This window comes from Brachypodium distachyon, chromosome 1, assembly GCF_000005505.3.
Source record: "Brachypodium distachyon strain Bd21 chromosome 1, Brachypodium_distachyon_v3.0, whole genome shotgun sequence".
NCBI lineage: Eukaryota > Viridiplantae > Streptophyta > Magnoliopsida > Poales > Poaceae > Brachypodium > Brachypodium distachyon.
In genome coordinates, this window is record NC_016131.3 from 13,452,122 (window position 1) to 13,589,228 (window position 137,107).

The following is a 137,107-nucleotide window of genomic DNA, read 5'->3' on the forward strand; positions in this document are numbered from 1 at the left end:
CGGAGGTAGCATAGCCTAGAATTAAAGGAAACACCTGAAAACATGTTTGCCTAGAATTAGAGGAAACACCTGACGAGGAACATGTTTGCTTACAGTAGTAGTAGTGACGGGAAACAGATGGCGATTAATGCACAGAATCACCTGACGATCGATCGGAAGCACAGAATCAATCAACCGATTGATGCCGAGCTTTGGACTTTTGGTTCCAAAATTCGTACATGAAACGTCGTTTCTGAATTCTGAAAGCAGTAGAGAAAGAAATAGAGAAGTGGTCATCATATCATACTAGTATTATATACTCCAGTTAGCACGCATCTTACCGACAAAATTCCCCAATGGTTAAGTCATTACTATCTCTCGTAGCATATTTGACATCTTCCATAAATTAACAACAAACAAAATCTGCATGCAAACGCTAAGCATCTTCAAGAAATTCACTCTATTTCTTCGATCCAGGGCATTTGATAGGATATTTGGACTCTCCTTCGATGAATCAGGCATGCATCTCGATCCATGGCATGGGATCAGAATTGTGCCTAAATAATCTGAAATAAGAATTCAATCTACGGCGAGCGAGAAGACCCATCGGATCAAAAGTAAAAAAGGAAAAAAACAGAAAACTCAATCTTTACCGTCAGTAATTGACTTCCTGTTGCCAATCGATCGGCCGGCCGGGTTGCTCCTCGGCTCATGATTTATGAAACCATCCACGAAGATATATCTTCAAATCGAACCCATCTCCACCATGTCATGAGATCGCTTTTGGGTGGGGGGAGATTTCGAGGAAGAGGGGAAAGAAGGACGACGAGTTCTACATATATCCAGTTTTTATAGGGAGCTAGCTATGGAACGTCACCTTAAATAGCGGCATTTTTCCTTGCGATCTACAGCTACCGTGTTTAATTATCCCCTGGAAATAGGATTAACACCAGAATTACAGTTGCGATATTTCCGGCGTCTGATTCAGAAACGTTACACTTATTTGCCCACTGATTAATTACTTGCCATTTTTTGTTTTCTGAGAAAAGGAAAGAAATACTAATTGCGTTCTACAATTAATTAGATACTCCAGATTAATTCCTCTTATAGTCGGTACTACTCCATCAGTCCGGCTAGTGTTGACTCACCCGGTCAGTTCGTCCCAAGTCTCAATTTGCTTGAAAAGTCTTTCTCAAGGTACGTAGTTAAGGTTAAAACCTGCCCTTTCTCTTGTTGGAAGTTCACTTGGAATAGGTGAAAGTTCACCTAGAGTGCTTGGAAGTTTATGACCCGTTTTCCAAAAGTTAGTTTTTTTTTTGTGCTGATGAAAATCACAAAATCGTCCACCACTCCCAAATCATAAAAGATAACACCATGTGCAAACATAGCCGGCTGACTTACAAGATGAGCAACAAATAATCAAGGACGTGCACGCTCTTTAATTTCCTCTAGAAAGTTGATTTAACCAGTTGGGATGCTAATTAATTCCTTTTCTGGCTAGATATTCAAGACGAAAAAACAGTCTCGATTAGACCACTAGTACCTGTGGAGGAAAAAGCCATGCTAACCACAAGTGGAATGGCCGCTCCTTGGACCCAGACGGCTTCAAAGTCCCAGATCTCATGTCAAACTTGTCATACATGTCATCAAAATAAATGACGTCTTATTCCACGTCTCCACTAGCAGAATGATCCTGCAGAACCGTGGACTGATGAAGATTGCCTGACCAACCCCTAAGCCATCCGTGATCGGAACCCATGCGCCTGCATCCTCATCCGCCTCAAACAAGTCGACCTGGTGAGTGTGGTTCTTCCCACTGAATGCCGTGACTAGCCATTGCCGCCTAACCATGAGCAGTTTTCCATGCGACTCAATGAGGTACCAGCCAGTAAGAAGGACATCACACCCTTCTCGCTTATAACCGTTGGTGCTCTCCAAAATACCCTCAACAACACTCGTGGTTGTTTTGTCATTGTTCATATCATCGTCGTCGCTGCCACCGGTAACACTTGGCGCCTCGCCATTCAAAGGTTCTCCATCGCTGCATGATACATCTTCTTGGTCATAGTCACTACACTCGGACTTGTCGTCACCTTGGTTGTCATCATAATCATCATCCTGGTCATCTTCATCATCATCATCTTGACCGTCATCATCGCCTTCGTCACCGTCCATGGGATGTCCGATGACACGCTTGACATTACTAACGGTAGGCCGGCCGGTAAGATCCTCGGCCAGGTCAAGCACAAAGAGGTCCTCGGCTAGGGTGGTGACGTAGAGCTTATTGTCCCCGAAAAACGCAACGTCGATAATGCCGTAGTACGGCAATGTATAGATCTTAGGCAACCATGTTCCTCTGCCGCGCTGGCACACGATCAGCGGGTACTCGTACGTGTTGGTCGTGACGGCGATGAGCTCGTCGATGTCCCGACCGCATCACCACCTTGCGGATCTCCAGCACATCCGACGCATCCCCGATGGCCGACTCCAGCTCAGGGAACGGCACGGTTGCGCCAAAGAAAGGGTTGTGCAGGAAGTAGCGTTTGCGGCGCCGCCTTATTTCCTCGACCGCGGTGCCATATACGAGCCTTCCGTCGCTGTTGTTGGAGACGACGCAGGTCGTAGTCTTGTTTTCGTCCGGCAAAGACGGGAACCGGCCATGGACGTACGGCGCCACCATCGGAGACGACGGCCATGAAGGAGCCGTCCGGCGCGACGATCCACGGCAGCTGCTGAGAGTAAGGGACGTGGTGGCGCACGGCCGAGCGCCATGGCCGGCACACGGCGCGGAAGCGGGCGCGGTCGGCCGGGAGAGGGACGCGGGCGATCACCATGTCCAGTAGCTCCGGCAGGAGCCTGGACCACGCCATCATCGATATCTCACGCTGTCGATTGCAGATCGATCGATATCTCGAGCTGCGGCTGGCCGGGGAGATCGATCGATAGGGGCCGGGGCCTGCTTAATTACCTAGCTGGGCTGATCCGTGTTACTCCTACTACGTATATCCGAGTCCGAGACGATCTCCTGACCGAGTCTTAATCGATCTTCCAGACAATACATTAGTATACAGCCCATAGTACGTGTTTGCCTTTCTTTTAAAGGCCATGCATGTCGTTATCCTCGAACTACGTACGTACCAACTGCCAAGGGATGAGCTAGCACAACAAACAAGCCATGCAACGCATGCCGCTTGAGATTGTTCATATTGGTGATCCAACTTCAAATGCTACTAGTACTACGAACACGCTCGCTCACCAGAAAACAATTAACGAGCCCGACCACAAAGGCCACCATTATTTATTTGGTTTGCTGCGTATCACGTGAAAACCACCTCTTTACAGGGAATGTTGTCCAAAATCTATAAAAAAAAGTTTGAAAAATTATTTAAAAAATCACGTAAGTTAGAGAAGTGATATTTTGTATGTTTGTAAATTTTTAAATACAAACTCAATTATGTTTAGTAGCAGCAAAAAAAATTACACCATTATTCATTTTTATATTTCTCTATTTTAGTTCTTTTCAAATGCATTTGATTTTCGATTTGAAATTTTGCAAACTTGTAGAACATCAGATGTCCCAACCTATGATATTTTTCTAGATTTTTTTTAAAATTTTTAAACATAACTTTTACGTAGTTTGTATCGCAAGAGTGATTTTCACCGGATACGCCACTTATTGGACGAAATAGCACGACCTGACATTAATATACTCGGGATGAGCGAGCTCAACCCAATGAAGTTATAGTGGCACAAGGCCTTATAACAAGAGAGAAAAAAAGAAACGAAGCAGGCCAACTGGCAGGAGAATAAAGAAACGAAAAAACTCAGGGAACGTCGTCAGTTCCAGAAACCAGGGCGCCGAAGCCCTACTGGGCCGTTTTCTCAATGATGACGATACGAAATGTGATTAACCAATGTTGCCTGGTAGTGCTTCCATAAACCACAGTAGGATTTTGTTGTTGTTAATTTTCTTTTTTGACGAAAAGTTGTTGTTAATTTTAGCACGCAGTAGAAACCAACAATTGCACACAGGAATAATCGCGCAACTTTATTGATTAATTGTTTCGCCCTAGCTAGGAATCTGAAGAGATGCAAATCAAGTTCGACCGGCATGCATGCATTCAGCGGCTAAGAGCATCTCCAGCCGCGCCCCCCCCCCCCCCCCATTTGGCGTCCGGACTGCCACTTTTTTCGGCCGTATGGGGGGGCGTCGGCTAGAATTTGTTTTTAAGGTCCAGCCGGCGCCCCCAAACGCCTCCCCAAACCAAATTTTACAAATATTGCAAATTGAAACAAACACATTATTTGATAAGTTTTGAATCACATTTCAAACAACTTTAATCAAATTCAAGCAAATAAATAAGAAAAACTAGACGTTCCCGATCCTCCCCTCCCGGCGGCTCTACATCTTTGGCGATGAGGACAAGAAGCGGCGAGACGATGAGTTGATGTTCCTGTTCGCCGCCGGAGGCAGCATCATCGGCAACGGCGACTTCCTCGTCAAAAAGCGCGGCGAGCATCTCTTCGTCGTCCGAATCCATGGCCTTGGCAAATCGCCGAACACCTTGATGGCAAGAAGTGAGGACGTGGCCGCTGGGTGGGCACCGATGCGGTGCTGGAACTGGCCGGCGGCGGACAATGGAACTGGAACTGCGGCGGCGAAGGAATATCTATGCGGCGGCAGGTTCGGGGGTGGAAGTCGCCGGTGAGAGGGGTGGTTCCGGCGGCGATTCAGGGTGGAAGTCGTCAATTTGGGGGAAGAAGTCGGCGATTCGGGGCAAATCGGGGCAAATAGGGTTTGTTTTGGGGGTTGTGCCGCTGACAGTGCTGGCCCGCGTGGTTTTGCGCCCCTGTCGGTGCACCCGCTCGCCCCCCCCTCCCCTGGTTGGGTTCGGCCTGGGGGCGCCGGCTAACTTTCTGAGCCGCGTCGGATGAAAAAACAAATTGGCAAGGCCGGCTGGATCGGATTTTAGGCGCCGGCACCCCCCAAACCCGTTTAGGGGGCGTTTAAGGGGGACGGCTGGAGATGCTCTAAGTGTTGGACATGCAGACTCCTGAAACAGAAACACAAAGACTCGATCAAATCGATCTACAGCGAATTGGGAGGGGCCTTTCTCCCTGCAGGTGACAGGGATTGATAGAAGTAAGGCAACGCTGCACGTGACAGGGTTAGGAGTATCTTGGAATAAATAGTACAACACGATACAGATTCACACGATGCATATATCGTTCGAATTTGACAAATAAATAACCCAATGAGTTGTAACTACGAGTAGTTACACTGTTTACAGTTCTTTTCCTACCTAGCTAGAAATTTTTTACTGTACTACTTCTTCTATTCCTAAATACTTGTCGCTGTTTTAGTTCAAATTTGCACTAAAACAACGACAAGTATTTAGAAACGGAAGGAGTCTACTTAAACCACCAGCGTGGTGGAAATACAGAGGTTGGCAACCGGAAGGGAAGGCACCACCTTGTGAGGCTAACAGTCTGCGATCCCACGTCGAACACCTCGCCAGTGTCTACGAAATAGACGCACCCATCCTGCACCTGGTCTCCACTGCCATCACTGGGTGCAAACTTGGAGAAGCGTTTGCTGATGAAAAGCGTCTGGCCGCCTAGCCTAGCAGCCGACGTCACCGGCAACCACGAGCCTGCACCCACATCCGCCTCAAGACCTCTACCTTCCGGGTGAAGCTTGAGCAGCAGCTGTGTTGGAATTCAGGCCTAAACTCTGCTCTCACGCAAGCAACAACACGCACTTATTCCGGCGAGATGCGCACGTACAGAACACGCAGCTAGCAAATCGATTAGAAGCTGCAGCAGTACTCACGTCAAGCCACACACGGGATAATTGATTTGGATGGCCCCATACCTGTCTCTTCATTTCTATTTTTTGGATTAACTTACAGGATACCGTATACATATATACGGCAAGATGCAATTAGATTAGAACACTGAATACAAGACCTACACCTAAACGGACTTGACTTCTAACCAGAAACGCATTCGATTTGGTCTTAAGCTTACAAGCTGCGGGTCTGCAGCTGCCGCCTCACCACGAAGAGCTTCTCGCTGCGCGGCTCGGCCACGAGGTATCGGACGGTGATGATCAGGTCCCCGAGCTCATCGTACGCGTAGTCCAGCCCTTCCCTAGTAACGTCGTCGTCGTCGTCGTCGTCATCTGTCACCGGCTCCTCTGCATGTTGCTGCTCATCATGGTCATCGTCATCCACCTCAAGTTGCTCCGCGACGACCACTACTTGGGCCTCCTCATGATCATGGTGTGGCGGCTCCACGGCATCGTCGTCGGTCCACGCGTCGTAATCGTCGTAACCCAAGGGCTGCCTGATGAGGCAGGCGCCATTGACGACCACGGGCGAGCCCCCGTCCGAGTAGGCGAGGTCGAGGGAGACAAGATCCTCCGCCTTGGTGATGGCGTAGAGCTTGCCGTCCCCGAGGAACGCCACGTCGACGATGTAGAGGTAGGGGACCTCCCATGGCTCGGGCGACCAGTAGTGGCGCGCCCCGGGCCGGCAAAGCACAAGCGGGTGGTTCCCGTTGTCCGTCATCACGGTCACCAGCAGCTCCTCCTGCTCGCCGTCGTCGTCTCGCACCACCACCTTGCGGACGTCGGTGGTGCTGTCGCCGCCGAGGACGGCGTCCAGCTCCGGGAGACGCACGGTGGCGCCGGAGAAAGGGTTCTGCAGGAGGAAGCAGCAGTCGGCGGAGTTGCGGCGGAGCAGGGCGATCCAGGCGTCCGTGGAGCCGCCGCCGACGGTGCCGCCGTCGTCGGGGAAGAAGGAGTTGGCAGGGAGGCGATGCCATGTGCCGTCGTCGGAGGGCGTGAAGAAGTAGCCGTCCGGCCTGAGGACCCAGGGCGAAAAAGAAGAAGAAGAAGAAGAAGGAGGCACGTGGTGGCGCACGGCGGAGCGCCAGCAGCGGCACACGGCCCGGAAGCGGGCGCGGTCGCCGGGGAAAGGGAGGCGGGCGACGAAGAGCACCAGGATGTCCTGTGGGAGCTGGGACCAAGAGTCATCGCTGCAAGACGACGACGATGCCATCATATCGATCCCGGCCTGATCGTTTCGTGCGCGCGGGCGTACGTATATATAGATGCGTGGCACGTGAGAATTAATTAGGAGATCGAGTCGGCGGAAACCGATTCGATCCACGATCACGCACACATACTAGTACGTAGCACCTGTTGTCCGAGCTAGCTAGCTTACAAGTGAAATCACAAAATCAGAACCGATGAGAAACGAACCTGCACACAAATATATACCACAACTTTCTGACGCTTGCTTTTTAGGAATTCTGATCGACTTACTCTTTCAGAAAACACACAGCGCCCACGGAAGATCGGAGTCACGGAACGTCGATGCATACTTACCAAAGTCCATAAATCATAGGAATTTTTGTCAAGTGTAGCAAGCACGCCTGAAGGCATGAGTTTACAATTTTTTTGAACGAAATAAAACCAACATTTGCACACACATGTACCCGCGAAAAAAAACAATTGCACACGCGAATAATCGTCCAATTTTATTGATTAATTATTTCGCCCTAGAAAATCAAACAGTTGCAAATTAAGTTCGACCGGCATGCATGCATCCATGCATTCAGTAGCTAAGTGTTGGACAATGCAGACTTGTGAAACACAATTGAAGACTCGACCAAAGATCTACTACTGCGGATTGCGTTTAAGGGAGGGTTGTTTGATTTGCGCTTCGAATCATAGGCAGTTCGAGTACTGGGATGAATTGATGGCTCCGCATCTCGATTTTAGTTGCCTGTACCTGAAGTATGTTGATTCCTCTGAGGCTTTGTTTGGATGCAGGTGTGGAATTGAATTGGGTTTGGAATATCAAATCTGCGTGGTTTTGGAATTGGCCTCCAATGCCAAAGCAACTGCTTGGATGTGTATGGCATTAGTTGTTGGAATCGGAAGGTAGCAATCAATTTCAAATCATGTTTGGATGTATAATGTGTTGAATTGGAAACTTTGTTGAGTTTGGACAATATACAATTGTTTCTGTATATAAAACAAATTGTGTATATATGTATTACTTTTCACGCATAACAACATACTCCCTCCGTCCCAAAATATACAAATCCACGTCACTTATTTTTGGACATAAGGAGTACAAAATATTAGCATCCAATCATGCAACCGAACTATAAAGTCGTTTAGCCAAAAAAGAAAATGATTCTCCGGCAACTGAAACACATCAGGCCATAACAAGAACAAAATCAGCCTCCCGTGCTACCTGTACTCCAAGAAATTCTGCAACCGAAACACGTCAAGTCGTTTGGCACCCCCCCAAAACCCCAAAAAAGATGATTTTGATTGCTACTACCTCCGTTTCGGTTTGTAGGTCTTGCATGTACTCTTAGGTCGACGATTTAACTCATGTAACATAAAGTTTGAATTCACAAAAAATATATCATTAGAAACTTCAAATGCTCTATTTTCTAATGTTAAAGTTATTGTGAGTTCAATCTTACGCTACATGAGTTAAATCGTCACCTAAAGATGCATGCAGACCTATAAACCGAAACGGAGTGAGTAGAATGAAAGGGTTGGAAGGGGAAGTGGAGGACCAGGAAGAGGCCGGCTTGGGGAGATGCGGAGGTGGACAACCTCGGCCTCCCAGTCGGCCGCTGCCGTTGCTCTGACTCCCGCTGCCATTCTGCTCCCCTAGTCGATCTAGGGTTCGAGGAGGCTGCTAGAGGGGAGAGACAACTGAGGGAGAAGAAGGCCTCGGAGGAGGAGGAGGAGGAGGACGGGGAGAAGGAGGGTCAGGGAGGAGGAGGGCGAGGAGTGGCCTACCTGCGCCGCCGCTGTCAAGGCGAATTGGTGCGGCGGGCGTTCTCATCGATCTCGTCCCGAGCTTGCTCGCTTCTGTTCGGAAGAACGAACCGGTACGCGCAGGCCCAATTCCAGGGAAAACCGAGCACCACCCCTCGGTATTGCACGAGAGAGTAAGTGGACGCACGCGGCAGTAGGCTCGGAATTGGGTTCGATTCCCAGGTCGAATTCATACCTCCAAACGCAGTGTGAACGGAATGCTCTTCACTTCGATTCCTTGAGTCAAATTGCTTCTCGGTTCAGCCGATTTGTGTTGTAACTGTGAGTTAATTTGTGTCCAGGCATGGCTGATCAGGGAGTCAGAGGGATTGCTCCGCAGGGCAGCGGCCAGGGCTGTGGCGGCGACGAGGGCACGTGGCACTGCCTCAGATGCGGATAGTGGGGTTTTGTGAGGGACAATTCGCTGGCCAAGCACATCAACGGTCACCGGTAATTTCACTACTACTAGTACAAATCTCCGTTGAAAGTGCTATGTAATCTACACCAGTACTATTTCATAGGCCATTTCTCAACCCCTTTCGTTATGTGCTCTCTAGTAGTACTTCAAACGTGAGTACAAATTTTGAAACCAACTGCAACTCAAGCTTTCGTTATGTTCTCAACCCATTTCGTTATGTGCTCAGACCCGCGACTGCCCAAGCTTCACCCGGAAGGTAGAGGTCTTGGAGGCAGATGCGGGCACAGGCCGGCTGCTCCTCAAACTTCACCCGGAAGGTAGAAGTCTTGGCATATGTGGGTGCAGGCTCGTGGGTGCCGGTGGCATCGGCTGCTAGGCTAGGCGGCGGCCAGGCGCTTTTCGTCAGCAAATGCTTCTCCAAGTTTGATACTGGCCGAGACCAGGTGCAGGAATGGTGTGTCTATTTCTTGGACACTGGCGATGTTCGACGTGGAACCACACACTGTTAGCCTCACGAGGTGCTGCCTCCCTTCGTTGCCAACCTATGTATTTCCACCACGGCTGGTGATTTAAGTAGTAATAGAGTAATAATTTCCTAGCTAGCTAGGAAGAGAACACTGCAAACAAGTGTAAGACTCCGGTATGAGATGATTTATACTAGAGAACGGGGAGAGATTATATCGTCCAGAACAGCGTCAGGGAGTGCGAGAAAGCGCTGAGACGATCGTGACCTCCTCTGCTTGTGCGACGACGATCTTCCCTCAACTACATAGTGGCGCCAGAGTACACTTGGTGGCGCCAGATTACAAGTATACTCGGGGTGTGATCCTTACTTCAAGCCTGGGTGGTACTGGTATTCCTTCCAAATGCATTTGATTTTCAATTTAAATTTTACATGTTTTTAGAACATCACTTCTCCAAAGTGCATAGTATTTTAGTAGATTTTTTTTGAAACTTTTGTAAGGTTTTTATGGAGTTTGCACAGTTTGGATCGAACTCCGGTTCTAACCGGATACGTCGCCTTGATGTAAATCTATATAAGTAATTTGATGTGCCGGTCTGAAGTAGTTTAGTAAATATCATGCCTTCTGCTTGATAAATGTGACAAAATTAATGTAAGTTGTTGGTCTAACTATTGCTACTCCCTCCGACTGGTATTAATTGTCTCAAACTTGCGTAAATACGGATGTATCTATGTGTAAAAAAACGTCTAGATACATGTAATATTTCGACAAGTAATTCCGATCGGATTAAGTAACAATAATCTTCATATCTCACTGCAGTTGAGAGAGATATATAGTGACGGATTGAATAAAACTAGAACAATCTAGAAAATCATATTCCTCCGTCCAACAAATGACATCTCAATTTTGACTAAATTTAAATGCATCTATACACTAAGTCATGTCTAGATCCATCCAAAATTTGATAAACTTGAGACATCTTTTGTTGGACGGAGGGAGTATATATCATGACAGACTTAATGAAACTAATCTAGTATTTATTGATATTCTTTTTATATACTTGGTCGAACTCTTAAGTCAGAGTCGAAACATCTTATATCTAGGAACGCATTTTCTTATAGCTGCAGAATGAAAGTTGGTGGTCGGATCTCGGATGCATGCACCGAGGCCTTTGATTTCAGTCCAGGTGGAGATGAAACCATTTTCGAGAAATGCCACGACGTCATGTTACTTGTAACCCATATAATCCAAAACTCCTTTGAGTTTTCTCTGATCATGTGGCGAAGAAAAGTGGTACTCGGCGGTTTTCTCTATTTGTGGTACAAATACGAAGTGATTCGTGTAGCTAATGACGCAGTATGTACGTACCAAAAGTCCATAAAATAGGACTTTTTTGTTAATTGTAGCACGCGGCATGGGTATATATATACATTTATCTAATCTAATATCTAATTAAAGTAGCAGAAATTTTATGGTCCAGATTTTCCAAAAGTTATCGGACGGTCTAAATCTGTTAGAAACAAATCAATCTCCTCGGATCGTATGAGAGATGGAAACCAAACCAAAATAGCAACCGACGCCGTTGCCAACCCATACATTCACCGGTTCACGGAACACCCACGAACAGATTGAAACACACACGCGGCAAGGCCGCTTCAGAGGCGGCAAGGTCCTGCAGGAACGTGACGTCGGCGGGGAAGTGAGCGCGTAGCAGACGCAGGACCGGCGGCGAGGTTCTGGTAGAAGGAGCGGCGGCGGCGAATCCTAGGGAAGCGGCGGCGGCTTGCCTGAGATGGAACGCACGCTCGCCGGAAAACGGGCTCAGCTAGGACAGGAGATGGGCCGCCATGGGGGAAGGACGGGGATTTGGGTAGATGCAGCCATGGGAGAAGAGAACGTAAATAGGAGGAAGAAGAGGAGTCGGGAGCGTTCTGTTCAGCTGTGAATATATGGTAATCTCCATGTTAGCTTCTTTGCAGGGCTGGAAGTTGCTTATCACATCAACGGTAATCTCCATGTTAGCTTCTTCATGCGTGCTATCTCCAATCCTCCATGTCCACTTATCCACCCATTTCTTTTATACTCCGTATATCTATAAATCTTTGATGTCAGGGAGTTAACTGCGCGAGGAAAAAAAGAAGATACCCAAATTACTACTTCGAGTTTACTTCCAAGAATATTCCATTAGAGAGGATATAAAAAGATAAACACTGCCCAGCTTTGTTGACAATAGTTGTACTTTTGATTTGAGTTGACCTCCAATACACTGTACTCAATTTTTATGTATTATATAAATAGAAAATTTCTTTTAGAATCCAGAGAGGAACACAAGTGCCTGAGAGCAATTCTAATGGCATGTCAAATGTATTAATATATTTTACAGAACATATTGATTTTAGAATATTATAAATTATGAATTCCCTAATTTTTAGTATTACACTACAATTTTCTAAATTTATTTTAAATTTTAGTGGTTAGGATTAGATACTAAATCCTTTCGGTCTGGACACCTAGATAGCCGGTGGACGATTGAACCTCTCTTCAGCCGGACTGCGTGAGGGTACACGGATTAGCTTAAAGTGCTAATTAAAATTAGTCCCAGTGTCTTAAACTTTTTATATCAATAAAGCAATCCAATATCTCCGGTGGGATTTATTGCAAAGTTTTATATGTATTCTAAAAAAATGATGATTTTATATGTAAAGAAAACAATCCAATATCTGCATGAGGATGTATAAGGTCCACGTTCTATGTATAAGAATCAAGATCGATTGTCAAATCCATTGCAGCTGCCCGGATCACATATCCTAGATTGCAGAACATGCAATTGGACCTGCTAGACAGAATTCAATCAACATCAACTTTCGCACAATTTGCCGGAATTCAATCCTCATCAACTTCCACATACGCGAACGGCTGCAGCCAACAGCGAGGGAGGCCATAGACAGAGGGCGGCGAAAGCACCAGCGAACGGCTTCGTGCGGTGGCACTGGAAGACGGAGGCTAGCCCTAGGTGAGGAATGGATGAGAGAACTAAATCAATTGAGCCATGTAGGCGGTTATTTTTTGTTTTGAAAATACGAAACTTGGGGGATAGTGGCCTCAGATACCGATAAACGGCATTCGGGCTGTAACCGTGAAACCAAGTGTAAAGTAAACAAACCCATAATTCGAATCGATGAACCAATTAAAAAAATACATACATTAACTACGAAAAAGGGGACAATTGTAAACGATGAAAAAGGCCACCCGGAACCAATTACTCCAACCGCCGGTGACGTGTTGCCATGCCACAACCACAAAACATATGAGATGGTGAGTAAATGACTTGATGCTGAAATCGGATATATTTTCAAAAAAGAAAGAAAGTAAATAACGTAGGGTAGATGCTATGCGTATCGCATGAAAAGACATAGCTAGCAAGCACATTCGGCTTCCATAAATCCGTAGATGCACCGTTGTCGAAGCCTGCCTGCATCAACATCTACCGCTCAGTAGTAGCACCCTCACAATGAAAATGCCAACCGAAAGCCAATCAATCATAGGCGCACGCAAATCCACAACTAGGGCCAAACTGGACACCGGAAGTCGAACATCTCTCGCCATAGGTCATCAGAAGCAGCAGCACCACTAGAAAGAACATGAAGGATTATGGGCCTAAAAGATACAAATGGGGTTGGATAAAAAATCAATGCTTAATGCATCATCCATACAGAGAACAATTAAGGATAAAAGAATCCAAACTTTTATAATCGATATCGAAAATGAAACTTTTCAAATATCTAAAATAAAAAAATTGCGGCGCAAATTGAAACACGACAGAAAACACACATGTTACATGTATAAACTCAAGACTTTTGTATTGCACACAATGTAATACAACAAAACTCTATGCTAAAACATGTAATCACTACCTAATCTTCATATGTTGTGTTATGAACTTAAAGCCATCTTATCATTCAAAACTATGTATTTTGGTAGGTAAAAAATATAACAAATCAAATATTTCAAAATAACCACTGAACAATTCCAAATACGATACATCTAATTGCATACAAAGTAAATCTATAAAAATATTACTCTGTATTACATTATACAAGTCTAACCGCACAATCTGCGCAGGCCAACCCACTAGTTATTTTTAGATGAAAGGAGCTCAGCCCCCGATTTCATTAATTAAACCGCAGTAGTTCGAGGCAGTTTGATTTAGATGTCCCGAAATGTAAAAGCCACAGCTGAAAGACTATAGTACATAAAACAACATTTTCTTTTGAAAAAATAAACCAGCAATTGCACACACGAATAATCGTCCAATTTTATTGATTAATTATTTCGCCCTAGAAAATCAAACAGTTGCAAATTAAGTTCGACCGGCATGCATGCATCCATGCATTTAGTAGCCAAGTGTTGGACATGCACACTTCTGAAACACAAAGACTCGACCAAAAGCTCAACTACTGCGGATTGGGAGGCCTGGAGTTGGCAGCGCAGACTCTAGACCCCCACTCGAGCAGCTCCTTGCTGGTGTCATCCTTATGCGCGATCACCTCAATGAAGCACAAGCAATCCTTCTTCTCCTCCCCGGTGGCCGTCTCGATGGCCGCCACCAGCTCCTCCTCCGTGCCCACTTTCGCCGTCCAGCAATTCCCTTCCCCGTTGTGTATGGCGTCGACGAGCCCCGTGTAGTTCCAGTTCTTGATGACGTTGTAAGGCCCGTCGTGGATCTCCACCTCGATGGTGTACCCCCCGTTGTTGATGAGGAAGATGATGCTCCGCTGCCCGCACCGCAGCATCGTCGACAAGTCCTGCGCCGTCACCTGGAAGCTCCCGTCGCCGATGCACGCGATGACGCGCTTGTTGTCGACGCCCTGCGCGTACCCCAGCAGCGCCCCCACCGACCACCCGATCGACCCGTACTGCATCTGGAACTCGTACCTGCGGAACTCAAACCTAATTCATGTAATTCAGCTAGCAATGGGGATCCAAGCAATGGAGGAGATACAAATCTATGCTATGCTGTGTAAATCTACATATACATACCCGCAGCCGTCGGGGAGCTTGAGCTTCTGGCAGTTGAACCAGGAGTCGCCCGTCTCGGCGATGACGGCGCTGTCACCGGTGAGCATCTTCTGAACATGCTTGAACAGCACGTTCACCCTCAACGGCTCCCCGGGCTCGCTCTCGGGGGGCTGCCCGTCAGGAACAAAGATCCTCCTATAATTCTCAAACGCCGTGGTGTTCTTCCACACGCGCTTTGCCAGCGCCGACAGGAAATCCTTCATCATGACGCACCCGAACGCCGGGCCATTGCCGACGGTCACCCGGTCCGGCTGCACGACCACCGCCTTATCCTTCTTCAGGAGGAAGGAATACCCGACAGAGCTGTAATCGTTGAAGATGGGGCCGGCGAAGAGATACGCGTCGGCGGACTCCACGATCTCGGCGCAGAAGGCCGTGCTGACGGCGCCCCAGTAAGTCCCGATGAACCGGCGGCAGCGTCTCCGGCACGAGACCTTTCGCCGACGGCATGGTGGCCACCGCGTAGCCGCTCGCCTCAGCTAAGTCCACGAACGCCGCCCCCGCCTTCGCCACCCGGATCTTCGGCCCGCCCACCATGACCGGCTTCACCGCCTTGTTCAAAAACTCCACCGTCGCCTCCACCGCCGCCTCCAGCCCGGCCTGATTACTCTGCTTCGGATGCAAGAAATACGGCACGGGGTCACGGACGAATGTCGGGTGGTGGACTCCGGGGAGGTTGCAGCTGACGGAGATGTACACGGGCTTGCTCTCCCTCAACGCCGTGGAGATGGCCTTGTCGATCTGCTCGTGGGCGTCATCGAGGTTGTTGACGACGGCCTGGTGGCATGTCACCGGCTGGAAGCACCGGAGCTCCTGGGAGAAGTCGGGGAGGCCGATGGTGTGGTGGAGGACCCGGTTGGTGCCGTAGTCGTTGGAGTTGGGCCCGCCGACGACGCAGATCACCGGAAGGTTCTCGCTGTAGGCGCCCGCGATGGCGTTGAGCACGCTGAGCCCGCCGACGGTGAAGGTGACGGCGCAGGCGCCCACGCCCTTGGCTCTCGCGTAGCCGTCCGCGGCGTACCCGGCGTTGAGCTCGTTGCAGCAGCCGACGAGGTTGAGGGCGGGCTCGGCGATGAGGTGGTCGAGGAGGGTGAGGTTGAAGTCGCCCGGGACGGCGAAGACATCGCGCACGCCCACCTGGACCAGGCGGCGCGCGATGTGGCGGCCCAGCGTCGCGGCGGGGTCGCCGGCGCCGGGGATGGAGGAGGCACCGGAGGCTAGGTAGCCGGTGGCGGAGGCGGAGGCGGGGCAGCCCACGGTGCCGTTGGGGGCCGACTTCTGCCCGTCCACGGATCCGATGCCCGTCTCCATTGATTCAAAAATTCAAAATCGAGAGATCAAGGCTGCGTTTGGAGGAGGAGGAAGAAGGATTATTGGTATTGCTGGTGCTTTCCCTGTTTCGTTGTGGGGGATGGGTTTGACGCGTGTCGTCGGGCTATTTATAGGGCGAGAGAATTAAGGGCGGCGGCTAATTAAACCTTGCCTAAGTAATTATTTTCGCACATAGTTTCGTCTCCTTCTTTTCTTGAGGAAAAAGAAAGTTGAGCAATAATACGGCGGGCGGGATTTATTACACGTGGAGGTCTTTGCGGTTTCTCGCCTGCGCCGTCGCTGTCTTGTGGGGTCAGGGGCTTGCACGGGCCTGCTTGTCAGTCGGTGGTAATGGTGAGAGAGAGAGATATTGTTTGGTTTGAATTGGGGGATTAATGAGGGGGCGATTTTGTGTTTGGAGAGCAAGACAACGTCAACGGTTTTCTTGCGCCACAAGGTTTATGCTGATCGTTTTTATTTTTACAATTAGCAAAAATCTGCTGATTCCAAATTTGTAAAGCAACATCCTCTCGCTACTGCATGCATGCAGACACGTCATGTCAGCACCATAGGCATGCATGCAATGCAACGAAAACAAGTACTGTACATTTACTTAGAGCATATCGAAAAATGCATTTGCCATATGTAAAATAATTAATTGCCTCGACTCGAATCGATGATGCATCCGGCCGGAGTGTACAATTAGCATATACTAGGCCTCTATCAGTCCTTGTGATATATGCATGGTGGCCGTCAAGCATATGGACATTATAGAAAAAAAAACTCTTTTGATTTATAAAGGAATCGATCAATGTTTTCTTGGACCACGAGCTAGCTAGAGCCCTCGTGTTGCATATTTGCATTGCTCTAGCTACTGTTTGATTTTGATGTAGTACGAGTACGTCCAGAATTAGAGATCGATCCGTTCACTGGGATCCTTTTTTTAGGACTATTAGTACTGATTAGCTAGGATATGCCTACGTGCGTACGGGGTTAGGAGTAGCAGTTAGCTGCACAAGAAAGAAGAAATAGAATCAAAATCCTTGAATCCATATTCACGTACGCTGTGCATGTTTAATTAACTTGTCACGTGTATTATAGATCATCTCTCTTCTTCGTCAGCTACTGGACCGATTAAATTGAATCAAGTAGGCAGCATGCAGTCACGGGCGGAGGCATGAAAAAAACACAGGGAGGACCAGAATAGAAGAGATGATTTTTTTTATGAAAAAGGGATGCGAAGCATAAAAACTAAACTTTATAGGATAAAATTGCAAAGGTTACGAGAAGATTTAAATACAAATTCTAAATATTAAGGGAGCCAGGGTCTGTGCTGGCCTGGGTGCTCCCTCCGCCCCTGCATGCAGTGTGTATGCTGAATCGATCGAGGAAGTCACATCGATCGGCTGGATTTGGATCACATGCATGTAGTACGTGCCAACTATGCATGATCCGTGCGTGCGTGTTCGTTCGTTTCACGTCATGTTTTGTGTTTGTTGTAAGGCATATATATATCTCGACGCTCCTAATTAAGTGGCGTCACAATTATGCATGTAGTATAATTTTTGTAACACTAATCTATACACAAACTCTAAACTTTAATTTGAAATACTCCAAATTAAAGACAATGCGTTGCACGACATGAATTTAAGACACAACTAATCGATCGGTAGGTTTCTGAAAAAAAAAGCTGCCTAGTGCTGATTACGAGCATGCACCGGATGTTTAACCGGGCTAGCTAGGAAGAAGGAAGAATCCAAAAGGCTGTATCCGAGTCATGTGGAGCATCCAGCGTCTCCATGCCCCCACTCTTGACATGAAAAGCCTTCCTCCGTCCGGGCCCTGACCCTCCCGACGACAAGCACGAACCCAAAGTTGTTCAGCCACAGAGCACGAAAGCCCTCCCGCCGCCCAGTGGGCCTGGACGGAGGTCCACTAGGTCCTTTCTTGGGCCTGTTCACCCGTCAAGGCCCAAGTGGGACTGGTACAGCGGCCTTCTAACTGGAGTGAACAGATGTTTAAGTAGTCCCACACGGCTGCTGTACGAATGGGCACATTCGCTTTTTACTAAAGAATGCCGTGTGCACGCCACAATCAAGCAGCATACGCTTATTTTTGCAGGGCCCCCTTCTCTCTTTCTGAAAGGAGGGTCCCACAATTTTCAAATTCTACAAATTTCGTTGGAACTGTTCTGTTATAATTTTGATTTTTGGCCTGTTCATTTCAGAAAGTCTGACAACAATGTATACACTTTGTTCATCAGTGTTAGCACAACCAGAGACTTTTCCAAAGATTACATTCGGTACACTAGATTCACAATACATGTCTTTTGTCCAATAAATAAATCGAAAACAGAGATGCAAATGAGACATAGCCACAAACCCTTCACGTTTTCAATTTCAAGAATTTGCTGGCTGTGGGAGCACTCATCTTTACATTGCCGCTATAATAACCATCTACATCTTCAAACTTGGAAGCCACAACCCAACAACTTTTCAGGATCAGGAGCAAAACAAATCAAACGAAAGAATCCCATAATCACAACAGGTAGGGGAGTGGACTGCTCGAAGTCTAGCTCCACCATCAGCTAGATTCAGCAGACATGATCTCCAGCTCCGCCCACCAGAGCGGCGACACCTTCGGGGTCACGCCCTCTGGCCCCAGCGCCGTGATCTCCTTCATCCGAGCCGCAACCTGCACCATCTCCGGTCTCTTGCTTGGATCTTGGTCGACGCAGGACTTCGCGACATCGCACAATTCCCTCGCAGCCTCCTCAGGGAATGAACCCAGGCTTGAGTCAATCAGCTCTGCAAGAGGCATCTTGCCTTCGAAGTACAGAGATGCCCACTGTTCCAGTGGTTCATCTTGCTCTGGGAAGGGTGCTCTTCCCGTTAGTATCTCCAGCAATACCATGCCATACTGATGCACGAGGCTGGCTCTGTCTAGCGTGGTGCAGTCGTCGGTGGTCCCGTTCCAGAAATCGAGATCTGAAACCTTTGCAGCGAAATCGTCGGTGAGATAGATGGTCGTCGAGTTGAAGTTCCTTGGCAGAGCAGGTGGGTTCAGCTTGTGCATGTGCTCTAGGCAGTAAGCTATCCCCATCGATATCCTGAGCCGGGCCATCCAGTCCAAGTTCTCAGCTTCTCTAACTGCAACACAATCAAAGGCACTGTCATATACTGCTACAAGTACTCTGTTATGCTGGCTGTTTCTTTAATGGAAATCGATGGGGGAGACCCATTGTTTAGAATAAAATAAAATACTGTTACTGAGTATGTAGGCTATAACAACAATTATATTGCCTGGTCAATAAATCAAGCAAAGTTTGGTTTCCCACACATGCTTAAACTAAAAGTTTTTGGAACTCTAGAAAATTTGAAGCGTTTGCATATTGTAGGAACCATTCTGTTCATGAAAAAAAAATAGTACGTAACAGCAGCAAGGACGCACTTACCATGCAGATGCTCAAAAAGAGTCCCATTTGGAGCATATTCAAACACCATAGCTCTGGTGAAAGGATTTTCTTCTTCACAATAGCCAAGCAGATTTATAAAATTCTTGTGGCCCACTTTGGATAAACTTGAGATCTGAGAACCATAACCGTTCCAGTCAATTAGTATTATGTAGAATATATATGTGTGCACAAGGAGGTTAGTTGTAGGTTCAACGTTACCTTTTTCCTGTACTGGGATTCACATTCTTTTGACCAATCCTTCCCAGATGTTACTGAACTTGACACTACTGCTATTTCAACGCCGCTAGATAAAGTTCCCTTATACAGCATGCAGCTAGCCGTGGAACCAATTATATTGCTGAAATCCTCACAGGCTGCTTCTAGCTCTGACCGTTTCAATGAAGGTACACCTGAAGACATGATTGATCATTGTAAGGTGCAACCGAAGCACTAGGTATACAATAACAAATACACATGAATAGAAAGAAGGATACCTGTCACAAATGCTCGCTGCAGTTGCCCACTTAGCCCTGTTACCCAAGGCTTTACAGTCCCCACTTTCTTTGCTCGGCAGTATACGACAAATGCTGCTGTCATGACTAGAAAAACCGCACTCCCAGCTGTGACCAAACCGTAGCCTCTCCACGAATTCTTATGCAAAGTTTGAACTGGAGCATCAGGTTGAGGATCATGCTTTGCCTGTGGGGTGGAAGGCAAGGGCCTCACCACAGGTGGAGGAGCTGTCAATGGATGCAAATTTGAAGGGGATGGTGATGGTGAGGCTTTAGGTGGAGCGTTGAACGGCGAGGGTGATGGAGCAGGCGACGGTGCCCTTCTGTGGTGCTTGTGCTTCTTACGATCAGGGGCTCGCATAGGCGGAAGGGGAAGTGAAGGAATACGGTTTCCACCACCTGTCTGTAGTAGTCTTCTCGAATGCAAACTTCTTATGCTTCTGGACACGAATCAAAATAAAGAAAATGTGAGTATATTTTACTGCCTCTTATGTTCACGCTGAAGATACCTTACAGCAAAAGAAAGAAAAACACTTGGATCATGAATCGATACAAGTATGTAAGAACAACTATTCAGGTATGCTATGCGTATCTTTATCTCGAGCTGTATACGGTATCAAAACAGTGTTAATGCCGATTTATTCATTTTAGACATTCACATGATTAATACCAGAAGAAATGCATTCAAGTATCCCCAGATTTGCGCCACAATTTCTTTCCCCTTCTCTCTCAAGAAACAATAATTTCGCGGCACCTTTTCTTTCCCACCTTCTCTCTCACCAAAGAAACAATAATTTTGTGCCACCTATGTACCTACCGGTTGATAAAATTAGATCATGTCGAGAACTTCTCTCTTACGCTATCTCCCACATGACATCCAAGCAATTTACAGTTATACAGTACTGCCCAAGAACTCATGAAATTTGCTGCTGATGCTGATGCAGATTCACACAAGGCACTCACCTAAGATCAACAGGAGCACCCCCACGCGTGCTCCATCCGTCGGTACCAGCTCCTTCAAAGCCCCCAATCGCTGCACCAAAAGCACAAGCCTAAATCAGCTCACCAAAAAGGAAGGAAGAAAGAAACAAGGATGAAGGGAAATCCAAGAACAAGACGAACCTGCGCTGCCATGGGCGGCGAGAGGGCAAGAAACCGAGACGAGGAGTAGCACAGGAAGAAGAAGGTTGTGAAGATGCAAATTAGAAGAAGGTGGCTGCTCCATTAGTTAGCAGGGCAGCTCAAGGAATGGAATGGCGGCAGCTAGAAGAAGAAGAGGAGTCACAGGGCAGTGGCATGGGCTAGGCTTGGAGCTTGGAGGAATCGATCAATGGAGGGTGGGAAAAATGATAGAGCTTTGGATTTGGTTGGTTTGGTGGAATGGTGGGGATCTGGGAAACGCGTGAACGGTGGAGGAAAGGTCGGAGGACGCGGCCAAAAGGGAAGAAGGAAGACGAGAAAGGAGGAGGACACGAAGGCGACTGCACAACACAACCCAGCCACCATTTTTCCTTTGATTTTTTTAGTCTTATAGTACTGCTGCTGTTCTCTCTTTTATTGTTTTAAAGAACTAATGCTGTTCTCTCTTTGTCTAAAAAATTCATAAATTTGTAATTAGAATTGTCTGAAATTTACACCGACATCCCGCCAACTCCTGCTAGCTGCATGTTCTGTACTGTACAATGAAATTCACAAGTGATAGCAGTCGTTTTCTAGAATAGCAGTTGTAGACTAGTTAGCTGGTGAAACAAGTATTTTCTTGTCTTCGAAGCTTATACTAAGATGCAAAATAGCTTGGGATACAAAAAATGTTTGAGATTCATCTCATGATTTCATCTACAGATATGAACTGGAAGACCAAACATGACCATCTGGTAGCACTACTCCATAATTTTGGAAGCCACACCCCAACAGTTGACCGAGACTAGCAACCGCATATTAATTTATGAAGGAACTAATCACACGACTCTCATCACATGCTGCATTGATCCCTGATTTGGACGCGACCGTTCCTCATTAGTCATTAGCTACCCCTCCCAATTGATTAATGGAGTAATTAATGAACTAGTGGCAGAAATTATACGGGACCAATTCCAAATTGCCATCGACCGTTAACAAGTAGACTCACTTACCTAAGCATCTGAGTGAGTACCATGAAAATACTTGGTCTCCTATTGATGGTGACAAAACCTTTGAGCTAAGAAAGAGAGATGCGTTCATGCCATATAAAAAAGAGGTGCCTTGTCCCATGATGCAATCCTCCAGCATTAGCAGGTAAACCGAACTCCAGATCTACTAACATTTGATTCTGCCTAGCCTAGAACAGAAATGCTCCCATGACCCAAGCCTAACCACCATGGAATGGAAACACCTTCCTTCTCCAAGTGTGCAAGGTCTAGTATAATGCTGCATTTGCAAATATGTAAGGGAAAAAAAACATGCTGGTAAATATCAGAATCTCAGTTGTAATAAGACTGAAGGTGCAACATGGAGTAATGTGCAGCAAATAGAGAATAGATACCACCAAATTCCAGTAACCTGTCTATTAACTGCAACTAATGTTGTCTGTAGTTCATCCAACTATTCATAGTAACCAATGAGCAATAGCTTGAGGACCAACACAACTTTAAGAACAATTTAAGAGAGCGGAGTAGAGCTATCGGCATGAGAAAGCGGCAGAACTACACCGGCGAATTTAGCAATCTAAGAGAGTTTTGAAGAGTAGGCCTCAAGATGCAGTAAGGTTTATCTCAATGCCAGACTATCGAAAGTAAACCGACACGACAGGAATATCAACGTCATTTTCATTTTCATCCTCGCAGGCCACACAAATATCTAGATGGCTCCTGTATTCAGGAATTTCCACCTTAGCAACTTCTTTGGCGACATCCACAACCTTCTTGTTCAATCTATCCTTGTGCCTTGGAAACATGCTGTTATATAAAATCGAGGTGCCGCAGGAAATGCTGTAAGCAGTAAGGCCCTTTTCAGCCAGCCATTGCAAGAGTTCTGCAATAGTAAGATTGCGCTTTATGCACCATCGGTCCCATACAGTCCAGCTCAAGTTTTGATGCTCCGTCTCCTTGGCTGGAACTGGTTCAGCCATTGAGAACAATGGCAGCGCTAGGTTCGCAAACGTATTGCGGTAGTCTTCAATGGGGTGCTTGCCATCAATAACCTTGTACAGCTCAAGGCACACAAGTCCTGTGGCCATGGCGGTTGAGGTTGCAATAGCAGGGATAATTCTCCCTGCAATGAATTTAGCCTTCAGCTTGTCAACCTCTGGAATGCTGTAGTTCCTTGCACGCATATTTGCAAATCCGGATATTAAATCCATGTGAAAGTTAGTGTCATCATCCTGTAAAACCAAAGTGAAATGTAAGAACAGCCATTTCATGCTTATAAGTTATAAGTTGAGGGGTGACAGACAGCTGAAGTAACAAACATACAACACAAGCTGCATAAGTTCTACAGTTTGTCTTGTCCAAAGAAAAATACTCCCTGTGATCCTAAATTCTTGACTTAAATCTGCCCAAATATGGATGTATCTATTCTTAAAAAGCATCTAGATACATGTAATATTTCGACAACAACTTAGGATCGGAGGGAGTAATTTTTTGTATGGTTACAGCAGAAGCACAACGATGGCATAGTTGCATAGAAACCCAAGATGAACAAAACATTCTAATGTGTCAATTCTTAATTAGAATAATGAAGCATATCAGCCAAATCTATCACCAACTGCATGCTCCCACAATAAAAAGGAAATCATGATCAAGATTTGTACGAACTACATAAGTGGAAGTCAGACGTTACACGCTTAAAAGAGTAGAGAAAAATTATTAGGTGGATATAACAAACATCAGCAATGAATCTGACAAGTAGATAACATGGAATGCAAAGCACATTCAATGATCTTTTCGGAATCAGGATTCCCTCCCAGTACAAGCCAGTTTGTCTCACAGGGTACAGGAGATGAAGAATGGTCACAAATAGGATTGGCAGCTGTATAAGCTTTTAAGATTTAGCTAAAGGCAGTACAAAAAGTATATCTAGATGTTCCCTTAAGCCTGGAAAAGGTGGAACGAAGCTACATCGCATGCAGGTAAACAAGCACTGTATTGACAGGCGAACACTTACAACAAATATTTTAAACCTACAAGACTTGCTGATGCTATATCTGAAAAAATTACCTTCTCGAATTGGATAGGTTTCATTTGGAATCCAGAAGGTAGCCGCTTGGCATATTCTTCCAACTTAGCAAGCAGATCATCAATAACGGAGACATCATCAACCGAGGTGCTGGAAAGATTTGTGGCCTTCTCATCTGTCACAATATTTACCCCTTTCTTTGGCTCAAACATATGTACTTTGACCTTCTTTACTACATCAGCCAGCTTACTGGTGTTCTTTGCCCGGTCAGGTATAGCAATCCCAAATGACTCCGCTCTCAATATTGAAGCAGACATAATGAAATTCAGGTGAGATGTATCAGCAGCTGAAAATTGCAGTGCACGAGGGAAGCGCTTGGGGGCAGACCAGAAAGGCGTGCCCGTACTAGTGGCAGCATCTTCAGGAAAAGTGAATGTCAGCTGCTTCACACGGTTTGAGAAATAATCCTCAAATCTGCCAACAAAGAAAAGAAAATAGACATTTTAAATTTGGGCCAATAACTGAAGCACAAAAATTAGGTAATCTCGAAGAAAACAGAGAAGCTTTTGAAGGACAGTATTTCCTGCCAGCCAGGAGCATTGCAAGATGATGGTATCTCAACAGTACTGGTCTACACTAAACAGGTCACACACTTGAAAGTAACGAAGATAAAAATATATTAAAAAGCAGAAGAGACAAACATACTTCATCCGGGCCCACGTTATGCAATCATCAAATGTACTACACCGATCCTTGTCAAGACATTCAGAGACACGTTCAAGCAATTCTCTTGCTTGAGCATCACCAGCCTTCCTCATGGCAGCAGCATACTGAGCAGGGTTGGACAGATAAGAGTTTACTTCATTTGGCGTTTTTTCGAGCAAGCCCTCGAACTCCGAACGAGCCCATGTCAAGCAATGATCAATGTTGTGTGGAAAAGAATGGACTGTGCACATAGGTGCTTGCTTCTCAGGAGGATCTCTTGAAGCTCCATAATTTTCAGTAAGGCGAGGAATTACCATTTGCGTATTGCACTTTGCACCCAACGTACCTGACTCCAGTAGTGGCTTCGAGAAGTACAGGCACCTCTGGTCCATATACATCCTGGCATTGACATTATCAAGTGCATTGATAACAACATCCAGGCCCTCCCAGAACGTGTCATCGAACACGTTCTCAGTTTCTGGACAGGCACGATTCTGAAGAGCATCAACAAGAAGGCTGGGGTTGATAACACTAGCGGCTGTAGCAGCCACAGTGGACTTTGCCTGTCCAATATTCCAGTCACGAAATAAGAATTGACGGCTCAAGTTGCTTTTTTCAATGATATCATCATCTGTTATAGTTAGCTTCCCTTTACCACTACATGCCACTCCCATTAAAGCAAGGTTTTTCAGGAATTCACATCCAAGAGCGCCAGAGCCCACAACAAAAGCATTAGCCTCTTCAAGTTTCTTCTGGATCTTGGAACCAAATACGGAAACCTGAGCATCATAGCGGCTGTTTGATGGCTTCAAGTCTTGGGGGTCCAATGGATGTGTTGGCAGGGATTCGACAGAATCAAAGTAAAAGAACTGCATAGGTTGGAGTTTTATCAGAGATGTATAATGACCATAAGAACAAAGAAGACAGATGAATCACAACACAAACCTGGTAGAGAGGGTGGAACTTCCCAGAACATGCCTTCACAACTTCTTGACCAACAATACCACCAAACATCGCAGACATAGGGTTCAAAACAGCTCGAGAACCACTTGCAAACTGCCGGAGTAATTTCTCATCAATACTTTCCAGCTTGCGGTCAACAGAGGCTTCATTAATATCAGCAGAAATCTTAAGGAAACTTTGAGCATCCTCCTCACAACCAGCAACAGGGTAGCGTCCACAGTCTTTCATAAATTTATCCAGAGCTTGAAATGCCAGATGGAGCACAGGGGAACGTTCAAACTTTGAAAAATCACTCAGAAGAAAATCTCCAGGGTCTCTAATGGCATCTCTTAGCGTCTTGAAGCATAATACCTTAGGTTCTTTCACCTGTGTAACAATTCCACCTTTTATATAATTTCCAAATTTACTTGTGTCCTCCTCGATGCTAAATGAAAATGGCCTGGCATTTTTAACCTTCCTTGGTTTCCCATCATTCAGTTCTGCCATACCATGTACCTCTGAGAAAACAACAAGATCACCATCTTGGAACTCGAGCCGCTCATCATCAACACAGGATACTATTGCAGGGTTATCACTGCTGATGGATGCAATTATACCAGTATGTGGATCTTCACCATCAACATCAAGAACAGTAAAGTTTGGTCCAAAGTCACAAAAGACACTACCGAAAAGACCACAGACTTGAGTTCTGATAAAGGAGATGGGAGGCTGGTGGCTATGGCAATAGTCATCAAATTCATATGCCTTGTCTAAACTTATATCAGTAAAAACAACAGCCTGCCATGAAAATAGCTGCAAGTTAGACAGTCATATCAAAGAGACAAAGTGTATAAACTCATAAAGTAATGCATTCAGCAGGCGACAAATAAGGTCAGCAGTCAATCACCAATAACATTGCAAGTGGAAAAAGAAAGAAGGTTGACAAGAAGGACAAGAGACCAACCTGGAACTTGGACAAGTGCTCCGTCGTTAGTTCCTCTGTTAGAGTTGAGATGAGAACAGCATTGTTGAGCTCTTGCAGCTTTGCGACACAAGCAACAGCCCTGTTCTTCCCAACATCGTCCTCGGATAAGAAGAAATTGGCAGACAAGTCCCACATCTCCACATTTTTCACATCATGTATAGTGATAGACTTGACTCCAGCAAGGGCAAGATTCTTCGCTGTATAGAAAAAGGCAAGCATGTTTGCTTAATACAAAGAACATAACACACGGAATGTTGTGTTGCTACTTGTTAAAGCTTTTTAACTAGTCCAAACATTGAAAAAAAAAACTAGTGATGTCAGATACAATCAGCACAAGTACTCATTTCCCCCATACTCGGGTACCTTTCCACTGAAAACGGAACAAGCATCCAGCAGTTGCCAGTTTAGCTGTCATGGATCAATATTACGTCCCCAACACGAACAGGTTATTAATTAACTTTCAGCAAATTCAGATCACTAATTCTACCAGAGTTGTAACAGGAACAGCTCCACAGCAGACAGAAAAGACACCTGGTAGACCAGCCAATCAATCCTACCTAAACTCACACTAACAGGGAATAGACATTGTTGTAAAAAATTCTAGGACAAGCACTCAACTATACCACATGGTGTAAGCCATTTTGCATCTATACAACATGCCATCGCAGCAGTGCAGAAATGTAAATATGTAAGTAAGGTATAGAGAGAAAGGTGGTATGGGGCCAAACCGATTTCAGCGCCGAGCCCATTGAGGCCGGAGACGAGGACGTGGGAGGCGAAGAGCCGGCGCATGGTCTCCCTCCCGTAGACGGCGAGCTGCCTGCTGTGCAGGTCCTCGTCGATCTCCTGCGGCGGCGGCAAGGCCCTGTCATCGGTGGTCCCAGACTCCCCCAGCCTGGGCCTCTTGGCGTCGCCGCCGTCCTCGGCTCCCGCCCCGGACGGCGACGGCGGCCTCTTGGTGGGAAGCATGGAGAACAAGCCCCTGCGCAGCAGCCGACGTAAGCACCTCATCCCCGCGGAAGCAAACACCCAACCCGGGAAGTGAACAGCACGCCATCCCGCACGTATATAGCGATCGAGGAGGAGCGGAATGGATCGATGCGATGCGATGCGATGCTTACCTGAGCGGCGGGCGACCTCGCCGGCGTGGGAAGGAAGGAAGGGATCGGAGTCGGAGGAGGTGCTTCCCGTGGCGGCTAGGTTTGGGTTTGGGATAGAGGAGGAGGAGGAGGAGGAGCGTGGCGAGCTTGGGAAAGTATTGATTCGCCGTGTCACGGCAGAGAGAGAACCCCGGGAGTAGAGGCGGCGGCGGTCGGCGGCTTTGCGTTGCGTCTTGCGCTCTCTGAAGGCGAGTTCTCTTCTTATACGGGAAACGGGCCGCGCAAACTGGGCATGTTCTATTGGATGGTTGCGAATTTAGGCCCATTTTCTTTCACCGCGGGCTTCCTTTCAGATTTTGAAAGTTGCCTCCAGTTTTTTATTTTTGGTTTGTTTGAAAGTTGCCTCCAGTTTTTTTTTGGTATTGGAATATTTGAAATCCACTCGAATCTGTAAGTTGCTTCGAAAGAAAATTGGAATCTGGTCTAGTCGACTAGGAAGATGCTAAAAAACAAACTCCGCTCCGTGTTCCCTGTGCCGAATTGTTCTAAAAAAAGTCATACACGAACCTTTATGGAGACAATACGAAGCAGCAAGGTCGTAACAAAGCTAATGAGTAGATATATTGTTCATCATTAGAAAAAACACAATGTTGCCAATACCTAGAAAATACAAAAAACAATCGCCATTATGTTGCCAGGAAGGAAAACTTAAGCAATAGCGGCTTTGGGATCGGTTGGAAGCATCCACGTCATCGTCTTGGCTGTCGCCGGTGGTGGAACCTCCTCGGAGCCGGCACCGCCGTTGAACGACAGAGCTTGTTCGATGCTGCACAGTTGCATTGTCCCGTCCGTGACGTCGAAGACCGTCAAACACTTGCCAGCAGCAATCACAATTGGGAGTAGACACAATTGGGCTGGATCCCAGACTCATCCCCAGCCACGAGACAAGATGTTCCGAAGTTGAATGGAGCCACGAAGAAGGCCCTGCCGCCGAGATCGTGCACCGGGCGCCACCGCCATTGCCGCTGCCCGGAAGAGGTGGAGGACTCCTCTAGCTTGTAGACGAGGGCCTCGTTGTAGTCCTGGCTGGTCAGTTGCTTCACCATGTAGAGCTCGTCATCGGACTCCACCAAGAACGCCCTGCCGGTCTCCGTCGAGTCGTACCCACCCTCGTCGTCGTCTTCCGTGACGACGAATGCGGTGAACACCGGCGCCGGGGAGAACTCGAGCACGCCAAAATCGATGGGCGATGTCACGAAGTAGAACTTGCCTCGACACGCGGCGGCCATGTCCATGAGGATGCTCTCGAACCCGCAAGCCTCGTTGCCCTGGGTCCCGATGTCGTACTCGTGCCTCGTCCAGGCCCAACCGTTGCTGCCATTGCCGGCGTTGACGTGCACGTACCAGATGATGGGCTCATCGGGCTGGACGACGAGGAGGACGCAGGACGGGGAGGTGGCAGGCCGCGTGTGGGAGAGGAGGCAGGTGCAGTCGATGAGCCGGTCCGGGTCGATCGTCAGTGGCGGAAGGCGGATCTTGTCGCCGGTGTGGTGATCCAGAAGGTAGGTGTCGGTGGCGTCGAGGCGGTCGCGGACCAGTACCCACCCTTGCGGTGTCGGGCAGAAGGCCTTGTCGGCGAGCTCGTCGGAGTACATGCCGCCGCCGGCGATGGGATGCTTCCCGGCGACGCTGAACATGGTCGTCGTGGAACGGCGGCTTCCGGCGCCCGGACTCCAGCGGTGCTCCACGGCGATGCACGGCAGCATCGTCGTCATGCTGCTTGCTACTCGATGGATCGGCAAATCGACCCCGCTGGGTCTACGTACGTACGTATATCACGCCGCTTAATCTCGATTGATGGTTCCCTAGCTTGCAAAAGCACTGATTAATTGGACTGTATTTAAATATACGGGTAGCCGTTGCCTAAAAAAATATATACGGGTAGCCAGAGTCGGGATCGGAAACGACGATAGCACGGACTCTGTTTCTCTCTGAGATCGATCGAGCTTGGAAAAACGAAGCCGAATTCGGTTCAGTCCCACACAGCCCAAGACCTATTTGCTGTCAGGCCCAATTTGACGATTGACTTCGGCTTGCAGGCCTATTTTGTTTGGTTGGGCCTGTTACCTGCCAAGACCGCCGCAGCTAGCCGGCCTTGTTGCGCAGACTCGACGACTCGAGCGAGATGTTTATTAGTTAGTCCCACACGGCTGATCTACGGAAGAGCGGGTGAAGCGAATGGGTATAAGAGAGCAGGCAGGTCCAAGGAGAGAAGGCACGCAGCTGCGTGGTGAGCACAAAGCGAACTAATCTTTCGCGTTTTACTAAAGAACACCGTGTGCACGTCACAATTAAGCAGCATACGTTTGTTTTTAAGGGCTCACTTCTTTCAAAGGAGGGTCACACAATTAAATTCAACAATATTTCATCAAAACTGTTCCGTGGTTAATATGGGGCGCAATATAGATATGTATATGACTAAAAAGTTTGTAGATACATGCAGGAGGTACTAGTTGATATGTTTAAAAAGTTTCTACATGGCGCAAGTCCTATATGTTTAAAAAGTTTCTAATGGATGTGTATATGTCTAAAAAGTTTCTGCTTCAAAACAAAAAGTTTAGATACATGATGCAAAATGGATGTGTATATGCCTAAAAAGTTTTTGCATGCATGGTTAATATGGGACGCATTTCGTTTGATGTCCTATCTTTTACAATTTGTGAATGTAAACAAGACCAAAACTGTTTGATGCCCTATCTTTTACAATTTGTTAATGTAAAACAGCACCAGAACTGTATAAAAACTCATCGGCGGTCAGCGGAATGACATCCTCATCTTGGTTAATGGTGTTTTGAGCATTTGTTACGATTTTTGTCCGATTTCTCGTCAATTGGTTGGACAAATTTATTTTCTAAGTTAATGGACTGGGTGTTTCGGATTCTGGTTCGGAAAAAAGGGCATCCTCATCTCATCTCTTCTTTCATCTGCCCAATAATCACCGAAATCATATCCTAAATTATTGTGTTGTTTAGAATCGGAGGAGTACTCGGTTTAAGAACGCAAAATTCACCATTCCAGATCATAACATTGGCACATGATCAATGTATACACATTTTAAATCCAAACCGTGTTAGATACGAGCACCAGTTCAAACGGTAAAACAAACATAACAACCCTATCTGACTCCGTTCGTTTTCTCTTGTCCACAGGGTTAGATTGAACGCGGAAGGAGACGCATATTTATTTGCCGTTTTCAGACAAAGAACACGTATTCGCGGTTGCTCTGCTAATCCATACTAGCCCAACTCTCATTGCGCCGCCGCCCTTCACCGCCGCACCCTCCAAAACCCTAGCCCCCGTCTCCTCCCGCCGGCCGGCCGCGATGCCGAACCTGGAGTGCCGGATGTACGAGCCGCGGTTCCCGGAGGTGGACGCGGCGGTGATGATCCAGGTGAAGCACATCGCCGACATGGGCGCCTACGTCTCCCTCCTCGAGTACAACAACATCGAGGGCATGATCCTCTTCTCGGAGCTCTCCCGCCGCCGCATCCGCTCCATCTCCTCCCTCATCAAGGTGGGCCGCCAGGAGCCCTCCATGGTGCTCCGCGTCGACCGCGACAAGGGCTACATCGACCTCTCCAAGCGCCGCGTCTCCGAGGAGGAGGCGCACGCCTGCGAGGACCGATACAACAAGTCCAAGCTCGTGCACTCCATCATGCGCCACGCCGCCGACACCCTCGGCGTCGACCTCGAGCCGCTCTACCAGCGGATCGGGTGGCCGCTCTACCGCAGGTACGGACACGCCTTCGAGGCCTTCAGGCTCATCGTCAACGACCCCGACGCCATCCTCGACGTGCTCACCTATGAGGAGACCGAGACCGGCCCCGATGGCCAGGAGGTTCGTTCGATTCGTTCCCGACCAACCACACAACTGCTTCTTGCTGCTATGGCTAATTAATTTGTCTTTATCAAGCACTAGCCAGGCAGTGATTTGTTGCTATGCAAATTGCTAATTTTGACCCCATTGAACAGTGAATTCCAAATAGCTGGTTTGAACTCTGTACTTGGTGTGTGTAGGATTAGTTGATTCTAGGATTTATGCGGCTTCAATTGGTTGTTTGAAACTTGAAAGGGAATAAACAAGAGACTTTAGTTCTTTATGTACTGTCCATTGTAGTGCTATAAACCTGGGATTGGTTCTTTTATGGATAACACGTTATGTTTGGCAAGTTAGTAGGTTGCATAGGCATAAATTTGAATGCTAAAAGTAGGTACAGCCATTTGATTGTCTGTCACATACATTAGAGATGAAATAACCGTTATGGTGTTGTGCTTTAATCGCAGTGTATGCTATAGTAGTTTCAGGTCATACACAGCAAATTGACGTACTCTGTAGATTGAGTTAGCTTGCGGTACAAATCACTAAATCTCCTACTGATATGTGGCTGGTGCTGATATATGCATGCGTAAACTACTCACGTTTCTCAAGATTCCTATGTGCTACATTTCCTACAGGTGACTAGGGTCGTGCCGGCCGTCACTCCAGAGGTTAAGGATGCCTTGGTTAAGAACATAAGGAGGAGAATGACACCACAACCACTCAAGATCCGTGCTGATGTTGAGATGAAATGCTACCAGTTTGATGGTGTTCTACACATCAAGGTTCTGTTTGGTCCCATTCGTGCAGTTTGTATCTGGAGTGTATGTTTAGCTGATGATTATGTTTTGTTTTGCAGGAAGCCATGAGGGCAGCTGAAGCTACTGGAAATGATGATTGCCCTGTGAAGATTAAGCTAGTTGCTCCACCACTTTACGTTTTGACCACACAAACACTTGACAAGGTTGGTTTTCTCTTCCGCACATTTTGGCAGTTAATTTTGTTTGTTAACACATTTTGTACTTCTTATAGACACTAAATCTAAACCATAACACAGTAAAGTTTATGTCATTGCATGAAAAATATAACAATGTAATAATGCAAAGGTGTTTCTGATGACCTTATCAAACAATTATCGCTTATGCATGGGTTATCATTTCGTTGACCTGTGCTTTTGAAATTGTGTATACCAATTTGAGATCTGGCTACTTGATTAGTAAGAGGCCTTTAAATTTTATTAAAATTCAAAGACCCTTCTACTGGTGGTTTCTACTAAACATTCAGTTACAAAGGCAGTAGGTACTTTGTATCCGCAGACTCTTGATTTTAGCAGCAATATAATGTAATGATACAAATTTTGCTGCTTTTGTATATTGCTGTCGTGAACAGGATCAAGGGATCAGAGTTTTAACAAAAGCACTCAAAGTTTGTGCGGACACGATTGACAAGCACAAGGGGAAATTGGTGGTGAAGGAAGCAGCTAGAGCTGTAAGTTTCTCATTATTTGCGCCCAACAAAAATATCAGTGCAAAAGACACCGCTACGTATTCACATTTCTGCAGACGTCGTGTAAATGCGAAAGATGGATTCATGTTTGTTTGCATGCGCAGGTGAGCGAGAAAGAGGATAAGCTGTTCACAGATACGATAGAAAAGCTGAAACTAGCAGGCGAGGAGGTTGATGGTGACGAGGACAGCGGAGAGGAGGACGAAGACACGGGCATGGGCGAAGTAGATTTCACAAAAGCTGGTGCGGGCACGGAGTGATGCTCCTCCAACACTGTTGGAGTTGGATGAATTACCTGTACAGCAGCGCCAGCATTCAAGGGAAGGAAGGAAGGATGCTTGGTTGCTACTGCTTGCATTGCTTGAGGAGGCATGAATGACTCTGTTAGATCTTATTAGATGGTGGTTATTGGTTCGGTTTGTAAGCTAGTACCTGGTAGTCTTACATGTTGATTTGCTTTTCTTGGCACGCTAATGCTGTCACCTGCACTCTCGCTACCTGTTTGCATCAATATATTTTATACGTGGAATTTTCCTCGTGGTTGCTTACGAGCTGTTTCCATGAAATCTGTGTTCGAGATTGAGCTTGTTTGAACTGGTCTACTGAATTATTGCAGATGGTTCATTTGTTCTGTCAGAGTAGCTCATCTGTAATGCATTTGACATATGCAGAGTACCAATTTCTTTTGACATGCCCTGCGGATTGAACCATCTGCTAGAGTGAGGTGGGTCATGAGCGTACTGAAATCAAATTACTTGCTCTTTTGCAGTCAAGGACCGATGATATTCAGAACCTTGCATCACGTTGTGCTTCCGATAGAAATGAAAGAGCTTGTGTCTCTGGAGCTGCTCACTGACCAACATGAGTGGAGTGAGGCCTGTTGCATCGGGGCACCAGTGGTCTTATGGTAGAATAGTACCCTGCCACGGTACAGACCCGGGTTCGATTCCGGGGTACAGAATCTTCATTTTTGCTTAGCTGAAATCTTTCTGCTGCCTCTCTGTACTTTTTTTACCTGACGAAATGTTTCATCTTTCCTTCCTCTTTTGCCTCTACAACTAGGCTTGGTGAAATTCTGCTTGTAGTTTTGTTGAACTTGTGTGTATGGATCAGTCAGAACGTCTGAACCCGGCCAGGATGGAGATATGTGGTGGTGATGTTGAGATGAAGGGAATAATGTAACAATAGCTAGCTACTATCATCTGAACACTCGTTGCCATTTCTTTTGAGAGATATTTGTCATATTGCATAGGTTTAATCTGTAAAGCTATAGTTTCCTTTGGCCTGATCGTGTTTAATGAAAATCTGTTCAGGCAGCAGCTCGCATGCAGCAACTTTGAGGTGGTGTACACTACACTGCATTATTAGTACAGGGCTAGCCTATGCTACAGCTGCTGAAAGATCAAACCAAACAGACGAGCAACCTGTCGCCTCATCTGTCTGATGCACTTGCAGAAACACAAAGCATGCAGTCAATCAGTCTCCAGGAGCCATCTCTGCAATGCAATCCTGCATGCATGACATGACAAGATGGATCGATCATGTTCATACACACGATGTACTACTGCTAATCAGTTTGTTGCTACTTAATTACATACTGTCTGTCTGCAGCTTGATTAATCTGATTGAGATCATGTGACTCGTATCTGCGTGTTTGGATTGGCTGCAGGCTGTTGGTGCTGGCCAATCACAACAAAAGGGCTGCGCAATAAACAAATTAACCTGACCTCCCCTTTTCTTCTTTCTTTTACAGAAGCTGGACCAGCAGCCCCAGACATGGACATGAAAATTGAGTAGTACTAGTGCTAATCCATCCATGATTTTGACCTGGCAATGTGTACGTATGCTAGCTAGCAGGTAGCAGCATTGTTTGAGTTGTACTCTACGTTTAAATTAATTACAACTCAGCAGGGTTTTCTTACCGCTTAATCAATCGAGACTAGCTATACTTATCTCTTTGGTAGCCTCGATAAATCATGGAAAGAAATCAAAGAGATGGATAGCTAGCCATGACTGGAGTCTGGCAGACTGATGGAGGTTGTTTGTGCAGGAATCTACTGGCTGCTAAAGCTAGCTTTGAATTTGACTCGACACTTTTCATGTCCGAATTACTTGGCTCCTAGCGCTAGCTTAAGGCTCCGTTTGTTTAGCCTTCCAGAGAAGCTTTCTACAAGCTGAAGCCCAACCAAACAACCAATTTTCAACTGCTGTCTGTCCAAAGCCCAAACTGATTTTAGTTATACGGGTTAAAGCACGTGGAGAGGTAGTTTGAGGGCTTCCCGAGAAACCCACGTCTGCTGCTCCAAAAAAGTTGATGAAATTTACCTGGGAGATGCCACCACCTAGTGAGTCCAGCCCGTTATTTCTCTCTCCCCCTGTCTATTCTCAGCATCTCGCTCGATCCCATCCCCTGCCTACCTCTGCGTCACGCCTGGCCCCGTATTCCCCTGCCGCCCCTTGCATGCCCCTCTCTCTCCAGCGCCCCGCTCTCTCCAGCGCCCCGCCTGGTCCCCCGTGACAGTGAAACGAGCCGCATGGCCGCGCGCTTGTACTAGCTAGTTCTTACTTACTAGCTGCCGATCGATAGATCCACGTGATTAACCACCGCATTGATCGCATTGATGTGCTAGCTTAGCTCGTGCTGCTGCTACCGCACGTATGGATGGATTCAATTATTTTTTCTTGCACACATGCCTTGCGGTGAACGTGCTACACCATCGATTGGCGAGAGGACGTTCCAAATTCTCACGACGAACGTGAATACCATGCGGGATAGAATTGCCTACTATTTGACTACTCACTCCGTCCAACAAAAAAGTCTCAAGTTTGTCAAAATTTAGATGTACCTAGACATGACTTAGTATATAGATGCATTTAAATTTAATCAAAGTTGAGACATCCTTTGTTGGACGAGAAAGTACTAAATACTGAGTATTTTAGTAATATGAACAACACTTGTCTATATGAACTACTGATTTTATTATTATTTTTAGTGTGCACATTCATGTATTTACGTATGTGTGTTGCTTGCTATATACTCCCTGCGTACCGTAATATAGGGCGTCCATGTATTTGGAGGTCCAACTTTGACCATCAATTAGACTAACATAATGTGAATTATGCGTGTTATAAAAATTATACCATCAGATTCATATCTGAAAGAAGTTTTCGACGGTATAATTTTTATAATACATAATTCACAATTTGTTGCTCTAATTGATGGTCAAAGCAAAATCTTAAAATGTGTGCGTGACTTATATTATGGATCGGAGGGAGTACATCTTACTTTGGTTTTAGCAGCATAGGGGCATTTCAGGTATTTCTTTAGTTCACAGCTACTTCACAACTATGTTGCCAAACGGTTAATCTTGGTCACAACCACTTCCCAAGCACAACAGCTTGGCAGCTCAGCCAATCCGCAACCGCTTATGTTCCAGCCGCAGCCTAAACAAACAGGACCTAAGCTATGTTATGAACGCGACAAGTAAGAACAAAAAACGAAGAAAAAATCACAGCACAAGGACACACGGATTTAACGTGGAAAACCCTCTCAAACAACGAGAGGGAAAAAACCACGGGCGCGCGAAACTTCAGTATTTGAGGAGTGTTTACAACGCCAGGAGGATTTCACGAACTCAACTCTTCTCAAAACGGCGGTTTATAAGGGGTATATATAGCAGGAGCATTAGGGCAAGTCAGATCCGTAACGGGCACACCGGAAGTTCCGGTTGGAGGCCGGAAGTTCTGCATATTCTTGAATATCTGGAAGTTCCGCAGCAAGTTCCATAATTTTCTAAAAAATAACAGAGAGCCACCGAAGATTCGGCCGGAAGTTGTGTTAGAAGTTCCGACGACTGGAACGGCCGGAAGTGGGCCGGAACTTCCGGCTTGGGATTTGGATTACAGGCCAACAATTTAGGTAGGCCGTACCCGTAGGTGACGCTGACTGACGGGGCTGGTCCATTGCTTGCCGACTACAGTACATGGTGGGCCCACGATGACAGAGACATGTCGACCGAGCATTATACAGTATTAAAAAAAAATTAACGAAGACAGCCAGCTTGTCTATTCCAATTCCAAACCCAGCCAGCATCCATCCAGAAGCCCGGCCGCTTTGACGCTACCTATAGCTTCATACATAAACATAACCTGGGCTGGCTGGCTGGCACGGATGAAGCTCAAGATCATCCACTTGGTTGTCATAATGCCATCATGTTCAGTTCAGACCGACGGTGTCGTTTTTTCCTTCTCCCATTGCAACTTGCATCCAATTCCATCCACTTGCAACTGCAAACAGAAAGAGACGCCACAGAGCACAAGCTTAGGGTGCCTTTTTCTCCCCCTTTGAATTTCTTCTCCTGGATTGCAATCTCACAAGAGGGAGTTAGAATTAGAAGTATGCAGCGAATTGAAGGAAGAGTGCAGTGTGGCATTCGATCCATGGTTTCCAATCCGACCTAAAACTTTAATCTTCTTGTTCAACGGACAATATTCAGGACCAGGGAGTACAGCATAAAGATAGACAATGTCTCTGTCAATCTCAACAAGAAATTAATTGGAAGGGCTACCACCAGTCCTACGACCGACCACGGACCAATGGGCAAAGCGTGTGAATCAAGCAACCCATTCAATTGACTAAAACGCCCCTGCTTGCTATGGCTGCACAAGTCGACTTTGACTTTGACCGGATCGCCGGCGGATTCACGGGCACCGGCCAGCGGCGGAGAGCTTCTCGGCGGTGCGGGCGAGGGAGAGGAGGTTGCACTTGACGATGGTGTCCACGAACGTCCGCGTGTCCTCCGCCGTGTTCCCCGCCGGCACCTCCACCACGTACGACTCCACAACCACCGTCTCCTCCTCCGCCGGAGACGAAGAAGAAGAAGAAGGGTGGACGGTGGTGACGGAGCGGTAGTTGCGGAGGCGGTGTTCGCCGCCGACGACGCGGAAGCTGAGCACGCGGCGGTCGTCGTCCAGCACCTCCAGCCGCTCCCTGCTGGATGCCGCGGGGAGGCCCGACACGACGCGCACCTCGCGGAGCGTGCCCACGCCGCCGTCGCCGTCCACCACCGCGCAGCTGCGCACGAAGCTCTTGTACGCCTGCGGCTCCCCGAACCGACGCACCACCGACCACACCGCCGACGTCGGCGCCCGCACCCGCTGCACCACCGCCGAGCAGCACCGCCACGGCCCCGCCGACGAAGACGGAGGGTGCGAGTGGTGCTGCGCCACCTCCGCCGGCACCGTCCCGTCGTGCTCCCCGCACCTGCTGCCTGTCACGGCGGCAGCCAGCGGGCGGTGCTGCTGCAGCTGCTGCGCCGCCGCCGCGCTGTAGGGCGCCGGCATCCTTGCTGCTCTGCCTTTGTTAGAACAGGAAGAATGGGGAATGGTTTGAACTTTGAATGAATGCCGGCCGTAAGTCCATCTCCATGTATATATACTGGGCAGCAAATTGCATCAGCAGCTACTACAATTCCTATTCCTGCCCTTGTTGTCTGTCGGCTTGGGTTGCTACAATTTCCTCTTCTCTAATTATTTTTCTACTGCCACTTGATGGATGCGTCTAGGTAATTTTATCAATAATATGTAAAGTTGCATGTCAACTAGGTAATGCACCACATGACAATTAGAACCAAACAATATGGCAACTAAGTAGCACGTGACATGGCAACTAGATAGTACTACAAAACAGGGCAACTAGGAAGCACACGACATGACAACTAAGACCAAACAACATGCCAATTATGACATAAAAATATGACGTCTAGTTCAACACCATCTCACATTGACATCATCTTAGTCATCAACACCATGCATGCAAGGGTTGCCTCATGTGACATGGTGAAACTTTTGGCACCATATATTTAGGAAATCAGAAGAGATATTATCTTACATAAAAAAACGAAGGAATTAATTGCTATCGTCATGCCAACTTCTTAAATAATCTAGTGGCAATTCGTGCATTATGACATAGTAAAAGGAGTCCAAAAAAGCTATGTTAAAACATATGCAAATGAGATCTAGTTTTAAAACCCTCGACCATACGAAGCAGATGGTGAAAAGGGATCGGGTAGACAATTTGAGTTATAGGGGATTTTAAATTTTGGAAATCAACTCGGTGCGTTTCCCTCCTTGTTGTTGTCCAGCATCATCATTTTTCTTCAATTCGAGCTCTTAGCCACAAAAAAATTGACACATGCAAGCGAACTGCAGAAGCTAGCATGCAGGAGCAAAAAAAGAAAAAAGAAATGCATGCAATGAGAGCTGCATGCTGCAGCAGCCTGCGCGAGCGTCGCGCGCGGAAGCAAACGAGCTAACGTGAGCTCATCATAATTTCCGTATCTAAATATCTAATAACTGTGCCCGCTGCTCCTGTTGGATTCTTGCTTCTGTTCCGTTCCGTTTCGTCATCATCTTCTCCTAATTTAAATTTTTTAATTTTAAAGAATTAAAAGAAAGTTGTCAGGGGAATGCATTTCTGGTGCACTGATGTTGATGATGGAAAACAAGTTACCACTGTGTCAAAGTAGCATAGAAAGTTTCAGATGATGATATATGTTTCTTTTGGGGGGCTGGCTGGGAGCAGCATCATCATCAGTATTCAGTCACCTTTCTTTTGGTTCAGTTCGATTTGGCAAGCTGTGAAGGCAAATATATGAGTATTTTTTGTTGGCCAGTTACCAAATCTATGGGCTACCTGTAGAAAGGGACATGAGCTGCTAAGAGATGGTGGTGGTTTTAGTGGAAACTTCTAGCAAATGGAGGACCTGGCATTCATGGAGATGCTAGCTTCAAGGTTTTCCTGGACAACGTACTTTGACAGACTGGCCAAACCTGTGGGTGGTATTGTGCTTGTGAAAGATTAAAATAAGTCCCACAGTCTAGGCATAAGGTTAGCATAATTAATTTGACTTGTTATGTTAAGAAGAAGGTGGCAATGCACCCTTTACAGCTACATACACATTCGGATGCATGATACCATTTTCCAACATCAATATAATTAATTTTAGTTTTTTAAGTAGAGGAAACCTAAGCTGAAGGAAAGAATGGTGGAGTTGCACTCGCAACACAGAATAAGAGTTCAAAATAAATCAAAAAACAAATTGTACTTTAGAGATGCTCTCATTCCCTCTCTCAGAATAAAATAAAATTTCACATGCACATGATCAATAATATCTATGATGAAAAGTCCCCGTGGTTCTAAACCGATGTTTCCAACAGCATTTCGCAGATCTAAAATTATAATTAGGCATATAGAAAACCGAAAAGGATTTTGCTCCCTTTCTTCTGCAAATATTCATTACAGCAGGAAAGATATGGCAAAGTAATGGGCAAACTGGCAGGCTACTTGTATTGGGTCTGGCTAAGGCAGGTGGACATGATAAGGAAGTTTGATGAGCAAGTGGGAGAAGGCTCCCTATCTAAAGTAATTCTGCCAGCCTGAACATCACAATGCATTGTTTCCTGCATCAACAATGATCTGGTCCTTGTGATTCTTCAGAATTTTCTTCTTTACCTATCACATAGGAGTAGTATGTTTTGGTCACACCAACCAGGGCAAGTGGTAGTTAATTTTATTGGAAATAAGTGAATAATGGATGTCACAGAAAGGGTGGTTGCATCTCTTTTCTTGTTAATGGAAAGATAAGGTGGTTGGATCACTATCTGTTAATGTCCAAATGGTTCTTGTAGCTAAAAGACAAGAGAAAATGGACTTGAAGTGGGGACATAAGTAATTTGGTTTGACAGGTGAATGCGAGTACGAAGGAAATGCCAGCAACTTAACAAAAACAAAGCCCACAAGAAGCAACAGTTCACTATCAACAGAATTTTGCAATTACCCAAATGGTGAGACCCTATCAACAGAAAAGTGATAGTCTGATAGAGGCTTCCTGCTTTGTACGAGTGATGAGATACCAATGCTCTATCTCTATGGATCCAGTTAAGAACAAACAAAAGGGATACACGCATGCATACCTGTCGTCGACAAAAATGAAGGTCGCGACACCTTATGCTAAAGAAGGCAACAAACTGTTGCTGTTGAGTCTCAATTTTGGCCTGATTTCTGCAACTGATAATTTTCCAACAGTCATCTAGCGTAGAGAAATATGTTTGCTATAACCAACAAAAGAGCATAGGAAATGTCAGAGAACTAAACATTAGAGGATGCCCATATATGCTATATATACACATTAGAAGAACAAAAGTAGCCATGCAGGGCAGATGAACAGAACAGCATTGGTCAGTCCTGCTTCACTATCATATGGAAAGTATTGGTCTTATCTTCATCAACAAGCTCCTTGAGAACACCATCATCATCAACAGCAGTCACGGCGTTTTGTAACGGATAATCGAGATAGCGTCCGAAAAAGACCATTTTCGACATCCAAGCTTTCCTCCTGTTTCTGTTATACTTGCCCTCCTCCCATGTCCCAGATGCCACCAGAAGGTAGACATAAACGGTTCTCTCCTGACCAGGCCTGAACACCCGTGCTATTGCCTGCCTGGTCTTGGAGTGGTTCCACTCTGAATCCAGCATGACCAATCTCGATGCACCTGTCAAACTGATACCCTCGGCGCATGCTGTCGTCGAAGCAATAAGCACCTTCCGCTTTCCTTCACCATCGCTGTTGAATTTATCCATGACGTCCGAACGGACAGGCAGATCTTGATCACCTTGAAGCACCAGGACTTCCTCCCCGAGCCGCCATCCGAAGACATTCTCGATCAACTTCACGAGAAAGTTTATCGGGGACACATTGTGGCAGAATATCAGAACCCTCTCCCCCCTGAATGAACACTTGTGCAGCAGATCAATGACAAACTTGGCCTTGCAACCAGCAGCAAAGTCCTTCTTGTACTTGTCAACTTTATCTAATTCTGCTGAAGTGAAGAAAGTGCTAGCACAGTTTGTTGTTTTTATAAGCCATGGATGTATAGAACCAACCGTGATGAGAAGCTCGATCTCAAGAGGGTACCTGCCAGTGCATGACGTAGACATTGAGACTTTCGCGAGTATCTCTTCCTGAATCTTACCGGGTTTCATGAAAACGGTATACACATGTATCCCTGGAAGGTTGCTTAGCTTTGCCCCTTCGAATGAATCGATAAATCCGCAAGTAAGCTTGTTTAACAAATTCAAACCATCTATTCGGTCCCTACTGCTGCTAGACTCCATCTTTTGTGCGACTCTTTCCACGAAAATGCGCCTGGCCACTGCTTCTCTGTGTTTAGCTCTCCTGCCTCTCATTTCCTTCTTCCTCTCCATGACAAGCGCAGCCATGACATCATCGACAAACCGAGGCCTGGCCAAAGATAGGGTGTTGAAATACTCTTCAAAATTGTTCTGAAAGACGGTACCCGACAAGAGGATTCTATACTCTGTCTTCACCTTCATCAGCATCTTCCTCAGCTTGGACTTGTTGCTCCTCGGGTTGTGTCCCTCGTCGAGGACCAACAGCCCCGGGTTGTTGATCAGGACTTGCACCATGGATGCTCGCTGCTGCATTCTTGAGCCTTCTCTAGTCAGTCCTAAGAACGAGGAGTACGTCATGAGCAGAACGCTTGGACTCGCATGCCACTTGCATAACTTGTCCATACAATCCACAAAGCGCATGTTTTTCCATGACGATCGGTGAAATTTACTTAGAATCTCCTGCATTCTAGGATCAATAGCCCCCATTGACCTGCCTCTACTGTCAGCATGGTGAAGCACATGCAGAGGAAGTGAAATGCCCCATTTCTCAAACTCTCTCTTCCATGTATGGATAGCAGATTTTGGAGCAAGGATCAATGGCCGGCTTCTTGGGTGAACCTTCAGGTAACTGACAAGGAATGATATCAGCAGCAGCGTTTTACCGGACCCAGGAGTATGTGCAACCACACAGCCCCCTGTACTACTGGCTGTTGGATTGTCCATTTCCTCAAGCTGTAATGATCCTGCCAAGTTTTTCCAAATAAATTCGAATGCTTCCTTTTGGTGAGGAAGCAGCTTCGGTTCCAGATCGGGTATTAAACTCCACAGGTTCCCAGAGCCCCTCGGTTCTGAAAATTCTGGTGCAAAGGTTGCAAGAAGAGAAGGATCGAGTACATGATCATCATGGAAAAAATTACTGCATCCAGGCCTATCCTTGTTGTAGCCGTTGCCATTGAACTGCATGGAACGAAGATATTATTAATCCAGTCAACGAGGAGTCCAAAGTAAAAATAGTGAAAAGAAGTTGCTATTGCTTGATTGGACCTACCATTTGTGGAAAAATATCCTTTGCCTCAATACATACAACATTGCATAATCTGCACATTAGTCCGAGCTCCTCATCCAGTATGCAGTCATGATAACATGGTATTTCTCCATTTTTTCCTAAACGAGCAGTGCTCTCGTGAACATCTTCTGAATCTGGAACCTGCAAATTCAAAACTTGTTTTTATATCATATATCGCCATGAAAACAAGGGGCGCGTATTTTATAAAGGACATCAAATTCCTGACAGTATGATCGCATGGGCGTGCTAATAAAATGGTAAGGAACAAAGATGTAAACTGCTTTTATATATCCAAATTCTATATCCCTTTGTTTTCTCAGAAAATTCTAAATCCTTTCATAAGAAAGATGAACAGTTATAAAAGAAATACGCGCACCTGCATTCGATCAAGTTCTAGTGTGGTCAATGAGAAATCCATTTCTTTCCACAGTTCGTCGAGCTCATCCTTCTTCTCCTCTTGGCTATCAGCAAGCGATGGCCATGTAAAATCCTCCTCTGGGTAAGCACCCTGACAGCAATGCATCATCGGGACATCTAGATTAAACTCATAGTCCCTCTCCATTTCACTCTGGATGTTTCCTATGCATTGGTTTATAATTTTCTCGTACTCTTCATCGCACATGCGTTCCTTTCTTTTCCTACCCCTTTTTTGACAAAATGCTGGTTCGTAATTGCCACCTAGGCTGCACGGTGAAGTACCAGACTTCCGATGAAATGATGAAGGGGTGCGATGATTCTTCTCCTTATTCTGTGCCGGCGTCTGTGGAATATGAGAATCTGAAGCTCTTTCTTCAGTTTTGCTCTCCTCCTTCACAGAGCTGGGTTTTTCCTTCATAGGCAAAGAGCATGGAGTTCTCCTTCTTGTGTTCTTATGTTGCCCTTTGGTGGTGCTTGGGTTTTCGTTGAACATGAATGAACTTGCACCAGTGATCTTCACTGGATCCTCTCCACAGCTTGATTCTACTTTAACTTGTGAAGCTCTTCGGTGATCATAATGCATGGTGGATGATGCACTTGCACCTTTCTTCTTAGTGTCACGATTGAAATTAGGCGCATCATAACTAGTGAAGCGCTCCGGTTGAGTTTTCAGACGCTTTGAGCGCCTCAAATCCACATGCTTATACAAGAGCCCAACATCGAACTGATCTTCCAGTTGATCATCCAATTCAATCTTCACAGCGACTCTGATGTATTCCAGCTGATCATCCAACTCAGTCTTCAGAGTGAACCTGTTGTCTTCTGTGAGATTGTGCTTCTTTGCATGTGTGACCGGGATATTTCTGATCGTTGGGCGTAAATTCTTATCGTGCAGTTGGAATGAAACTATCTCCATGTTCCTGCCAAATCCTGGAGGTATGCTCATGCAATCGACACCGCGTCGAGCTTGGTCTCCTTTGATGACTCTATAGATGATGTTGCCTTCTACCAACTTGATACTGAATTCCATTCCCCTCAGGGCAGACAAAACTATGAGATGTGAGATTTCTGAGGAAAATCTAGCAGCACTTAACAGCCTGCTTCTGTTCTGATAGAGGCAATCCTCTGCAGAATTCCATTGCACACTTCCCTCCTGGAGCTCCTTAGGTTGGAGCTTTTGCAAGAGGAAAATATTGTTTAAGGTCACCACCTCTTGTCTTCTATCGGTTGCCTTTCCCCCCTTTTCTGTATTACCAGGACATTGGCTGTCGTCGAGAATAACCAAAAACAAGCAGAGACACTGATCTGCATTGTGATTTCTCTTGATTGTGACGATCCTTGCATCATGACACAGCGATATCTGCATGCATAATAACAGAAATCAAGAGATGATGTTATTGGATGAAATGGATATACAAACTCTCTATATTCACCACATTATGTGTATATCTTTGGAAGATAGAACACAGCTGCTACGTAAACCTGCTAGAGAATCCAAATAGTAAGGTTGACATACAGATGATTTCTGATCTCCTGTTGAACATGCTTGGAGTGGATGGGGCGATTGTACACAGACATCAACACCAGGCTTGAGAACATGCGAGCAGTCGAAGCACGTCGCCCTTCTGGATCGCAAGCGTAGATGATCCCTGTCGATATTACGCTCGACGGTTGATCCGGAGTAGACGAATCTGACAAAGAGACGGCTGTTCTGTACCCTTATGCAGTTAACTCCATGCCATGACCCATGATGAAATGCCTCGAATGCTGCAACCCAAAGGAAATTTTTGTCAGATATGTTTTGTTTGATCAACATAGCAAAATGGTTTTTACAGATAGCAATCGCTTGCTTACGGGTCGCGCAAATGGGATGGCCTGCTGCCCTGCTAGGCCCCTTGAGCGTCTTGCCAGCCATGTGTAGCTAGCACCACATGATGCTGAAACTTCCAGTGCCTGCCAAGCAGAAGAAATAAGATCGAAACGGTTCACTTCATACCTAAAACAAAATTAATTATGGTTCGACAGCAATAACCTGAATAAATATTCCCATGAGCAGTTGATGCAAAAATTTTGCTTTGAAGAGGCTACTTAATGCAGATTTTAGTGCTGACTAACTACTCCAGCGAGGAAAATGCAAATCTTTTAAATCGGGTGTGTATTTCTCGACAAACAGTGATGCATTCTATTTCTATGAAGAGAGAGCATTGGAAACTTTTTGCAGAAGCATGCACAGTTGCGGGAAAAGGCAAAACAAGCATCTGCCTCCTATATGTTGTGATGCTTCTCTAAAAGTAAGTTTGTGCTAATTTGCGAGTCCAGAGAAACAAGGATCGACCTGGTGAAAAATCTGGTCCTGATTAAGATGAGAGAACCTGCAGCGGAAGAAAGAAAGAAACAGGTTGAGGTGAGCGTTGGATCCAATACGATTTGCGGCCGTTTGTTTGATCAAGGCAAGAATCGAAGAAGAAGAGTCGACATTCATACATACATACATACCGGTGGAAATGGAAAGGAACGGAATCGCCGGCACCGAAATGGCAATAGCAGTCTGTAGCACTAATCCGGAGGGAGGGAGGGAGGGAGGGAGGCGGCGGAAGGAAGGAAGGAAAAGAGGAAGATTTTAACAGGTTGCCTTCCTTGGAGAGGAAAAGACTCGAAGAGGGACATGAATGAAAGCAGGAAATGGAAGGAGGACGCGGAAAAGAAACGATGGTGATTAATGTAAGGGGCAGAGGCAGACAGAGCAGCAAGCAAGCAAATGGATTGGCAGCGGCCGGCGGGCGACGTGACGGAGCAGAGCAGGAAGAGGAGCAATGGGTTCATGGGGATGCGGGCGGTAGCTGGAGCTGTCAATCCAAGATTCCAAGTGTGGATGCTCACTGGCTCACTCTTTGACTGACCAGTGTGGTGTGAGTGCTGCCTCCCTCTGCCTGCCTGTAGCCGTAAACCTCTAGCCTGCAGGACAGGAGAGCGTCTCCAATAGGGGGTTGATAATATTTTCTTCTTGTTTTTTAATATGTTTTTCCTTTTGTCATTTGATTGTCTTCCGAACCCACGTGTAATCTTTTTTACTTTCTTGGTACCCTGCAGTAGTGGTTACTTGAACAAATAATCATTACTTACTTAGAGTAAGAATAATAAGTTGATGTAAGCAGGCTCTAAGGATTTAAATATTGTATCTTTGCTTGGTTGGAGGAAAAAAAAGGAGAGAAGAGAAGTGGGTTACTATCTAATAGCCAGCTGCAACACGTGCTCCTAGGCACTCTATGAGACTACAATGTGGGCCTCTTCATAACAAAGTAGTACATTCTTGTAGCCATCTTAGGGCATCTCCAACAGTGATTGTTATTAATTCTCTTCTCTCTCTTCTTGAGTATATTTTTTATTTTTATTTTGTTTTCTTTCTTGATGGATCCACATGTCATCTTCTTCTTTTTCTTGGTATCCGTGTAGAGGCTGTTACTTCTTCAAGTAACCACTACCTATTTATTTTATTCAAGTCTTGTTCTCATTGGTCTAGTATTTCTTGGTACCCGTGTAATAACAATTGTTGAAGATGCCCTTATTATATATGCTAGTTATATGTTAGTTAAATATGACATGACATAATCTTGCTCCTATGTCATTCATCTCTCTTATACACATTGTCCAGTACATTCTTGGTACCTGTGAATACCACTCGTTGAAGATGCCCCTGACACTAATGCCAAAAGCTCTAGCTATTGGCACCGACACAGAAAGCTCTGATAATGAATATGACGAGTGGCAGAAGGGGACTTCCAAGCCCAGTTTGGGATGGGAGGTATCAAGAGAGCAAGGGGGGATGTGACACGAAACAAGGACGAGCCATGGTTTGGGATGGGAGATTGCTTGTTCATTGTCTGCTTACTGATTATCATCGTTGTTATGCCATCATCTCCCTTGACCGTGAGAATGGTTGCGTCTTTTTGATCCCTACTCCCTCCGATCCATATTAATTGTTTCAAATGTGTCAAAATATGAATGTATCTATGACTAAAAAACGTCTAGATACGTGTAATATTTCGACAACTCATATGGATCGGACGGAGTATTATATGGAATTATACTTGTGGATGAAAGCTTATCTTAGAACAATGGATGTATGGACATGATCTTTGTATGTGCGAACGTGCTCGTTGCCCACATGGTTTCTTGCTGTTTGGGTGCTTGTGGGTTTTGCTCTAGAACCTGCTTCTTGCTCTCCATGTTTTAGGCTTGTCCTAAGTTGAACTTGCCTAAATTTGACTAAATTTATAGAACAATTTATGTGTCAATATTTATAGGAAAATATATTGTATTGTGAATCTAAGAAACTAAATTAGATTTTGGTATATTTTTCTACAAATTTGATCAAATTTATAGCCTGACTTTTTTGGATAAATCTAGAACTTGAATTGTTTTGTAACGAAGTTTTCTTGCTTCGAAACAGTTCACAGAATAGGAAACTAACTTCATGTCAAAAGAAACTAAAGTACTCAAAGTTAATGCTGGTCAAAAGAAATGATAAACAGCATCGTCGTCTGACTCTAACTGAAGCAAATGAAAAAAATCAGGAAACTCTGCAATAGCAAATCCGTAGAATTAAAGGTAGTACGGACCTAAAACTGATCAGGCTCTGCAACCAAATCTTACAGGTTACTGTTACTACATGCAGTCGCCGTCCATCTGTAGCCAGACACAGGTAAAGCAGATCGTCGTAGCAAATAGAACAATGGCAACACAAAACCAATGCACAGTTACTGCATGAGTATGGTCTCATCTGTAAATGTTTTTCTGAGTTTCATTAGGAGAAAAATGAGCGACAGTGACTGTTGATTGCTGTAGCCAACAAATGAAATGCCGACAATACAAAACTGGAGCAGCAGAATTTATGTGGCCTAAAAAGTTTCAGTAACCAATGGAATGAATCGAAATGGATCGATTCGGTTTGTTCAATAATAATAAAAATAGCAATCCACAGCAATTTTTTCTGGGAGTGCAATTAAACGCTACTTGTTTTCCTTTTTAACTACAGAAATCTAACAGTAATGCAATTTCTGAATCCCTATGTTCACAAGACTAAAACAATATACTTATGAAAATCAATTGTGTAATGGAAGTGTGAACCCCTTTTGTCGTAGAAGTCGAACTCTATTTGCAGCAATTCTGAGGAACCCCTTTTGTCGTATGAAGTCGAACTGTATTTGCAGCAATTCTGAATCTGTATGGAAGTAATCAAAACCACTGATGCACAAGAACGCCGCTGTCCCTGAGTGAACTGAACAGCTCCAAGCACTCCTCGTAGGTGTTCTGATACTTGGGCGATCGCTCGCCGGGGCAGCACTTTTGCCACCGGTTGTAGTGGCACTCGAGGAACAGCTCGTCGACCAAGCAAATTGCGCCCGTGTCGAAAAGCCTTGGGATCAAGTCGAACTCAGTCCCCTCCACATCCATCTTCATTACCACGTAGTCCTGCTGCGACACTGTCTGCTTCAACCACTCTGCAAAATCAAATGCGGGCACACTCCGCACCTCGCCGGACATCTTCTTACCGGCTATTGGGCGGATGCGGCCCATGCCACGGCCATTCGCTTTTGCCTCTTCCTCCTTTCCAGGGTCACCGTTGATCTCGAAGTTGAGCGTCTCATTCTTGACCCAGGCAGCATATGGAAGCAATGTGACTCCCTTCCTCGTGGCGTACTCCGGGTGGAAAGCGGGATCAGCCTCTATGGCGAACACCTCAAAGGTATGGTTCTGCTTGGGGTACTGCTTCCGGAACCAGCTGCCGATACTTGATCCATAGCTACGGGCGCCGACATCGACATACACATGCCGGCGCTTGAAGCTGATGTCAGCGAGCTCCGGAAGGTACTTGATGTTCTTGAGGTTCCGCTTCAGCGTGAGCCATGGCTTGAGTGGCTCTTCCAGGATCAGCGGCTCGGCGCGGGTGAGGAGTGGGAGCTTGTGATCCCCGATCGTGCAGTTGCTGACTGGATCGTGAGACAAGGAGGACGCAGGAGCAACATGGAGCTTCTGGAAGACGAGTTCCCGGAGGGTGGATCCGTCAGGGCCGTCGATCTCTCGAGATCGGAGCAGGCGCAGGGACGGGAGGAGGAGGGCCTGGAGCGAGCGGAGGCTGTAGGCGTCGGCGGCGCCGGCGGTGAGCACGACGAGATGCGCCCCGGGCTTGAGGATCCGCGCGGCCTCCGCGGCGAGATCGGCTGGGCGCTTGGAGGCGTCGAGGGCGCGGGCGGCGAGGACGAAGTCGACGGACGCGGCGGGGAAGGGCAGGCGGCGGTCGTCCCCCGCGACGGCGAGCGGCGGGCGGCGCTTGCTGGCGACGGCGACGGCGCCGTGCACGCCGAGCTCCCGCAGCGCGAGCGCCGCCTCCTGCGCGGCGGGGCCGAGGCAGACGGCGCGGGAGGACGGGGCCAGGAGGAGGCCGTTGCCGTCGTCGTGGCTGCCGCCGAGGTGCCCCGCGAGGAGCGCCGCGTGGAAGCCCACCGCCTCCCGCCACTCGCGGCTCCGCCACGCCTCCGGCGTGGCCCCCGCGGCGGCCTCGACGTTGGTCCGGCGCCCGACGACCACCGCGGCCGGGCGGACCGCCCACCCGCCGCCGCCGCCGACGGCGACGAGGAGGAAGGCCCCGTAGAGCAGGCGGAGCGCGAGGGCGGCGATGCCGAGGAGCAGCGCCCGCGTGAGGATTCCCTTACCGGACCACTTCCGCGATGCCGGCTGCTGCGGCGGCGGCTCCATGCCCGCTCCGTCGAACCAGGCAGCGGCGGCGGGGTCAGGGGTGGCTGATCTGGTGAATGCTGCGAGGAGGAATCCCTAATCCCTAATCCGGCGTGGGGTGGGGGAAGTTAATTAGCGGGCGCAGAAGCGTGCGGAGGTGTGGTTGGCGCCGACGAGGAGGGAGGAGGGGGGGAACCGGGAGAAGAGGAAGAAAGGCGCGGGGGGAGGGTAATTGGTGGGAGACTCCATGATTATCGGCGGTGGGTTGTTGGCCTTGCTGCCATGGCCAATCGGGACAATGAAGGAAGGAATCCGGGGACTAACGGACGGAACCAGGGAAGGAAGGAGCCGGTAATCGGTATCTCGATGTGATGTGAAAAGAGGAAGGAAGAATCCGGTTTTCACGGGCTTTACGCGGCGGAGTTATTTTGCCCTGGGGTTTCCTCACAATTACCCTTGTGCCACTGCCTGGAGTGATTGTTTAGTTTTTGGACTTTTTTTTTTAGCTTAGTTTTTGGACTTTTGGTGGTACAGACATTTCCCTCTTGTTTATTCCACTCTTGTTGATTCCGGTTCATCTGTGTCTCTGTGACACTTGCATGTTCTTCTACAAATTCTTCAGTATCGATCTGTGATAGCCACTGTCATCTGGAATTCTGGATGGGCCGGTTTAACAATGCAGCGCACAAATCAATCGCAAATGTTGCCATTAATCTTCCCCGGAATTTGCATGATATGTACTCCTGTATGTTGGCGAAAGTCAAGATGGGAAGAAGAAACGGAGTCCGTGCCGTTGCTGCTGCTGTGTATACATGCGGCAATCTTTGTGCACGTGATCCCCGACCGTTGGTCCTGACTTCACGGGTCCTGAAAGCCAAAATACTGCCCTTTTCTTTTTTCCAAAGAACGAAGGGAGAAAAGGTTGAACAACCGCGTGGCATGGCAATCGAGTAATTCTTGGGCAATGCGCGGCCGGCTTTGTTAACTTAGCAGAAGAAGAAGAAGGTGGGATCCCGACCACAGGAAGAGCAAGGAAGGATGAGGGATGATGATGGGGCAGCCTGTTGTCCGGCGTGCCAGGTTGGGTCACGCGCTTTCTGGACGGATCAGGTTGTTTATTGGGTCCAGCGCCTTCCTCCGCCGTGTCTACCGGCCCATGGGCCCCAAGCTGTCGACGGTCGCACTTCGGAGTAGTTTATCCCTTAGCGGGCCCACGGCGGCAGTTGGCCCACGACGAACCGTTTTGGAGACAGTTATGATACTCATTAATTTGTTATTGGTTTTGCTATTTCTTAGGCATTTTTTTTTGTCTATCATAACAATCTTTTGATTCAATCATTGATATCCATGTAAGACTAATGTAAACCTAATGGATAAGAAAATATTCATTGGATGGCTACAACTATTTCTTATGCGAGGGAGAAATAGACACTCCCATTTATTATTAATTACTGGATCAATTTTATTTTTTTGACCGCCCATTGATTCCACACATTTGGAACCATTATTGTTTGCTTCTATTAAAGCCCGTTTTCTTAAGCAGCTCAACTAGCCTAGCCAGTGCGTGCCATGTCATACACTAGTGGAAAATCTACTTTGCCTTTTCCTTTTCCTCGATCCGTCTCTTTACTTTGCTTACCCACCTTGCATTTGCAAAGCTCTAGCTCAAATGCATGCATGTGTACGAATGCACTACGTGACATACTATAATAAAAGCTCGATCCCCTTCATGTTTTGTTCCCTGGCTCAGCTACCGCTTCCCTTGCATGCTAAGGCATACAGTCACATTGCATGATACATGGCTCTGCAGCAGTTTGCCGCCTCCCCCGACTACGACCTCGCCAAGCTGCCGCCGCCGCCGCCTCTTCCGCCATCCCCATCCCCGCCTCCGGCAGCCGTCCAGCAGCTACGCAAGCAGACGTACAGCAACAGTACCACTACTGATCATCAACAGCAACGGCGGCGTCCACCATCGGCAGGTGGGTACGGGCCAGGCCAGCAGCATCACGACGATGGCATCGGCGGCGGCGGAGGGCGTGTGGTGGAGGGGTTCGTCCTGGTGCTGCGCGCGACAGCGGCGGCGGCGGGGTTCGTGGCCATGGCGCTCGTCGCCTCCTGCCGCCACGGGGACTGGATGGACTTTACGCGCTACCAGGAGTACAGGCCGGTGACTGCTAGCTGACTAGCTCCCTCCCATGCAGATTGCTCATCACGCTAGCTGCTTAATTGTGATTTCGCATCCAGTTAATCTTAATCCATGTGTATTTACAGGTATCTTCTCGGGGTCGCCGTGGTCGCCTTCCTCTACTCATCGTTACAGGCGCTGCGGAGCTTCCGCCGGATGCGCGGCGGCGGCGGACACGTGGCCAGAAGCTTCCTTGACTTCGCCGGCGACCAGGCGGTGGCGTACCTGCTGGTGACGGCGGCGGCGGCGTCTCTGCCGATCACCATCCGCATGCGCTCGGCGGTCGCCAACGCGTTCACGGACGCCATGGCGGCGTCCATCGTGCTCTCCTTCGCCGCCTTCGCGGGCCTCGCGCTCTCCGCCTTGCTCTCCGGCTGCAGCCTCGTCTCCACGCGATGATTAATTACCGACGATCATCTTCAGCTAGCTATATATGCTCTCCGGCCGGCGACGGAGAGCACAACGCGAGAACGGACACAGAGCATCACGATTAAGGCCGAAAAAACCAACGAGCACGGGCCGATCGATCGATTAAAGGAAGGCCTTCTTCTCTTCTGCGTATAGGAGAGAGGCCCGTTTAGCCAGAACCCGCACGGGCCGCCTCAGAGATATCCCGGACGAAAGGCAAAACTCCATGGGCCATCAGATGTGCGTGGTTGTTCTCAAAAAGACAAAAACAAAAAAAATCAGATGTGCGTGGTTTTGAGATTTGCATTTCAGTGCTAGGTTTTTTTTCTTCCTTCCCAATTAAGTAATGAACCATACACGAAAGAGTTACACAATCGCAAACCGGAAGCTTCGCAATTCCCACACCTACACTTATTTGTGGACGGAACGAGTACTCTTGTCGTTTAGCTTCTTGACCACAAATCTACCGTTCGTCGCCACCGACGTTTTGAGCGAACTCGTTGGTGCCAGTAATTTTCTATCCACCAGTTCTGGGCATTATGTAGTAGTGGATGTGCGCGTGATGTTTTACCACGAGGATCAAGTTACGTATCTTACCTTGTTGATATTCCACACATCGAAACTGGAGTAGCAACTGGTCTGAGTGCTTGATCAAAGAAAAATGGACTTTGTTTTCGCAATGTATGGTTCAAAGAAACAAAGCTTCGCAATAGATGATTCCTATCATTTTAAAATCTATACTTTCTCCGTCTAATAAAAAATGTGTCAACTTTGACTAAATTTGAATGCATCAGACATGTCTACATACATTCAAATTTTTACAAACTTAAAACATCTTTTATTGGACGGAGGGAGTAAGAGATTGACCGGTCTACAAAAGTATACACTTTTAAGATGATGAAACGGAACTCTCATTCGCTTGCATCGATCCGAAAATATGTTGTACACATGCCAACAATCTACCAAACGTAGGTCCACCGATGATTGGATCCGTGGTCTAAAAGACTATCGAAACCACCGAGCACGTCATAAAAGACGAACATTATTTGGTTCAGAAAACTACATAGTGTCATCCCATCGTAATGCAGCATGCCAATTTGATTGCTATCTTAGAGCATCTCCAACAGCATAACCATATTTGGAGAGAATACCCAAAAACCGTCAATATGGGTATTTTGCCCCAAAAATCAGCTCCAACAACATATCCATAAAAGTTGGATACCCATATTTTTTTTGTAGCCACCCATATTTTAGCCCCAATACCCAAATATGGGTATTCCCGGCTAGAATATGGGTAGCTATCCATATCCACGCGGGAAGACAACTGCCGTGAAACGGAACTTTCCGTCCCCATCTCGACTCGTCGGCGCTGGCGGCTGGACCTTGCCGTCGCCACCTCCTATGCCGCGGGCCGCTCCGCCCTGCTCCCTCGCACCTCCTCGTCGCTTTCTGCCTTCCCGGCGTTGTTGATCGTCGCCGCGCCCCCGCTCCCGAGCATGAGGTCGCCATTGTCCGCCGCCGACATTGCCGACCGACGCCGTACCCTAGTTCGGGCTGCACCAACCCCGTGGCTGCCCCGCAACGTTTCCTCTGCCCTGACGAGCTCCTGTGTGAGCAGCCCAAGCTCTGCCCGACCCGCCGCCAGATCCACGCCGCCGGTCCACGTGCGCCAAATTCCGGCGGTGTAGACCAAGACGAACTCCTCCACGACCCACTGCAACCTCCTGCCGCACCACCTAGCCTCGCCGCTCACCTCGATTTCGACTGCCGCCATCCCTCGTGCCACCGCCGTCGTCCTGTCCGGCGGCTCAAATTTTGACCAACAAATGTTGCCGCCGTCCCCCGCGCTGCCGCTACTGACGAGTACTACGACCTCCCCCATGGCCCGCGAGCTCACTCTGCCATTTCCGTCGGAATCGATTTGAGGCGAATCGATTTCGTGTTCGCGTGTTGGTGATTTGGGGAAGATGAGGATTTTGTGCACAAAAAAAAAGAAAAAGGGGAAAATATAAGTATGTGTATCCAGTTTTAGGTATGCTGTAAAACTTGGACAGATTTTGGATAGCCAAATTTTCTCTCTACCCTACCCATATTGGTTTTGAGTATCTAAAATATGTGTATGCTGTTGGAGATGCTCTTACTTATGTCAAATGTGCGATCACAAACCCAAAAATAACTAGAACGGGCATGCACACATATTTCTAGAAGAAAAATAACCCAGTAAAATTGAGAGAAGGATTCAAAGACCGGCGAATTTAGCACATGTGTGGTTCAGATTTGATATGTTTTCAATAAGTTTGGATTTTTCGTAGTTTGAGTAACCACGCCGAGAAGCCATATATACCCCCTCCCTCGCCTGCTCCTTGCTTGCAGGGGAAGTTGATTCGAGCCGGAGAACAAAAAAAAAAAAAGGGAGGAGGAGAAGAGAACGAAGGAACTCCTCCAATCCAAGCAGACCTCGCATCGGACCAGATCCGCCGGCGACGATGGGGCAGGGCACGCCAGGCGGCATGGGCAAGCAGGGCGGCGGCGCCCCGGGCGACCGCAACAAGCCGGGCGGCGACGGGGACAAGAAGGACCGCAAGTTCGAGCCCCCCGCGGCGCCGTCCCGCGTCGGCCGCAAGCAGCGGCGGCAGAAGGGGCCCGAGGCCGCCGCGCGGCTCCCGCACGTGGCGCCGCTTTCCAAGTGCCGCCTCCGCCTCCTCAAGCTGGAGCGGGTCAAGGACTACCTGCTCATGGAGGAGGAGTTCGTGGCCGCGCAGGAGCGGCTCCGCCCCACCGAGGAGAAGACGGAGGAGGACCGGTCCAAGGTCGACGACCTCCGTGGCACCCCCATGAGCGTCGGCTCCCTCGAGGAGATCATCGACGAGAGCCACGCCATCGTCTCCTCCTCCGTCGGACCCGAGTACTACGTGGGCATACTCTCTTTCGTCGATAAGGACCAGCTCGAGCCCGGCTGCTCCATCCTCATGCACAACAAGGTACGGATTCGCGCGCCTCCTGAGTTTTTTTTTGTTCCCCCCTTTCTCGATCTACATGCCTGGTGGATTTGTAGAGGAGATTCGTCAGCCATAGCAAGTCAGATTTAAGCTTGTTCAGTCTAGGATCTTTTAGTTTGCTTAGAGAATTGGGATCTGCGTACTCTGAAGTGGAATCGGGGTATCTGGTGAATTTTCCCCCACCAGGATTCTGCAATTCATGTAACAGAGAACTTGGGATTTATAGTTTCACTTCAGAAACCTAGGATAACTGCAGATGTGAGTGTCATATAATCACTCAAGACTGACTATGGCCATGTGCTATCCCAAATCCTTCTGCTACCCAAACATGCTTTTGTATTCAGTGTCTGATTAACCATGAGGAAGGGTGCAGTATTTGATTGTCTTCAGTCAGAAAAATGAAATCATTGCTATTTCCTTCATAGGGATTCAGAGAATTAATTATCCTACACTATCCATAGCTACTAGATGGTGCCCATTGGGCATTTTTATAGATAGATAATTATCATTTTCTTGTGCTCGACCATGTGGATCGATTGTACCGTCATGCAGCTAGTAAGAAGATGCTGAAGTTACATTGCTCACAAACATATGTTTTCCCAGGTTCTCTCCGTGGTTGGGATTTTGCAAGACGAAGTTGATCCTATGGTATCTGTGATGAAAGTTGAGAAAGCTCCCCTGGAATCATATGCAGACATCGGTGGGTTAGATGCTCAGATTCAAGAAATTAAAGAGGCAGTTGAGCTTCCTCTGACCCATCCTGAGCTATATGAAGACATTGGAATCAGGCCACCCAAGGGTGTCATATTGTATGGAGAACCTGGAACGGGGAAAACTCTACTTGCCAAGGTTAGTGTTCTTGCCTGCATATTGGATGTCAATATACTGCTTTTGTTCTTGCCTTTTTCTAATAACTACTGAAGTGTGTTATGTTGTGTTCTCTACCTTCTCAAATACTCCCTCTGATCCTAAATTGTTATTGCAGGCTGTTGCTAACTCCACCTCTGCAACTTTCTTGCGTGTTGTTGGAAGTGAACTTATTCAGAAGTACCTTGGTGACGGTCCCAAACTAGTCAGAGAACTGTTTAGGGTCGCAGATGAGCTTTCTCCCTCGATAGTCTTCATCGACGAGATCGATGCAGTTGGAACAAAGAGGTATGATGCTCATTCAGGAGGGGAGCGCGAGATTCAGAGAACTATGTTGGAGCTGCTGAACCAGCTAGATGGTTTTGACTCTCGTGGAGATGTTAAAGTTATTCTAGCAACAAATCGCATTGAAAGTCTTGATCCAGCCTTGCTTCGCCCTGGCCGAATAGACCGAAAGATAGAGTTTCCTCTCCCAGACATCAAAACTAGACGGCGCATCTTCCAGGTACTTTCCTGTTAAACTTGACATTACAGTGCAGGATGCATAGTTTGTTTGTTTGTTTCTCATGGACTTTTTAAATCATGCAGATACACACAGCTAAGATGACTTTATCAGATGATGTGAACCTGGAAGAGTTTGTCATGACTAAGGATGAGTTCTCTGGTGCTGATATCAAAGCAATATGCACCGAATCTGGATTGCTTGCTTTGAGAGAGCGTAGAATGAAGGTAAGGCTGGATTTTGATCTCCAGTTCAAATAATTTAACCTTTGGGGAAGGGGAGGGGGGGGGGGGGGAGGGAGGATCCAGTCAAGCAAACCTCTATATTAGATCGATACTTGTCAGGATCAACTCAAATATCACTTTTCCGTTATATACACAACTTCTTGACCTGATTATTTGGGAGGAAGCCACAGTATTGATTTGGCAACAAACTAATTTTTGAATTCACAGTTCACATGATTATTAAGTACTGATATGTTGGTTCAGTACTGGCTGTCATGTTGATCCACATGGTTATTATTAGGTTTTGGACTGCACCTTGTATGCAGGCTTGGCATAATAAATACCAGAACATGATTCGGTACATATTCTTCACTTCACTTTATTGATCTGTTGCTGTTTCCTGATTCCCCTAGGTGATGCACGCGGACTTCAAGAAGGCAAAGGAGAAGGTCATGTTCAAGAAGAAGGAAGGTGTGCCGGAGGGGCTTTACATGTGATAGGTTGTGCACCGGTCTTCATTGCCAAAATAATATTGTAGCGCTATTACATACTGGTCATCATCATGGGACAACTGGTGCCCCTGTCTGGGAAAATTAGGCGTAAATTTGTTTGTAACTCTGTTTTCCTTGAATGGTCGGATAAGCGAATAGTATTGTGTACTCCGTGTTACCCTCCGTGGATGCATTTCTTCTGAAACTCCTGAATCGTGAGCTTAAAGTGCAACTCTCAGTCGTCAAAACTACAGGTGTTCTTCATGTTGTTCAGGCATTACACTCTCCCCCAGTAGCTACCGCATCAGAGGAATAGGCGACGGTGTCGGTTCTCTTCAGTATCTTCAGAAGCACCATTATGTTTCTGACATGACACTGGATGCAGTCCATGTAAATGACACTGCTCACTGTCTGACACGGAAGAAACACATCAGCTGAACAGTATCGGTAACCAACATATGCAGAGACTAGTCTCCTTCCGATCGCCGTCGATGGCCTCTTGGTGGATGCCTGCAGGAAGAGATGATGCCAATTCACTACTGCAATTGCCAGAAAGCGCTGAAACCACCTGTCTCTGATCTAGAATGAACATCTTCAGAAGCAAGTTTACTGTCAGAGTACAAGACATGGATAAGTTGTTGGTGCATATATTCGGTGCGGGAGAGAACCTTGCATAATTAGTTGTTGCTATCTGAGATGTGCAGCAATAGCTCATCGATCATGTATGCATGCAGCACGCTTGTGCTTTGTTTAATATGTAACCCCCACATGCATGATCGATCATACTTATAGAATACCGAGCTCCTTGATCGATCATACTTATTCCAAAGTTGAGATTCGTCTTTCCCTGCATCATACTATCATGCATATCACTGTCATCGCCCATATATAAAGCCTGTCGCGATTATTGATTCTTGGTTTCAACGACAGTTTTTGCTTTGCTTGAATTGCCTTTACCTCAAATACTAAAATCAGATCAACTAGTCCCAATACAATAAACTTGTCCCAGTACATATGACATTTGCAAAGGAAAAGGCCAAGTTGGTCCTCCTCCTTTATTACTCCACCATGATAACAACAACGAGAACAAGGAAGACGACATTATGCAAGCAGCAGCTAGCTAAGCTAGTGACAGGTAACTCAATCGATCGAGCTCGCAACGACGTCGGTCAGCCCATTCAGCAGCCAAATCAAGTATAATTAAGCTGCCCGACGGCGGCGCTGGAGGAGCTAGAGGGCGAGGAGGAGGCAGGGGAGGGAGTTTTGGGCTTGGTCGGGACGGCGGCTCTGCCAGACGCAGCACTTGCCGGAGTTTGCGAGGAGGCGGGTGACGGTGAGGTCGGTGTTGAAGTACTCCCTGAGCTGCGTGATCACCCCATCAGGACCCACCGTCCACGCGTGCACCCAGTAGCAGCCCCCGTGCTCGCCGGCGCCCTCGGCGATGACGGTGCCGGAGCCTGGCAGGGCGTCCACGGAGTGGGGGACGAAGGCGAATGAGGATGATGGAGTGCCGGTGAGGAGGTGCATCATGTGCTGGTGCTTTGGCGGGCCATGGAACCACCACTCGAGGTCCGGGGCCAGCAGGGAGTGCACGGCGGCGCGATCGCCGGCGCCCAGGGCCTCGTACAGCCGGAGAACCAGGAACTTGTCCCGCTGCTCCGCGGTCTCCCTCTGATCCGTATCGAACTCGAACTCGGAGGCGAAGCCCTCCAGTTGATCCGGGTTAGCCAGCTCCTCCTGTCCTGATCCACGCGCAAGCCGGCCGGCCGCGATATGTATGTATGTCGGAGACGAAGAAGAAGAAGACTTTGCTGCTGTTGATGCTACTACTTCTTGGCTTTTATAGAGCCAAGGATTGATCGTGCGCGCCAGGGCAGCGTGGACACGAACCCGGATTAATTGCATTGGGTGCTGCTGAGTCGGACAAGTACTACTGGCAAGATGAGTGGGTGCGACCCACCAACAGGGCACAGCTCTCATATCATAGTGTGGCGAGTGCGTGTGAAAACTACCACCCTTCCTAGCCGAGGAAGGGGCAGGGGCACCCGTGGATATCCATCGGATCCCTCGTGCCAATCGACAGGGAGGTGATTCGCCTACATGATGCATGCACGTACGTGTAATTGGCTGCTGCGCCTGTTTATTACTGAGGCATTTTACGATACCCCTATACTGCTAAGTGGTGGGAAGAGTACATACATCTGGACCATTGATTTGATAAAGGTAAGAAAGACATTTGCCATTTAAAAGTATAAAGGGTAAAAGATTTTTCCTCTGTACGTGAATAACAATTTGTAATGGGCTGGAGCCTGAAGCCCATTTGCTCTCGTCACCTAGCTCTCTGTACACGTACACGACGACGAGATTGTGTTCGTTCGGCCGCCAACCGCTCGACTCGCTCGGCGGCCAGACTTGGCCGTCCCAGCCGTCGTAGCCCTCGCCCCGGCCATCGGACTCCTCCGTCCTAGCGACGTCGTCGACCTCGCCCTGGCTGCCGGACCCTGCCGTCCCAGCCATCGTCGACCTTGCCCCGGCTGCCGGATTCCGCCGTCCCTGCCGTTCGTCTAACTCCTCCCGGCCGCTTACAAATTTTAGCACAAACAACAATCAGAACTCGGTAGGCTAGCTGTTTGTCGTGGTGGATCGCGTACTCACTCCGTCATCCATCCAGAATGTGTGAGATTAGCCGATGACGCTACGTCGTGGAATTTTTGTATGCGTGTTATTGAGGAGTGCGCGGCTGCAGGCCTGCAACGGCGTTACGGCGAGGAAGACGATCGCCGCCGCAAGAAACGAGGAAGGCAGAGACTCGGGCATGGTGGTGGCATGCCTCTAATCGTAGAAATGGGGCTCGGCCCAACACTCCTGGATAAATTACTTTTACGTAAAAATATATCGATGCAAATAGTCGATAATGCCATGAAAAATGAACGGTCAGATTAAATATATACTGCTCTCCTTTCCGGTCAGTACAAAAGTACCGTAAAAGAGCTCTTATTACTCCCTCCGTCCCGACTTTCTATTACATGTATCTAGCTAGACTTTTTTAGGCATATATACATCCATATTTGGTAAATTTGAGTCACTTAATATTTAATATGGGACGGAAGGAGTACGAATCTGGATACACAAAATCTGCTCTTCTTGCATGCTACGCCGGCGGCCTCTTGTGTTTGGTCGCGGGTCACTTGTCAGCCGCCACGCATTGCTTGCATGGCTTTCATATTCTGTGGTTGCAACAAAATTCTTGGAACGTACGTATAGAGCATGCTGGGGGAGTGCCACCCGGGGCGGGCTTTCAATTCCCCCGGCCCAGGTAGCCTCAACATATGTGATGTGATATGTGATCATGCATATACACAAATTAGACAGAAGAGCAGGTTGGGACCTTTGCCTGCAAGACAAACGAAGCTTCCTCGAAGTTTGACTCACCGGCCGGCCGGCTTTGCTGCTGCTTACCTCAGCCAGCAATCGAGCTAGGCAACGTAATTACGCTCTATTTCTAGTTAATTCACATGCGTCATATATATGAGTTTCTGAGCTGGCATGCATAACATGCCTATTATTATTTCCTCGATCTCCTAATTAACCACACACGCTCTAGCTCTCTCTTAGTACAAGGAATAACAGACGTAAGCAGAAATTAAATCAATTAAGGTCAGCAAGGCAGGTTTTCTTTAACCAATTCCTGCCTAAAATGATCGAGATGACATGATATGATGTGCGGCGTTTCCGTGATACATTTTTCCTAATCATGATATGATTGTGGAGAAGAAAGCAACACCATGAGGCTGCTTGATACTGATACGTCTACTCATCGATCCAATCTTTTTTTCCTTTCATTTTTGGATGATCTGCCAACCTATCAGCCCTCCGGTAGCCATCACCAACCCAACTTACCCAAAACACATTTCATCGACCCGCCCGGTTATAATATAGGTGGATCGATGCAGGACGAAAGCTGCTTTTCTAAATTAACCAGGCCACATCTTAATTTTGGTGGTTAATTATCTAGAGCTTTGAGGAAGCTGCTTATCTTATAAGTAAGTCTCTTAAAGCAACGCCAAAAAGAGATGCACGCATACATCCATCCCCGTCAGCAGTTAGGTAGACACTCCATCAAGTAAACTCTTGATTAACCATAGTGGTGAAACTATCTTTTCACTGATTAAGCACAAATCGCACCGTAGATCGACCATGGTGGAAAGCCCTTTTAGAGCACTGGACCTCACCAACGACTACTACACAATCATCTAATCCTTTATTAAGAAGATCTTTAATTAGCACCGCAAACTCTTGGCACTGCACTTGCCAAGCTCACCATGCATTGAGTAAATCAAAAACCCATACGATATAGTCACTTATACACTCAACAGTTGCATGAAATACACCTATAAACGACCTTATTAATCTGCACTGGAATGGCCGGCCGACGAGTAGTTCTTCCAGAGATCATGGGGGGACGAACTGTATATCATCATCTAGTTTGCCCTTGCAAACGCCAGATCAAGGAGCGTCCTGAAGAACTTGTGTGGATAGATTGGTGGGTCCTCTGTAAGTGCCTGCATTTTTATGGGATGGTAAAACGTGCCAACAGTTAATTAAAGGTCACAAGCTAGGTTTAGGACAAACATTTATGCAGTTTCTGGAGTGGTGTGGGCAGAGGTCAAGGGCTTAATTAATTACCTGGTGAATCAGAACCGTGGATGGAGTCATCCCAGGTACAGTGTTCACCTCTATCAGCAGAACCTTCATTCAGGACCAAATGAAGGAACCGTTATTAATTGCCACAGCTAATTCTTTTTGTTCTTCACATTCTAACCGTGCAAACATGAGCGGGAGAGATTGAGGGAGGTACCTCTCCGTTGCGCACATTCACAAATGCGTCGATGCGCGAGAAACCTTCCAGACCCAGTGTGTTCGCCATCATCTCGATACAACTTTTGCACTTCCGCAGCGCGTCCTCGCTAGGAGTGCAAAAGATGCAACATTAAGTCAGGAATTAATAAGAGATGAACCAGAAGCTATTAGTTATATATGTTTGTCTCAAATACTGAAAATACAAGATATGTTTTGCCACTGTTGTTTCAAAAACAGAGGCTTGAACTGTTTTCACAGCAAGCAATCACACCAAATCATGAGGGAACAGAGCAAATATGGTTCGTCAACTGTTTTCACAGCAAGCAAATATGCATCAACTAAATCCGACAGCACAAAAATGGGAATTGACAACAGGAACAAGTATAGTACCTCATAATTGTTGCTGGAGGTGGTGTCAAGTTGATTCCGGTTCCACCTGGAAATGGAATTAAATCTTGTTTACACAATGACACAAAGGAGGAAAATACCGTGACAAGTCACAGTACAGAAAAGAAGACATTCATTCATGAAACATTAGCAATTTCTCTGATGAACTGAGCCTAAGACAATATGACTTGACTGAACTAACCAATGTGAACCTTCAAAGACTTGTTCCAGACTAATTACCTTGAAATTTCTCTTCGAGCGATAAAATATCACCACTTTCTTTGACCGTGATACTTGGATTTAACGAATGCATCTCCCCACATTTGCCAACTACACCGACAGTCACTTCAAGCCACTCCTTTTCTCCCTTCCATACCAGATGACGGGCACTGTCATCCCTTGATTTATTTGAAATGATAATTTCGTCGGTTTCAATAAATGGCTCAAAAATTAAAGACTCTGGAGGAGGGACTGGCATCTCAATAACTCCATGTGCCTAGAAAATAGAGATCGATGTAAAACATGCATATCAACATCAAGTCCCTCAGGCTTAATGAGTTATCAATTGAACTTCTGGTACCCTAGATAGGCAGTTAGCAGGCAGACGCTGAAGCTTTCTCCTCAATGCAGTTACATAGACTTCCAGGTCCTCCGGACAGCTGAAATAGAATGTTTCATAATGAGCCATGTATAAGAGAGTCAAACATACAGTCCACATGTTAAATAATTGAAAAGTACAAGTGAACTGGAGCTAAGGGAATGCTCACCACAGTCTTGCCACGCCAGTTGAGCATCCATCACGTGCAGGTTTCACACATACTGTTTCTGTTTGTAGTTTTGATTTCAGGTCATTCCAGATATCAACAAGAGATGAGCTTAGTAGCTCGTCTGTTTCTCGTACACCCTTAGGTATTGTGTGAATTCCATAACCAGCCAACTACACAAGTGCCAGAAAACTCGTGAACCATCTTGAAATGCCACAATAAGAACATGAGTACAGCTCTAACAAACTGTCATACTCATAAATCAAATTTAAATGATCGTGGGATTCCGTAAAGAGAAGACCCGAAAGGCTCATACATGGTCGACGGCAAGTGAAGTTGCAACCTTGTCCATACATGTCCTAGAAGCTATTGGTCCTGGCCCTGCATAAAGAGAACTTCGATATTACCATGGTTATATTTTAGAGTTGGAAACACAGAGGCACACTACAAGCTGCAACTGAACCTGTGTAAGGAACTCCTGCAGATTCCAACATCAATTGAATGGTACCATCCTCTCCAATACCGCCATGAACTACATGTAATATATTGGAGATTGAAATAGCAAAACAAAAGAAACCATACATAATGAATGCATAAGAATGCCACAATGTGAATCAAGTGAGGTAAGCTTTCGATTATGTATACGTCTTTGCATCTGTATTTTCACTCTGTGCCTTGCCACCTATGTTTGTTTTTGTTGTTATGGGAGAAAGTAGCTGATGTACTAACTGTGTTTATTAATTCCGATAATACTCTTCCCTAAAAAGGAGACAAGCCAATTTTCAATACCACGTTTCATTGGGTTGTATATGTGACATCACTACTACATAGATATACGTAAAGGACAGAGATTATTGTGCCTAGAAGGCTAGAAGTTCAGCTAGACAAGTCTGGTTTAAAAAAATACCTGCTACGAACACTACAGCTTTAGCTTCTTTAACATGGTCAATCCATTGTTGCAGAGAGTACTTGGTAGGTTGTTCATCAGCGATGTCAAAGCCAGCAAACCAATCTTGTTTGCTTAATGCTTGTTCAAGTTCTTTCATTACTTGATCACGCAAGCGAGATGTTATTTCAACCCGCTCTGGTTCAATTGCCTCCAAACATGCAGCATGAACTTCTTCAGTGGTATGTCGTAACACTAATGAATATCTGTCAAACAATAAGTAGCTAATGACTGAATGAACCTTACCAATAACAGCTATAAAGAATGAACCCATCAAAGCTAGGCTGATCATTTAAGATGAAAGTAACAAAAGGATTTAATTTTAAGATCAAATAAAGTTGGAATTCCCTGTTTTCAAACAGTAACTAAGAGATGAATTACGCAATACTAGAACTATGATATTTGATCTTGTGCAGGTGAAGCTTCATAGTATTCTACACTTAACGAGGTGGTGGGAGACAAAGAGACTGCTTTCTGGAGCTTCGGAATCATATAATACCAAGTTGATTTGTTTGACAATACTATCAAGAAGACCCAATTAGGAGAACTAACACTTACGGCAGTGTCCACACGTCACGTGAACTTTCGCCATCTTGGTTGTGGGAAGAAGAATACCCATTTGCAGGCGTAAGCAAGCACGGTGTCACATCAAGCTAACGCCACCAGAATAGAAATGAATATAAACAATCAGCGCTTGAAAATGGAACATAAAAGGCTAGGATACAAAACAGTCCTAGATGTAATGATAGCAAAGAACAAAGTGAACATGAGCTGATTGCAATCACTCAAACACGCATGAAAGCATCAAGAATATAAACACCATGGTAATCAATGATTAGGTAATTAGCTATTTGGAGCTAAAGATCTTACATCCTCGAAGCCTTGCAAATTAAGCCAGACGTTTGTGCCACTCATAAGAGATACTTGCCGCTCTGAAGTGTCACCACCAAATATCACAAAAGCCTTCTGCTTGTGTGTTCCGTTTTGGATTACCTCTGCTTGTTTTGCTGATTGCATTTTTCTGGACAAAGCAGTCCAGGAATTATTGCAAGGAACAAGGGAAGGAAATCGCGAGCAAGCATGCTGAACAATTGTACGGAGGATTCGAGAGTGAGAAAATCCAACCTGAAAAGTGTTGATTTTGTTCTGAAGTTAGTGGCGAGATTAAACATTTACGCACACATGTAGTTGTGCAACACTTACTTGCAGTGATTGCATGGTGATTGATGACTACTGAAAAGCTTTAATACTAATGTTTAATACTGCACATTATGTGCAAAATATGAATATCCTCAATGATGTGGCACAGCAGTAAGAAAAGGTGTAAATATAGGAGGAAAAATCATGTATCCTAGTTGAATTAGTTTTTATTTTACAGAAATGGAAATTTCCAAATTAGAATGGACATGGTACAAAGTATTAGCAGTGGTACCTTTGAAGCTTGTTGGAATAAAAAACTGGTTTGCTCCATCCCGCTTATCTGTTAATACAGGATAATAGATGTCACACATTAGAAACTGCAAGCCACGGCGCACACTTAAGCATGAGGAATTTTTCTAAAAAAATGCTTACCAAGTTAATATCAGTGAAAAGGACAGTACCATACTCTGTATTTCCAAATCTACCACCATTTTCACCTGATGAAAGGGTACTAACAGGAGTTGGTAAAAACCAACCATCTATCCTAGCGAAGTCACGAAGGCCAAGATGGCGAAATAAAAGAGATACTCCTTGTCTTATGCAACCAATCACCTCTGGCGGAAAACGTGGAGGCGTGTGATAAGTAACCTGTGAAGGGATCAATATTCAATGCATTTGCAAACTAAAGTTACACAGATCAATAAAAAATATCTGCCTCTAGTCCATGTATACGACCAAATCAGATTAGTAGTATGTGGGTCTATATACCTTTTGTCACATGAAAGTAGTTATAGAAAAGCACCGTCTCATTTTGGGAAATAATTGTTACACAGATCAAAATGAAAGATAAAACATCCGCCCTTGTGCATGTATACAGTATCACTTGCATAATAGCACGCACTCTATATTTTCAATACCTGTCGAGTCGGAAGGTACTTCCTACGGTAGTTAAATATTGTATCCTCCTGAATATCATTATTGCCAGATGATTGAAGCTCAACCTGCGGAAAAGGAGACAAAAGACAGTAGTTAATATCATATCCTTTTTGTCTTGGACGCCGCCGTTACTTTTACAGAAACAAAAAAAAGCTGATGAAAAGCAGAAACTTGATGTAAACCATACTTCAGTTGGAAGGAGAACAACAGGCTCACTGGTATTAGCTGTCCCAACATCAATAACAATGGCTGTAAACTCACAGCCCCCTTCAAGGAAAACTTCTACGATAACTTTGTCATCAATTCCCTGTTAGACATCAGAGTTACCAGGTTAAAGACACTTTATTTTCTCTTTAAGAAACATAGCAGTAAGTACTAACTACCATGTACCTCTGAAATTATTCCCTCGGCTTTCTCAGCTGCATCATTAGCACCATAGGCAACAACCACACCAATACTTGATCCAGCTCTCGTAGGTTTGACCTATATAAGGACATGAAAATACATACTAAACAAGCCAATCCACGATATAATGTTTTAAGTAAGGCATCCTTACTTACCACCACTTTGCCATTTTCTTTATTCAAGTTGATGCTTTGGAACCATTGCTCCAACTCTGACTTGGCCAACTTATCCTTCTACTTTGCCATAGCCCATAGGTGACAAATGGTCAGGCCCCAACAGAAGAGCATCAGTATTAGTAAATCACATACCACACCTCCTATAAAATCATACACTGTAAATTTTACAAAGAATTATTGAAGACCAATCAAGTCACGGATCTTGAAACAAGCATCATGTCGAATCTTCAATTTTTAAAGACATGCTTTTGTTTTTCTTAACTACTCCTGTGTTTGTTAGATTCAATGCCTTATTTTCTGAAACAAGCACGTGAAGCAGAGTTGAGTTGTGAATGATAAGAAACTTTGAAGGGTGTCACTGCCTGTTTCACTTACAAACTGCATATTGGTGCACTAAAACCTTTGTGTGTCATATAAGTAGTAACATTTTAAAAAGAACCATACTATTAAGTATTAACAGGGATAGATATACATATTTGTGTCAAAAAAATAGATATACATATTACATCAAGAGAACATAACACAGTAACAAAGAAGATTTACCTCTACAAGAAAGTTCGGTACTGTTAAGAAACCTTGCGCGTTGAGCTCGATCGATGCACTATGCTGCAATCATATTCAGCATTCAACGAATCAGGTCATTTCGGCAATTGGATCGGTTCATATCAAGTGAATAACAACAGAAGTTTGATGTTCGTGAACACAAGTCACAATTCAACTCCACTTATTGCCTTCCATCCAAGTACCAAGATGGCATTGAAGGATGATGAAAGCATAGTAAAGGGGAATGAATGCGACATGGAACCTTGAACTATGTAGGGCCATATAAAAATAGTTACGGGACAGTGGCACTATCTCATGGTATGCAGAGCATACCTTGTCAAAAGCACGACGACATTCATTAGAGGGTGTCCCGACAAATGGGACATTTGTTTTCTCCAAAAGCTCCTGAAATATTTTAAAGAACAGGGTAAACATATAAAATATCACAAGCACTAAATTTCGATCAAGTATTGCAGATATTGATGAACAGGGGTGACAAGAAAAGGGTTAGGAAAAAGTGAACCGAGGACCACCGACTCCAAACTTTATAAGTAGGAAAGAAAACTGAGAGCCACTCAACACTATATGCTAGTGCAATGCCCAGTTCAAAGTGAGAATCCACACGCAAAGCATGAAGCAACATATTTAAGAACATGGCTGTAAAGCACTATTCAGTATTTACTGGTAACTACTAACCTGAATACTACCATCTTCACCAAATTTGCCATGTATCACCGGGAAGACAATGTCAACATTGGCAGCAAGATGCTCCGTGAATTCAGATAAGGAGCGGAATTCTTGTGCTAGACTGTAAGAAGCGAAATCCAAAATTGAACAAGTTTGAAATGGACTAAAATTAGTAAGGTGAAGAAATAAACCCTGGCAACAAGCTCACCTTTCAAGCTTGAAATCAAAATCAGAAGGGGTGTTGGAATATAGCTGTGGAATAGAACATGACAAGAGTGTCATTTTACAAACATAGTGCTCTGAAAAATAGCTAGATTCGACGAGGTGCTCCAGGATGCATACACAATCTCTTCCAAACAGAGTAGGTAAATACACTTGCATGACACACACTGAATGAGCAACCAAACCCCAAATAAGAGCTGGCTCTGTGATGTACATCTCTCGTGGCATTCACAACATGTAAGAAGCAAAAAAAATTATAAACACAGTAGCATCATGTGCACATACAGCACAACCACCAGCGTCGAGCGCGGAGCGAATAGCTGAATGATTCAGCTAAGGAATGACAGAAAATTCAGCTAAGACATCATCGCTCACCTGTGCCGGTGATATCCCGTAGGCGTTCATACCGCAGTCGATGTAGTAGCAGCTCACCAACAGATCCTCCCCCTGCAATGCATCCAACAATTCCCATCAACCAACCAAGAGAGAGTGACCAAGCGTTGACCCGATCGTCAGCGCAGTCAAACCTTAGCCACCAGTATCACAGCTCAAGTCAAACCCTCAACCCAATTCTAAACCCCAGTAAACGCGGTCGATGGGTCGATGCAGCAAGGAAGGAAAAGAGAGGCTGACCTGGATGTGATCGAGCACGGACCGGGCGGAGTTGAGCGAGATGCCCCTCTCGGCGGAGGGCCCGCCGCAGACGAGCCCGACCCGGAGCGGCCTCCCCTCCTGCTCCGCCCCCGCCGCCGCCATCCCTTCAGCCTCCCGTCCGGCGACCACCGCGCGGACAGGACGAGGAGCGACCGAGACGCCTCGCGCCCGTGACGCGAGCCGCCTTAGGCTGGCCGATGCGGGCTCGCGGCGCCGGGAAGGGGCGCGAGGGGTCGTCGCGGGTAGCAGCAGCGGGGGCGCCTGCGCGAGGGAGAGCAGCAGCATGCGAGAACACGCGGTGCAATGCGGTGAGGGGGGGATTAGGAGGCGGTTGTCAGCGACGGAGAGCGATCGGCGAAGCAGGCGTGTGCGGTGGGGGTGGTGGTGGTGGCTGGCCTGAGCTGGAGAGCGATGCGGGGACGTGTCGCTCTTGTAGCGGATGCCGCCGGCGACGGCTTGTCGTTTCCGCCGGCGCCTTCAGTTCAGGTTCAGGGGTCAATTCAGATAAAACTACCCTCCTTTAGATAAAACTACCCTCCTTTATGCGATCCATGTCATCGAGCACTTAAACGGACAAGGCAAGTGTACTACTTATTAAATTACAGTAATGCAGTTCTCCCTTTACTTAACATATCTTGTATGCATTGTGATTTGAAACTTCTTTGCATTTTTTTAATAAATCTTCTTCCAAGGAAATTTGATCGAACTCGTTTGTTCCGTTATTTTGATAATGGAACCCCATCCTTCATGGTCGAATGGAAAAAAAGGGAAATTTGATCCATACTTTGTGAGTTTATATGCATTGAGCCAAATTTTAAAATATTTTTTTGGAGAGATCACCGCGGGGGGTGGGGGCTGGGGGGGAACCCCACCTGAATTGCATTGCATTTTTTTTTTCGATGGGAAGTTGCATTGCTGAAGAGATTCTTTAGAGTGCAATAAAATTTACTGACGACATGATTGTCTTACTTGGCCGTCTTAGCCCAATATCTTACAAGCACAGCCAAAACCATTTGTCTTACTGAAAATTGTAAGGTGTAGGAGACACTCTATTTTTAGAACAGAACAGCCGGCAACTCCTTTTTTTTCCTTTCTGAAATCTAGACAGCCGGCAACTCAGACAAATAACCTCCACTACACTGAAGGAAGGGAGACAGTACTGAAGGGAGGAGCCACTGTATTATACGCATGTCTTCCTCCTGCCCCACCCTCTTGATAGTATACGCATGCAAGACTATATATAGAGAGAGAAATGAAAATCTCAAATCAAATTAGTGTGTACATATATACAATACACATTTTGCTCCCCTCCAAATTAAATCTAGATTACTAGTAGTAGTACACGTGTATAAGTTAATCATGGTGTGTTTAGCACCAATACACACACACATATACATATATTGTCACAATTAAACTCAACATATGCATAATTGAATTGATCAGTGCGCCCTCCCATCCTCTGACTGTGGGAGCAACCCAGGGATGTAAGGCACGCCAAACTTGGGGATAAACTGCTGCCCCTGGATGAACGTCTCCACAGTGAACTCCTTCTGGGCGTCCTCATAGGTGACCGTCTTGATGCCGCCCCACTTGGCGCGCTTGCTCATGTCGGCGCCGGGGCCATGGTTGTCGACCTCGGCGTAGAAGAGGGTCTCGAGCCCGAAGTTGCCGTTCCACTCGAGCCACCCTTTGGGGTCGATGAAGGCGCCGATGTTGTTCTGGATGTAGATCGTCCTGGAGTACTCCTTCCATGGCCTGGCAAGGTAGGTGGCGATCTTGCCCGTGGAGGAGACGAAGTCCGGGTGCGGCTCGATGGTGTTGTTGTGCATGACGGTGCCGCCGACGGAGCGCTTCTCGCGCCGCCCCTGCGCCGTGATGATGTTCACCTGGTTGTCCATCGGCTTCCGAGGCTGGATCAGGCAGTTCTGGATCACCACCTGCATTTGATCATCCATTTTTTTTTTCAAGTTTACAGAATCATGGCACAGAGATCGAAGCTAGCTTAGTGAAATTTCTAGTACTTGTGAGTTGCCGAAGATGAAGTCGATGGTGCCGGTGATGCGGCAGTCCCGGAAGAACTGGCGTTGGGCATGGGTGTAGAGTGTGTCCTGGTAGCCGTCGAAGGTGCACTGGAAGAAGACGGCCTGGTCGCTCTGGACACGCAAGGCCACGGCCTGGTGGTTGGCCGCCCCCGCCGTGTTCTCCACCCTGATGTCCCTCATGAAAAACCCATTGCCGATGGCCTCCATGGTGGCCGTGTCCTTGGTGGTGAGGTTCATCTTGAAGTTCTTGTTCCCGGTGATGATGGTCTTCTCGGCTCCGTCGCCGATCATGACCAGGTTGGTGATGGGCCGCCCCACACTCACGTACTCCTTGTACGTCCCCGCCTTGACGTACATCACGTACATCGCCGTGCTCTTGGGCGGCACCTTGGCCAGCGCCTCGTTGATCGTCTTGAAGTCGCCGCTGCCGTCCGCCGCCACCGTCACGTTGGGTTCGAAATCCATCGGCGACGACGACGACGACGAGGATGGTGCTCCGGCAGAAGCCTCCATGAGGCGCCTCTTCCCATCCGTCATCCACGTGGGGGCACCATCATCAGCGAGGAGCCGACGCTTGCCGAAGCTGAGGCTACCAAGGGTAGCCGAGAACTGGTCAACCACGGCCAGGATGTCCTCCGTGAGCTCCTGGGAGGCATTCAGAGCGCCCTTCATCTTGGCCGAGGCGTCCCCGGTGGTGTTAAGGAAGCCGTCAAGACATGTCTCCTGGTATGTCAACGCGGCGGAGAGCCAGGTCTTGAGGTCATCGACGGCCTTATTGAAGTCGGTCATCTCGAAGCCGCCGAGCTTGTCGAAGCTGGTCTTGAGGTCCTCGACGGCGTACTCGAGGAGCTCCTTGCAGTTCTGGAGTGCCCCCGAGGTGCGCTTGTCGTTCTTGAGCTCCTCGAGCGTGGCGGACTCGGCGACGGCCTTGTTGATCTTGGCGGAGGTGGCCTCGAAGATGGCCTTGGCGAGCTCCGTCGGGGAGGTGGGCTTGTCGCCGCTCATCTTGCTCAGCTCCGCCTCGCACGTCTCCTTGTAGTCCATGGGCTGGCAGAAGGCCTTCACGGACTTGACGGAGGTGCTCAGCTGCCCGCCTTCTTCGCCGCCGCCGCCGCCGCCGTTGTTGTTCTTGGACGACACCACGCACACGGCGGCCACCACGGCCACCACCAGCACCGTCGAAGCGCCGATGATCGCGGGCTTGCTCATCGTGCCGGTCGATCAGTGCGGAGGGGTGTGTGGTGTTGGAAATTAGGGCGGGGAGATGCCGGTGTCTTCTTATAATTTGGGGTGGAGGAATTTAGCGTGTGTTCATGCATGCATGGAAGATGGTATTGGATGGATGGAGGGACGTTTGAGCTTTGAAGGCCGCGAGGTGTACGGAGAGTCGCACGACAAAAATAGATCCAAGTTCTCAAGTTCCTTCCGTGTCGTTTGGGCGTCAAAGGGCGTCAAAGGGCCAAAAGTGCATGCATGTGTCATATGTGCATGGAATAAACTTCCATTTTGCATGTACTTAATTACCATGTGTATACTACCACCACAGTGATTAGTTACTTGACTGTCGTTTCTCTTTGGATTGACTGCATAAAGACGAGCCAAAATGACAATGGCATTTTTTTCCTTTTGCTGTTTCCAGAAGCATGAAAGGCCGTGGAGGCCCATCTGTTGCCGTATAAGGCCCAAAATGACGACGACGTGCTAACATACGGGCTTGAATCTGCCGGATCGATAAACGGCCCATGGAATTATGGGAAGGATGTTTGTTAGAGTGCGATCGATCAGTTTATACAGAGTCCATGATGTTAGGCTGTGTGTGTTTGGTTCCAAAGTGGGGTGGAATGGAATGGAATGATTTTTCAAGGCATAGATTCATGAAAAAACAAGACATAGATCATCATGAATAGCACATAAATGGATTACATAAAGGTGGGGTTTGTGATGGTCTATGCCTTGATTTTTCAAGTATTGAACTGTTGTATAGATCCTTACTTTTGTAATCCATTTATGTGTTATCCATGATGATCTATGTCTTGTTTTTTCAAGTATTGAACTGTTGTACAGATTCTTGCTTTTGTATTCGATTTATGTGCTATTCATGGTGATCTATGTCTTTTTTTGCAACTATTGCACTGCTGAACAGATTGTAACCATTTTTCAAGTATTGTTATTGCTACACAGCAATGGAGGGGGTGGAGTGATTGTGTGGACAAATTCAATGTCTGCCATGATGCCGAGCAATTTGGCCAACCTTGTGGCTACTGGCGTAGGAACATCAAGTGGTTTCAAAAGGGTGCATCTTAACAACTGTGCAAAGGTTTTGAATGAACACTTCAAGACAGGTATCACTCATGCTCAGGTTAGCAACCACCTTAAAAAATGGAGGAAGGTTTGGATCAATGTTACAAAGCTTCGAAATTTGAGTGGTGCTCTATGGGATGGTGATACTTTCACCATTCTTTTGGATCCTGAACACTATGCAAATCACATCAAGGTAAGTTGGACAGATTCTAACTTTTTGTATACGTTTATGTGCTATTCATGATGATACATGCCTTGTTTTTGCAGGACCACAAAAGTGATGTGAACTACTTGAATACCCCCATCGAGCACTATAATGCTATGGCCACAATTTTTGGAGCATCTATGACAACAGGAAAGTTTGCCAAGTCTGGAAATGATCCTTTGAATTCTGTGGAAGTGCATGACATTGAAGATGAGGACACACCCGATGAAAGTGCTACTGAGGTTAATATGTCACCAAATCAAGGTGACACTTCTCAAACAAATCAAGGTGAGTCTTCTCATACCAAACTAGCACGGAAGAAGGCAAAGTTAGACCCAAAAGAAGAAGATCCTTTGCTGTCCACACTCAAGTTTGGCCTTGAAAGGGTTGCAACAGTGCTTGAGAAGAGTGGTAAAGATCCTAAGGCAATACCAGAAGGTCTTTGGGATGATTTAGCAAGTCTTCTAAAGGGTGACAATTTTCCTCGATTTATTAATGAGAGTCATCTTGCACGCTACTATTCCTATCTTGTTGACAAGCCGAGAACTGCATAGGCCTTTGTCACGCTTAGCACCAAAAACAAGTTGGTTTGGGTGGCAAAGTATGTCACGGACACCTTCGGTAGTATCTAGTATGGTTTGTAGACAAACCTTCTATGTGATGTATGGACACATTTCTATGGGCTGTTATTTTGAACATGTAAGGTGATGTTATTTTGGCTTTGTAAGATGATGTTGTTAGGGGGCTGATGTTAATTTGGACTTGTAAGTGATTGTTGTTAGGGGCTGATTTTATTTTGGACTTGTAAGGTGATGTTTGTTAGGAGCTACCTTTATTTTGGACTTGTATGCTGAAACTTTTATGTGAAATGATGTTGCTAGGGTCTGCCTTTATTTTGGACTTGTAAGGTGAAGTTTCTATGTGATATGAGCTGTTTTTCTCTACCTGTTTGCATATTATGCTTGATGTATTCTTATGAAAATTGTGATGTGGAAAATACAAAAGAAGTGCTGTCGAATTTTTTACTGATGTACAAAACATGTAAAATAGCTATTTCATGCACAGTACATAGGTAACCTCACCGGTGGTGATGCCATCCATACAATCTCATTCCATCTTTCCATCCATACACAAAATAGAACCATTTCATTCCGTTCGATCTTCCCAACCAAACAAGATTCACAGTCATTCCATCTCCTTAACCATACGCTGGAACCCAGTGGAATGGAACGGAACCATTCCATTCCACCCCACTCTGAAATGAAACACAGCCTAAGCTAGGAGCAGTCCACAACTCACAACACAAACCGCGTTGAGCAGCCGGCCGGCCGGCCGGCCACATGTAGTTAACTTTCGACAGGAAATTAACTTGAACAAACCTTCACTCATCGATCCAAATGTCGCCCTCCCGCAGTTCCACCTCTGAAAATTAAGAGTACATGGTGGTGATGCAGGCATTCCATGGCCTCTGCTTTCTTCCAACAATTAATCAGTCAACACCTTCTTTGACTTAATCCCTTCGTCCTCCTCTGTTTGGATTTGCCCAACAATTCTTTCTTGCTTTTTGTCGACGGAGACTCCTTCTTCCCTCTATGGAGCTTAACTGCACTTGTTTGTTCCCAATTCAGCAGCAGCAGCAGCAGCAGAGCAAAGCTTGGTGATCTAGGCTGCCATGGCGTCCACCATTGTTTCTTCCCTCGCCGTCTTCTTCTTCCTGCTGCTTCTGCTCGCGCTTGCGGTAGCGCAGCCGGCGGTGACGCCACCTCCGCTGCCTGACGACACGGCGGGCTGCAATGGCGTCCTGCTCACCTACACCCTCCAAGGCCGCGACAGGATCCGGCCGTTCGTCTCCCCGGCGGACGCCCAGTCCCAGCCCTACTCCTTCCGCGCCACCGCCACCGTCCTCAACTCCGGCGTCCGCCCGCTGGCCGCCGGCAGCTGGTCGCTCCTCCTCGCCTTCGCGCACCGCGAGGTCCTCGTCTCCGTCTCCGGCGCCGTCCTCACCTCTGGCGCCGACCTGCCCTTCAACACCACCACTGCAGAAGCCGGCGCGCTGACATCCTTCTCCGAGTCCCCGCAGCGGGACCTCCTCACGCCCATCGCCACGGCCGGCGACCTGGCCAGGATCCAAGCTACAGTGACCCTCGTCGGCACGCACTTCGCCGGGCCCGAGCCATTAACGCCGCCGCCGCTCCCGTCCAACATCTCCCTCCTCGCCGGCGGCGGCTACACCTGCTCCCCACCTGCCGTCAACAACGCCTCCCTCTCCACCTGCTGCGTTCCCGGCAACGATCCCATGGCGGCGCCGCCATTAGCGCCGCCCACCTCGACCCTCTCGCGCGGCGTGTCCGGCGACCTGGTGATCACCTACGACGTGCTTCAGGCGCACGAGAGCACCTACCTGGCGCTCGTCACGCTCGACAACGACGCGCCCATGGGGCGGCTGGACGGCTGGCGGCTGTCGTGGGAGTGGGCGCGCGGCGAGTTCGTGGGCGCCATGCGAGGCGCCCACCCGCTCGAGCTCGACGCCGGCGCCTGCGTCTACGGCGCGCAGGGGGAGCACTATAAAGACCTCGACTTCTTCTCCGGCGCCGTGCTCACCTGCGCCCGCCGCCCCGTCATCCTCGACCTCCCGCCCACGCGCCGCGACGACGCCGCCATGGGCAACATCGAGCACTGCTGCCGCAACGGCACGCTGCTGCCCAAGTCCATGGACGACGCGCCGGGGTCTTCGTCTTCTTCCTCGAGGTCGGCGTTCCAGATGGAGGTCTACAAGATGCCGCCGGACCTGAACAGGACGAGCCGCCCGCACCCGCCGGCAAGCTTCAGAATCTCCGGCTCTTCGCCATTAAACCCGGACTACACCTGCGGGCAGCCGGTGACGGTGCGCCCGTCAGAGTTCCCTGACCCTTCAGGGCTCGAGTCCACCACGCGCGCCATCGCCACGTGGCAGGCCAGCTGCAACATCACCGTCGACAATGGCTCCGGCGGCAAGCCGCCGCAATGCTGCGTGTCCTTCTCCGCCTTCTACAACGACTCCGTGATCCCCTGCAACACGTGCGCCTGCGGCTGCCCGGCGCCGGCGTCCTCCGCCTCCTGCAGCAGGACGGCGCCGGCGACGCTGCTGCCGCCGCACGCGCTGCTGATGCCGGCCGACAGGCGGGCCAAGGAAGCCCTCAAGTGGGCTAACGACGAGGACCTGCCATTGCCGGCAAACCCGCCGCCGTGCGGCGACATGTGCGGCGTGAGCGTGAACTGGCACGTGGCGACGGACGCCGAAGGCGGGTGGAGCGCCAGGGTGACGCTCTTCAACTGGGGCCCCGGCGCCGACATGCCGGACTGGTTCGCCGCCGTGGTCATGGACGATAAAGTTTACGCGGGCTTCGAGCAGGCGTATTCCTTCAACGGCACGGCGGTCGGGAACGGCACTGTCTTCTTGCGCGGCAGGGAAGGCTTCAACGAGTTGCTGCTCAGGGAGAGCAATATGAGCGGCGTCGACTACCCCGTGCCCGGGAAGCTGCAGTCCGTGCTGTCCTTCACCAAGAAGATCGACGGCGGCGGCGATATCGACGTGGTTGCGGGAGATGGCTTCCCGTCCAAGGTCTTCTTCAATGGCGAGGAGTGCGCCATGCCGCAGAGGATTCCGAGCAAGGGAGTTGGTGTTCGAGCCGGCATCAGTGGCAATGCTCTTCTGCTCTTGCTGCTCTGTTTGGTTTTGTCAATCTAGATGCTGAAAAAAAAAATAGAAAACAGGTAAACCATATGTACGTCTCAAGAAAACAACTAGAAAACAGGTAAACCAAATGTACGTCTTCGTGTGATGTTTTTTTCATCTTTTTGTGAGGGAATTCTCGCTTGAACATTTTTGATGAATTCTTCTTTGCTTTTTTTTTTAAAATAAATTCTTATTTGCTTTTTTTAGAGTAATTCTTCTTTGCTTTTTTTAGGGGAATTCTTCTTTGCTTTTTTTTTTGCAGCAAAGCACCTCATCCGGAATTAGGCCCTTATTAGAGCATGTACAATGCAAGATGTCTAGGTGGTTGTTTAGAAAAATTAACCGATTTTTGTTAAGCACTGATGGTTATTTAGACTAAGCAGATGCCTAACTTGGCACCTCCTCTATAGAAATAAGCACTGATGCTTAAAAAAGTGTTTGGTTTATTTTCGTAAGCACCTGTCTTAGCACCTTACATTGTAAATGTTCTTATTGGGCCGGTCCAAGTGACCTCTCTAGTCTTTTGCGTGAATAAATACACCACGCCTCTCTCCGAGGAAAAAAGAAAAGATCCCCACTTGACGCACGCCATGAGCACGATGCCGCCGCTCAGCCCGTCGCCGCCTCTCGCAACCGCTGCCTCGCCGACTCGACCACGCGGGTCACACGCCGCCACCGCCACCGCCCCCTCGCGGCGACTCCTCGGCATTACCGAGGTAGGGTTTCGGGGGTGCTGGACTCGTATCTTAGTTCTCTTGCATTGTGATCGTCTGAGTCCCTATTCTAACCACGTTTGGATTGACCGATTGAGTATGCAATTGTTCGTTGTGGTTTGATTTGGCCCTTCTTTGTAGAGAGGATCCACGGATACATCTACTGTTATGCGTGGCATTGCTGAAGACGCTCGCCGATCAGGAAGCCATGGAGAGGAACAACATAAAGACCGCTGGCACTAGAATCGACCAAACTGCAAAAGCATTGATCCACCAGGTGTATGTGCGTCTGCTGCCGAGGCTGCAGGAGGAATTGTATGACGTGCTCCAAGCTAAAATCAAAAGGCAGAATCGGCGAAGATTGTTTGTAATCTGGATCTTGAACAACTTTGTTCTACGAATGGTCATATGCTTCTTCATATTCATCATAGACCTCATCCGCAGTGGAGCTTAACAGAGAAAGGTATACCTTGTCTACTAAAGAGTTCTTATGGTTGCTAGAACATTTTTTACCTCTTATGTGTATGCATCGGCTTTCTTAGTGGGACTGATTGGTGTATTGTATCTGTTGGTATGCAGGGGATGCCATGATCCTGTAGTGATATGATCTTCTATGCGTATTTGACGCTGGATTTAAATTTATTGTTATCCTCTTTCATGAACAACCCTTCTTGAGGACAGCACAAACTGAGGTTCAGCGAGCTTCATGTATCTTTATCTTTATCATCATACTCTATAGAAGAGTCAAGTGGCGGTGGTCCGTCACGTCCTCCTATTGTAAAAAAAAGTCTTAATCTACTGCCTTGAAATATATCTATTGTTCTGTTAAACCTTGAGCACCAAACAACAAACGACGCTCTCATATTTCACTATTCAAATTCTGTTTTTAGCATGGCTTACTCTCAGCTGTTTTATCACTATTCTATTTACGAGTTGAATTTTCTCCTTTCTAATTTCTGCGCTGCTATGTGAATCAAAGATGCTCGAACAACTGTTGGCCCCGGCTTGAGGATCTTTTCTGACTCTACACGTAATTCACTCAACTATCCCTGGAGTTCCTTTGAAAGTCGTAAGTACATCGGAATCATGCCCTTCCTACTCAGGAACGGGAGTAAAGCAGTAAGCATCCGGTAAAAAGCTGAGTAGGTTTCGTGTAGACTTGAATCTGGAGAGTAGATTATGCTAGATCTTGGAATTGAGAACAAATGCCTTACACTGCACTGCATGCGAAAATATTTGCCAAAATTTGTGGTTAGCAAGCCAGACACAAGGACATTTGTGTATATACATTTAAACTTAAAGAAACTCCACTCCTGTTAGCCTTAGGCTCCTCTGAATTTGAATGGCAAAAGTGTCACCGTTGGACTTGAGCTTTTTTTAAATTCGCGTACAACCTGTGCAGCACCTTGTAATGAGACTCTTCTTAGAGATAAAAAAAACCATGTGAAAATTGAGTAGGTAAAGCACTGAAAATTCTTAGAGACATGATTTGAAGTGCCACTATGGATCAAGATTCAAGGGATGCACTGTTTCACCATTATAGCTTCACCAAGCTGCTGCTTCATTGAGAAGTCTGCACGTTTTGTTGGCCACTACTTCTAGAGTTAATAAGGGCTACCACGGGACAGCCGAAAACATGATTCTTGATCAAAGATTTCAGAGTCTGTATTAAAACCAGTAAACACGAAAGTTAGGGGCACAAACTAGCGTGCCCAGCTGGAAGTTACTGCTCGTTCGCTGATTTAGTGCTGGTAGAGAGGCCCACCCCACGCGTTATCAAGCCGTGTGCTGATTGGAAAAACCTTGCCCACTTCACTCTCATCTCCTCTCTTCCCCAGGACGCCACCCCTCTCCCGTATCTCACCCCTGTCCCTCTTCTTCTAACCCATGAAATAACGAGGTGATGATGATTCAAAGGCGTGTGGCGGCGGTATGACCAGGGCCAGGTGGAGCCAAGGGAGGAGCAGGTGATCGGCAGGAAGGAGAAGACGGATGTGTCATGCTCGACATGCCTCGATGTGGTGACCGTTGGTGTGAACAGATCCATGGCTGGGCTATGTTGCGGCCTCAAGGTCACAGCCTCAATGCAGGGGGCGGCAGTAGCGATAGCTTACTCAGCTGACTGTGTACGGCACGGCTATGACCTCTCGTTTCTCACCCTCTCGCCGACGGCACATCTGTGGCAGCAGCTGCCTCAACTCCATAGCGACGGCGGCTGCAGTCCCAAGTCGAAACAGTGTTCGGAACATGGAGGAAGGCCAGTTAGGGAGCACTGTGTCTGTGGAAGAGCGCGGCACTTGGCTCGACATTGTTCGAGAAAGCTTGCTGACGGTTTAGGGTTTCATTACAGCCTCCTCCTCTCCGATTGCAAGCCCGATCTGCTCGGATTCGGGGTCCACTTCATCGGGTTAATCGGGATGTGCAGGGTGGAGCAGATGATATGGATAAGGGAAAGAATTGGCTTTTCATGCTGAAACTGGTGGCACATGCTACAGCCTCTAGGTAACTTCCATCAAACATGTGTTACTAATATAAGATATAACTATTCCATTTGTTAGATTTGATTGATGTGGTAACGGAAACTCTCACTTTGTAGGTATCAGCCGTTGAGGGATTTGATTAATGTGGTAACGGAAACTCTCACTTTGTAGGTATCAGCCGTTGAGGAAGAACAACTTAAGATGTTTATTTCCCAACTTTCTCAAGACAGGCTAGATATAATTTTCAGATGCTGTATATGAATTTAATATGCATAATTGCATAGCTTCCCAACTTACAATATTATCCACTAAGCACTTACTTTGCCTCATACAGAAAAAGGGCCATTGCTTACTTGATCTATGTTGTAAGAACAATGGTTTTCGTAAGTCTATATGTTTTAAGAACCAGAAGTCTATATGTTTTGACGCACTATAGTTCAGTATACTTATTCAGTTTGTCAGTTTGAAACTTTAGTGAACCAATATAATTTTTTTGGGGTCAATGTTCTGCAATTCTTAGTAACTATGTTCTTTATTTTTCAGTGTGGACAAGAGAATACAGATGGCGTCTTGAGTCAAACATGTGTATCGTCGTTTCGGGGAGTGAATGAAAAACTCGAGCATGTACGCCTGCAACTCCTGAACTGCCGGTTTGCCAGTGGGGTTTCCCTTGACGATGTGGTGCATTTGGAGAGCAATCTGGGTCTGCTCAAGCTTGTGTTTCTATCTTATGCTTCATAGGTACATGCTTTATCTGAACTGGAGTTTCCACGGCAATGCTATCAGAAATCTGTTCTAATTCTGAACCATGTATTGATAAGTATACTGAATCCGCAACTTTAACCATCTACTAAGTAACCTGATGCTGCTCCTAGGACTTGTTTAGAAAAAACAATAATGAGAGAAAGTGACTGCAAGTAGGTTGATTGGCATTGTTAATGATGCAACAGCTTGGCTGGCTCTACAAAATCAGACATGATGAAATATGTTAATGGTGAAGAGGAACACAAAGACTTGCTGGATATATAGAGGGTGAAAACTGGGTGGTGAGTCACTTTCCCTCCGAAACTGCAGTTTGGATTTTTGAAAGCGCCTTGTAGAGAGCCTACAAAGGAGCAGTAGTGCAGGGAAAAAGAAGCAGAAAAGTGGGGAGCCCTGCCATCTGCTCGGCTACAATGAAAGGTGGTAATTTCCTGACCAACATGATGGTTGTTTCCACTGAATAATTTCTTTGTACTGAGATTTTGCAACTTAATTAGTTAGCGAAATGCCAATTAAGATTCCAGGTCAATCTAAATTTGTGTAGTTCGCGTGAATAATAATATGAAACCACATTTTACCTTGATTACTAATGCAGGCTACTATATATCATGTTCTAAATGATTTTAACTGGAAAACTCTCTACTGCAAATTAAATAGGTGCTTTGCATAACAGGAGTATTTCACACAGTCTTTTGGAACTTTAGTCCAAAATTTATACAAGACCGACATGTGTGATTATGCTGAAATGGCGTGTTTTCCCCCCAGATGACAACATTTTTTTTCTTTGGATTGCATGAGCAGGTGATTGCTTGTTATGGAAGCAGTCAGGTCATAGTTGTTCCTATGGCCATGGGAAAACCAAATCACATGAATAGTCAGGTCTAAACAAAAATATTGAACTGCAACAAAAAATATACCATACAATATTCAAGTACCAGGTTTACCGTATCAATTTTCCTCAAGTTCAAACTCTGATGTCAATTGCGTCTTTGAATGTCTACTGTTTGATTTTTTTACCAGGGAGAAGTGCTTCACCGGCCCGCCGGTTTCTTCTTGCCAAGATGAGGATTCCGAGGACAGGGTTGGCCCTGATTTCTTCTTCTTGCCAAGATGATGAGGGCCCGAGGACGGGGTTGGCCCGGTAGAACAGCAAAGGTTGTTTTCCTGTTGTAAATCTTTTGGCTCATGGTTGTTTTGGACGACCTGTATTTAACAGCTTTACATGAATCTTGGCTCATGGTTGTTTTGAGTTATCTGATTGTTAGTCTTGAACAATTTGTTTGCGATTAATTATATATAATATATGTATGTACGTACATGTGACGAGATTCAAGTTTAAAAATCTGCAAGCTCTAAATTATCAACTGTAACCCAACTGGATTCCTTAGCTTCCCGTATGTATTCTGATCCTAAATTCTTGACTTAAATTGTCCAAACATGGATGTATTTATTCTCAAAAAGTGTCTAGATACATGTAATAATTCGACAACAATTTAGGATGGGAGGGAGTATAATTCAACGAATGCATGTATTCTCCGGACTAACATAGATATGGTAAAAGAAAAAAAGAAACCTCTGGTTTACGTATTTCTGCTTCATTCCGTCTTTCTGATTTACTAGAATATAATATTACCTCCCCCAAATTGGCATCTCAGCAGGACGGCAAAACCCCAATCCCCCCCCACACCCATTTCAGCACGACAGCAAAAATCCCAATCCCCCGAATCCCACAAGGAAAATCCGGCGGGGCGGGATGGTGTACCACCGCGCCACCCTCTTCAAGCCCGCTGATGGGAGCCCGCGCATGCTCCGTCTCGGCATCTATGGCGACGACGACTACCCCGAGATGTTGGCGGAGCTGCTTGTGGGCCAGCACGGCGAGCCTCCAATGCTCAACGTCGTCTTCCTCGACCCAGACCGGTACATCACGCCCCCACGCATCACCTACCCCGCCGACGCGGTTGCCGCCATCCGCGACGAGTCCGGCGACCGGATTCCGTACTACGTCGAGCCGGATGTCCTTGCGGCTATCCTCGCCCTTCCGGTTCGCGACGACCAGGCGCCACCGCCTCGCGAGACCGCGGTTCCTCCATGCAGCAGCACGCCACCTCCACTACATCGCCTCCCCGGAACGGTCCCCATCCCCATCCCGCCTCCTCCTAACCGGGATCATCCTCTCCCCCGTAACCGCTTGGCTTGTGGAGACCCCGTCGGGAATCACTTTCACTTTGACCCACTCGGTGTTGGTCACGATGATTACCGGGACTTGGAAGCCGGTATCGGTGCTGAGCATACACAGGGAAGAGCGTTGGCTCAGTGCTGCAATAGAGCGAGTAGTGGGTCCATTTGGTGGCTGTCACGAGACACAGAAGATTGCTGCATGCGCATTGCGTATGCTTGCTGCTCTACCTCCAATACATCAGCACGATATCATCTGTGATCTGCAAGAAATAGCTAGGAGGAGGAACCGTAGGCACAGGGCTCGAGGGGAGAGAATGTGGAGGTCTTTCTTTGCTTCTGTTGTCGTGTCAGCATCGTCACACACGATCTTGTACTTTCTAGCAACATCCCTCAAGTACGAGGTTCAAGGAAACAAAGCAGATAAGGACATGGTGTTTTGGGCTATCCAGATGATTGTAGCCCCATTTCTGTCCTGTATGGTGGTGTCGATGGTCAGGATGCTGGTCATGGAAAAAGAGATAGACCTGGTTGAGTTCAATGCAAATGAGGCAGCTAATTTGTGGCTCAATACATTGTCCAAGGCTGCGTTTTTTGCGATTAAAGAATTCCCAGCACATGGCCTTCTTATGTATGCACACATTGCGTCTTTTGCAGTAGAATTTTGCTCAGCTCTATACTTGGCAATGGTGAGAGGGTTCTGGAACCCTGATGTTCCAGACATCTAGGGGGTATTTGTTTCATGGCCCTGGGTTGGATAGGAAATAGCAATCTGTTGACAAGAATGGACGAAGGTATGGTCAGCTTACTTATCTTCCCCTCCTGTTTTCGACCATGGCGCATTCTGCATCATACATATTATTTTGTAATTCTGCTGATCATGTTAGCACTGGTACCCCCTAGGAGGATAAAAACAAGAGCTAGTGTTAATATACTATTCATATCTGTTGCAACCTACTATTGGTGTTTTAGCAGCTTGCTTTGATCTGGAACTCCACCAAAGGACGTTAAGACTGCATTCTTGAATGGTACTTTGGAGGAAGAGATATATATGTCTCAACCTGATGGTTTTATCGAAAAGGGTAATCAGGGAAACCTGCATCATACATGTTACTCCCACTGGTAATTTGGAGGAGTATTTTGTAATTCTGCTGATCATGTTAGCACTGGTACCCACTAGGAGGATAAAAACAAGAGTTATTGTTAATATACTATTCATATCTGTTGCAATCTACTGATTGCATGGTAGCCCATTTGGAATCATTGGTCTGCAGGAGTTATCCATCCAGTACTGTGTCTATAATATATTTTTATCCTCTAATTGTTTCGTTGGTTTTTCTCTTTGCGGAAAGTTCCGTTCGCTGGTATGGTTAGGATGACACCAAGGAAACCATCATTCCATCTGCCGGCCTTGACTCATTTGATCTTATTGATCGTTGAGTATTTCATGAGCTTTGTTCATTCCCTCATCCACTTTTCTTCGAATTGCATTTATAACTTAATGTGAAGATGTACACTGTTCAGAAGTAAAAATCTTTAGGCACAATTCCTTGACCATGTTTTGTACTGTATACCTTTCTATCTTCACATTTGGTGCCTCAGCCCTTTGCGAACACTTTATTCTGTTTGTTCTTCTTGCTGACACTCTAACCTGGAAGAAGGTTGTATTGTGGTCCCCTGCTTTCAGCTATTCCACCCTAGAACATTGACAGGCCATTATCTCTTCCCTTTGAAGTAGCTCACAAAGTCTTTTTTTCAAACTCTTGAAGTCCCATCATTAACAATTCTCAGAGCAACTAACTCCCTCTCCAATTTCTTGATTTCCTTCCTGACTGAACAGTAAAGTGTACACGTCCTTCTAGTGCAGACCAAGTATTGCTGAGAGATGGACGATCCTTACTGTGTAAATGTCATGATTCTTCTACCATTTGAGTGTAATCTGGTGCTCTCATCCATGCCACCTCAAACTTGAAAGAGTGCTAAGCTGGTCGGCATGCAATCTGATCACCACCTGTCGCTACTGGATTAAGATCGCAAAATGACCGGATGATGTTGTTATGATGTTCTCAACTGTACAGCCGTCAAAAGTCTGCAAGAATTCACCATTCTCAATGGCACTGCCCTGCATTTTTTTTTACTCTGTGTCTCTTGGTTCAGTTCTTCCTTTTTCATCAGAAAATTCACCTCATCCTGTCCCTCGACGCTTTCAGAAATCTTTATTATCAGATATGTTAACAATGGCCACACTAACAACTTGGAATACATAGTTTGTGAATTTTAGCTGTTGCATCTATGCTCATGGATTTTAAATTTGTTATAAAAAATCAGGGGATCCATTTCTTATGTCCTATGTGGCAGTGGTATTTTTATCTCACGAAACAACCTTTTCCTTTGCAGTTGAAATATCAAGGTGTTTGAGGCAACTTCAGAGGTTCTAATGGAAGTGTTGATATGAGTTAATATAGGCATCTATTGCTTTAGCTCTATGGAAGTTTTTGTTGCTGTAGGGCATTGCTTTGATGGGTGACCGGTTAATTGCCAAACTGTAGAGATCTTGGGGCATGTTTTGCCGTTATTTTGCTGCTGCTGTAATAGGATGTTAGCCTGGTGGCTTAGACCTCTGATTTTGATGGAGACTTTGGGGTGTAAGAACCCGCACGGTGGGCCGGGGACTGGTTCCCTGTTTTCTAAAAACAAAAGGTTTGGCATGCTGTATGCAACTTAATTACCTTTTATATTTTTTAACTCTCACACTACAGAGTTGAAGGAATGTTGTTTTCTGCTTTGAAAATCTAGTTTCTTCCTGCTCTGGAAATTGGTCGGAGATATCAGATCACAACCAGTTCTCTCTTAAACTTCCTGACAGCAACAGCCATGCAAACTTCTAAAAGGACAAATAAGATACATGGAAAATCCGGAGGGACATTATGACAAATGACAAAGAATAGGGCATAGACAGAACATGAACATTGTCAGCTAGTACTTCTAAAAGGATAGATACTCTCTTAAGATCTACTAGGCAGTTGGTACTGTTCCATGTCTTAATCGTAGCTTTTTTTCCTCGCTATTTAACACATACATACAATCTGACGGTTTGATCTCCCTTAAGATCTGAAAGATGCAATGAAAAAAAAAGGTAATCTACCATGTCTTGTCAACAAAGAAGCAAGGACAACTCAAACTTAAATCTGTACACTCACAACTTCACAAAGGACCACTTCACAGTTTCAAAAATAGCTATCTTTCTATTCTGGATCTTATATATGACAGTTTCTGTACACACAGACATCAGTACACGCTGATGTCCAAATAAAAGCATGGTGAAACAGAGAAGAATCAGCGATTTATTATGGAATTACCAGAAGTGGCAGTTGGTTCCAGTTGCAGCTCTCAATCCAGCCGCCCAGTGTTTTCCTTCACAACAATTTGTTCACTGCTCCTCTGAACTCTCAACAAGATCTGCATACACAATCAAGATAGCTTATGCAAGGCCAAAAACTTCAGCCATGGTGGCATCATATACCACCGGAATCACACTGTTTGTAGCACCCACGAAAGCACCATTAGCATCTCGAATAACAGCCCCTGTCGATCCCTCTTCCAGGTCCCCAAGATGACAAGCATCAATAGTCAATTTTTGCATCCCTTCTGGTGGTCGCTGCATGTGGAATATTACTTCATGACCTTAAATTTGTTTGCTTCTTTCGGATCCATGTACAGAAACAGGGCCATTGCTTTTTCTTTTCCTTAAGTCTATGCCATTGCTTGCTGATTCAGCAAAAATGGGCCATTGCTTAAAGAACAATATGGTTTTCTTAAGTCTATGCCATTGCTTGCTAACTTAGCCCAACTTTGCCTTCTCTGCTAAAAGAAAAAGACCAATTTGCCTTACAGTCATCCATCCATCCCCGAAGCCGTTTGAGTTACCCCTGTGTGATGACCTGACTAACCAAATCAGCACAAATTGGATAATCTGGGGAATACCCTGGGCCCTGGTTGCGGCCGTCACTTATTATTGCGAAAGCAATGGCATCAACTTTGGTTCAAAACAAACCTAGTAAACAGTTGTTCGATCACCAGCAAAGATGACACATTCAAAGATGGACTAACCCTCATATACTCGGCTTTCTCAAAACAATACACACGATAAAATAGGCAGGTCATTTCTCCCTACGCAATAATGGTGTGGTACAATTCACATTGATCATAGTTTGCTAATACAAAAAACTTCAATTAGGATTGCACGTAGGCAACAAGCTGGTTAGCAGCCAGATAGTATAATTTATACCAGGCAGGGAATGTAGTTAGGTTCAACAAACAGTAATAACGGGATCACCAACAACTTATCATGATTTTTTTTTTCATTTTTCACCTACAAGCTGTAGAGCAGCTAGATCTTTTGCCTTCCATCGCGTCCTTCTTTTTTCGACACTCCAGACAGAGATAAGGGCCTCCCCAAGGCGTGTACGGGGAAGAGCAGTGGCTACCTCCATTCTCTGCCATCAAACCTTCGAATGGTTCTTGGTCCGCTTGGCAGATTGCGCAGCGAGAAGGTGGCGAAGCTGCTTTCAAGGATAGATTCCGACCCAACCTGCAAAACCAAGGCTTGGTGCTTAATGGTCTAGAAATGTGATCGAGCAAATGGGCCAAGTAATTACCGCTCAAAGTATCATTTATCCATAAACCTGAGAAGAGAGATTGGTGCACAGCATGACAGTGTAGGACATATGAATTCAGCTAAACATTCGTATCGCTTACCAGTTATAACTTATAGACAAAACGTGAGAAAGAATGTGCTGCCAAACTTGATTAGATGGTTAGAATTTGATTGGTCTACAGTCCTATAATTCTACATTCAATCTTTGACCTACAAAGCTAACAAAGGTGATGCAGTCTGTAAAAAAGAAGGCTTCAACAAATGATCCATAGGCATATTCTATTGCGATTAGCTATTCAAACAAAATTGAGGAAATGAATTACATATGCAAATAACAGAATAGATGTTCACTATCACGTGGCACCAATTACATATGGATGTCTGTGGAATGCCAAACTAGATTTTCACTGCACTGATTACTCTATTCACAGTCCATGTTTACTATAAGAAACATTCTGAACCAATAAAATACTTTGGTAGCAGCAAGTGTAGTAATACATGGTTGGAAGTAGAGAAGAAGCATATACACAAAAATAACCTTGCAAACAAATGCTGGTGCCAAGAGATTTAGAGGTTTTTTCTCACACAGAGAATGGACAAAATGCGAATTGTTACTTGATACGAAAAGGGAGATGTTGGCACCAAAATGGGAAATAGTGCATAAAAGAGTTACGTAAGCCATGAGAGATACAATAGGCTCATCACAAACGCTCTAAGAAATTAGAAAGAATGCCTACTAATCTTACATCTTACCATGCTACAGCAAAGATATGTGATCAAATTGGCAACAGGCATGACAGATGTTCAGTCAAAATTCACTAATATAGATAGCTTAATATATAAGAAAGCATGCAGAACTATTAGATGGCTATGATGGATCACCACAAATCACAATAGCAACTAGGGCGTACCTTTCTTCCAACATTGCAGAGCCTTCTTCAAATAACTCCTCCACGGAGCCAAAAGAGGCAGACTTGCCTCCAAACTTTCCAACTGAACTGTGTGACCTTCTACCAAAAAGAAGGGACTTGAGCTTGTTCTGGTTCCTCTTTGGGGATAACTGTGGCGATACCAAACGATCGGATGGGATGATGTCAACTACCACACAAGTAGTGTCATCTTTCAGCCCACATTTTTTCAGAGCTTGCTGCATAAATAGAAATGGATGTCAAGATTGTCGATTGAGACATCATGCCAATAGGCATGGAGGATCTAGGTACTGAAGTGCTGTTCGGTACATGCAGAGTTACCTTAACCACAAGCTTTGCAGCCAGTTCTGCGGGCAATCCCCGGCACGATTTTGCTGCTGCTTCATTGGATAGTGTGTCCCATATGCCATCTGATGCTATTATAAGCCTTCCTCCAACATTTGAGAGCTGGGGATACCAAATAGAAAGAAACAACTTTAACAACTCTGCCCCAGATGCATAACAGCCAAAGAACAACAGATTTCAAGCAAATTTATAATTCCTGCACACCTTCACTTGCTTCACATGTGGAACCGGCACAATGTACTCCCCGACATCCATGTCTCCAATGGATCTTGAGAGGCACAAGCCACCAGGCCAGCAACGAAGAGGCCCGACCTAAGACAAAACATTCACACCACAATGCATCATCGAAATGTATATGAAACCAAAATTCCCCTATAGTTCATTCTAAAACTCCAATTTTTGGGGAAGGGACTGTTCAGTCTAAATCGAGTTCCTACCTCCTGCCCGCCGAAGAGATTCAACCGGCCGACCTCCCCACCGCTCGCGGTGACACGCTCCCTCTCCTCGACATTCTCCTCCAGCCGGTGGTCCACGGTGAGCAGCTGCAGCTCGCCGCCCTGCGTGTCGAGAATGCACCGAGAGTCCCCGACAGACGCCACAGTCACCGTGAACCCATCTACGACCACCAGCGTCGCCGTCGTCCCGGACACCTCCCCTGAGTCAACACACAGCCGGTGATAATTTAGCCTCCAAACTCAACAAACGTGCTCTGAAACCGCCATTTCAGCAATACGATCCGGCCTCACCTTTGCGCTGGAACTCGATGTCGGCCTTGACAAATCCGGCGACGAGCGCGCGTGGCAGCGCCTGCAGCCATTCCTCGCGGCCGCCGATGTCCGGCGGCAGCGCGCTCATCACGTGCTCCAGCAGATGCTCCTTGCTGAACACCGCCGCGGACACCCCATTGTGGCCGTCGAACACCTGGCGCACAGATCCAGCGGAAACCCCCATCACATCACAAAATCCAACAGATCAACGGGGGAGAAGGTAAAGGAGCGAGGAGGCTTACGGCGAAGACTGAGAAGGCGGTGGAGGGGTCGCCGGGGACGCGGAGGCAGTCGGGCTTGACGAGGAAGTAGTCCTCGCCGCGCTTGGCGAAGCCGGCGTGGCCGTAGCGCAGCGCGGGGCGCTCGGAGCCCCCGGCGCGGAGCTCGCGCCCGATCAGCGTGGCCAGGGGCAGCGCCGGCGGCAGCCTAGCCTTCTCCCTCTCGGCGCCGGCCATCACCGCCGCCGCCGACTCCTTTTCCAAATTCCAACACAGCCGCACCTACCCACCTACTACCACCACCTACAGGCCAGCATTCCCCTCGGGAAAAGAAAAAAAAAAGCTCGCTCAATGACGTGTGGGGCAATGGCGATTGCGCGGCGGGGACTTGGGATCTGGGCTGGACGGCAGGCGCCGGCGAGAATCGGGCGGCGCGACGGGGAGGCACGAACTGGGATTTGGATTGCGTCCGCGGCGAGAAGTGAGATGAGATTACGAGAAGAGGAGGAGCAGAGGCTTATAAACCGGGAGGGAGGGCGAGTGGGATTTCCTGGAATGGCAGGGTGTTCCCTTCAATAAAACCGTTTTAGCATGATCTAAACAGCTACTACTCCTAAATGAGCTTAAAAAAGGCAATGGTACTAATATTATAAGAGTATTAATAATTTGTTTACTTTGGGGTAGTAGTATAACGCGTAATGATGTGGTCGCGTGTATCGTGGCTGGCCAGGCCAGATGAGATGAGATGACAGTTTGCACTTTACAGGCCTGCATGCATACACATTCTTCTTCTTCTTCTTCTTCCAATTTTTAGGAACCCATCATGAGTCAAATGGAAGAAGAGTTTTAAACAAGAGAGGATTGGGATTGGGATTGGGATTGGGATTGATACCTGGAGTTGAGAGGCAATAGACTTGTGTTTGTCTGACGGGTGGATACGCGTGGATTAGGTACAGGATGATTAGGACGGTGACCATCTGATGGAGCCGGCCGGGGATATATACTACTCCATACATAAATATACTCCTATTTGGGATAGATGGATCTAATCCAAATGACCAGAGTATGATTAGGCTAAAGAATTAGTGAGGAGGTACAGAAGCAGAATGGAATTAATTTGTGGGGATTTCTATCGATGGCATATGCGATTACTGAAGGAGAATGGAATTTGTGAGGAATGGATCAGGAAACTTCCTGCAAATTGACGGATTCCGCGGGTAGCTCACAAACAAGAACAAAGATCACCAGGAGCAGAAAACAAATAAATCTCTGTGCCGATCGACCTGTCTGCCGGCACTCTTTGATCTGTTTGGTTGATATCATGCATATACACATGAATCCAATTAGCTAGCTAGCTTAGCCACTCCGTAGCTAACACTGACATGTAATTAGAATAGGCTTTGCAAATACATTCCTTCGTGGCCTCTTGCCCTGTGCTGTGCGTTGAGTTGACAACGCACGACAGGTAGATAGATAGATGGGGAGACAAGGACGACGCGTCCGGGGGCAGCCAGCTCCTGCGGGACGGTGAGTCGGTGAGACAGATTTTGGGCGCAAATTCAGACAAGTTTTATATTGCTACGCAGCTGTTGTCCATTGACCATTGCCCTTTTTTTGAGAGAGAGAGGCATTGACCATTGGCCATTGCATTCCTCAGTCGCTTCCACGACAACTCATGCATGTGGACCGGCCCAAAATGACTAATCGCAGCGGCTTGAATTTGCCGATGGGCCACATTAGGCCGGGTCCGGCTGGAGCAGCGAACGACTCCAGACCTTCTTTGTAGCCCGTTTACTGTTTTACCTACCTGGGGCCTGGGCCGGTTATCTTCACCTCGGCTCGTCAAGCCCGGCCCACGGAACAATACACCCCACAGACACACAGGGTTGAGCCCATTCGGTTATTTTCTGAATCAACCGTCCGATCTAAAGTTTCTCAAAAAAAAAAAAACGTCCAATCTAATCCACGGGCGTGCGCTGGTGAACCGCCGCCGGAGTAAACTCTCCCCCCCGCCGCGTCACGGGCCCACCTGCCGGTGAGTGAAACCCCCATCGCATCGATAGCTCTCTCCCCTCCTTCCTTCCTCGTTGCTTCCCCTCTCGGCCTCTTTCTTTCCGTTCCCCCACAACCCTTTTTCTTCTCCCATGGACAATTTCACAAATTACTCCAACGGTTTCGACCACAAGGATTTGAATCTCGCTTCTTCTTCTTCTTCTTCTTCTTCTTCCGCTAGTTTATTCTCCTCCTTGGTGTGAAACAAGAAGAAGGCGGCGCGGGGCAGTGGTGGGTTGCCTATTTGGTGCCCCTTTTGTCTTGTCGCCCGCTCACTGTTTCCCCTCAATTCTCGTGCGCAAAGGCAAGTGCTCTCTCTCGCCCTGCTCCTCCCACCCGAAATAGAACCCGCCTCCTTCTTCTTCTTTTGTTCCTTTTCTTCTCGCCGCCCCCCTTCTCCTTCCTCTCGATTGCTTCGCCCCGAATTGGCGTTTTGGGTTTTATTTTTTCTGGGTCGGTGGGGGGATTGCTGGTGCTTCTGGTGGTGATGACTGATTTGGATTTGTGCAGGTGCGGCGGGGGATTGGTCGATTCGGTTGGATCGATGGTGGGCGCTGGCGGGAGGGTGGTGCTGCGGCGGGGGAAGCCGGCGGAGGAGGAGGAGGACGACGAGTATGTCGTAGATGCGGACGAAGAGGAAGAAGTAGAGGAGGAGGAGTACGTCGCGGCCGCATGCTCCGACGAGGACGCCGCGGAGGAAGACGGCGGCGACGACGAATCTGACGCCGATTTCGACGCGGACGAGGAGTCGGAGGACGAGGAGTTCGAGATCGAGGCGCCGCGCCCGAAGAAGCGCCCGCCCAGGGCTCGCGTGCGGCGGGGGCGGCGCCGCGCGGTGAAGCCGGCGGAGGGTGAGGATTCCGATGATGCGGATTTCGATGTGGAGGACGAGGGTTTCGAGATCGACACGCCGCGGCCCAAGCGCGCTCGCTCGCGAGGCAGGAAGGCGAAGGCGGAGAACGATTCTGATGCGGATTTCGTGGAGGAGGAAGAGTTGGAGGTCGAGACCCCACGGCCCAAGCGTCCGGCCAGCAAGGTTCGCTCCTCCCGAGGCAGGAACTGGAAGCAGGATGACGAGTCTGATGCGGATTTCGATGGGGAAGAGGAGGAGGAGGAGGAAATGGAGGAAGATCAGGAAGGGGACGAGGATTTTGCGGCCGAGGCGCCACAGCCGAAACGCCCAGCCAACGGGCTTCGCTCCCGAGGCAGGAACCTGAAGGATTCTGATGCGGATTTCGATGGGCAAGAGGAGGAGGATTTTGCGGTCGAGGCGCCACAGCTGAGACGCCCGGCCAACGGGCTTCGCTCGCGAGGCAGGAACCGGAAGCAGGATGACGATTCTGATGCGGATTTCGATGGGCAAGAGGAGGATTTTGCGGTCAAGGCGCCACAGCCTAGACGCCCGGCCAACGGGCTTCGCTCCCGAGGCAGGAACCGGAAGCAAGATTACAAGTCTGATGCGGATCTCAACGGGGAGGAGGAGGAGGAGGAGGAGGAGGAGCAAATGGAGGATCAGGCAGGGGATGAGGATTTTGAGATCGAGGCGCCACAGCCGGAACAGAAGCAGGACAACGATTCTGATGTGGATCTCAGTGGGGAGGAGGAGGAGGATCAGGAAGGGGATGAGGATTTTGAGGTCGAGGCGCCACAGCCAAAGTGCCCGGCCCACAAGGTTCGCTCCCGAGGCCAGAAGCAGGACAGCGATTCTGATGTGGATCTTAATGGGGAGGAGGAGGAGGTTGACGAAGAGGAGGAGGATTTTGAGATCGAGATGCTACAGCCAGAGCGCCCGGAGAAGGTTCGTGGCCAGGTCAGGAACAGGAAACCAGCAGGATCTCGCCGGCGGAGGCATGAGGACGACGATGACTATGAGGAGGAGAGTGAGGATGAGGACGAGGACTTTGATCCGGAGGTGGACGGAGAGGAGGATGACGAAGAGGAAGAAACTGAAGAAGAAGACGAGGATTTGGGGGATTATGCTCCAATTCGCGCGACAAAGGTCAAGGCTAAGAACCACTTGGTCCAGCAGAAGCCGGTGGCTGGACGTCAGCATCGTAAGAGGAGCAGCGGTTCCAGGGTTTCCAAGGGAAAGAGGAGGAAGGGCACGTCAGCGCATCGGCGGAGGAGGAAGCGATGGGTGGTTGATAACTATGAAGACGAGGAGGAGGAAGAAGATGAGGATGATGATTTTGTTGTCAAGGATGATGTGGAGGAAGAGGAGGATTACCGGCCAAGGAAGAAGGCCAAGATTGGGAGGAAGACAAGAGATGGCTTGACAGAGCCGGTTGCTGTGGGAGAGTCATGGCCGTCAGTCGAATCAGACACATCAGAATTTGAGTTTGTAACATCTGATGAGGAACACTCCGTGAAAGAAGCACCAACAACTGAGCCTGCGAGGATCAAGAGGAAGAAGGGGAGGAGAAAGAGGGGTTCCAGGTCAGACTCGTCCTCGGATTCTGATTATGTAATATCAGAGGAGGAACTGAAAGATTTGGGGTTGCCTAGGCCTCTAGAGACGGTACCTCAGCTGCCTCCACACCCAACACGACGGACTGTTGTTCCAAGGGGGATTGATGGCAAGGGGAAAGAGCCAGAGGAGACTTTGAAACAGATATGCGGGATCTGCCTCTCAGAGGAACAGAGAGCTACAATACAGGGTGTGCTTAATTGCTGCTCACACTACTTCTGCTTTGCTTGCATCATGGAGTGGTCAAAGGTGGAGTCGAGGTGCCCATTGTGTAAACGGCGATTCAACACAATTACGAAGTCATCAGTGCCAGATCTAGGATTGGGGTCAAGGAATGTTGCTATCCGGGTAGAAAAACGCGATCAGGTAATGGTTTGCTCTATGATCATTAACGAATTGCATATCTACAGGGTAAAAAAGTATTCTCCCATCACTTGCACACTTTGTATTTGGATGTGTTTCAACATACCACTAGAGATATATGAAACATATGTCCCTTTAGGATAGGAGGCCTTAGTCCTTGTACTCTTACATTTTGCTGTTATTCTTCGTACTTTCGTAGTAAGTATGCTGAGTTATGACTTGCACCATCACAAATGTTGGTTTGCGGATAAAGGTTTTTAGCAGAGGATATGAGATAATAGGGAATTAGGGATACCAGATCTGTAACTTCTAGTTTGCCATTCTAACTCAGGGTTCAATAGTGTAAAGTACTGATAATCAAGGGTCATGAACATCGTGTAGTAACACTTCTCGCTACCCTCATGTTTCTGGTAAATAAAAAGCTGTTCTTGTTATCCTTGCAACCTTGACAATTGATATTGGCGTATATCTTTAGATGTTGAGGACGTCATTACCTTTCAGATTTGTGCATCATGTTTTTCATGACAACCTTATAGAAAGCCTTTTGATTGTGATGATGCTAACTGGATTTGAGTGATGGTGAGCTTAAAAATACTGTCAACCATAAGAAGGAATTATAACCTCAGAGTAGTTTGCATGTCTCCTGTTGATACTAAGTATGCTGGAGGTCAACATATGGGTATGGTTGTATGATTTGTTCTATTTCTTCCTCGGACAGGTATACCAGCCAACTGAAGATGAAATGAGGCGCTGGTTAGATCCATATGAAAATGTTGTATGCATAGAGTGCAATCAAGGTGGTGATGACAATCTCATGTTGCTATGCGATATATGTGATTCCTCTGCACATACTTTTTGTGTTGGTCTGGGAAGAGAAGTGCCAGAAGGGAACTGGTATTGCGGTGGGTGTAGATCCAGTGTGGAGGGGCCTTCTTATGCACAAACAGAGGATAGGGTGGTTCACCATGGAGAAAATAATATGAACACTGCGGACAGTAGTTCTGGATCAGTTGGCAGAGCTCTATCAAGCGGAATATTCCAGAGACCACCACCGCTAAACATCCAGCCTTCTCTGCAAGGATTTGATCTAAATCTCTCTCCAATAGAAACTCCTGACGAAGATAAGCGAGCTGAGTCACATATCTCGGCCGAACCTGTATCAACTCCTACTGGAAGGCACGCAACTGTCGATAGGAGACGTGCCTTGAACCGACGTATTCGTATACTTCTATTTAGACCTAGGACTGCAACTAATCCGTGGCAGAATGGCGTTCAGCATGACAGCATCATACCAGGAACGGAACAAAATAACCAGAACACCTGCCCTTCAACAGAAGTGAGCCCATCGTGTTCCAGTGCTGATTTTATGCAGAGTCAGCAGAGTAGCTCGCCTTTTGTTCAGTCTTCAAGTAATCTTACACACTGCACATATGGGGGTGGAAGCAATTTCCGAGAGATAGCAAATGCCAAGGACCAGCTTATTCCTATTGTCAAGAGGAGCATCAAGCACATCTATGCTCAGTCCCCATTGGGTATGTATAGCTGTCTGGGCAAATCCATTGTTTCAATGTATCAATTTTGCGAGAACTTGAGTGTTTTGAGTTATATCAATGAAATAACTAGTGGGTGTAGTAGTTCAGTATTATGCTCAACATATTGATTACAAGAGATTGAATATTTTCTGCTTGAAGGTTTCTGGCTTAACTTTGTGTTTTCGTATTTAAAATGGTTGGTTAGAAATTTTTATTTTGGTTCTAGGGCCCAAAAAGAAATGTAATACTGGAAATGTTTCTCCGTTTGCTCTCGTTGTCATTTGGTGAAAATCAGTGCCATCATGTCATGAAGGACCCCTTTCGTTTGGGTCCATTAGTATCAATAGCCAGCACCTTTGCTTGTCCTTTTTAGTGTGTGTTTGTGCCATGATGTTGGATATTGGACACTGAACTAAATGGAAAGTCAGCCGTGTTACTCTTCAAGCTTGCTAAAGCATGGGTATTTTTAACTGGCACTAACTTATCATTCTTTTATGTTGCAGATCAAACCTCTTTCATGAACGTAGCACGGCGAGCAACAAACACTGTCTTAGCATTGTCTGGGATTGCGCACAACAGGGATAGAGTTGTTGCCACTCCTTTCCCATTTCCTAGCCATTGTCGCCATGCCTGTGATGGCCGAGAGCCTGCATTTCTCATGAGAACTGTCTGCTCGTCATGCTTCAACTCCTTTGTTGGTGATGTCGTCAGTCACATCGCAAATATGTTTTCCTGAAGTTGTTGACATTTTATTAAGCTGGCATTTCTCTCTCTATTGTTGCCATTCTTTCAATTATAAACAGTTCAAAAGGTTATACAATCACAACTTCGTTACTGAATAGCTTGAAATATAGTGCATTTATAAATGATTAATTTCTCTTTTGGAACTAGCGCTTAAGTGATTTGATATTGACCGTTCTGGCAAGTTTCAAGTCTTCCAACAAGCTGCTACAGGTATTACTGAGAAGGTGCGTTTCTTTTGGAACTAACCTGTCAAAGTATCAATGGCAATGTCCTTCTATGATCTATTCTTTTTCTAGTTTACAAACTGTCTAACCTTTTCTCCTTCTTTTCAGTTATTTCTGTCTTCTGAAACGAATGTGGAGCATCTTACTTATTAGGGGAGAAAATTTGTAGGAGAAAAACTGAATATTAAAAATTTAAGCATATCCTATATACATAAGAAATTTTTGGAGCATATCCTTCTGGATAATCCTGATATTTTTACCGGCCTTAATTTATCTTGGGACAAATGGTGAAGCCTAAATCTGGAAGAAATAACCTTTCCTGTATCTGAAGTTTTTAATGGGCATAACCCGAGTCCTTTTCATGTCTGTGTTAGTAGTCGGGCCGTGTCATGTTACTCATGTGTGTGTTAGTAGTTGCCTCTTTGGGAATATATGCGGGAGATGCAACATGTTGCTGTCATGAACATTGTGATGAATAAATAGAGGAACACAAATCTGTTGCTGTCCAGCACTTGTCTAAGAGCAGACAGATGTGCAGTTTGGTTAAGGAGGGCCTTGGCTGATGACCGCTGGATTTGATTGGTCTGGTCCCCAGTGAGAAGTGTTTGAACGGCTGGTGCATCCACATAATAGATCTCTTGCTCTTTTATTGTCATGTAATGAAGTGTGTTGAATGTGCAGTGTTTTTATTCGGAACGAGACGTGGTTTCTGCAGCTAGGCCTTGAATGGGTTCTGTGAAATCTGCCGGTATCCAAATCCAACACGCGATTTTCAATAGTGTTCAGTTTATGCTCGTTGTTGAAAAACCTATCGTTACAACAACGCTCTGTCAATCTACGCTTTGACTTGGATGTTGATGCGTTTCTATTGGACGCCTATGTTCTTCGAAGCGTGTGTCAGGGCACCATGAGAAGGGAACGGATTGCATCCCAACGACAGCAGGGCGGCTGCATCAGGAAGAAGGGATAAAAAGCAAAGCTCAAAAGGAGAGCATAATATAATCTCCCTGGCAAAACCTCTTGGTCGAAAGGATGCAACCGGGAGGAGGCAAGATATACATCCCTGCGCTTTCCGCTCCACTACGCTACGCATCGCATGGGTGAGGTGAGGTGAGGTTCCAGTCAGTCAGCACATTACTTACCTAAGAAGAAAGCAGCATTGCTCACTGGATTTGGATTACTACTGTACAAAAAAATAACTAAAGAGTACTGTATCAGACATGCTTGTCTGGGGCGTGAGACTCAGTTAGGCATGTGATAACTCGTAATAATAATACAGTGCATCTGGATCCCCATCGGACGGCCGAGATGGATCCCGGCTGGAGCATTGGATGCCGCTGCATCATGATGGTGGCTGCATCAGGCTGCTGGAGCCTATTGATACCACCCCGCAACGTCCCTCTGCTGCTGCCTGCCTGCCTTCATTGTCTCTTCTCCTCCTCCTCTTGCTCCTCTTCTTCCAGATCGAGCTGCAGAGCCAGCTACACCTATGGCGCCGACGTACCGGCCTTACGCCGCCGCCGCCGCGGAGTACGGCGGGCGCGGCGGCGGCGGCGACGCGGTGGTGGTGACTTATGGCGGCGGCGGGGAGCGGAAGGCAGCGAGGTGGGTGGGCCTGGGCTCCTTGGGCCTGGGTTCGTCGTCGTCGTGGCTGGCTGGGCCGGACCAGGCGGAGATGAAGCGGCGGGGGCGGGTGGCGAGCTACAAGGCTTACGCCGTGGAAGGCAAGGTGAAGGCATCCATCCGCAGAGGGATCCGCTGGATCAAGACCAAGTGTTCCCACATCGTCCATCGCTAATTAAGCATTTGCATATCCATTCTCATCTGCGTCTCTGCTTCTGCTTGCTAACCAAGCTCTGTTTCTTGGTAATCTCTGCATGTCAATCCCTGTGCTTGTGTGTTTGTCCACCCAGCTTAGGATCGATTCTGCTAGCTGGGAGAAAATCAATGTTATGCAGCAGCAGGCAAGACTGAGATCAATGTTAGTATTTGATCGAGAGCTGCATGCGTGGGTACTGCCTGCACTGCAGATCAATTCGCGAGGCCTTTTCTTCTTCTTCTAGTTCTTTTTTCTTTTTGTTTCTTTCATTCTAGCTGTTGTTGATGTTGGCGTGCAGAAAGAATGTTCCCGGTGCTGCGATGCAAGCAAAGCCGGCAATCAACTTTGCCGATTCGATTCCATCCTTTGCCGGTTATCCTTTTTGCAAAACCGTAGCGTGCGGAAACAAAACCGAATCCACGGTTAACCGCTGCTTATTTGCGCGCAGATTTGCTTTGCCACCAACGGCAGACGAATTGAAACTCGGAGACATGCTCGTTTTTTTTTCTGTGTGTGTTGTTTGAGATGCGAGACGACCGTGGTTCCGACCGTCCTCTTTGACACGTGTTCGGTCAACGGCCAGCACATCCTCCTCCCGGGGGCCCACGTGGCAATGTAGCTAGGCTTTGTATTCCCTGCCTCTCCATTACTCTACTCTGCACACAGAGAGTCTGCTTGCAATTCACTCCAGTCTCCAGCACAACTTGTCAGAGAGGATTAAGGAACAACTACAATGGCGATGCTCATCTCGCTTCCGCGGGTGCAAGACAGCAAATTGACATTCCCCAACGGAGATTCCCATTTTAACTGACGCGAGCACTCCTCCCGCGGGTGGAGAATCACATCGCTTTTACCACGACACTTTCTGATAAGTGCCATCGTTTGCTTAACATTGTTCGGAGTAAGCATGGCACGGTGGATTCGGTTCTTGGAGTCTCTAGACCATATGTTGAGTTCGGCCGAATGTTGATCGGAACCGAATTCTTAATTCTGTTTATTTCGGTCCGTTATCAACGGAGCAAGAGTCCTTCCGATGCAGCTCCCCTACCCTGATGAATCTTCTCCGTTAAGTCGGTTAATTCAACGCCTATGGACACTCGGATCCGCTTTAGATTGAAAGTTACTTTGACGTATAAAACTATGGTTCAACATTCAAGATTGACAGGGGGACACTTGTTGTGTTGTGGGATGGGACGCTCGAGCCTGAGGGCGGTTGTGCCTTGAGCCAATGAGGCACTTGACCTTCGGTGCAATAGGATTTGTTTAGTGGTATATAACACCTTTGCCTATGACACGTAGGATCCACATGTAAATAGACGGTAGGATTTGTTTAGTGGTATATAACACCTTTGCCTACGACATGTAGGATCCACATGTAAATAGACGGGTAGAAGGGTATAGGTAGCACACAATATTGTACCCTTACAATCCATATTCGGTGAGTACAATGTATTTTTCATTTATGCACCCGCGGATGTAAAACATTTGCAATCATTAATCTTATTTGGGTAAATAGCTGGCCGATATGCGGATAGTGGTATCCATTGCCATAGAGCCCGATGGATTGGATCCGTCGGAGGACCACATCCATATCTTCGTGTTCGCTTTTTTGTTTAGGGTAACAGATTGCTTTATTCAAGGAACAACCTGGCTAGGTATACAAAGACCATTCGGCGGATGGGAAAACCACACCCTACGACCAACATCAAGCGATGAGGTACTTCTAGCTAGCTCAGGAGCATCCATATTGGAGTTTCTACTCTCATGACGAAAAACACACACACTAAAAGACTTAGAAATATGCTGGATCTCTCTAGTAATTTGAACAAAGGAATTCAAGCTTCGACCATCAATCACCGTGACCACCTCCTGGCAGTCAGAACCAATCATCAGGCGACGAGCTCCCAGATCTGCTGCAAGCGCCAGAGCCTCGCGACACGCCATTGCTTCCAGGGTAGCCGGGTCGACAATGCCACCAACAGTGACGGACGACGCACCCTGAAATAAACCATCGGCATCTCGGGCAACAGCAGCAACCGAGCCAAGGGCCGCCGTCTTTGCCACCGCCGCATCAACATTGATCTTAATGGAGCCTTGCGGGGGGGGGGGGGGGGAGCCACCTCGGAGTCGCCATTTTCGTCCTCGGGGCAGACGGAGCCAGCGCATCCAACGGCGCAAGGTCCTGGAGGAAGCGCTCCACAATGGAGAATGTGGAGATCGGGCTTTGAAAGATATTCTCGTGAATAGCCTTCCTCCGGGCATGCTAGATAGCCCATAAGGTAACCACCATCTTAATGAAATCCTCATGCTTAAGGGACTCCAACATCGCGAAAAGCCACTGCTTCGCTAACGGCTCCATAGTTGCCCCCAAGTGCTCAGTGATCTGATCATCTACCAGAGCCCATACACACCTCGCCATCGTACAGGAAAGCAATGAATGGCACCAGGAATCGGGTTCCCCACATATAGCGCAACGAGCAGACTTTGCCATATGCCTGTGCACGAGCAGATCGTCTGTGGGCAGCGAGTGCTGCACCAAACGCCAAAGGAAGACCCTAATCTTGGAGGGTACCTGCACTTTCCACAAGGTGGTCCAGCCACGCCCCTCACTATCCACATCAGAGGAGCTCGGGCGGCCATCCAGCCAGGCCTCGCGATCTGTCTTCGTCCTGACAAACAGTCGATAAGCCGAGCGGACACTAAACACCCCCGTCTTTTCGAATTGCCATGCCCAGAAGTCATCTTGGACCCTGGTAGAGAGCGGGATCGCGACGATGGCTTCGACATCCATGGGGAGGAAGAACTGGTTCAGCTTTTCCACGTCCCAGCTTGCCGTTGCCTGGATTATGAAGTCACTCACCCGAATCGGTGGATTGTCCTGGACACAAAACGTTGGGCGCATGCGAGACGGTCGCGGTAACTAGTTATGATTCCACGCATGAGTTGTTGATCCATCACCGATGCGCCTGATAAGACCTTTTTTCAGCATATCTTTTCCTTCAACAATGGAACGCCAGACCTACGAGGGATGCTTGCCAGCTTGAGCATCGAGAAACTCCCCATCTGGGAAATAGACAGCCTTCAATATCCTCGCGCTCAGCGTCTCCGGCTCCTGCAAGATGCGCCAAGCTTGGCGAGCCAGAAGGGCCAAGTTGAATAGCTCCATGTCTCGAAAACCAAGGCCGCCATCAAACTTCGGCCTCGTCATAATCTCCCAGGAAACCCAGGACGGCTTGCGAGCTCCTGCCTTGCTACCCCACCAGAATTTGCGCATCAGCGACTCCAGGTGGAGGCACAGCCCGCGTGGCAGCTTGAAGCAAGACATCGAATAGGTTGGAACGGCTTGTGCAACGGCTTTGATTAGCACCTCGTTCCCTCCAGCTGAAAGAGTCTGTTCCATCCACCCCTGCACTCGATTCCACAGTCGATCTTTAAGGTATTTGAATTCGGACCCAGATCTGAAGCAGATCGAGATTCACATCACTGGTTCGCGAGAAACCATCATACTCAGCAAGGACCACCGCATAATCCCTGAAAATCCATGGCCCTTCATCCATCAGTTTGTTCCAATCACCAAGACACGAAGCTTGTACCAGGAACAGGTTGTCATCGATCGGACGGAGATTAATCTCCTGGGCCGATCCCCAGGCAAATTTCATCTTGGAGGACAGCGACGCCATGCTGTAGGGCTTTGAAGAGACGATCCTACCCAGCGCGAGCCACTTGGCTTCCTCCTTCAACTCCGATAGCTTTTGTCCTCCCACTTTGACGCCATCCAGTTCATCATCACGCAGCTTGAGCTTTCCAAGTAGCGCATCCAGTTCAGCATCCGGCAGCGCGCTGGATCCCTTCGGGCTGCCCCTCCATGACGACTCCATTGCACTTGCCAAAAAACACAGAACCCGATCGCAGCCTCTCCCTCCGCCGCACTAGGGCCAGGCAGTCGACCAGGCCGACCCCTTGAAGCAGCCCGAGTGCCGGACATGAGAAAGAGAGAGGGATCGGCTCGAGAGAAGGCGCCACCGCCAGCGAAGATTGGATCGCCGGCGAGATCGCCAGAGAAACCCTAATTATTTAGGTATTAGCTCTTTTCGTGAGATTTTTTTTTCGTGTTCGCTTTTTAAACAGGGAATATCTTCATATTGCTGAACGAAATAGCCCATGGCTGTTTGCATCCATGTGGGCCGGACTGGTTCAAACAAAATCCCGTAACGGGCCCTCACACATTTTCTTTTTCTGTAACCAGCCCGGCCCACATGGGACATGGCTGCGAACCGCGAAAACCAAATTTCGTGAGCCAAATTTTCCCTCCCGAACCACTCCAACAAAATCCCCAATCTCCCTCCCCATTCCGTGGAGACTCCGAATCCCCATCCTCAAACCCTAACCCCTCCCTCTCACCCCGATCCGATCCCTTCCTCATGCACGGCAGCGACGACGATGTCGACTACGGCGACGACGCGCGCCTCTTCGCCGGGGTCCGCTTCGCGCTCGTCGGCTTCGACTCCGTCTCCGAGTCCCAGGTGCGCCAAAGCCTCTCCTCCCCACCACAACCCCCGCGGCCCCATTTCGATCACGATCCCGTGCTTCTTCTCTCTCGATCCCGCGCCTACACTTGGTCCGATTTGATTCTTCTCACCGAGGAGAACTTTGTGTCTGGCAGTATCGGTCGGAGATGGCACGGCGCGGCGGCGCGGACGCCGGCGGGCACGGCGCGGCGGGGTGCACCCACGTGGTCGTCTGCGGCCTCGTCTACGTGAGTTCCCGGTGCCCCTCGCTTGATTCTTCTCGCGTCTCCGCTCTTCCCGGTGGTTTCGGTTTGGTCGGCGCACTTCCATCCCCTCCTTCGTGTGACTTGGTATTCAGTGCCATTGTTTCTGGTTGAACCGATGCAGGATGATCCGGTGTGCGCGGCTGCGCGGGAGGGCGGGAAGAAGGTCGTGACCGAGCTGTGGGTGGACGATAGCCTGGATATGGGAGCGCTGGCCAACGCTGACCGGGTCAGTTCTGCTCTTGTGCTTCCTAACATGATGCATGCTTCTTTCATTATTGGTAATATATATGGTAGTGCAAAGCTACAGGTTGTGAATATGATCAGCGAATCGTGATTTTACCGAGGACCCTCTAGTTAGTCCCATGTGAATACATGATGTTTATCTTTTATTTTCTACTGATCAGTGTGGTGATTTGAAGCTGCATCTTTTGGATTTGATAGGTACTATATAAGCCCCAGAGAGATTTGAATGGTATACCAGGTAGTCAGTCGCTTAATATTTGCCTGACAGGGTACCAAAAGAACAGGCGTGAAGACATAATGGTAATCATCTTCATGCTTCCCAGTTTACAGATCTATCATTACTATTGTGTCATACAAACATAAATGTAGAGTATCTTGTCGAGGTCATCTGGTTATTTATTGGGTCGATTATGACTTTCTTCGGCTCATAGACTTCTGATGATATATGGTCTTTACTTTTTGGTTCCCTTGTTTGCTTAGGTTATTGTTATGGCTTATATTCTATCATGTCGTTTATTTTGTTCCGTCAAGTTATTAGTTATACACTTCCACTGCTAAATCAGTTTACTGACACCAAGCATGTTTAGAACCACCTGTTCTTCTGAATAAACAAAGACTCAGAATGCTATAGAAATAGATCCACATGTAGCAGACACATTTTCATTTCTTTCTATCTAGAAACATCTCAGCTTTCCTCAAACTCATGTTTGAATCCTTCATTTTATTTTGGGGTTCTCATCACAAAATTTCTGGCCTTCCATGAACATCTTAGTTTTCCTCACTCATTACTACTGAATGTAGAAAATGGTTACTTTAATGGGAGCAAACTTCTCAAAATCTTTAGTAGCAGGCACAAGCACCCATCTCATTTGCTACAAATTTGAAGGTAACATCGCTTTCTTGATAATTTTCCATACAGTTTACACTTAACTTTTGTTGCAATTAGTGTTCACTTTCGGTCTTCCTCCTCCCTGTTTCTATCAGGTGAGAAGTATGAACTTGCTAAAAGGGTGGATATCAAACTTGTTAATCACCGGTGGTTGGAAGATTGGTATGTGTATTCGTTAACAAGTTCTGTAAAAAGATCATTGTCATGTACTGTTTATAGCTGAAACATCAGATATGATTTTTACGCAGCTTGGAGGCTTGGGAAATTCTTCCAATTGATAATTACACTAAAAGGTGAGTGTAGCAGCAAACCACCATGCATTTTACATAACAGTGTATGTGACACACTTCTCAAATACTAACTCCAATAGTCTGGTCATTTATGTTTTCAGTGGTTGGCAACAAGAGATGATGGAAACACAAGTTGAGGACTCTGAAGATGAAGCAGAAGATGTCGGGAGAGGCTTATCGCATAGTAGAGTCATTCCCAGAAGCGTCCCAATCACAAAAATTAGAACAGCAACTCATGTTGATCCTGATCGCCGCACACCCATTCGTGGTCCTACTGTCTCCACTGGCAATGCTCAGGTTGGTGCAGGAGGACACATGGACACTCCAAAACAGGTTATTGAAGCAGAAGATATAAGCAAAATGTCAATTGACATCAGAGCTGACGTACAAAGCACTCATAACACAAATGGTGTGACAAGTTCTGCTGATCCTGAGGCACATGATTCTGTCCATCCTCCTGTTAACCCCAGTAACAATGAAAAGGCTCCAGGAGGTCACATCATTGGAGATGAAGCCAAATATGGTGATAAAAGGGCAGTTGATACTACAGCAAGCACCCTTTCTACTCTGAACACAAGTGGGGCCACAGTTCAAGCTGATCATCTTGTACATCAACCAATTGTGACACCTTCTACTGAAAGTCCCTTGAAGAAAACATTGCACTCATCACATACGTGTGAAAAAGTAGATCAGAAGGATGATGAACCTGTAGCTGATCTTGCTGCCAAAGTTGTTCAATCAAATGTGCAAGGAAATGTAACCTTGTGTAAGGTTAATTTAACATCAGCAGGTAATTCCGCGCCAAAGAATACCCCAGTCTTAAGCTACTCCAGTAGGCGTTCTCGGAAGTCAGTCTCACCAGGAGCTAATTTAAATTCAGTTCACCAAACAGCATCTCCCCAAAGTTCCAAGACAAGTACACTAAATGATGAGCTTAATATCTCCCCATCGGTGAAGAGCAATCATAAAATTAGTAAGCATACTGATGCCAAAAGCCTGCAAGACAAAGCATGTGCACTTGCTCAGAGGAAGAGCAGGTTTTCTTCAGTCGGTCCAATAACGCCAAATGGAAGCACAGACTCAGCAACTGGAACTGCAGATAGTCTGTTCTCAAGCAAGGAAATTGCATCTGAAGCAGCAGCAGTTTCTGATCTTGTGAAAAAATCCACTGGATCTCAACCAGTCAAAGTTGACAGTAATATAAACAGTAATGCTACTGTTAATCTTGTGGAGAGGCAAAAGTCTGGCTCACCTAAAAAGAAGTTGAGCTACAGAAGAACTTCTTTGAAGCTTACAAGGTCTTCTGAAGTAGAAAAACTTCCTGAAAGTTTTGCTAATGAGAAAAATTTGGAGTCACTGGCTAAAGCAAAGAAACAGCCACGGCATGAGGCAGCAGTTGAGAAGGGATGTGCTATAAGCCCTTCTGTTGATTCTGAACTTGGAAACACAAGTTCGAGTCTCACACTTGGAAATCTGGGTATTGAGATGGGTGAAACACCGCAGGTTAACAACATTGAAGTTGTATCTCCAAACTTACAACATGATAAGGTGGTTTCTTGTGCAACCACGCAATCAGGTGCCCACAAAGCATCAACTTCTGGAGTGAAGAAGGCAGGTGCCAAGAGGTCTCGGAATGCTGGCAATGAGACACATACAGTGTCTGTAGATGGTGAAAGTGAGGCTGCAGCCTCTAAGTACAAGCATGATGAAGTTATTTCCCATGAAGATGTAGAACGAGAAGCAGAAAAAGATTGTACCAGTCCGAATGATGCTGAACGTACAACATTATTTCCTGAAAAATCCTCAAGCAGTAGAGCAAGGAATGCAGCTGCCAATAGCTCTTTGAATGAAAACAGTGAGATGAATGATGTGATAGCGGCTTCCAACATGAAGAATCCACAGGGAAATATCAACAAAAACCATAAACAGCTTTCAAGTGGTGCAAGTGCTCATGAATATAAAGAAAGCTCATCCAAGAAGGTGCCAAATGCCACAGAAACGAATGATGTTGCAAACGTGTCTCGATCTGTCAAAATCAAGATGACTGAAGCACCATCCGCTGATAAAACCAAGGCAGGTTCTTTGATATCAAGTTTAAGTGGGGTGGTCCCTCAAGCTTACACTGAAAGGCTTTCAAGCAATGGAAGTGCTAATAAGCATGAAATCTGTAACCCTGATAAAGGACCAGGCAAGAGAATGCGCAATGCAGTTGCCAAGAGGAAGGTTTCTGCTGCCCAACAACACAGATCTGGTAGTGAACCTTGCAAAACTGGTGGTGTCTTTTCATCTGATGCTGAAGTTATCACATCAAAGACAGCTGCAGACAGTTCTGGAAATGCCAACAAGATAACAGTGGATCAGGATGTCCAGAATGCTAATAAGGATGCGATGACGAATGCAGATGGATCATTTTGCAAAGATTCCTCAAAAGTTGCATCAAAAGATTTGCAAAAGTCTAAACTGAGAAGCAGCAAAAGGAAATTTTTGGCAGTTGTAGAGGATGGTTCTACCAACCATAACAAGGAGAATATACAGGTCAATGCTAATATCACACCTAAAGCAAAATGTGGAAATAGCACAAAAGCAGTACAAAATAGCAAAGATGTGCTTGATGACCCCAGTATTAGAGAAGGATATGATTGTACAACCTTGACCATGTTGGAACCGACAAGGTTTATTTTAAGTGGCCATCGTCTGCTGAGAAAGGAGTACAGGTTGATACTTCGACGCCTGAAGGGAAGAGTTTGCAGGGATGCGCATCATTGGACTTTCGAAGCCACACATTTTATTGCACCTGAGCTCCGCAGAACTGAAAAATTCTTCGCAGCTGCTGCAGCTGGGAGGTAATGTTTGACCATATGCACCATGCTGCTAAGGTTTATTTGCATAAATGCTTATTATGCTCTACTGAGATCTTGAATCAACCAATTTCCTCCCTTTTTTGTTTTCATGAAATCTGAATGTTGGTTGCTTTTCCAAAAAAAACTAGATGGATTCTCAAGTCTGATTACTTGAGTGCTTGCAATGAGGCTGGCAAATTTGTAGAGGAAGAACCATTTGAGTGGCACGGTGATGGCCTTAACAATGGTGAGACAATAAGTTTGGATTCTCCAAGGAAATGGCGACAGCTAAGGCAGCGTACTGGCCATGGCGCCTTCTATGGAATGCAGATCATTATATATGGAGAGTGCATTTCTCCATCATTAGTAAGGCTGTTTGGGCATGCACCTTTTTATCTGTTAACCATCCTAGTAAGTTTGTAATGCTGCAGTTCTATTAACCCCTGCTTCCCATGCCTTTCTCAACAGGACACGCTGAAGCGTGCTGTAAGGGCTGGCGATGGCACCATCTTAGCAACTGCCCCGCCTTACACCAGGTTCCTGAAACCTGGTGTCAGTTTTGCCATCGTATCTGCAGGCGTGCCAAGAACAGATGTGTGGGTCCAGGAGTTCATGAACCACAAAATTCCCTGCATCAACGCAGACTATCTCGTGGAGTATGTGTGCAAGCCCGGGCACCCTCTGAAGAAGCACATCCTCTTTGACATGGACGATCTGGCAGACGAGTCCCTGCAGAAGCTACAGAAGGCCCAGCGAGATCTCGGTGCCGGCACCGAAGAGGTGACCGAGGGAGGAGACAACACAGAGCCGAGCTGTTCTGCTTGTGGATCAAACAACCGGGAAGGGTCTCAGTTGTTGATTTGCAGCGGTGGTGAGGGAAACCAGGCCAGTTGCGGGGTGGCTATGCACGTGGATTGCTGGAACCCGCACCATCCTGAGCCTGTGCCTGATGGTGAGTGGCTGTGCCCCAAGTGTGACGAGCACATGGAACCCCTGAAGAAGGCCAAGAAAACTTCCAGATCACGCGTGCGCAAGCGCAGTTGAATCTTGTGGTTCTGTTGCATATTGTGTTAATAATATATGGCAGTGGTGGTGATGTTTGTGATTAAAGATTTTGCCGCATCTTGTTCTGATCCAGACTCCAGATCCGTTCAAGTCAGTTCTAAGTTTGTGTGGATTAGTGGTTTCAGTAGAAAGCACGCACAATAGATTGTAATGCTATGTTTTTTTCGCTGTATCTCAGTTCAGACAAGACATCATCTATCCATGGTTCCACAATAACATGTACTAGCTGTTTCTATTGAAACAGATGTGACATGCAGATAGATCATCAGTGCTCTGATACAAAAATGAAGAAAGTATCTGATTAATATGATGCCAGATCTGACCGTGCACGCATCAGTTTGACATGAAAGTAAAGGAAGCAGCAGCTAAGCTTGCACACAAGGTAGCATAAACGCGAAGAAAGTTAGGCAAAGCAGACTTCTTTCATTTCCTTTTTCCGGATGAGATGCAAAATGGAGCCACAGACTTTGCGGTGACAGAATGTAGAAAGTAGTGTTGTTGTGTTCTCTCACAGGAAAACAGTTAACTAGTTTCTAACAGCTAGACAAACAGATTAAAGAGGAATTAATAAAAAAGACTTGACTGATCTAGCTAAAAGATAACAAATCAAGAGCTTGTTCTGTAGTTTGCTTACAGCTATAGGGACTGAATCTAGACAAAACACAAGCAAAACACTCAAGATCAAGAGAGAAGCACATACGAGAGAAGGAAAGATTTCACAGAATAATTAAGTAACAACTATATTTTTATGTTTTTCGGGTTTTTTTACATCACAAGAAAAATCAAGCAGAAAACAAAAGGAACAACTAACTCTGAACAAATAGAGAAAAGTACACTAATTTCTCAACAAAAAAAAGGCTCAATCTGTGGCAAGCATACTCATAGGGAAACAGAGGAAAAGAAACAAGTTTGTCTCTTGTTTTGCAGGTACAGATCAGTAGTAGCAAAGATCAAGAAAGGGAGAGACTAGAAGACCATTACAGAGAACTCCTGCATGCTTGACGGAAGTCGATGGTTCGGCTTGGAGCAGGGACAGCAGAGGATGGAGACGAAGGAAGAATTCTTGTTCAGTGCTCCGGTGATCTTGGTGACGGTGTCGCAGCTAGGTTAAGCGAGGGTGCAAATCCATCTCCATCTCCATCATTTTCCTTTCCTCCCTTCTCTTCTTTTCTTTCCTCTCTTTTTTTCTTTTCCAGCCCCTCTCGATAGAGAAGATAACCCCCCTCTGTACAGAAGTGCCCCCTAAGTCCTGCGATGGTGGCCTGGCTGCAGCATGGCATTGCCATTTTTTTCATTTCCCCCTGCTGCTTTTCTCCTTTCTCTCGAAGAAGACCCTGGAACTGTCACTTTCTCTCTGCATTTGATCCCTTAACTTGCTTTTTCTTCTCCTTTTTGTGCAACTCTCACGTGATAAAGATTCTTCCTAGTAGGTAAGGTCCAAATTGAAGAATTAGATGCCTTTTCGCACCCTAACTGCAAAAGAAAAACAACAGCCTGTAAAAGTTGTGCGAGAAAGATTTACAAGCTTTTCTTACTAAATTATGGATTAAATGCGCTCATTTTGACAGAGATCTGAACCAAATGCACACAACAAAGCCTGAAAAAAATAATATATAACACACTTATCAACCCCACCACACATGAATTGGTGCTTGTCCTCAAGCAAATAAATATGCAATGTACTCTGAAATCAATTTGACCGAAAATGAGATGACATGAACAGTAAAAACATGATTGGTTCAGATTTGAATGCACTAAATTCAAAGAAGGCAAACAATTGACATTGGGAATCAAGCACAAGGTAGATCAACAAGTTCAAAACTTAATTCCAAAATTCAGAAATGTTAACTGCAGAAGCCAAGGATGATAAAGTAAATTCAGTTTACTATAATTGTAACTAATGTAGATTGTCTGTTAATGATACCTTAGGTCTGAATGCAATAAAGATTCAATGCATTTTAGGATTCCGTAACTTGAAAACATGGTAATTAGCACTTCAATTGAGTATGTGAACCAGTCCAAGTGTCGCACCAGTGGCACCCGGGGTACCACCGTTGCACGACGCGTGGGTCGCATCGCTGAGTTCCCGAGAGGATCTCACCCGGGCGGCAACGTACAGGCTGCCCGGCAAGCTACCAGCCCAGAAGGGCTAGCGGGGCTTCGGAGAATATTCCCGCCTGAGCACTTCCCGGGAAGTCACTTGCCGGGAGGAGGGGTTCCCGGGCGCTGGTTCCCGCCGTGAGGGCGGGGCCGAGCGAGCAGAGCAGCGACGCCACGTAGGCGCGTGCCAGGCGCCCAGTGTGCAGTTTCACCAGGGCAAGGAGTGAAGCACACGGTGCATTTAATGAGCCGACAGAAGGGGCGTTATCTGTCTAGTCGGACGAACAGTGGCTGTCCAGTCCTATTTTTTAGGCTCTAGAACCCTAGCAGCGAGGTTGGCGCTCGTGCATGCATGCCAGCGCACCGAGGAGGAGTTGCCCAAGCTCCTTGCTCGCCACTTGTAAACCATGCACCGTGGCACCTGAGGTATCCCCTTGGCTATAAACGGAGGACCCCTGCCAACAGTCAAAGGGTTCGGTTGGGTTTTTCTCGTTAGCTCGTCCGTTTTCCACTAGGGTTCGGTTCGGTTCTGCTATCTCATAGTTCAGCACTAGCCTTAACCAAAAGTAGCAAGGAGCACTTAGCCGAAAAGAGAGCACCCGGGACCCCTCCCCGGGAACTTGTAAACCCTCTATTTCACAGTAATACAAGTTCAGACAAGCAGGATGTAGGGTTTTACACCGCAAGGTGGCCCGAACCTGGGTAAAAAGAGTGTGCATGTGTTCTTAGTGCCTTCACAGGCTTCGCATTGGCCCCGCCGGCGATCGCCGGAGCGATCCCCGTAGCCCACTGCCGCACCTAGAAAGGGGGTGCCCGCGCATCCCCGGTGTCGGAGCCCCGTGCGACGACATCTGGCGTGCCAGGTAGGGGTGCGGCGGGGAGAGCTTGCCGGTGACCGCCGACGGCGACGTCTACACCAGCATCGGACTCGCCTTTTTCGGCAACGGAGCCATCCTCCATGCCCCCCAAGCGGGCTGGTGAGTCGAGGATCGACCCGCGTGCGGCCCCAGCGGCGCACACGCGGTCGCACGACGTGCCACACGCGTCGCAGGAACAGGGTGATCCTGAGCCTGCCCGGGTGCAGCCATCACAGCTGCCACCGCCGCCTCCTCGACCGTCGGCCGATAACCGGTCGAGAGGGCCGGCGGCTCCCAGCGTCGGAGCCAGCCGCACGAGTGGTTGCAATGCCGCCCGCGCCCTGCAGCGGGGTGGCCTGCAGGCCGACGAACTGCAGCAGCGGCAGCAGCTGCACAAGGAGCACGGGACATCGCGGGCGACGTCGACTGGCTCGTGTCCGGCTTAGCCGAGGACGTCCGGGGATAGAGCGGTGGGCAGCCGTTCGTGAAACCGGCAGCCCCCCGCGCAAACCCCGACAGAGGCCATCATCGCCGTGTGTGTCATGGTGTGCTACGAGCCGCCCCAGGGCACGCCGGCGCACGAGGTGTGGAGCGCCGAATTGGACACCCTCCTCGCGCTCGCCGCCCAATAGCCACAGGGCGAATGTGGCCCCTGCAGGCTCAGGCCGCGGGCAGAACCCGGGGCTCGGAGGCGTGCCCCGCACCTCGCACCAAGAGGAAAACACTCCCCCGCAGGGAGGCTAGGTAGGCGAGGACCCGGAGGGGTCCTCGGACTCGTCACCCATCGTCACGCGAGGTGACGCGCACGACATCTTAAATGCCCGCCAGCAGGAGGATCTGCGTCAGCGCCTGGAGCGCCGGCGCCGGCGCGAGGTAGAGCGCCAGCGCCGACAGGAGCGAGAGAATGCTCCTATGGGCCCCGAGGACGGCTGCACCGCGTTCACGCGCGAGGTGCGACGGGTGACATGGCCCCGCAAGTTCCGAGCACCCGCGCTCAGTACGTACGATGGGACCGTGAATCCCAAGGATTTCCTCCTGACCTACATGTTGGGGATGCGTGCCATCGGCGCCGATGAGAAGGTCAGAACCAACTGGTTCCCGATGGTCCTGAAAGGATCAGCGAGAACCTGGCTTCTCAACCTGCCCGCCGGGTCCATCGCCACTTGGGCGGACCTACGCGAGCGGTTTGTGAGCGCGTTCCAGGGCGGCTACAAGCGCCCGGGAACCATGGCGGAGCTGCACACTGTCGTGCAGAAGCCGGGGGATACGTTGCGGAGCTTCGTCAACCGCTTCTCCAACCTGTCCTACTCCATCCCGGAGGCGGAGGCTGCCGCCATCGTCAACACCTTCGCCATCAACGTCCGCGACCCCAAGATGCGCGAGAAGCTGAGCACGCATCGGGTCCGGATGACACAGGATCTGTACGCCCTGGCGCACAAGTGTGCCATGGCCGAGGAAGGGCGCCTAGCGCCCGAACTAGCGGCCAAGGCTGCCGCAAGCCCTGGGGAGGGTTCGCAGAAGAAGGGTTCCCGCAAGCGTAGCGGGAAGCAGGTTCTCGCTGCGGAGTCGGGGACTGTTGCTGCGAGGCCTGCAAAGAAGGCCTCGCCGGGGGGCGGGTCTGGTGCCAGGCAGGGCGACGCGCCCCGCTGCCCCATCCATTCCAACTCCACTCACGATGCGCAGGACTGCCGCATCCTGCAGGGCATCAAGCAGCGGTGCGAACAGCGCCACGAGGAGTGTCGAGCGGCCGGCGCCTGCTTCAACTGCGGCGACATCGGGCACCTCTCTCGAGATTGCCCGAACGACCCCAGAGTGGGGCCGAGGCTGCCGGTTACGGAGACGTTGCCAGAGACAGCCCGGCTACGAAGAAGGCCCGCGCTATCCCGCAAGAGCTTGCCGGGGGAAGCGCAGGCACGAGCTCGTGCCCCGGCAAGGGTGAGAAGCTCCGGGTGGAGGCCGCCAAGGTGAAGAAGATGCCCCTCCAAGCTGGCAACAAGGAACGCACCATCACGGTCGGTGCGAACCTTACTGCCGAATAGGAAAGCGCCCTCATCACTTTCCTTCGGGAGAATGCCGACGTGTTCGCTTGGGAGCCGTCGGATCTTCCCGGAGTCCCCAGGGGAGTGATTGAGCATCAACTCGCGGTGCGCCCAGACTCCCGCCCCATCAAGTAGAAGATCCGCCGGCAAGCGCAGGAGCGGAAGGATTTCATCAAGGAAGAAGTGGACAAGCTCAAGGCTGCTGTCGCACCAGTGACACCCGGGGTACCACCGCTGCGCGACACGTGGCCCCCTCCCCCGGGTTCCCGGGAAGGTCTCATCCCGGGGAGCGCCGACGAGCTTCCTGGCAAGCTACCAGCCCGAAAGGGGCTAGCGGGGCTTCTGGGAATATTCCCGCTTAGGCACCTCCCGGGAAGCTGCTTCCCGGGACGAGGTTCCCGGGTGCGCTGGGCCCGGGTGCTTCTTGGGCCGACTTGCGGGGACTGGGGGTTCCCGGACGCATGCCCCCGCCTCGGGTCATGAGGCCCACTGGACAGGGCCACACGGGCGCGTGACGGGCGCGGAACGCACGGTCCCACCAAGGCAAGGGGTAAGGCGCGCGGCTCAGTAAACGAGCCGACCGACGGGTAGTTACCCGTCCGATCGAAGGAACAGTGGTTGTCCAATCCTACCCTAGGGTCCTAAGCCCCTAGCAGCGGAGGTGGCACCCATGCATGCCACCAGCTCACCAGGGAGAGTTGCGTGCCTCCCCGTTGGACACTTGTAGCCCATGCACCGTGGCACGTGTGGCATCCCCTCGTGTATAAAAGGAGGACCCATGCCAACGGTCAAGGGGGTTAGAGGGTTGACGGGTCAGACAGTTGGAGAGGTTAGTCAGTTGGTCAGTTAGTTGGTTCGGACAAAGCTCGCTCGATAGATGCTTACTGGATCCAGTAGGCAGCCAGCAGAGAGTGGTGAGGAGTGCCTAGCTACTGAGAGAAAGCCCGGGAGCTTGCCCGGCAACCTGTAAACATTTGATCCGTAATCAATATCAGCTCAGACAGGCAGGACGTAGGGTTTTACACCTCCGGGTGGCCCGAACCTGGGTAAAAAGCATGCGTGCGTCTATTCTTGGACTAGCGCGTACCCCTAGCACTTTGCCTCGCCGGCCCCGTAGGGCCTCATCGGCCGTGCCGGCGATCATCTGGTCTCCACCCCAGACGCCCCTACCGAACCTAAAAGGGGGACATGGCTGCACGCCCCCGGTGTCGGAGCACCGAGCGACGACATCTGGCGCGCCAGGTAGGGGGCGCGGGAGTGGACAGCGCCGGAGATCGCCGGCAGCAGAAGTTCCCATCGATATCGGCTTCACTCTTCTTCGTCGACGAGCCTTGTCACCATGCCCCCCAAGCGGGCTGGTGATTCAAGCATAGACCCACGTGAGGCCCCAGCGGCGCACATGCGGTCGCACAATGTGCGACCCGAGTCGGGAGCTCAAGAGAATCCCGAGCCCTCGAGGGTGCAGCAAACGCAGCTGCCTCCACCGCCTCCCCGACCGTCGACCGACAATCGGCCGAGGGGACCGGCTGCCCCCGGCGCCGGGGGCAGTCGGGCGAGCACGCATGGCGTCGCCCGGGCCAGCCAACGGGTGGAGTCGCGACCCGAGGATGCCCCGCGGCAGCGGCACCCGGAGCACGCCGCGTCACGAGCGACCCCTGGAGGTTCGCACCCTGCGCACCCGGAGGCGTCTGGGGCCAGGGCGGGAAGCAGCCGTTCTGGAAACCGGTTGCCCCCCGTGCGAACCCCGGCTGAAGCCATCGTCGCCGCGCGCGTCATGGTGCGGTACGAGCCGTAGCAGGGCAGGCCGGCACACGAGACGTGGGTCTAGGAGTTGGAAGCGCTTCTCGCCCTGGCCGCCCAGCAGCCGCAAGGCGAGGGCGCCCCGGTAGGCTCCGGCCACGGGCCGAATTCAGAGCGCGAAGGCGCGCCGCCTGCCTCGCGACAGGGGGAGAACCCTCCCCCTCCTCAGCGGGGCCTGGTAGACGGGGGCCGGGAGGGGTCCTCGAATTCGTCGCCCACTGTCCCGGGGGGCGATGCGCGTGGCATCTTGAATGCCCGACAACAGGAGGATCTGCGCCAGCGCTTGGAGCGCAGGCGCAGGCGCAGGCGCGAGGTGGAGGCCAGCACCCACTGGAGCAAGAAGACGCTCCCCTGGGCCCAGAAGATGGCTGCACCGCGTTCGCGCGCGAGTTGCGGCGGGTGGTGTGGCCCCGTAAGTTCCGAGCGCCTGCGCTCGGTACGTACGACGGGACCGCTAACCCCAAAGATTTTCTCCTGACCTATACGCTGGGCATGCATGCCATCGGTGCCGACGACAAGGTCAGGGCGAACTAGTTCCCGATGGTCCTGAAGGGATCAGCGCGAACCTGGTTGCTCAACCTGCCCGCCGGATCCGTCGCCACCTGGGCAGACCTGCACGAGCAGTTCGTGAGCGCGTTCCAGGGCGGCTATAAGCGCCCGGGAACCATGGCGGAGCTGCACACCATCGTGCAAAAACCGGGAGAGACGTTGCGAGCCTTTGTCAACCGTTTCTCCAATCTCTCCTATTCTATCCCGGAGGTCGAGGCGGCCGCCATCATCAACACCTTCACCATCAACGTCCGCGATCCCAAGATGCGTGAGAAGCTGAGCACGCATCGGATACGGACGACGCAGGACTTGTATGCCTTGGCACACAAGTGCGCCATGGCTGAGGAGGGGCGCCTAGCGCCCGAGCTGGCAGCCCAGGCTGCCGCGAGCCCTGGCGAGGGCTCGCAGAAGAAGGGTTCCCGTAAGCGCAGCGGGAAGCAAGTCCTCGCTGCGGACTCGGGGGCTCCTGCCGCGAGGCCCACGAAGAAAGCCTCGTCGGGGGATGAATCTGGCGGGAAGCGGGGCGACGCGTCCCGCTGTCCTATCCACAACAACTCCACCCACGACGTGCAGAGTTGCGGCGTCCTGCAAGGGATCAAGCAGCGGCGGGAGCAGCGCCACGAGGAGCGCCGCGCTGCCGGCGCCTGCTTCAATTGTGGCGACATCGGGCATCTCTCCCGAGATTGCCCGAACGACCCCAGAGCGGGTCTGAGGCCGGCCGGCGGGGGTGCCGGCAGGGTTGAACCCCAAGGAGGGCGCAGCCAGCCCCTCGCTGCGCGGGAACGCCCTCCTCGGGGGCGTGACAGGGCGCGCGCCGAGGAGCAGCGTGAGTCCGACCATTCCGACAGCGACGAGCCGGGCTTCCAGGAGCCTCGTGGCGTCGCCTGCATCCATGGGGGATCTTACGCTCTCCCATCCCATGCCGCAGTGAAGTGCCTCACCCGCGACGTGTGCGCGCTGTTGCCGGATGCGGAGCCGCAACAGCCGCTAAGGTGGTCGCACGTGCCGATCACCTTCAGCGCCGACGATCACCCGGTGCGACAGTTGGGTTCCGGGGTAATACCCTTCGTCGTCTCGCCGATCATTAGCAATATGACGGTGACCAAGGTGCTGGTGGATAACGGAGTGGGGCTTAACCTTCTGTCCGCCAGGCTGGAGGAAAAGCTCCAGCTGCCGATAGAGCAGTTGAAGCCCACCGAACCGTTCCGGGGGGTGAACCCCGGGATCGTGCGCCCGCTGGGACGCATCACGTTGCCGGTCACCTTCGGGTCGCAGGAAGCATTCAGGACCGAGCACATAGTGTTCGACGTGGCGCATACCCCGTTGCCCTACAACGGGATCCTTGGTCGGCCGGCGCTGATCATGTTTATGGCGGCTACGCATTGCGCCTATGGCGTGATGAAGATGCCGTCCGTCTATGGAGTCCTCTCCATCGGGTGCGATCTCAAAGCCGCAGCTTGGTGCGTTGGCGAGGTCGTCCGAGCCGCTGCCGCATCTGACGCCGGCGACGAAGGTGTTCTCGAGGACGACGCCTTGCCGGGTGACGCCCCGGCAACGAAGAAGGCCCGTGCCACCCCGCAAGGCGCAGGCTCGAGCTCGCGTCCCGGCAAGGGGCGGGGGCTCCGGGAGGAGGCCGCCAAAGTGAAGAAGCTGCTCCTCCAAGCCGGCGACAAGGAGCGCACCGCTACCGTCGGTGCGAACCTGACCGCAGAATAAGAAAGCGCCCTCGTCACCTTCCTCCGGGAAAATGCCGACGTGTTCGCCTGGGAACCGTCGGACCTTCCCGGAGTCCTCAGGGAGGTGATTGAGCATCGGCTCGCGGTGCGCCCGGATGTGCACCCCGTCAAGCAGAAGATCCGGCAGCAGGCACAAGAGCGGAAAGATTTCATCAAGCAAGAGGTGGGCAAGCTCAGGATTGCCGGGGCGATCAGGGAAGTTTTGTACCCCACTTGGCTGGCTAACCCTGTAGTAGTGCCCAAAGCGGGGAATAAGCTTCGCATGTGCGTAGATTTTACTGATCTTAATCGTGCATGCCCCAAGGATCCCTTCCCTGTAGCCCGTATCGACCAGATAGTTGATTCTACCGCTGGTCGTGACCTATTGAGTTTTCTGGATGCTTTCTCCGGCTATCATCAAATCAAGATGGCGGTCGAGGATGAGGAAAAGACAACGTTTATCACCCCGGTTGGCTGCTACTGCTATACATGCATGGCTTTCGGGTTGAAGAACGCGGGCTCCACATTCCAGCGTGCCCTGCGAGAATGTTTGGGGCCCCAGCTAGGCCGCAACGCGGAGGCCTACATGGATGACATCGTCATCAAATCGAAGCGTAGGGACTCGCTGATTGATGACCTGCGGGAGACATTTGACAACCTCCGCAAGATCAAGCTCAGGCTGAACCCTGATAAGTGCACCTTCGGTGTCAACTCCGGGCAGCTTCTGGGTTTCTTGGTTTCACACCGGGGGATACAGGCCAACCCGACCAAAATAGAAGCCATCGAGAAGATGGAGGCCCCCCGCAAGGTGAAAGATGTCCAGCGCCTCAACGGCTGCGTTGCCGCGCTTGGACGCTTCATCTCCAGGCTGGCGAGCGTGCCTTGCCTTTCTTCCGGGTAATGAAGAAGAAGGGTCCAGTCGACTGGACTGCCGAGGCCGAGGCGGCGCTCCAGGAACTCAAGCGATACCTGAGGTCACCGCCCATCCTCGTCGCCCCCAAGTTGGGCGAGCCGTTGCTACTCTACTTAGCGGCGACTGACCAGGTGGTCAGCTCGGTGCTGGTTGCCGAGAGGGAGGAAGACGTCCCGGGGATTGGGGTTGCGGGGCAGGGGGCTGAGCAGCCTCCGGCAACCACCTCAAACCCAGGGACCACCCTAGAGCCGGCAACCCCGGCGCCTCGGACAAGATACCCGCAAGTACAGAAGCTCCTTCTGGGGATCCTCCTTGCGTCCCGCAAGTTGCGCCACTACTTCCAGGCGCACCGCGTCACGGTGGTGTCCGGGTTCTGCCTCGGGAGGACCCTCACCAACCGTGAAGCCACCGGGAGGGTGGCCGAATGGAGGATGGAGATGTCGGAGTTTGACCTCCACTTTGCCAACTCCAAAAGCATCAAGAGCACGGCCTTGGCGGACTTCGTCGCAGAGTGGACGTCCACGGGCGTAGAAGAAAGTGAGTCGGAGATAGGCCTTCCCGGCAAGCTGGACGAGGGCCACTGGGTCCTCTACTTCGACGGTGCATTCAGTCTCCAGGGAGCGGGGGCTGGGGTCATCATCGAGTCACCCACAGGGGACCAGCTGCGGTTCGCCGTCCAACTCAACTTCGCTAACTCCACCAACAACACGGCGGAGTACGAAGGCCTGCTTGCCGGGCTGCGGGCAGCGGTCGCCCTCGACATTAAGCGACTGGTTGTTCGCGGTGATTCCCAGCTTGTGATCAACCAGGTGAACAAGGACTACGATTGCCCTCAAATGGCACCGTACGTAGAAGAGGTCCGCAAGCTGGAACGGAAGTTCAAGGGTTTGCGCTTCGAACACGTCAAGCGGAAGGACAACTTCGCTGCTGACGAGCTGGCCAAGATGGCAGCAGAGCGCCGGAAGCCTCCCGCGGGGGTGTTCTGTCAGAAGCAACTGGCTCCTTTAGTCACCCCCCAGCCGGCTGGCGGGGACGCCCCTCCGGCAACCGAGGGAACCCCTGCAGCAGCAGGGGTCCATGCCGCTGATATGGCGGCATGCGTTGGCAGGGAAATTCCTCCCTGGGCGGAAGAGATCGCCCACTATTTGAAAGGAGAGGCTCTCCCGGAGGATGACGTCGCCGCGGAGCGCATAGCGCGGCAAGCCAAGATGTACACTGTGATAGATGGCAGCATCTACCGCAGGCGTGTGAATGGTGTCAAACTCATCTGCGTGTCGCAGGAAGAAGGGTTTGCACTGTTGGAAGACATACATCAAGGCACATGTTCACACCATGTGGCCTCCCGGGCTTTGGCCGGCAAAGTTTTCCGGCATGGCTTCTACTGGCCCACGGCCCTGGTCGACGCAGAGCGGCTGGTGAGGATGTGCGAAGCGTGCCAGTTCCACTCAAAGAAGAGCAACCAACCAGCCCAGGCCCTGCATGTCATCCCGTCCTCATGGCCGTTCGCAGTCTGGGGACTGGACATCGTCGGCAAGCTACCAAGGGCGGTTGGTGGTTACGAATACTTGTTTGTGGCCGTTGAGAAGTTCTCCAAATGGGTGGAGGTGAAACCAGTGCGCAAGGTGACCGCCCAGGCGGCCATCAAGTTCTTTAAGGGCATTGTGTGCCGGTTTGGTGTTCCTAACAGCATCATCACCGACAACGGCACGCAATTCACGAGCGCGGCGTTTCATGCCTACTGCGAAGACATGGGCACTAAGCTGCGCTTCGCGTCCGTCGCTCACCCGAGGAGCAATGGGCAGGCGGAGCGAGCCAACGCAGAGGTTCTGCGGGGGCTCAAGACGAGAACCTTTGACAAGCTCAAAGGCCACGGGAAGCACTGGATCGAAGAACTCCAGCCTGTGCTGCAACGGGCGAAACTCCTTTCGCCCTTGTCTACGGGGCAGAAGCGGTGCTGCCCCTCGAGCTCAAGTACGGATCTCCCCGAGTACGCGCGTACGGCGACACCAGCCAACACGAGCAAAGGGTCGACGATCTAAACTTCATCAAAGAGCTTCGATGCCGGGCTGCTGTGCGAGCCGCGTGCTACCAGCAGGGACTCCGTCGTTATCATGACAGACGAGTCCGTCCCCGGGGGCTCGAGAACGGAGACCTTGTCCTGCACCGGATACAAGGAACGAAGGCCGGGAACAAGTTGACTCCGAAATGGGAGGGCCCCTTCCGGGTAGTGCAGGTGACCAGGCCGGGGGCTGTCCGCCTGGAAACCGAAGACGGCTTGCTGGTGCCCAATAGCTGGAATATTGAACACTTGCGCAAGTTCTACCCGTGAAGCGGCGGAGCCCGACCCTCAGGTGATGCCTCCGATGCATACCTCTCAAACTAGTGTAACCGGGCAGCCCCCGTGTGTAAACCGCTAGTTAATTGTGAATAAAGATAAGTGTTTCACCCCTGAGCTTCGTTTTTGCCTTGTTCATTCGCGTGTTTTCCCCCTCTTGCTTCCTGCTTTAAGTGCACAAAGGTGGCTTTCCATACTTGGTTGTGAGCAAGGGGCTGCCGTGGCCCCGAAACGAAAACCCGTTGCCGGATCGTTCCGGCACTGGACAAGCTGTTGGTGGGCTTCCCGCAACGTGCGTCACTGGTCGTGCCGTTGGCGGGCTTCCCGCAACGTGCATCACTAGGCGTGCAGTTGCTCGGCCTCCCGCAGCCTGCACCGCGGAGTCGCTCCGCCTGGGAAAGGAAATGCTCACATCCAAGTTTGGCATTGACCCCTTTGTGCCAGGGGCTGGGAAGCAGGAGAGATTTATCTGTTTTACCTGTGTTACTTGTTTTTGTAAGTTTCGAAATTTTTTGCAGCACCTCGAATATGGTAAGAGTCTAACCTGCAGGAAAGGGAGGAATCTTGTACACTGTGGTGCCCGTGAGCTGCCCACGGGTCGCACCATGCACCGGTGCCTTGTGGTGAGGGAGGTCCGAGGGGTTCCCCGCACTCCGAGGCTTCTGAGTTGACAGCTTGCCGCCACGTGTGCCGCGGTTACCCGGTAAGCATGGCGGCGGAAACTGCGCCGCGTTCGAGGGAAAGGCGCCACGACGCCGCGCGAATCCGTCACGCGCTGTGGCAAGCCTCCCTCCCGCGTCTATAAAAGGCGCGCCCCAACCACGGAATGGCTCAGAGCGAAGCCGGGTTCGGGGCCGTGAAGGCAGGTAGTGCAACGGAGGTGCGGAGGTGGTGCTTCCCGCCGGCGCCTAGCGCCGGCGGGTGTGCTGCCATCGCGCCCCTACTGCGTCACTCCATCGAGCCCACCCCGAGGGGCGCCACAGAGGCACGATGGTAGTGCATGCCATAGGCGTCCCGCGCCGACAGGTGCACTGCCGTTGTGCCCCTGCTGCGTTTCCCCAAAGGGGCGGTTCCGGGGCGAGGGTCGCCGCAGAGGCACTGTGGTGGTGCATCCCATCAGCGTCCGGCGCCGACGAGGTGCATTGCCACAGTGCCCTTGTCGCCCCCCTTTGAAGGGCACCTCCGCAAGGAGCAGGGGCTGCTGCGGAGACTCTATGGTAGTGCATGTCATCCGTGCCTTGTGCCGACGGGTGCACTATCATAGGGACCTGGCCGCATTCCCTTTGAGAGAGCCTTTTTCGGGCGCGGGTCGTTGCGAGGATGCTGTGATGGCGCCGGTGCCGGCGCTCGTCGCTCGTTTTGGCCCATCACCGCGTCCTTGCCGCGGCCCTCGAGCAGTTTTGCTCCCGGGTAACAAGGGTCGTCGCATCCCTTGGGACGAGTTTCCTAGAGAAAACCCAGGTCTCCCCAGTTGCGGGGGCTGTCGCTGGAAGGCTATAACTCCCTCGTCACCCGTGCCCGCCGTTCGGGGTGTAGCGAAGCCGGCGCCGAGGACGTTATAGCCGTCTCGCAGCTGCTCCCGGAGCGGAGTCCTCCTAAGCCAGCGTTCGTCCCTGAAGGCCAGGGTCCGCCCCTGAGGGCGAGGGTTGCCGCGTGAGCGTGGTGGTAGCATCGTCGTCGGCGGTTGCCGCTGGCGGCGATCCTGCCCCCGCGTTCCCGCCGCATCCCTCCGAGATCGTTTCCCTTGAACAGGTACCCCAGATGGTTTCCTACCGAGGCAGTGCCCCGCCTACCGCTGCCCGATCAGCGTGCCATGATGGAGTCGGGCGTCTTGCGCGGCCTTCTTGGCCTTGCTGACGCGGCCCTCCAGCTTTGCAAGCTCTAAGGCCTGGGTCGCATTGGCCTCGCCGGCCTTGGCGAGCTCTTCCCGGACGGCGGCCAACTCGTCCTCAAGCCCGGCCGCTTTGCCTTTGACCGAGTTGAGCTCGGCCTCGTGCTGAGTCGCCGCTCTAGCCGCATCGTCGGCGGCCTTGACCTGCACCTTCAGTAGGACGCGGAGGCCTTCGATTTCGCCGCGGTAGTTGGCGATTAGCTCGCTCTTCTCGTCCAGCCACGCCTGGGCCGTCGCGAGCACCTCGGTATGCTCCTTTCAGGAAGCTTCTAGGGTTGCCGCCATTGCGTCGAGCCTTCCTTGGAGCTCCGTGCGTTGGACCTCCAGTTGCCGACGGAGCTCAGTCTCTGGGACTACCGGCTCCCGAGCCGCCTCCAGGGTTTGCCGGGCCAGCCGCGCCTCCTCTTCAGCGAGGCGCACCTCCTCGCGCAGCCGGGAGAGTTCGCGCCGCTCTCTCTCGACAGCCTCCCGCACCTCGCCGAGTTGATTCTTGGCGGCGGTGTGGCGCTCCCTCACCTCGTTATAGGAGGTGACGAAGGCGAACTGCTGGTCCCGGACGGCGTCCAGGAACCGGTGCCCCCGCTCGAAGACGCTCGGATCCCAGGTAAGAGGATTCCAAGCGACCCCGGCGAGGGTGCCGAGGTCGGTGCCGGGGAGAGCCCCCGAGGATGACGAAGCCCTAGCTGCCGAAGTGGAGCTGGGCGCGGGGTCGCCAACTTGCTCCTGGGGGTCTTGCCGTCCTTCCCCGACAACTTCCCCCGCGCCCAGGCTCCAGGACACCGGGGTTGGAGAGGGTTCCCTGCTTCTGGCGGGGGTCGTCCCCTGCTGGATGGCGGGTGAGCCCGAGCCGGCCACGTCCGCGGCTTCGGGCGCGTCGTCGGGTGCCGCGGCGGCGGCGGGGGTCCCCACTGCTGCCGCTGTGCCCGTCACGGCGGGGGCGGACACGGGAGCCGTTTCCGACTCCACCTCCGCCCCCGCGGTCCCGACGACCGAGTCGGGGTTGAGCACGGCTGCGCCTGTTCTGGGTGCGGGCGCACTTGTGCCTGCAACCCTGGAAAAGCACGAGGGTTGGCGATGGTTGGTGCTATCGAAGGCGAATAAGGGCGACCGGGGCGGTTACCTTGTGCGGCCGTCGGGCTTGCCGGTGCAGCCTCCCCTACCTCGCCTGCGCCAGCGGGAGCGTCCAAGGGTCTTGCCGCGGGCGAGTTGCCACTCGCTGCAGAAAGAGATGGTATGGTTATGAATTTGGTTAACAGGAATCGCGGTTGCGGAGAATCAACGAAGACATACCCAGTGCCGGCTTTGTCTCTGCTGGGGCTGGGTCGCCAAGGGACGCGCCAGCGCCGACGCTGGCCCCCGAGGCAGCGGGATCGATGGCACCCCCAGCGTCAGCGCGCGTCTTCTTGCTAGCGCCCGCCGGTGAGGAGGACTTCGGAGGGTTCCGCCGGGGCGCGAAGCCCCGGAAGACCCCTCGAGCGGGCGGCGCCGTGGGCGCCCGCAGCGTCGTCGTGACCCGGAGAGCTCCGGGGGTCGATGGCGATGCCGCCGCGACGCCGGGCGCCAAGCTCACAGAGGCCCCCGCTACCGAAGCGAAGGCTGTCGCCGGGGCACCGATGACCCCCGCAGGTGCTGACGTTGCCGGGGTACCGGCGAGCACCCCGGGGCCCGTTCCCGCTGCAGAGCTGGCGGCCGCCGGCAAGACAAGGGCCGCCACCGAGGCACTCACGGCCCCTGTTGCCGCGGATGCCGTCGTGGTACCAACGGGCGCCCCAGGAGCGGCGGCCGCCGCCAGGTTCCCGGATGGGGGTTCCCGGGCCGACTTGCGGGGACTGGGGGTTCCCGGATGCGTGCCCCCGCCTCGGGTCGTGGGGCCCACTGGACAGCGCCACACGGGCACATGACGGGCGCGGAACGCGCGGTCCCACCAAGGCAAGGGGTAAGGCGCGCGGCTCAGTAAACGAGCCGACCGACGGGTAGTTACCCGTCCGATCCAAGGAACAGTGGTTGTCCAGTCCTACCCTAGGATCCTAGGCCCCTAGCAGCAGAGGTGGCACCCATGCATGCCACCAGCTCACCAGGGAGAGTTGCGTGCCTCCCCGTTGGACACTTGTAGCCCATGCACCGTGGCACGTGTGGCATCCCCAGGTGTATAAAAGGAGGACCCGTGCCGGCGATCATCTGGTCTCCACCCCAGACGCCCCTACCGAACCTAAAAGGAGGACGTGGCTGCACGCCCCCGGTGTCGGAGCACCGAGCGACGACAGCTGCCGGGGCTATCTGGAAAGTTCTGTATCCCACTTGGTTAGCTAAGCCTGTAGTAGTGCCCAAGACGGGTGAAGCGATCCCCCCCTTCACCAAGGGTTCGATCTCTGTGCTTACTTGTGCTAGTCCCTGGATCGACTCACTAGCACACACAGTTTAAGATGTAATACCAAGATACAAAGGTCAAAAGTACTTTATTACATCGTATCATCCAGAACTTAAATTGTACTTACAAACTTGCATGACCTCTTAGGCCAGCATAAACAAATAATGTTCAAAGCCATGACAACAATGTATCATGAAGCTGCAGCGGAAAGGTAGAGTAAAAGGGCATCATCTACTCCCAGAGGAGAGAGCATGTTGGAATGTAAGCACATGACCCATGACAAAATGACGAACCTCACTCATCGTCGGATCCACCTGCATTGTTAATTGCAGCCACTACGTGGTCAATACATTTGAATGTATTGGCAAGCTCACTAGAGTTATAAAGGACCTACCAAGTACATGCATAGTTTGGCTAGGTGGGTTTGGCTATTTTGCATAAAAGCATCATTATTCAAATCCTATCATTTTTAGACAAATAGTTTTGAATTCTATTGGACACGGGGTAGAAACACCCATGCTCCTATTAACCTAGGCACATTGAGTAGAAACATCAATGCTCCTACCCAGTTCAAACCATTCATTTTATTAGAAAATTTGAATGAGTGAGACTTTCCTTACAGCTTCAATATCCAGTTGCTCATAATCGTCCGTAACCGGGGACACGGCTAAGTACTTAGTTTGACACTCTCGAGAGGTGGTACACTTTACCCACAAGAAATCGACGTGTTAATCCCTTGCTGTCCTCCAGATGGAGTAGCAACGGCATCGATTACAGGAATTTTCAGAACATATTTCCCCAAACCACCTGAGGGACGCATTCCAACCTACACTGCTACATACCGATGTCACCTCGGATCCAGGTTCATATTTCTTACATCCATCCTGGCAGAGCCCATAATACCATGTGGTTGTACTGGAAGCTACTAAACAGGAAACTAGTCCAGTCTCTGGTTATCCCGGGTGGCATCCCACATTGTGACGCAGGCGCTCCCCGAATCGCACGGGGAGGCGACCATGGACGCTCCCGAATCACACGGAGAGACGACTCAGCGGGCCCCATAGAGATGGACCTAACGTCACGACATCCGAAAACTCAAAGCAGCCCACCCAGGACGGTTCATTGAATTACTTGTTTTGCCATACACTAGGAAAACTATATTTGTAATTCAATAGTATCACATTGTAATAATACCACCCTCGTATATTATCATAGCATAGCATTTTACTACTACGATGGCAATTGGTGGTGAAGTCATGGCAAAGGTATCCTATACTAGTAGGATGGATCATAGCTAGCATAGATACAATAATAATCCTGACAATGCAACTAATAAAATCTAGTGCATAATAAGATAATGGGATGATGGTCAAAGTGAACTTGCCTTGATAGTAGTTGGAGTTCAAACACTCGTCACAATCGCAAGGTTCGCTCTCCGAGAATACTATACCATCAACAAACATATACACACACATAAACACACAATACAAACATGACAAAAGAATATGTATGCCATGATGTGATGCAAAACATGTGACATGAGTGGGTTTATTTTATTTAGGTGATCTGCTGATCCAATGCCTTGGGAATTAAACACATGTAATTAGGGTTTTTAAGAAAAAGCAAAAGCTAGGGTTTAAAACCTAAAATGAGGTTTTATTTGCATCTGCAAAACAATTTAATTCATAATATTTATTTCTCTGCCCCATTGGACAGAGGACATTAAAACAAAATTTTGGGCACTGGTTTCATTCAAAAAGGACTTCTAAATAATTAGCTATGATTTAAATGGCATAAAACCCTAATCTGTAATTTGAATGTGATTCAAATATTCAAATTTGAATTTGGACAGTGCCAAAAGATTCTACATTTCCTAAGGATTCCAAAAAGGTGTGGATCACTAAATTTGGCCAAACAGATTTAAAGTTGTGATCATTTGAAGTTACAGGGGCCTATCTGCAAAAATGCCTTTTATTAAACCGGGGAAATAAAATTACATTTTTATTTTATAACTCGGGTGCCACGTGGCGCATTCCTATTCGTTGGTACCGGTTCGGTTTAAATGAATAAAGACGTTCTAATCTACACCGTTGGAGATGGATGGACGGACGAGATCGATCGGGGGAAGCTCACCGGCGGGTTAGGGTTCCGGCGACGGAAACCGGCGGCGGCGCGGCTCGGGCGTGGAGGCGGGCGGCGTTCGGGTGGATCTCGGGCGTCGGGGTGGACACGGGGAGGCGCGGCGCGGCACGGCGGAGACGGGGGCGCGGTCGGGGGCGCTCGGGGACGGCGGGGTCGGCGCCTAGGACGAGACGGGCGGGCGGCGCGGCACGGCGGACGGCGGCGCGGGCACGGGCGGTCGTCGGCGGGGAGCTGCAGCGCACGGGAGTGAAGATGGCGCGCGTCAAACGAAACGCAAGGGGAAGACGCTCCAGAAATTTGTGAGCTCGGGCGGTAATGCTCACCGGCGAGGTCGGGACGGCGCGGTGAACGGCGGCGGCGGCGAAGCTTTCCGGCGAAGAATCGGGGCAGCCTGGCGGCGTGATAGCGAGGGGGAGCAGAGGGAAAACGAGGAGGGGGCCGCGGTGCTTATAAGGACGTGCTCGGCTGTGAAAATGGAAGGCCGGAGGAGCGGATCCCGGTGATGGCGCGCGGCGGCCACGCGCGGGGACGGCGGCGCGATTTCGGGCGCCTGCCCGAGGTAGGGGACGACCCCGACAGGTGGGCCCCACCTGTCGGTGGCTCGGGCGCGCGCGAGCGGGCGGCTGGGCCAGCTGGGCTGTGGCGCGCGCGGGGGGAGTTGGGCCGGTTCGGCCCAATTCGGCCGGGCCGGTCCGTTTACCCCTTTTTTTTTCTTTTAGACCTTTTCTTTTTCTGTTTTTCCCATTTCTTTAATATATTTTGAGTTTGAACTCCAAATTGGTCCAAAAGAATTCTAGAAAATTTGTAAAATCTTGTGCTACCATGATACAACTTTTGGAAGTAGTTTCTCTTCAAAATAAAATATGTAAAAATACATTCGCCCTATAAATGACTTTAGGGCTATATATCTGTTTGAATAAAATACTTTTTCAACTCCAATTAGTTAACCAAAAATTATGGGATAGCTTATATATGCGTTAAACCCTTTTTATGCATCAACCCTATTGGTTTGAAAATCCAAAGGTTACAGGGATGTAAACAAAATCTCTTTAAGCCTTTTGTGATTCAAAATTTGAACTCAAACATGCAATTGTGGCATGATGCTCATGGATGCAATGCACATGTAAAGGTTTGAAATTTTGGGATGTTACAACGGGAAATAAGCTTCGCATGTGCATAGATTTCACTGATCTGAACCGTGCATGTCCCATGGATCCTTTCCCTGTACCCCGCATTTATCAAATAGATGATTTCACTACTGGTTGCGATCTGCTGAGCTTTTTGGACGCTTTTTCCGGCTACCATCAAATCAAGATGGCAGTCGAAGATGAGGAGAAAACAACATTCATCACCCCGGTTAGCTGTTACTGTTATACGTGCATGCCTTTCGGGTTGAAGAACGCGGGCTCAACGTTCCAGCGCGCGTTGCGCGAGTGTTTGGGACCCCAGCTAGCCCTCACCAACCGTGAAGCCACCGGAAGGGTGGCCGAATGGAGGATGAAGCTGTCGGAGTTCGATCTGTATTTCACCAACTCCAAGAGGATCAAGAGTGCGGCCTTGGCGGATTTTGTCGCCGAGTGGACGTCGACGAGCGTAGAGGAGGAGGAGCCGGAGACCAGCCTGCCCGGCAGGCTGGACGAAGGCCACTGGATCCTCTATTTCAACGGCGCGTTCAGTCTCCAGGGAGCTGGCGCCGGGGTCGTCATCGAGTCACCGACGGGGGACCAGCTGAGGTTCGTCGTCCAGCACGATTTCCCGAGCTCCACCAACAACACGGCGGAGTACGAGTGTTTGCTCACCGGGTTGCGGGCAGCAATCGCCCTCGATATCAAGCGCCTGGTCGTTCGCGGGGACTCTCAGCTCGTGATCAACCAGGTTAACAAGGACTACGACTGCCCGCAGATGGCACCGTACGTGGAGGAAGTCCGCAAGCTGGAACGCAAGTTCAAAGGCTTGCGATTTGAGCACGTCAAGCGGAAGGACAACTTTGCAGCTGACGAGCTGTCCAAGATGGCAGCAGAGCGCCGGAAGCCCCCGGCGGGGGTGTTCTGGCACAGGCAAGCTGTGCCCTCAGTCGACCCCAAGCCGGTTTCCAGGGAAACCCCTCCGGCAACCGAAGGAAGCCCCGCAACGACAAGGGTCCATGCCACTGACGTAGCGGCATGCGTTGGCAGGTAGACCCCTCCCTGGGCATGCGCCGCCTTCTTGGCTTTGTGGAGGTTGTTCTCAAGCGCCGCGAGCTCTGCGGTCTTCACCGCGTTGTCGTTGCCGGCCTTGGCGAGCTCCTCCCGGACGACGGCCAGCTCGGTCTCGAGCTTGGCCGCTCTGTCCTTGGCAGAGCCGTGCTAGATCTCATGCCGGGCTGGCGCTTCCACCACGCTCTCGGTGGCCTTGAGCTGCACCTCCAGCTTGACGCGCAGGCCCTGGATCTCACCGCGGTAGTTGGCGATCAGATCGCTCTTCTCGTCAAGCCGGGCCTGGGCTGCCGTGAGCAGCCCGGCGTGCTCCTTCTTGGTTTCCTCAAGGGTCGCCGCCAGCAAGTCTAGCGCCCCCTGGAGTTAGGCGCGCTGGGCCGCTAGCCGCCAGTAGAGCTCCGCTTCTGGGACGACCGGTTCATCGACGTCCTCCAGGGCTTCCAGGGCAAGGCGCGCCTCCTCTCTGGCGAGACGCGTCTCCTCGTGCAGCCGGGAGAGCTCTTGCCGTTCCTTCTCCACGGCTTCCCGCACCTCACCAAGCTGGCTCTTGGCGATTGCATGGTGCTCCCTCCCCTCGTTGAAAGAGGTGACGAAGACCAGTTGCTGGTCCTTGGCGGCGTCCAGGAACCGATGCCCTCGCTCAAAGACGCTCGGATCCCAGGTGATGGGATTCCAAGCCACCCCAGCAAGGGTGCTAAGGTCAGTGTCGAGGGAGGCCGCCGATGACGATGAAGCCCCCACCGCCACCGTACAGCTGAGGGGGGGGGGCCGTCTGCATGTGCCGGGGCGTCCTGTCGCCCTTCCCCGGCAACCTCCCCTTCACCCACGCCCGGGGGCTGCGGGGCTGGTGAGGCCGCCGCGCCCCCGGCAGGGGCCGTCCCCTGCCAGGCAGCAGACGAATCCGCGTCAGCTGTGTCCGCGGCTGCTGGCACGTCGCCGGGTGCCGTCCCGGCGGCGGCGGCGGTCGCCGCTGCCGTCGTGGCCGGCGCGGCAGGGCTTGGTGCGGGAGCCACTACCGGCTCCTCCACCACCCCCGTGATCTCCACGTCGGAGTTGAGATCAACCACGGTAGCGCCCACTCCCGGTGCGCTTCGGCCTATAGCGGCAAGAAGCGTGAGAAGCGGCAAGCAAAAAAATAGCCCAGAGGCGGACAAGGGGGCTCAGGGTGGTTACCTTGCAAGGCCGACGGACTTGTGGGGGTGCTTCCCTCTCCTCCTCCGCCCCGGCAGGGGCTCCAAGAGGCTTGCCGCGGGCGAGGTGCCACCTACGGAAAGAGAAGGTACGGTTGTGAGATTAACTGACGATCGAAAATGCAGGAAAGAGCGCAGGAAGGAGCCGTACTTGTGGCCGGCGCCACCTTCGTTGGAGTTGGGCCACCGGCGGATGCGATGGCGGTGCCGCTGGCCCCAGTGACAGCGTGGTCGGCAACGCTGCCGGCGTCCGCGCATGCCTTCTTGCTCGGCGCGGCGGACGGGGAGTCATCCCTCCCCCTCTTGCTGGCGCTTGCCGATGAGCCTGCCCTCGGGGGGTTGCGCTGGAGTGCGAAGCTTCGGAAGACCCCTCGAGCGGGCGGAGCCGTGGGTGCCCGTGGGGTTACCGTGGCCCGGGGCACCGCGGGCACCGACGACGAGGTCGCCGCGGTGTCAGGGACCGTCCCCGGTGTGGCTGCCGCTACGGCCTTGGCGGCTGCTGCTGAGGCGGTCGCCGCCGGGGTGGTCACCGCCGTGGCTCTGGTGACCGCCATGGGTGCGGTCGCCGCCGAAGTACCGGCGGACACCCCTAGGGCGGCAGCCGCCGTGGAGATAGCCGCGGCCGCTGCGTACGCCCTTGATCTCCGTGCGATCAGGGGTGTGTCATCACTTTCCTCTTCGTCGTCGTACAAAGGGACAACTGCCTGGGACGGTGCAGGCTGGCCCACCTCGTCGTCCAGAGACTGGAGGAAGGGCCAGCTGATCTCCGACTCGCCCCCGCTCTCCTCAAGCACCTGCTTCCCGTGAGGTGCCGGCGAGGGAGCGTGCAGGGTCTGAGTGGGGGTATCGTCCATCAATCCCCACTCGTTGCAAGGCGGGAAGGCGGCGACGATGTCGTTGAGCCCCGCAACGTCGACATGGAGGGAGATGACTCCCGGCGGGAACCCCGTTGCGGGTGGTCCTCGCCGGAGATCCCCCTCACCCACACTTGGAGGGATTCCGAATCCACGCCTTCGCGGTGGAGGCGTGTCCTGTCCCCAGAACCCGTGTACATCCACGCGGGCCGGGAGCGCAGTTGGAGCGGCGCGACGCGTCGGGTGATGAAGGTACGCGCCACGTCCACATCGGTGAGCCCCGCCAGCCACAAAGCCTTGATCTTCTCCACGATGGGGAGGAGATCGGCGTCGTGGTGGTACCGGTCCCGCCAGCCCATGTGGGGTTGCGGCAACTCGGTGGGTGGGAGTATGAACTCCTCGAGGTCTTCCACGCGGACCCAGCACTAGTCCCCGCGCCACTCCTTCTCGATCTTCTTCTCTGACCGGACAATGAACTCAGATTTCATCCGGTCGCGGGCGCGGAACACCACCCCCGACGACATCGCTTTTGTGTTATCGATCTGGGGGTAGAAGTAATGGCGGAAGAGCCCCACCGACGGCATCACCCCGACAAACGCTTCGCAGAGGAATTGGAAGGTGGCGAGGAGGACAAGCGACGTGGGGTGAAGCTGCGCCACCCGCAGCTGGTACAACTCCATCAGCGCGTGGAGAAACTGCGAGAACGGCGGCACCGGCCCGGTGAGAAGGAAGGGCCCGAACACCCGGAAGTCGTTTTCCTGGTGGTCAGCGCCCGCGGGGAAGATCAGGGTCTCCCTGTGTTCGTTGAACCTGGAGGCGACGGCGTGCCATATATTGTTCAGCGCCTCGCCGTTGTAGCCGGGCCGGTAGAAGGCAAGCGTGGCCCTCATCGCCCGCTTCTTCTGATCCTTGTCGGCGGTGGCCGTGGCGGCCGCCTCGCTTTTGCTGGCCACTGCTCTCTTCGGGGCCTTCCCCTCTTTTCCGTTCCTGGTGGTGGGGGGCGCCAGGGGGAACGGAGGCAGAACTTAGCAGGAACTCTTGGGTGCAAGGTGCGAAGGAGTTGGAAGACGAAGGCTGGGAAGCAAAGTGATTTCCCCTCGGTACGGCTGTAAAAACTTTATAGCACCTGGCCGTTTGGTAACGGCCGGTTCCGCGTCCTACGGATGCGCTGGGATAAGTCCTAATCAAAGGAGTAAGGCAAATAGTGGCCTTAACTTCCCTATTTAAGGGGGAGGTTATGGCGGAAATCACGAACCCACTACTCAATCCGTAACGGCAGGGTACGTGGGGCAGCGAAGAGACGCGGGCCTGAGGCGAGTCAGGACCCACGCGACGGTTGGGGCGTAGCCCGGCAACCGACCGGGGAAAAGCTCGCCCAGGAACCGGTGTTGCCGGCCCACGCCCGGGGGCTACTGTCGCACCAGTGGCACCCGGGGTGCCATTGTTGCACGCCACGTGGGTCACGTCGCCGTGTTCCCGGGAGGATCTCACCCCGTGCGGGAACTGCAGGCGGCCCGGCAAGCTACCAGCCCGGAAGGGCTAGCGGGGCTTCGGGGAATATTCCCGCCCGAGCACCTCCTGGGAAGTCACTTGCCGGGAGGAGGGGTTCCCGGGCGCAGGTTCCCGCCGTGAGGATGGGCCGAGCGAGCAGAGCAGTGACGCCACGTGGGCGCGCACTGAGCGCCCAGTGTGCAGTTTCGCCAGGGCAAGGAGTGAGCCGCACGGCGCACTCAATGAGCCGACAGGAGGGGCATTATCCGTCTTGTCGGAGAAACAGGGGCTGTCCAGTCCTATTTTCTTAGGCCCTAGACCCCTAGTCGCGGGGTTGACGCTCGTGCATGCATGCCAGCGCAACGAGGAGGAGTTGCCCAAGCTCCTTGCTCGCCACTTGTAAACCATGCACCGTGGCACCTGTGGTATCCCCTTGGCTATAAAAGGAGGACCCCCGCTAACGGTCAAAGGGTTCAGAAAATTCAGTTGGTTTGCTAGGTTCTTCCATGTAGCTCGTCAGTTTGTTTGCAGAGCCGACTAGTAGTGCACACCGGCAGTAGCCCGAAGCAGAAAGAGGCGCTTAGCCAAAAAGAGATTACCCCGGGGGCTTCCCCCGGCAACTTGTAATTAGTCATTTTCTCAGTAATACAGGCTCAGACATGCAGGACGTAGGGTTTTACATCTCTGAGTGGCCCGAACCTGGGTAAAAAGCGTGCGTGCATGTGCTTGCATTGGATTCCGCAGGTCACGGAGCGATCCCCGCGGCCCCTGCCGAACCAAAAAAGGGGCCCCCGCAGGCCCCCGGTGTCAAAGCCCCGTGCTACGACAGATGGCAGGTAGACCCCTCCCTGGGCAGTGGAAATCGCCCGCTACCTGAAGGAGGGGGCCCTCTTGGAAGACGACGTCGCCGCAGAGCGAGTGGCCCAACAAGCCAAAATGTACGCCATGGTGGACGGGAACCTCTACCGCCAGCGTGCGAATGGAGTCAAGCTCATCTGCGTGCCTCAAGACAAAGGCTTGTGGGGGGAGCCTCCCCCTTATCCTCCGTCCCGGCAGGGGTCTCCAGGAGGCTTGCTGCGGGCGGAGTGTCGCCTACGGTAAGAGAAGGTTCGGTAACGTGATTAACTGGCAATTGAAAATGCAGGAAAGGAGGCAGGAAGGAGCTGTACCTGTTGCCGGCGCTACCTCCGTTGGGGTTGGGTCGCCGGCAGGGGCGATGGTGGCGCTGTTGGCCCCAGTGCCGGCCGGATCGGCAGCGCTGCCGGCATCCGCGCACGCCTTCTTGCTAGGCGCGGCAGGCGGGGAGTCGTCCTTCCCCCTCTTGCTGGCGCTCGCCGGCGAATCGGCCCTCGAGGGATTGCGCCGGAGCGCGAAGCCCACGAAGACCCCCCGAGCGGGCGGAGCCGTGGGTGCCCGTGGGGTTGCCGCGGCTCGAGGTACCGTGGGCACCGATGACGAGGCCGCCGCGACATCGAGGACCATCCTCGGTGTGGCTGCCGCTGCGGCCCCGGCAGCCGCTGCTGAGATGGCCGCCGCGGAGTCGCTGGCGGTCGCTGCCGGGGCGGTCACCGCCGTGGCTCCGATGACCGCCCCGGGTGCGGTCGCCGCCGAAGTGCCGACGGACGCCCCTTGGGCGGCTGCCGCCGCAGGACTGGTAGCCGCAGTCGCTACGTGCGCCCTTGATCTTCGCACGATCAGGGGCGCGTCGTGACTGTCCTCATCATCGTCGTCCACGAAGACGGGTGCCTGGGACGCGACAGGCTAGCCCGCCTTGTCGTCCGAAGACCGAAGGGAGGGCCAGCTTATCTCTGACTCGCCCCCGCTCTCCTCAAGCACCTGCTTCCCGCGAGGTGCCGGTGGGGGAGCGCGAGGGGTCCGATTGGGGGTGTCATCCATTAATCCCCACTCGTTG

At 49.5% G+C, this 137,107-nt stretch overlaps 16 protein-coding genes, 1 non-coding gene and 1 pseudogene across 21 annotated transcripts; 8 read left to right on the plus strand and 10 right to left on the minus strand.

Moving 5' to 3' along the window:
• Positions 1–14,002: 14,002 nt before the first annotated feature.
• On the minus strand, positions 14,003–16,195 carry LOC100841503 (annotated as a pseudogene).
• Positions 16,196–18,348: 2,153 nt separating this feature from the next.
• On the minus strand, positions 18,349–21,577 carry LOC100838529 (protein MALE DISCOVERER 2). Its single transcript, XM_003559700.4, has 6 exons — positions 21,191–21,577; positions 21,032–21,101; positions 20,051–20,508; positions 19,776–19,966; positions 19,557–19,689; positions 18,349–19,251 (listed from the first exon to the last, which is right to left on the minus strand). The coding sequence occupies exons 1-6, from the start codon at positions 21,291–21,293 to the stop codon at positions 18,686–18,688; spliced, it is 1,521 nt and encodes a 506-aa protein (XP_003559748.1). The 5' UTR covers positions 21,294–21,577; the 3' UTR covers positions 18,349–18,685.
• Positions 21,578–22,531: 954 nt separating this feature from the next.
• On the minus strand, positions 22,532–28,193 carry LOC100842312 (ubiquitin-activating enzyme E1 3). Of its 2 annotated transcripts, XM_010235307.3 has the most exons (7): positions 27,974–28,193; positions 27,581–27,834; positions 26,832–27,049; positions 25,871–26,665; positions 24,926–25,794; positions 24,262–24,694; positions 22,532–23,426 (listed from the first exon to the last, which is right to left on the minus strand). In XM_010235307.3, exons 2-7 carry the CDS (start codon positions 27,819–27,821, stop codon positions 22,830–22,832), a joined length of 3,153 nt encoding a protein of 1,050 aa, XP_010233609.1. In that variant the 5' UTR covers positions 27,822–27,834; positions 27,974–28,193; the 3' UTR covers positions 22,532–22,829. The 2 variants fall into 2 exon arrangements, with proteins under 2 accessions (XP_010233609.1, XP_003562406.2); XM_003562358.4 differs by lacking the exon at positions 27,974–28,193 and having other exon boundaries at positions 27,581–27,878.
• Positions 28,194–30,233: 2,040 nt separating this feature from the next.
• On the plus strand, positions 30,234–30,354 carry LOC112270349. The gene has a single exon (XR_002962740.1). It is a non-coding gene; the product is annotated as a U5 spliceosomal RNA (small nuclear RNA).
• An 871-nt stretch (positions 30,355–31,225) lies between these two features.
• On the plus strand, positions 31,226–33,894 carry LOC100842622 (eukaryotic translation initiation factor 2 subunit alpha homolog). Its single transcript, XM_003562359.4, has 5 exons — positions 31,226–31,850; positions 32,468–32,614; positions 32,689–32,793; positions 33,219–33,317; positions 33,440–33,894. Exons 1-5 carry the CDS (start codon positions 31,335–31,337, stop codon positions 33,593–33,595), a joined length of 1,023 nt encoding a protein of 340 aa, XP_003562407.1. The 5' UTR covers positions 31,226–31,334; the 3' UTR covers positions 33,596–33,894.
• A 3,882-nt stretch (positions 33,895–37,776) lies between these two features.
• On the minus strand, positions 37,777–38,858 carry LOC100838842 (abscisic acid receptor PYL4). The gene has a single exon (XM_003559701.4). It carries the CDS (start codon positions 38,676–38,678, stop codon positions 38,037–38,039), a length of 642 nt encoding a protein of 213 aa, XP_003559749.1. The 5' UTR covers positions 38,679–38,858; the 3' UTR covers positions 37,777–38,036.
• A 2,552-nt stretch (positions 38,859–41,410) lies between these two features.
• On the minus strand, positions 41,411–47,868 carry LOC100839149 (SNF2 domain-containing protein CLASSY 1). The gene is made up of 7 exons (XM_014902606.2): positions 46,508–47,868; positions 46,347–46,383; positions 45,866–45,964; positions 45,528–45,778; positions 43,971–45,371; positions 43,577–43,735; positions 41,411–43,485 (listed from the first exon to the last, which is right to left on the minus strand). The coding sequence occupies exons 3-7, from the start codon at positions 45,924–45,926 to the stop codon at positions 41,575–41,577; spliced, it is 3,783 nt and encodes a 1,260-aa protein (XP_014758092.1). The 5' UTR covers positions 45,927–45,964; positions 46,347–46,383; positions 46,508–47,868; the 3' UTR covers positions 41,411–41,574.
• Positions 47,869–48,827: 959 nt separating this feature from the next.
• Positions 48,828–51,126, minus strand: LOC104583389. Its single transcript, XM_010235319.3, has one exon. The coding sequence runs from the start codon at positions 50,765–50,767 to the stop codon at positions 49,247–49,249; it is 1,521 nt and encodes a 506-aa protein (XP_010233621.1). The 5' UTR covers positions 50,768–51,126; the 3' UTR covers positions 48,828–49,246.
• Positions 51,127–52,445: 1,319 nt separating this feature from the next.
• On the plus strand, positions 52,446–53,761 carry LOC104583392 (CASP-like protein 4B1). The gene is made up of 2 exons (XM_010235326.3): positions 52,446–52,909; positions 53,018–53,761. Exons 1-2 carry the CDS (start codon positions 52,545–52,547, stop codon positions 53,328–53,330), a joined length of 678 nt encoding a protein of 225 aa, XP_010233628.2. The 5' UTR covers positions 52,446–52,544; the 3' UTR covers positions 53,331–53,761.
• Positions 53,762–55,702: 1,941 nt separating this feature from the next.
• LOC100842930 (26S proteasome regulatory subunit 4 homolog) lies at positions 55,703–58,654 on the plus strand. Its single transcript, XM_010235328.3, has 5 exons — positions 55,703–56,320; positions 56,942–57,187; positions 57,324–57,710; positions 57,794–57,934; positions 58,345–58,654. The coding sequence occupies exons 1-5, from the start codon at positions 55,826–55,828 to the stop codon at positions 58,426–58,428; spliced, it is 1,353 nt and encodes a 450-aa protein (XP_010233630.1). The 5' UTR covers positions 55,703–55,825; the 3' UTR covers positions 58,429–58,654.
• Positions 58,655–59,352: 698 nt separating this feature from the next.
• On the minus strand, positions 59,353–60,327 carry LOC100839760. Its single transcript, XM_003559703.4, has one exon. It carries the CDS (start codon positions 60,325–60,327, stop codon positions 59,653–59,655), a length of 675 nt encoding a protein of 224 aa, XP_003559751.1. The 3' UTR covers positions 59,353–59,652.
• Positions 60,328–62,541: 2,214 nt separating this feature from the next.
• Positions 62,542–70,615, minus strand: LOC100840063. Of its 2 annotated transcripts, XM_003559704.4 has the most exons (24): positions 70,122–70,615; positions 69,864–69,935; positions 69,475–69,518; positions 69,276–69,387; positions 68,913–68,984; positions 68,580–68,642; positions 68,016–68,093; positions 67,846–67,938; positions 67,643–67,762; positions 67,437–67,520; positions 66,952–67,167; positions 66,812–66,859; positions 66,250–66,504; positions 65,938–66,032; positions 65,341–65,585; positions 64,897–64,965; positions 64,750–64,814; positions 64,437–64,606; positions 64,250–64,328; positions 63,910–64,165; positions 63,673–63,718; positions 63,281–63,389; positions 63,109–63,171; positions 62,542–62,984 (listed from the first exon to the last, which is right to left on the minus strand). In XM_003559704.4, the coding sequence occupies exons 1-24, from the start codon at positions 70,425–70,427 to the stop codon at positions 62,904–62,906; spliced, it is 2,841 nt and encodes a 946-aa protein (XP_003559752.2). In that variant the 5' UTR covers positions 70,428–70,615; the 3' UTR covers positions 62,542–62,903. The 2 variants fall into 2 exon arrangements, with proteins under 2 accessions (XP_003559752.2, XP_024312961.1); XM_024457193.1 differs by lacking the exons at positions 69,864–69,935; positions 70,122–70,615 and adding an exon at positions 69,609–69,726 and having other exon boundaries at positions 62,568–62,984.
• A 774-nt stretch (positions 70,616–71,389) lies between these two features.
• Positions 71,390–73,502, minus strand: LOC100840363 (pectinesterase). The gene is made up of 2 exons (XM_003559705.3): positions 72,164–73,502; positions 71,390–72,079 (listed from the first exon to the last, which is right to left on the minus strand). Exons 1-2 carry the CDS (start codon positions 73,391–73,393, stop codon positions 71,582–71,584), a joined length of 1,728 nt encoding a protein of 575 aa, XP_003559753.1. The 5' UTR covers positions 73,394–73,502; the 3' UTR covers positions 71,390–71,581.
• A 2,662-nt stretch (positions 73,503–76,164) lies between these two features.
• Positions 76,165–78,604, plus strand: LOC100840674 (COBRA-like protein 7). The gene has a single exon (XM_003559706.2). It carries the CDS (start codon positions 76,363–76,365, stop codon positions 78,415–78,417), a length of 2,055 nt encoding a protein of 684 aa, XP_003559754.1. The 5' UTR covers positions 76,165–76,362; the 3' UTR covers positions 78,418–78,604.
• A 10,035-nt stretch (positions 78,605–88,639) lies between these two features.
• On the minus strand, positions 88,640–91,999 carry LOC100843535 (probable protein phosphatase 2C 33). The gene is made up of 7 exons (XM_003562362.4): positions 91,479–91,999; positions 91,216–91,390; positions 90,907–91,124; positions 90,674–90,781; positions 90,446–90,571; positions 90,107–90,342; positions 88,640–89,129 (listed from the first exon to the last, which is right to left on the minus strand). The coding sequence occupies exons 1-7, from the start codon at positions 91,689–91,691 to the stop codon at positions 88,907–88,909; spliced, it is 1,299 nt and encodes a 432-aa protein (XP_003562410.1). The 5' UTR covers positions 91,692–91,999; the 3' UTR covers positions 88,640–88,906.
• Positions 92,000–93,544: 1,545 nt separating this feature from the next.
• Positions 93,545–98,734, plus strand: LOC100840975. 3 transcript variants are annotated; one of them, XM_024456717.1, is made up of 4 exons: positions 93,545–93,810; positions 94,017–96,339; positions 97,055–97,868; positions 98,372–98,734. In XM_024456717.1, exons 2-4 carry the CDS (start codon positions 94,051–94,053, stop codon positions 98,602–98,604), a joined length of 3,336 nt encoding a protein of 1,111 aa, XP_024312485.1. In that variant the 5' UTR covers positions 93,545–93,810; positions 94,017–94,050; the 3' UTR covers positions 98,605–98,734. The 3 variants fall into 3 exon arrangements, with proteins under 3 accessions (XP_024312485.1, XP_014752673.1, XP_024312484.1); XM_014897187.2 differs by lacking the exon at positions 93,545–93,810 and having other exon boundaries at positions 93,833–94,711; positions 94,820–96,339; XM_024456716.1 differs by lacking the exon at positions 93,545–93,810 and having other exon boundaries at positions 93,833–96,339.
• Positions 98,735–98,893: 159 nt separating this feature from the next.
• Positions 98,894–101,015, plus strand: LOC112269736. Its single transcript, XM_024456718.1, has one exon. The coding sequence runs from the start codon at positions 100,326–100,328 to the stop codon at positions 100,632–100,634; it is 309 nt and encodes a 102-aa protein (XP_024312486.1). The 5' UTR covers positions 98,894–100,325; the 3' UTR covers positions 100,635–101,015.
• A 3,983-nt stretch (positions 101,016–104,998) lies between these two features.
• On the plus strand, positions 104,999–111,016 carry LOC100841278 (BRCT domain-containing protein At4g02110). Its single transcript, XM_003559708.4, has 10 exons — positions 104,999–105,178; positions 105,319–105,411; positions 105,551–105,655; positions 105,871–105,972; positions 106,474–106,558; positions 106,657–106,723; positions 106,810–106,854; positions 106,953–109,694; positions 109,841–110,057; positions 110,160–111,016. The coding sequence occupies exons 1-10, from the start codon at positions 105,077–105,079 to the stop codon at positions 110,733–110,735; spliced, it is 4,134 nt and encodes a 1,377-aa protein (XP_003559756.1). The 5' UTR covers positions 104,999–105,076; the 3' UTR covers positions 110,736–111,016.
• The last annotated feature ends 26,091 nt before the right edge of the window (positions 111,017–137,107 follow it).

Excerpts from the sequence above, each read along its gene's own strand:
- LOC100840363 (XM_003559705.3), bottom strand. The coding sequence starts at position 73,393 with ATGAGCAAGCCCGCGATCATCGGCGCTTCGACGGTGCTGGTGGTGGCC. Across the intron at positions 72,080-72,163 it reads TCATCTTCGGCAACTCACAA|GTGGTGATCCAGAACTGCCT; the intron begins GTACTAGAAATT and ends GATCAAATGCAG.
- LOC100840674 (XM_003559706.2), top strand. The coding sequence starts at position 76,363 with ATGGCGTCCACCATTGTTTCTTCCCTCGCCGTCTTCTTCTTCCTGCTG.
- LOC100842312 (XM_003562358.4), bottom strand. The coding sequence starts at position 27,863 with ATGAGGTGCTTACGTCGGCTGCTGCGCAGGGGCTTGTTCTCCATGCTT. Across the intron at positions 26,666-26,831 it reads AGCACTTGTCCAAGTTCCAG|GCTGTTGTTTTTACTGATAT; the intron begins GTTGGTCTCTTG and ends TTTTCATGGCAG. Across the intron at positions 24,695-24,925 it reads ATAACGTGGGCCCGGATGAA|ATTTGAGGATTATTTCTCAA; the intron begins GTATGTTTGTCT and ends CTTTGTTGGCAG.
- LOC100840975 (XM_024456716.1), top strand. The coding sequence starts at position 93,994 with ATGACTGATTTGGATTTGTGCAGGTGCGGCGGGGGATTGGTCGATTCG. Across the intron at positions 96,340-97,054 it reads GGGTAGAAAAACGCGATCAG|GTATACCAGCCAACTGAAGA; the intron begins GTAATGGTTTGC and ends TTCCTCGGACAG. Across the intron at positions 97,869-98,371 it reads CTATGCTCAGTCCCCATTGG|ATCAAACCTCTTTCATGAAC; the intron begins GTATGTATAGCT and ends TTTATGTTGCAG.
- LOC100839149 (XM_014902606.2), bottom strand. The coding sequence starts at position 45,926 with ATGGCTGGCAAGACGCTCAAGGGGCCTAGCAGGGCAGCAGGCCATCCC. Across the intron at positions 45,372-45,527 it reads CAGGAGATCAGAAATCATCT|ATATCGCTGTGTCATGATGC; the intron begins GTATGTCAACCT and ends TTATGCATGCAG. Across the intron at positions 43,486-43,576 it reads AGGATATTTTTCCACAAATG|TTCAATGGCAACGGCTACAA; the intron begins GTAGGTCCAATC and ends CGTTCCATGCAG.
- LOC104583389 (XM_010235319.3), bottom strand. The coding sequence starts at position 50,767 with ATGGAGCCGCCGCCGCAGCAGCCGGCATCGCGGAAGTGGTCCGGTAAG.
- LOC100840063 (XM_003559704.4), bottom strand. The coding sequence starts at position 70,427 with ATGCTGCTGCTCTCCCTCGCGCAGGCGCCCCCGCTGCTGCTACCCGCG. Across the intron at positions 67,763-67,845 it reads CCGAGGGAATAATTTCAGAG|GGAATTGATGACAAAGTTAT; the intron begins GTACATGGTAGT and ends GATGTCTAACAG. Across the intron at positions 67,521-67,642 it reads TTGTTCTCCTTCCAACTGAA|GTTGAGCTTCAATCATCTGG; the intron begins GTATGGTTTACA and ends CCTTTTCCGCAG.
- LOC112269736 (XM_024456718.1), top strand. The coding sequence starts at position 100,326 with ATGGCGCCGACGTACCGGCCTTACGCCGCCGCCGCCGCGGAGTACGGC.
- LOC100839760 (XM_003559703.4), bottom strand. The coding sequence starts at position 60,327 with ATGCAATTAATCCGGGTTCGTGTCCACGCTGCCCTGGCGCGCACGATC.
- LOC100842930 (XM_010235328.3), top strand. The coding sequence starts at position 55,826 with ATGGGGCAGGGCACGCCAGGCGGCATGGGCAAGCAGGGCGGCGGCGCC. Across the intron at positions 57,188-57,323 it reads GGAAAACTCTACTTGCCAAG|GCTGTTGCTAACTCCACCTC; the intron begins GTTAGTGTTCTT and ends TTGTTATTGCAG. Across the intron at positions 57,711-57,793 it reads CTAGACGGCGCATCTTCCAG|ATACACACAGCTAAGATGAC; the intron begins GTACTTTCCTGT and ends TAAATCATGCAG.
- LOC100842622 (XM_003562359.4), top strand. The coding sequence starts at position 31,335 with ATGCCGAACCTGGAGTGCCGGATGTACGAGCCGCGGTTCCCGGAGGTG. Across the intron at positions 31,851-32,467 it reads CCGGCCCCGATGGCCAGGAG|GTGACTAGGGTCGTGCCGGC; the intron begins GTTCGTTCGATT and ends CATTTCCTACAG. Across the intron at positions 32,615-32,688 it reads ATGGTGTTCTACACATCAAG|GAAGCCATGAGGGCAGCTGA; the intron begins GTTCTGTTTGGT and ends TTTGTTTTGCAG.
- LOC100838842 (XM_003559701.4), bottom strand. The coding sequence starts at position 38,678 with ATGCCGGCGCCCTACAGCGCGGCGGCGGCGCAGCAGCTGCAGCAGCAC.
- LOC104583392 (XM_010235326.3), top strand. The coding sequence starts at position 52,545 with ATGGCTCTGCAGCAGTTTGCCGCCTCCCCCGACTACGACCTCGCCAAG. Across the intron at positions 52,910-53,017 it reads ACGCGCTACCAGGAGTACAG|GTATCTTCTCGGGGTCGCCG; the intron begins GCCGGTGACTGC and ends GTGTATTTACAG.
- LOC100843535 (XM_003562362.4), bottom strand. The coding sequence starts at position 91,691 with ATGGCCGGCGCCGAGAGGGAGAAGGCTAGGCTGCCGCCGGCGCTGCCC. Across the intron at positions 90,782-90,906 it reads ATCTCTTCGGCGGGCAGGAG|GTCGGGCCTCTTCGTTGCTG; the intron begins GTAGGAACTCGA and ends GTTTTGTCTTAG. Across the intron at positions 89,130-90,106 it reads TCTGCAATGTTGGAAGAAAG|GTTGGGTCGGAATCTATCCT; the intron begins GTACGCCCTAGT and ends TTGGTTTTGCAG.
- LOC100841278 (XM_003559708.4), top strand. The coding sequence starts at position 105,077 with ATGCACGGCAGCGACGACGATGTCGACTACGGCGACGACGCGCGCCTC. Across the intron at positions 106,724-106,809 it reads CACCGGTGGTTGGAAGATTG|CTTGGAGGCTTGGGAAATTC; the intron begins GTATGTGTATTC and ends ATTTTTACGCAG. Across the intron at positions 109,695-109,840 it reads GCAGCTGCTGCAGCTGGGAG|ATGGATTCTCAAGTCTGATT; the intron begins GTAATGTTTGAC and ends AAAAAAAACTAG.
- LOC100838529 (XM_003559700.4), bottom strand. The coding sequence starts at position 21,293 with ATGGAGCAGCCACCTTCTTCTAATTTGCATCTTCACAACCTTCTTCTT. Across the intron at positions 21,102-21,190 it reads CGCCGCCCATGGCAGCGCAG|CGATTGGGGGCTTTGAAGGA; the intron begins GTTCGTCTTGTT and ends CTTTTGGTGCAG. Across the intron at positions 19,252-19,556 it reads TCTTTTTGAGCATCTGCATG|TTAGAGAAGCTGAGAACTTG; the intron begins GTAAGTGCGTCC and ends ATTGTGTTGCAG.